This window comes from Schistosoma haematobium, chromosome 1 (genome assembly GCF_000699445.3).
Source record: "Schistosoma haematobium chromosome 1, whole genome shotgun sequence".
NCBI classification, from domain to species: domain Eukaryota; kingdom Metazoa; phylum Platyhelminthes; class Trematoda; order Strigeidida; family Schistosomatidae; genus Schistosoma; species Schistosoma haematobium.
In genome coordinates this window covers 4,074,795-4,181,778 of record NC_067196.1, presented here as the reverse complement: position 1 = coordinate 4,181,778, position 106,984 = coordinate 4,074,795, and the positions used below count along the sequence as shown (strand labels likewise).

At 36.0% G+C, this 106,984-nt stretch overlaps 1 protein-coding gene across 1 annotated transcript; it reads right to left on the bottom strand.

Moving 5' to 3' along the window:
- Positions 1-1,687: 1,687 nt before the first annotated feature.
- On the bottom strand, positions 1,688-99,476 carry TBC1D2B (TBC1 domain member 2B). The gene is made up of 35 exons (XM_051213955.1): positions 98,825-99,476; positions 83,584-83,631; positions 74,081-74,264; positions 72,169-72,241; positions 71,517-71,639; positions 67,920-68,430; positions 65,279-65,377; positions 64,368-64,436; positions 61,267-61,341; positions 58,766-58,801; positions 55,990-56,164; positions 53,613-53,762; positions 49,563-49,721; positions 46,920-47,052; positions 44,486-44,556; positions 41,302-41,488; positions 39,293-39,445; positions 37,609-37,698; positions 33,909-34,033; positions 31,144-31,354; positions 28,822-29,001; positions 27,042-27,197; positions 25,288-25,360; positions 24,482-24,573; positions 22,082-22,179; positions 19,362-19,485; positions 18,212-18,345; positions 16,318-16,510; positions 13,915-14,032; positions 12,172-12,224; positions 10,777-11,033; positions 10,069-10,159; positions 5,517-7,925; positions 5,213-5,485; positions 1,688-5,151 (listed from the first exon to the last, which is right to left on the bottom strand). The coding sequence occupies exons 1-33, from the start codon at positions 98,874-98,876 to the stop codon at positions 7,797-7,799; spliced, it is 4,422 nt and encodes a 1,473-aa protein (XP_051072950.1). The 5' UTR covers positions 98,877-99,476; the 3' UTR covers positions 1,688-5,151; positions 5,213-5,485; positions 5,517-7,796.
- Between the last annotated feature and the right edge of the window lie 7,508 nt (positions 99,477-106,984).

Genomic DNA, 106,984 nt, shown 5'->3' with positions numbered 1-106,984 from the left:
TAATGTGCGAGATGCATGCATAATAGCTTTCTCTGTTGCATCCGGGAAGCCAGTTCCAGCCTCTGCAATATGAATCATTATATTCCAAACATACTGAGCTTATACACCAATCAAACAGACCAAAATATAGCATAAACTAGAAAATAACATTTGTACAAGGTTTGGCCAAATGTGGCTGCGAATGTGGGAGGCAGTGAATAATAGACAGGGCATAATTCAAGAGTGGTAAAACGTATAACAATGGTTCATAGGTCAAAATAGAGCTTATAATAAGAAGAATATGAATATGAATAGTTCAGTTATTTAACAATTATACGGTAAAAATATACGCATATATATATGTACGTATAGTATCTGATTCATCTAATTGGATGAAAAGAACTATGATTATCTTCGTCATGAGAACCATTAAAATAATAGAGCCAATCCCAAAAATTGTAGAATTGTCAGGATGTGACTACCAAGATTATAAGATCTTACGTGAAAATCACATCATTGTCTATTCTGACCCGTCGTATCGGAATAGTATGCAATATAATGTCTGAAGTTTTTAAAGAACTTATTGATGCTAAAGATTGAATGATATATTTAATGTGAGTAAAGACAAATTATACAGAGTAGCCACGTCCGCAATGCTGAGTAATGATATTTGACTGAATTAAATTGATTTATTCAATTCTTCCCGCCTTCCCCGTTGTTGACCTTATATAATGTTTTGAATTATTTGAATTGTAGTATGAACTGGGTGGGAATCCCAGAATTAACGCAATTGAATTAAGAGGTGAGACACAAGCACAAACGAATGTATTGTATTTGGAATTCGAAATCGAGCATTCAACAAGTACAAATGTTTCATTAGTCCATTCAAACACCACATCCGCCACAGCTTAAATAGAAGTAAAAGTGTTTGTAATCGGTTTTACGTCTTCTTCTTAAGTTCAATCTGAGTCTGTCCGGCATTGTATCGGATAGAAACTTTGTAGTATCTAGAATGCGCTCATTAGTATTGGAATTAACAAACGAAATTGGAACGGACTTACCTGAAATAGTATACAATCAGCATATCGGTTTTGTACTGAAATCATTAATATCTAGAATTTGAACCATAGATTTTTCAACACTATCCTCCCCCACGAAATAATGTTGGATCTTTATATCCCCAAGTTATGAATAATGTGGCTTCGTTTAAAACATATTTCTCACTGTTTTTGTGATAAGGATAAACAGCAGTTGATATGAAATCATCCGAAATGTAATAAAACTCGAGGTCACTTAGTACTCGTGCTTCGCATTGAGCAGGTTTTTCACAAGGATCAGATGCATTATGAGGATAGGATATATGATATGACATCAGGATTTGATTCTTCTGTAATATTCTCATGAAATTCATTTGGACTGTCATTGAAGCGCGTAGGATCGTTAGAAAAATCAGCATCTATCCAAACCACATCAGGTTTTTGATCATGATTAGGTTCATTCAACATATTTTCCTCAGAAATGCAAGTAATTTCATAAGAAATGCGTGAATCATTAGGAAAAGTCATACCTGGTACAATAGCATGAGAATTCTGATAAATCGGTTGATTAGGAACTGTTGTCTCACAAGAATTCTGGATTTCATTTAACTCTGAACTGCCATATGACTCTGCACTGTCTTTTGAAATCGTTGATAAAGATAAATGATTATCATGAATACTCGACTCAGTAGAATCAGAATTACAAGACTTAATATTAGTTGCAGTAAGATGAACATTAGCATTACAAACTGACTGAACTTGTCCAATATCACGACATTTGAAGCACTTAGAATTACGAAATTTACATGAATTAGAAGAGTGGAACTTGCAACAGGACAAACACTGACCAAACTTGTCCCCATCCTCGTGAACTGCGTCCTAACTCAATGAATTGTCTGCATAACCTTGAGTATACACTGGGTTGGGATGATGCAGTAATGTAGTGATGTTTTTAAAATCCCCATGAATCATTTTACGACATCTCCCTCCTTTACCGCATTCGAAATTTGTACAATTAACATAGTCTAGCAGCAGTTCCTTGAGAGTTGTATAAGGAAGCGAGATAGGCTTTTCCTGCATAGTCAGAATTCTTAATAAGCTGTAGGCTCCTTTCCAATGAATGTGAGGAAATGTGCCGCAATATTAACATCCTCATCATCTTCCTTGGTCATAACCCAGATTTCGAACCTTTCAAAGTAATCCTCAAAAGCTTCAGAAGTTGGATGAATATCTAACTTTTGCATTGCAGGCTCCATCGCGACGCCAATATAATGTTTTGAATTATTTGAATTGTAGTGTGAACTAGGAATCCCAGAATTAATGCAGTTGAATTAAGAAGTGAGACACAAGCACAAACGAATGTATTGTATTTGGAATTCGAAATCGAGCATTCAACAAGTACAAATGTATCATTAGTCTGTAGCGTGGTGTCGAGTCGAGGTTAACTATGAACACCGCTACCAAAAAACACGTGCCAAGTTAATCAGAAGGCGAAGGTTGGACGTAACCAAATAAATCCATAAAATCTTCGAGAAGCCAAATATCAGAAGACAGTTAATGGACCAAATCGTGATATATTCACTGGCGATCTCGTGGCATCGAAAAGATACCGAGATCGTGCCAGGATACAAGCTTGGTTACAGAATGTAACAGAATTCGCGCGAAGTTACAATCAAAGTGTGAGTATATGAATGGAAGCAAAATATAGCTGTCATTAGCACAGTCAAACAAAAGCACATTAAAACAAGCACTGGTACAGTTGGTTATAATAATAATTGTTTTTATTAAACCAGTCGTGTTCTCGTGATAAATGTGAGTCACTACAGGAGCCCCCCGCTAGAAAGGGTTTACACTTTCGATAAATAGCGGTTTAAATCGTGGGACTGATCGGCTGACGAGCGATTGTAGGACGGAAGAATTGGCGAACAGGAAAGCGATCGTCGATCGTCGAGTTGCCGACGAAGGTCGTCTTCGGAGAACGGCACCAGGAGCGATGTGCTGTATTTGTTGTTTGAGTTGGCATGCCACACGAGTGGTTCGTAGGGGTCCGGACCAGGAAACGCTGCAGACGTAGGACGAAACCACGTTGAGCCGATGAACCAGAAGCGACCATAACGACCAAGTTCGAGACCAAGCGTATGCCAAGCATTCGAAACCAAAATATCGACTGAGTACGTTGACAAGAGCGTGGGTGATCAGGCCAGCTTTCGCCAAAGTTGACTGAAGTCGACGGAACCAAACGGAGATGGTCGATGGCGTGGGCTCAGGAAACAAAAAGAAAATCAAAAAAGAGGAGAGTGTAGCATGCGTGTAGCATAGGAATAATCCTACACCGTATCGGTTGTTCACTGCGCGACTAGTCGCGGAAGCGTACGGGTAACCGTACTCGGTGACCGGAACGTGAGATGGTAGTCTCGTGAGCCTGCAATCTCATCCGAGGTCAGAGGCGGCGTGTTCTGCTGACCTGGATGTGAGACTGTCGTCTCGTCCGTAGACGGTGCAGATGACGCGTGCTACTGACCGGGACGTGAGAATGAGGTCTCAGATGTATCTAGCGTGGGACCTGAAGATGGTTTGAGGATCCCGCTAGTAGGTTTGATAGGTCTAGCATTGAATCTCAGGTTATCAGATAGGGCACTGTCATCGACGTGTGCTGGTTTGAGACGATCAATGCTGACGATCTCGACGCGGCCGTGTCGATCAACCTTGAAGGTCTTTTCGTGACGAGCGATCACGTGAAAAGAGCCTTCGTAAGGTTGTTGCAAAGGTTTGCGTACCGAATCTACTCGTAAGAAAACATGTGAACAGGTAGATAACTCTCTCTCGAGAGCGACCTGTCAATGTTGTATTCGAGTTGACACCGGAGACAGCGTTCGCATAAATGCAGACAGTCGTTGGACGTAGTCTGATTTACCGAAATCAGGTCTGCTCCGTGCTGTGAAGAATTCCCCGGGCAGACGCAATGTCGTGCCGTATACAAGTTCAGCGGCGGAACATTGGATATCTGCCTTTAAGCTCGTTCTGATACCTAAAAGAACGAGCGGTAAGGTTTCGTACCAGTCGTCGTTCTCGTGTGCTCGTAGAGCACTTTTAAGTTGGCAATGAAACCGTTCAACTTAACCATTTGATACTGGGAGGTAGACGTTAATGCGTATGCGTATGCATTCCGTACCAAGCAGCCGAGTCAGCGAGGAGAATAGTTAATGGGGGAAAATTTCCCGAATAAAGCGTGGAATTCATCGTCACGCGAATAAAAAGTGACAAGGATTCGGTACACGTACATGGGAGTGTATTATATTAATACTACTCTTATCGTTATCCGTCATGTCGAGTATATTATATATTTAAAAATATGAAAATATACGACAGACATGGATAGATAAATCATAGACTCACCGAATTGGCTTCTTTGGAAGATTTGACCAGAGGTTGAGGCGTGTTCCAGAACTTGGGTCACCAATTGTAGCGTGGTGTCGAGTCGAGGTTAACTATGAACACCGCTACCAAAAAACACGTGCCAAGTTAATCAGAAGGCGAAGGTTGGACGTAACCAAATAAATCCATAAAATCTTCGAGAAGCCAAATATCAGAAGACAGTTAATGGACCAAATCGTGATATATTCACTGGCGATCTCGTGGCATCGAAAAGATACCGAGATCGTGCCAGGATACAAGCTTGGTTACAGAATGTAACAGAATTCGCGCGAAGTTACAATCAAAGTGTGAGTATATGAATGGAAGCAAAATATAGCTGTCATTAGCACAGTCAAACAAAAGCACATTAAAACAAGCACTGGTACAGTTGGTTATAATAATAATTGTTTTTATTAAACCAGTCGTGTTCTCGTGATAAATGTGAGTCACTACAAGTCCATTCAAACACCACACCTTATTTTCTTCTTGATTGTTGAAAATGTATTTTTATACTTATCTCATATTCAGCTTTGAAGATTGTGTGGTTGGGACCAGTACTACTACAAATGTTCGCGCGTTCACCATTGGTGACCTACTCTCATTTGATAGTGAATCTTCTCGATAATTATATAATATGCTCCAAGAATCGTGTGGTTAGTGATCCATATCACAACCAGCTAAAAAGCGCTTAATGCAGTGTCCGATACCTGAAACATAATACCTACAAAAAACGAAATAAAATTTTATATAGCAGGTAAGCGCGTCGGAAAGAATATACTCACCTGGGTAGCAGTAGAAAAAGCCGAGAAAGCAAAAGTGATTAAAAGAATAGCGCCAACACTTCGAATGTTTCACAAATTGAGGAATTTCAGCAAACTAAAAACATTATTTAGGGACACCAAAAAGCCAGCGGAAAAACATACCGAATGAGGCTTCCAACCGCCACTTCTTACACAGATGGAGGACATTATAATTCCTGCTTCATTCTGATTGGTCTTCAAGTCAACTGCCGAAAATCGCAACCGGAGCTGAGTTTATTTCCAGTCAGAGACGATCTGTTGTTAGTGTATAAAGCAGGCAACATACAGCTTATAAAGCAGATGAAGTGTGTCTGGTCTCTAGGTAGCTTCTATGACAAGCTTTACTGTCGAGAGAATTTCTATTTTATGTTCTAAGTAGGGCTTGCTTTGGAATCATGTTCTGACTGCATAACTTAGGTATTTTATTGCGATAATGCGTTCAAGGTTGATAAATATGGCATTCTGAACATTGTTTCTTTCATTTTGACCATTCGTATAGATTTGACAGGACCATTGCTGGCATGTGTTGTGAAGTTGTATTGGTTAAATTTGGCACCAGTATCTACTAGTTTTGAAAGAAAAACTGATACAACCGCTTGGGACTAGTATTACTGGTCACATGCGAACAGATTAATGTCTAGTACATAGATATCTGGAAAGTTCTCAAACTTCAGTTAGACCGACGAGGTTTGGACAACTGAAAATAGTATCTATTATAGAGTTCTGTTGATCTGACTTCAATTCGACTATATGCTGATGTCAACAATATATATTTTCCGGCTACCGTCGTATATAGTTATCGACTTAATTCGCGGTAGAAAATAACGGAATAAAACAAGTCGAATATCAGAATGAGTTTCGGATATGTGTATTTCATACACTTGTTGTCGCAGATAGACAATATGAAAAACAGAGCTGAGAGGCAGACAGGAGAAGGCAAACGTGCTCATTCTCTATACCACTGACTACAAATAGTAATAAAGCTCAAAATAAACAGTGTGTAGTATAACAAGCAGACAGGCATTAGATAAAAATAATGGGTGACAGATAAGCACACAAACACATACAAAGTGCATCAGCGTAGAAAGTTTGGCTATAAAAATAAGGTGGATGTGTATGCCGAAGATTACAAGTTTTCCGTTTATTTCTCTCAGCTCAAACCTAGACTACACATGAGATCAAATACGAAACCTGACAACATTTCAATAATCAAAATACTTTTTTCCAACCGGTGAATCCTTATAAATCACTAAAATAAAACACAGAAATTTAGATTAGTTATCTATTCATTTTACAAACAAACCACACCAAGTGATTTTAAACTTCAACCCATTACACACGCAAGTGACTATCAGGACTCAGTAGCTGAGTGAAAAGAAAACTCGATGGCGCTTGAAGCAAACGACATCGAGTTCGATTCTCGGAATGAACATCAACTCCGTGATATAGGTACATCCAACTAACGAGTTCCAAATAGAACGAAGTAGCGCTCGTCCTGGATCCCACTTTTAACCACTATCCATCCTTACTTAGAATGCTTGTGAATTAAAACAATAATAAGGCAATCGTCACAGAATGTACATATATATGCCAACAAGAGATTAATGATCAATTACATTCCTAAACAACAACAAAGAAGATTAAAGTAAAAAAAAGAAAACAATACCAAGTGAATTTAACATAACTTTTTTTATTATTTCAATCTTGTCATATAGAAATCAATTAAGTTCTTGTGATGAATAGACATGAGGAATTAAAAGTAAACAAAAAGAAAAGAAAAAAAAGAAAACAACCAATAAACCATTAAAAAAATTCATAAAAAAAACAGAAAAGAAATAAAAAGAGAAAAGAGAAAAAAAACTTTTTTTTTCTTAAAAAATAACAAACTTGTGCAACCGGGAAAACTTATTTATTAAATTTATTCAAATATTCAAAGAGAGGTTTTTGTGTGTATTATAATTAAATTCATGAGTCAATCCAATCTAAACTACCATAGAAAACCTGGAAGCTTCAAAAAGCCGTTTCATTCTAATATAAGATTCTTCAGTATCAATGCGTATCCATGATCCCATCCTGTAAGATTCTAGCTTAAGACTCATCAATCTCACACTGGTGAACGTTTAATCTCTAGACTATTGAGCCGGTATCTAATAGTAATAATGTCTAACTTTAATCAATCCACAAAATTGTGCCATCACAATCAGTACTTCTAAGAAATCACATACTAAGATGAAACAGTCTTCTAGTACTTCCAGGCTTCCTATGATGGTCTAGTTTGAATTGAATCATGAATTCATATATAAATATAGTTTAATATTGTGTATTATTTATTATTATTTTTTAAAAAGAAATGTGTTTTATAGTATTTTATTGATTTTTAATTGATTTTTGATAAAAAATAATTATTATGTACAAAATTGTTATCCTGGATACAAAAACACAAAACAAGGGAAGTTTGTTTTATTATTATTATTTAAATAGGAAAATCTTGTTCCAATGTGCGTGTGTATGTATGTATGTATGTGTGTGTGTGTCAATGATAGATGTACTTGTATTTATATAAAGTTTAATTCATAATAATTGATTTTTTATTATGCATTTGTAAGCATAAACTATTACGCATATAAGCTGGTAATCGAAGTGAACGACTTTCACGATCAAATACATAAATTGGTTCATTTGTCCAAATTGAACCCTAAAAAAAAATTACATAAATGGATAGAAAAAATATGTCAGTATAAAGACAATACTATATAATTGAAGAACATATGGAACTCAAAACAACTTTCAACCAGTATCAAAGTCAGAATCTTCAATACGAACATCAAGACAGTTCTACGTATTGGAGAACTACCACAAACATCATCAAAATGATACAGGTATTTATAAATAGTTTTCTATTGAGCATCCATTGACTGGATACCATCAACAACAGCCTACTGTGGGAGAGAACAAACCAGCTTACAACTGAAGAGGAAATTAGGAAAAGACGATGGAAATGGATAGGACATACATTACGGAAATCATCAAACTGCATCACGAGGCAAACTCTAACTTGGAATTTTGAAGGGAAGCAGAAAAGAGAAAGGCTGAAGAACACATTATGTCAGGAAATGGAAGCAGATATGAGAAGGATGAATAACAACTGGTAAGAGCTGTAAAGAAATGTCCAGGACAGGGTTGGATGGAGAGCGCTAATGGGAGGCTTATGCTCTTCCACGAGGAGTAACAGGCGTAAGTAAGTCATTATTTGATACTATATGGTTGAGAGGACTCAACTGAGATGAGTAGAGCATGGTCATATGTTGTTTCTTTTTTATATATAACCTTTAGGAATCAATGGATATGCTTATCAAGTAAAGAATATTGTTGTCAAGTATCGTAGTAAATAAATTTACCATTGAACTGATGTATTCATGCTAACTGGTCAAAGCATGGTGAAGATTGTTTTATTGTTTACTTTATACTGGTCATTACATTCTACATTTATTATATCCTGTTATTTCTTGTTCTCTAAGAAAATCCAAGACAAAGAAGTATTGTAAACAAAAATGTTTATGGGTAAATGAATGATAGAAGGTTTTCACTTAAATGCTACTATCTATATGGCCTTAGAATCTATCTGCTTTATATGCTGTTATAGTAGTTCAAGTGAAATTGAGTTTGTTCACATTTAATCTGGTTAAGCCCTTTTGTTAACTTATTTAACGAACAGAGTCATTTGTACAATAATAACTTATCTATATCATTGTGCCTTTATTATTTTTACACTTATATAAATCGTATGTTGGAGCATCGCTAACTGCCTACTCATATATTCATTCTGCTATTAGTCGCTTAACTCTGCCTGGATTCCCTCCGGGGGCTTCTGCCAGTCCCAAGCCCGGATAAAGGAGGAGGGTTGGGCATGGGGTTAGCGACCCCATCCCGTAGAAAACTAACTCGCTAAAAAAACGCTAACCAGAAAAAAGTATTAGTCGCTTAATTGATTCGATGATTCATACATCTCACTGTGTATATATATGTACATTTTATTCATGTTCATTATACTCGCTATTTCGTACTCGTATTCGAGGACTCTCTCGCTTGTCTTCTAGCTTTCCGGTACTACTCTTTCATGCTCGCTTAACGTACCTGTAAATAGGATATCTGAGTGTGGTTCCATAATGAACGTAATCAACACTTCGTATTCGCCTTCTGATTTATACACCTTTGGGGCGTTATCTAGTAACGGTTATCAAGACGAACTGTATACAAAGTTTAAGGATGATATTAAATACCGACCACCACACTGTTTAATAAGTCTTTTCTTTTCTGTTAGCATATAGAATAGAAACACCGATGAGTTGTTTTGTGTTAAATGTTAGGTCTAGCTGGGTTTGTATTCGTTCTCCTTCATACCAAAACAATCCTCAATAGTTCATGAATAGAATTTACTTTAGACTAACTGGAAATCCAGGTACCGTAATAATAATAATAATAATAATAATAATAATTATTATTATTATTATTATTATCAAGATTTTAACATTTGTTGGTGAGACTATCATTTATGGAAGAACCAATCACGTATAAAATAACAGGTCTTGAATTTTTGGCGCGAAATTAACTCGTCCATTTGGCTCAATAGATTCATGACATTATAACCGATGTCAGTTCGTGATGAAAATCCTAAATGTAATTCCTAACCATAGTCATCAACTGTGAATCATAATTTTAATTCCCCACACTGGTTTATAACCCTCATTTGGTCCTATTTATTAATTGGACACTCTGAAGGTCAGTCGTCCATAAATTATAGTCTCACCGAACATGTTAATAAATCATTTAAAACTTACATTATTAATATCACGTTGCCATTTAAGTACAGCATCATCATCATTGAAATATGTTGAACATGAAATAATCAGTGCATGGCTATCTGTAATTCTAGATTGTTTTTTGTTAAAAAAAGATAATAAAATGTTGAATAAGTTCACACATATTAAGTTTGAACTATTAATTATCTATTTAAACACATAAACATTGGTACAAGGAGGCACCAAATATATATGCGCCACATAAATCATTCCATTTGTGTGAGGGCTTGGATACTGTCCGGGTGCCCAAACCGAAGCAGATGGTTTTCTTGGGAGGCCACACCCCAAGCCTCTGATCTAAAGGTGTAGTCCATAAGGCAGTGGAGTAACGTCAGGAGATGCAGTCCCACGGTAGCCCGTCACCAATGCTTGGTTCATACGCTATTTGTTCCCTTAAGATCCTGGAGGCCATGTACACCATTAGTTTGGAATCAGGGTTTTCCGACCTTTAACACCCCTGATCCGAGAAGGGAGTGAGCAGAACTCTTGTGGCAGTGGTTGTATGCAGGTGGCCATGTGAGAGCATTCCGAGAGAGAGAGGGAGAGAGAGTTGATTCTCCCCACTCTCAGCCGTACCAGGGCATTTGGTAGCTAATAGTTAGTAAAACTCATCAAAGGTAAATGAACTACTTCCAAGAAAAAAAACAAAAAAACAACAAATGAATATTACTTATATTATTAACTTACTTTTTCATAACTAAATAACGTATAGGAGTTTCAGCTACTTTACTACGTACAATTTTTTGTAATTCATATATATGACTTGAATCAATTGCATATTCTAATATTAATGAATTTTGACGTAATGGATAAAATAATGGTTCTGGATCCTTGTTCGGTACATGACTAATATCAGGATTTGAAGGATAACGTGTAGATTTCGATAAAGTTTTCAATGTTGTTTTATCATTCAGTTGTAAATCATCTTTTAATGACATTGAACGCTATGATTAATGTGATATTTTAGAGAAAAGAGAAAATAAATAAAATAGAGAAATATCAATTGAAATATGGTTTCTTTAGTAGAGTAATTTCATTTGTTGAATTCATGAGTCAATTGAAGCTAGACAACCACCATAGAAAACCTGGAAGCACTGGATGGCCGTTTCGTCCTATTATGGGACAATGGTGTACGTTGGCGCGATTTCGTGGATTGGTTAAAGTTAGACATTAATATCTTTGGACGCCGGCTCAATGGTTTAGTGGTTAAGCGCTCTCACGTGAAACTGATAGGCCCTGGGTTCAAACCTCACGGTAGTCGGGATCGTGATACGCACTTCTGAGGAGTCTCGTACTAAGACGAAACGGCCGTCCAATCTTCCCAGGTTTTCCATGGTGATCTAGCTTCAACTACAGAAATTACTAAAATCTCCACAAAACCCCTTCTGATAATTTCATTTGATTTATTAATAAGACATTAAATAGGAAAGATTAATTCAGCAAAGAGTTCTCTTTTCGGGCAAATTCATTTTCAAAGCTATACAATCGCAAATATATATACTTATTTTCACAGGATGATAATAATACTGATAATGAACTTGTGATACGTGGTGACAGTGAGGTTAAATAAACAAAGGTCTCGTACTGGACCACTGAGCCGGCATCCATTGGTGTTAGTGTCTAACATCAAGCAATCCACGAAATTGCATCACCATCTTCCATTGTACTGAGGTAGATAACTTTCTTTAAACGACACGGATTAGCTCCACTAGTCACGAATTCTCACTAGAACTCTGAGAACTCCCTCACGAAGCTAATCACTAGTGAGCACATGTTAATTGACAGTATAGGGGTTGTGGATTTCAACATGAGACCTATAAGTCCTGGATTAGATCTTTAGTGAAGTCTTGGTTGAGTATTACTGAGAATTTCAAAACTAGGATGAAAATTTTGTCCAATGTTCCCTAGTTTCGGGCTTGGGTGACTATGTGATAAATACAACGTACAGTTGGAAGAAACGTTGATTATTTCAGTGTCTTAGTTCGTTTTGAACTAATTGCTTCTCTTGATTTGTAGTCGTTTTAACATCAAATTAATTATTTTGTTTAATGGAAAGTATAATTTTCAAAGGATAAAACTTACTTTATGTTTGGTCATTTGAACATTACCTTCGAAACTTTTTCTGTTTTCTGTTTCTAGGAGAAATGTGAAAAAAAGACAAGATGAAAGTAAAAAGCCTTTTGAGCTTTGATTTACTGTTAATCTTAATTTAACAATTTCATGGTTGAATTCATGAGTCAATTAACGTTAGACCACTATGGAAAACCTGGAAGTACTGGATGGTGACTTCGTCCTCATCAATGCCCATTCACGATCCCACCTCTCAGGTATCGAATTCAGGACCTACCGGTCTCGCGCGTGGATGCTTAACCTCTAGACCAGTGAACTGGCATTCGAAGGTATTAATGTCTAACTTCAACCACCGCCCACAATTGTTATCACTGAGTTACTAACTCAGAGTAGGCCCTGTTGAACTCCACTGGTTAGTACTTCTCACTAGAACTCCAGGTCACTAGTGAGCATATGTTGATTAGTATAAGAAGGGTTTCTGTGGATATCATAGTAATTTCAATGGTTGAGATCATGAGTCAACTGAAGCCAGACCACCGCCATTAAAAACCTGGAAGCACTGGACGGCCGTTTCGTTCCATTGCGGGACTCCTCAGCAGTGCGCATACACGATCCCGCCCCACGAAATTCGAACTCAGGACCTATCGGTCGCGCGCGAACGCTTAACCTCTAAATTATCTTTGATAGTTTTGTAAAACCTCTATATTTTAGTAATGACTATTACATGTAAAAAAACTACCTATAAATACGATTGTTCAGTTTCAGAAAATGATATCGTCGAAAAGAACGTCACTTTCACTGAAACTTCTTCATTCTATTTAATGAATCAATAAAAATACTTTCGGTTTTCTTCAATAACTTCAATGCATCAGCTTTAACTGTATTGAAACTTCAAAAGGATCCTCTATAAGAGATTAACAGATGAATGATTGAAGTACATAACTTCCATGATTTACTTGACGTAGACAAATCATGAATTTGATACAGACTATTCAAATCTGTCTTAATAATCGTCAATACAATGAGGTGAGATCAAATTAACTGGTTATAATAAGCATAATCAAATACAAATAATCCCACACAGTTAGTTCCTTTTATAAGTTTAAATAAAGCCATAACAAACATGAATGCAGACTGACATGAATTCATCATATTTCATGGTTTCATATCAGCTGCTTACAATCGTTGCTATGTATTGAAAGTTGACCACTCTACATTTACATCTCAGTCTTACAGGAAGTCAGTCGCGGCCCGGATAGCCCAGTGGCAACATCTCTGACTGTGAAGCTGGGTGATATGGGATATAATCCGTCAAGGAGCATCAGTTCTTTCAAGATTTCAGGTACACCTTGCTGAAGAGTGCCAAGTAGCACGAAACCCTGGTCCAGGGTTTCCTATTGACTACCTCTAACCACCATCTTATCCTAAAGTAATGAACGCAATGTCGAGTCACCTAGACTAGTGGCCACATCGCAAATAGGTCGATAGCATTCAATCTTCATTAAGAAGGACATGACACACATGACATTGATCACCACCCAGTGATCAAACAGTTGTTTTGCCACAATATTTAACTTTCATTATATATCAGTGGTTGTAAGCAGCTGATAAAAAAACCGCGAAACATGATGAATTCATATCATTCTGCATCCATTTTTGTTTTAGCTTTACAAATCATCGATTTGTAATTGAAGAATTTGAATAATGAGTTAAATATCCATATTTTCTCTTGATTTAACTTTAAACTAAACTTACTTTGATAAGTTTGAATTTGATAAACTAAAACTTCACCCATTCCTGTACCAATCCATAATGTATTATCATAGGGAAGTATTACAGTGACTCGTTGAGGATTAAATGTATACTCTTCTTCCTGTAAAAGAATACCCAAATGAAAATGTGTACATCTCAGTCGTATATCATGAAATTACTTGTAATAAGTTTTATTACTAACAAATATTTCAGTAGTGTAAAAATGTCAGAAAAATATACTAATAACTCGCACGGTATATTTTTACACTAACCTCACATATTTAGTTTACATCTGAAGTTACTTATGATATGTGTGATACAAACTTTAGAGCAACTGAGAAGAAGAGAATGTGAGATAATTATTTTGCCCTGATTTTTACTTGTCAACAATGTTCATCTACGGTTCTATACAAATACAATTTTTGTCTTGGTGTTAAAACTAAAACCCTGAGATCGTAGAATTAAAGTGAATTTCAATCGTGCTGGATGTAAGGGATATATCCAGTATGGAGAATGGATAACATTCATAGTGTTTCTTTAGAATTTTTGGATCACATAATTCTAGTTCAGGAGTTTAATTGATCCCTTTTTCATCCTAAAAATCCAAAGATCCTGTAATTCATGCCATACTATATCATGTATATTGACTACTGATAAGTCTGGAACAAAAACAAGATGACGTAATTTTTCCTGCTGACTTGTAATAATTCTCTAGGTGAATGTCAGTTTGTAATGATTTCCACCTTGAAATACTGTCATTTATCTCATGATGGGATATATTCATAGATCGATACACATATGGACGGAATAAATTATTGTATAGCCCAGAGTTTGGTTTCGAACGATCAGATAGGCAACCACGATAATTACCACAGAGTGAGGCTCTTCAACTGTACATATTTTGTGTGACTGTTAGTGAATTTTCAGTTCAGTCTCATATATCAAGATGTTTATGTACTGTTCTATCAACTAACTGATTGCATGGTCTAGCTATCAACTCTATCATAGTTAAATGAATTGAGATGAATAAGTCAGTTTCTATTTAATTGACTAACTACTAATAATTTAGGTCAATTGACTTGAATATTCCATTACGAATTGGACCATTCAAAAAATAAGTCACTTCTATCAACCTGAAATTCAATCAATTCCTTCAAAAGAGATAAGTCTATTAACCTAGTGAGTAAACGAGATCTGATAACCATTCACTAGAACATACTTGAGCCACACTATTGTATTACGTAATACAACATGGTGGTTATGAGCTAATAGTCCTTTAGTAATTTGGTTATTGATTTGGTATCAAATCAGTGACAGTCTCGCAACAAGTCGTGATTCATTCAACGAAGTGCTATTCGGTCTACATAAATAGAATCAATGAGGATTTGAAATACCATGTTGTCAATAGTAATTATGTGTTTTATAAATTTCCATTAGATATAATCTAAAGTGATAATACTGAGCAGAACTCGACAATGAAAATGGAGACTTTTTATCGAGATTTTTATCCTACCATCATTGAAAGCCTAGAAGCTCTGAACTACTGTTTAATCATGACATGAAACTCCTAAGTAGTACTCGCCCACGATCTCACCATTGGGGATTACATTCAGGATATTCGGTATCTCTCACGAAAGCTGAGCCTCTGTACCATTGAGTCGGAATCCAGTGGAACAAAATGTTAACTTCAATCAATCAATGTGCAACATTGCTTGAGTATATTCTATTGTCTTAGTCGGGTACCTTTCTCACACTTGATACGAGTGAATTTCACTGGTCACAGCTCCGTAGAACTCCGAAAATTCTCTAAGATCGTCACTAGTGAGAACATTTAATTTAGTTTAAGCTAAAATAATTTGTTTGAAGATCGTTCACACAGAAAATAGGTGGTTAAGTAGTTAAATATTTTACCGACTGATTGAAAGAATAGTTCTTTAACTACTTACCCACAGCATGAAAATGATAACAGTTAGCTGAAGATGACAACTTGTAGCTAGTAATTTAAAAGTGAATGTTTCATTTCGTAACAAGTGGTGCAGTCAACACGTATCTCTAGAGCTAAGCATATCCGCAATCTTAAGGGAGCTTTTCTTTTCCATGTGATTCAAGTCTGTGTCATCCACTAGTGTATTCAAAGCCTCTACGGTAGATTTATTTAACGAAGTGAATGACCTACAGTTAGGGTGAGTTATGTACATCAATAGATTACCTAGTAGAGACCATTGTCATGTTTGTCATTTGGTGGCAAATGAATCTTATCAATCAACCTTTGGAGTGGCCTTTTAATTTAAACAATTCAATATATAACCACGTTATTGGATTGAATCATACCCTAACATAAAGAGTTAGACCAGAACATGATCAAATCATGTATAACTTTATATTAAACAAATTTATATCACTTACTGGCCTCCGACTTAAATAAGTTTCATTAACAATATTGAATAAAAGTATACGTATCAATCTATCTGGATCCCATAATTCAATAACTGAACTACCACGTACTGCAATCCAAACACCATTATCACCAAGACATATTTTTAATATTACATCTAATGGATTATTAGATATACTAATTTGTTTATAATAATCCATTGTTCTAAAACAGATTATGTTTTGGATTTCAAAAGGAAAAACAAACAATACAAAGAAAGATAATGTATGTAACCATAGAAACATTGAGTTATGTAATCAATTGTAATCACTACAGTAAGATCATTTGGGGATACTTACTTACGTCTGTTACTCCCAATGGAGCATAGGCCTCCGACTAGTATTCTCCAACCCACTCTATCCTAGGCCTTGCTTTCTAGTTCTATACAATTTTTGTTCATTCTTCTCATGTCTGTCTCCATTTTTCAGCCTAATGTATTTTTTGGTCTTCCACTTCTCCTTTAGTCTTGAGGATTCCAAGGGAGGGCTTGTCTTGTGATGCAGTTGGGTACTTTCCTCAATGTGTGTCCTATCCACTTTCAGCGCTTCTTCACTTGAATTTTCTTACTATGATTTAAAAATTCAATCCATTGATTCTGCAAACCACTTGGCTGTTTTTTCAGGTTGAAATGATTCACAGTGACTGTTTCATGTCAAACGAGTGTTATTTGTTACTTAAGTTTAAATAGAACATTCAGAGTTAGTCAGCTACTAGTTAGACGGACTCGGAGAAGAAAGAGTCACGAGGGTCATGCAGTGTCATTATTATTATTATTGGAGTAAAGAGAACTTATCATTATAGGAATCAGTAGTTTAATTATTCCGTGATGCATACTACAGGCATAAGTAGTATGTAACTCCAAACAGAAGTATTGTATATGGCAACAGAAGATTGAGAAGATTGAATCGAAGAGAACGGGAATAAAGAGTAATTGTAAAAGCGGTGAAGGAACGACGAAGATTAAGATAACTGATAGAGGATTCGCAAATCAAGTATTTAATGCATGGTTTTCACATTTTTTTTAAAAACTCTGTTCACAGTTAGCTCACCTGCAAATTCAATTACTTGAATATAATCATGTAAGTAAATAGTTAATAAGAAGCTCAGATTTTAGGCCACAGAACGATGTAGTACGATCCACTGATCAAGACAATGGTTTTATGTATTGATTTGATTATTGAAATAGTGCAATAAATAAGTTTAGATAAAAAAGAATGGGTAAGTTAAAACATGACCACCATGGAAAACCTGGAGACACTGGATGGCCGTTTCTTCGTAATATGGGACTCCATAGTAGTTTAAATCCATGATCCTGCACGCGGAGGTTGAATCCACTTCTTTTGGTGTTGCGCGTGAACGCCTAACCTCAAGGGGTTAAGTGTCCTGAGTTCGAGTCCCACGTACGGGATCGTGGTTGTGCACTGTTAAGGAGTCCCATACTAGAATGACATGACTCTCCAGTTCTTCCAGACTTACACTGATGATTCAGCTTTTATGGAAGGATGAATTAAACTATAGATTTTGATCCACAGCAGTGCTCACCCACGATCCCCTTCGCGGATCTCGAACCCATGACCTATCTGTCTCGTGTGCGAATACTTAATCTCTAGATCACTGAATTGACATTCTACGATTTTAGTGTCTAACTTCAATCAATCCATGAGATTGTGCCACCGTCTACCATTGTCTTCAATGATTTACTATCTCACAACGGCCGTCCAGCGTTTCCAGGTTTTCCATGGTGTTTTAGATTTAATGAACTCATGAATTCAACTATAAAATTACTATACTATCCACAAAAACCCCTTACTGATGAAAAAAAATAGAATGGGATAATTTAAAAATGTCAATTTTCATTAAACTCACTTAGCATGAAAAATGAATATAGAACTACCACTTGCACACCATAATTGATTCTTTGCCAAAAGTACAGATGATATTGGAATAAAACTAATAGTAATGTAATATATAGAATCACGTGGTTCTTCAAAGCCAATATTCTAAATTTTAGCAAAACAGATAAAACATAGAAAAATCATTCAATGAGGTGATTCAATTTAGTCGGAAATTCTAAATTGAAATCAAGTTCAACCAATTGTTTGTTATGTAATATGCATTTGTACTATGATCCATAGAATGTTTAATTGATTACTTCATTGGTATAGTTATACATTGGATTTAGGTTATATATGGATTGGTCAATAATAATCGCATTATCTCAATGAATAAAAAGAAAACAATATTTAAAACCTGAAAGTACTGGACAGTTGTTTCGTCCTGGTAGGAAACTCTTCAGCAGTGTACAATCATGATAATGCACACGGGAGTTGAATACAAGACTTTCGGTCTCGCGCGCGAATGTTTATTTATTTAAACACATAACCATTGGTACAAGGAGGCACCAAATACATATGGGCCACAAAAATCCTTCGATTTGTGTGAGGGCTAGGATACCGCGCGGGTGCCCAAACCGAACCAGGTGGCTTTGTTAGGGAGCCACACCTCGAGCCTTCGACCCGGAGGTCTAATCTACAAGACAGTGAAGCAACGTCAGGAGACTCAGTACCATGGTAGCTGGTGACCAACAACAGGTTCATACGCCATTTGTTCCTTCAGGATCCTGGAGCCCATGTGAATCATTGGTTTGGAATCAGGGTTTTCCAACTCCCCTAGGCGGACTCTCCATATCCACCAAGCCGGGTAAAGCGCCGAACATTCGGTTTTCGTCCTCTCAACTTCGTACACAACAATAGTGCTGCGAGAAGGCAGTGAGTAGGACCTCCCTGACAATCGTTGTACGCACGTGGCCGTTTGAGAGCATTTGGTGAAGGATAGCTAACTCCCCCTGCTCTCGGTCGTACCAGGGCATTCGGGGGCGCGAACACTTAACCTCTTGGGGCTAAGCGTCCTGAGTTTGAGTCCTACGTGCAGGAATCATGAATTCAACTATTCATATAGATTTTGATCAAATAAAAGATATCATAATAATCATGTTAATAAAATGAAAATCACATACTTCAATAACAACCAATTCACCATTTGTTAAACCAGCATAAACTTTATTAGTATGATCATGTAAAAAGTATGCAAAAGTTAAATCACTGACACTGTCATGAATTGGAATTTGCCAAATTTTCGAACTGTATTAAAAAAGGGATAATAAAATAAATAATATTTAATTTATATACTGATCTGATCAATGTTATTTGGCGCGATTATAATTTATGAACGAACCAATCAGATTTAAGATATAAAGTCTTGGATTTTGGCGCGAAATTTACTCATCCATTTGTCAAAATAGAGCTTTGGCATTACAGACGATGTCAGTTCACGATGAAAATCCAAAATCTGATTTCTAACTCTAACCATCATCTGTAAATTATAATTCTTATTCTTCACGATACTTTATAACCTTCATTTAGCCCCAGGAAGTAGATGGGCATTCTCATGGTCACTTTAGCGTCACTCAAAGGTCATCCAAAAATTATAGTCTCATTGAATAAACTGTTGTAGTGAATGAAGATTTGGCCCAGATAACCAAGTTATTGTTTAACACAAGATTATAGAGTACCTTCATAAAATATGCAAATTATACACTAAATACATCATTTGCACATCTTCCATCAACTGTCTCTTACAAACATCATTGTTCCTTCATTACTGTTGTTATCTTGATTGATTTCAGTTTGCTTTTCAGTTTTCTTTATTTCAGTCTTCTCAATCTTTTGCTCTCAGGTGTTCCCTTACGGTTGGTGCTACCTACTACTTATATCTGTTAACATAATTGGCGTACACCACACTGTTACTTAGTTTAAGTGTAATCAACTGATCCAATGCACTATATATATATAGTTCTGTCGACCTGCCGGGGCACCAATATACAACATCTATCCGGCACTTGGAGCGTTCAACTCCTGAACTCCAGCTGACCGCTCAGCCATCTACATCCAATGTCCGTCCAGCATCCTTACGTCCCACCGCTCCTCTCCATCGACAGCACTCGCTACAGCCCATGCCACCCCACCAGAACATTCCACTGGACGCCACTTTTCAGCACCAGACTGCCCCAACCGGCACCTTGGCTCCAGGCTCGCAGCGGCATCCACAGAACAGCACTCTTCCCCCTCTTGGTAGGTAGCGACACATTTGGTCTCGCACGCGAACGCTTAACCTCTAGACCACTGAGCTGGCCGGCATTCATCGGTGAAAACGTTTAATCAATTTAGGTGGGAGTTTATTATAAAATAGTGTGAAGATCCTTAAAAATCCTCAGGTGAAATCTCATATTTTTGTGTAGAACAGTTTCCAACAGTCTGATTCCATCACTAACAATTATTTTTTACTTTCAGTATTCAATAATATAAGTGCAAATTACCTAGGTAGTGTATTTTTTCACGTTTGAAGGTTATACACTAATAATAAGTGTTTACATGTGGGGTGCATAAAAGGTACAATAGTTCCGGAACGTATTCGATGCTGACATTTTCCAAAGATAACTCTACAGTCACTCATCAAAGTGGTGTATTAACATCCTTTAAATGTCTTCCCATATTTCAGCCATTTTTATTGTATCAAGCCCATACAGATTATTCTTTCTTCTGGACAGATCAATCTATTCATTCTTCTCAGGCCACATTTTGATCCTGTCACTTATTCACTTATTAATCCTGATCATTTTTCTATATGATCGTATGTGTGTTAATTACTTACCTTATTGTTTGTATCTGTAACTTATTTTTGGTTGACTATAACTATCAATTAACGCTTGATTAAAGTAAGTTGGCTCAGTCGCCTTCTTCACCGTATGTCATTTCGTCTCGTTTCGCTCTCCTCTGTTCTCTTCTCTTCGCTTTCTTTGCTCCGTTTCCCCAATTCTCTGTCCAGACCAACTATTGTGTGAAACATATGTATTCGAAATTCATTCTCATATTTTACTTGTTTAATTCTGTTATTTACTAACGCGAGTTAAGTTAGTGATTATATACGAGGGGAGCCGGAATGTATATTTCAATAACAATCATCAAATGATCTAACTGGAGTCATATAAAGAGTCATTAAAGAGGTGAGCCTAACGACAAACCTAACACAGCAAACTACATCGATGAAGAACCTTCCATACACCATACTTTCGATGAAAGAACTCAACGTAAAGTTTGACTTTTGCCAACTGACGTCATCTATGGCAAAGAGGAGATATCCATCTATCAATTAATGGACTAGTATACTGTGCAGCAGTTCGTTCTGTTCTACTTTACGGTTGCAAAACGTGGCAATTAACAGCAGATATTCGTAAGCTACTAGTATTTAACCACAGATATCTTAGAAATAATTCTCCCATCTACTGTTATCACCGGCTAAGTAATAGTGAGGTTAGGTGTAGGGTATTGGAGAATGATGATAAGTCAGTTGGTGAGGTTGTGAATATTCATCGGCTGAGATGATTGGGCCACGTGTTACGTATGTCTGAACACCGATTACCACGACGCACAATGCTGACCAGTGTTAGAGATAGTTGGAAGAAAGTTGTAGGCGGCCAAACCATAACGTAGCATTAGTCGTTGAAGTCACTAACTTCTAGTGTGAGTCATGTTGGTAGATGCAGACTACTTGGTTGGGGTCCGCGTGACTATCATAACCAATTGTTGGAGACTGTGTGTGACATGTAATCATAATCATTACACCATAGACACTTTATAGTGTTAATCAAATTACAAAATAATCAATTGTAAAACTTACTTTTGTATCACTGAATAAGCACATAATTGTTTAGACATCATACCAAGTAGAATAATTTCATTACTAAATGCACATATACAACTGACACGAGATTCCAACTGAATTGAAATAAATAAATAAATAAAAATAATTTGAAGAATATCTGGAACTCAAAACAACTGTCAGTCAACCAACACCAATGTCAGGATTTTTAATACAAATGTCAAGACAGTTCTACTTTATGGGACGGGAACTTGGAGAACTACGAAACCCATCATCCAGAAGATACAGGTGTTTATTAACAATTGTCTACGTAAAATACTTCGGATCCGTTGGCTGGACACCATTAGCAACAACCTACCGTGAGAGAGAACAAACCAGATTTCAGTGGAGGAAGAAATCAGAAAGAAGCGCTGGAAGTGGGTAGGACACACATTGAGGAAGGCACGCAACTGCGTCACAATGCAATCCCTCACATGGAATCCTCAAGGATAAAGGGATTAGTACAACGGAACAATGCAAGAATAATATTGGATCAATCAAAAACAGGTCTGAATAAGTTGATGTCTTGTCATTTCTGTCAAGGTGATTCATAGGTGATATGTATGTAAATTTGTGTGTGTATGTATGTGTGCATTGCTTAGGAATGAAAACTTGTGTGACCTTTATGGTAAGAAAGGATAGAGTTTAAATTTGTAGTATGATAGTGTGAAATTGTAAATACGATCAGACTGAATGGCTAGGATAGATGGTCCAAGTAGGATGTATAGTAAGACCTTCTTTTCTATTGAGAGTAGTATGATTAAGCATTATATGGAACGCCTCAGCTACCCTCCTTTCTTTGTAGTTGGAAAAGCCTTTTTGCAATATTTTGATATTTTAAAAATCGATTTGGTGGTTGTTGAAAATGGCATGAACTGCTATTGCCGATTTAATTTGAAGTTGGTTCAATTCTACAGGATTGTTAGGAGGTTTCTTTGTGTACCTAATATGTTCTTTGGCTCTAGTCAGGATTTCGCGGGATGACTCTCCAATATAATAGGCATCACAATCGATACAACCTAATTTGTAGACGCAGTTCTGTGTGGACATGAAAGGGATTTTTTCTTTCAGGCGAACTAAAGTATTACGTAGTGTGTTCGTTGTTTTGTAATACACTTTAATTCTGTGATGTTTCAAGATTCTTTGGATTTCTTCTGTTGTGCTATGACGGTATGGTAGAACTACAGTACCAATCCATGGCATTTCATTCGAATCCTTATTATAATGTAATAAATTGTTTTGTTTTAATATGCTTCTAATAACCTTCATAGGAAAATTATTAAATTGTAAGATGCTAACTATATTCATTTGTTCTTTTTGTTTGTCTTCCTCTCATGTGATGATCTTGTTAGCCCTTCTAAAAAGATTTAAGGCTAGCGAGATCTTTGCACTGAAAGGATGTGCTGAATGGAAGTCAATATAACGATTTGAATGTGTCGGTTTTCGGTAAATGGATAGGTTTAGACTTCCATTTGGATTTCTTTTTACTAAGCAATCCAAGAATGGTAGCTCACCATGTACATTTTCATTTTCATTCGTGAATTTGATGTGCGATGAAAGTGTATTTATTCGTCTTGAAAAAAGATCGTAGATGAGTCTTTTTTATAACAACAAATGTATCATCTACATATCTAAGCCAAATTCGTGGTATAATGTTGTGGGCGAAGATATTAGTTATTATTAAACTGTTAACTAATGTGTTAGATGGTTGTGGATAGGCGACAACAAACACCATTTGGCCTAGGTTATACGTTACCTGGAACTCGCTAGTTAGGCGTACGTGTAATCATGGTGAGATTGATAATTTTCTGTGAGACTTGTATACGCCTCGTCTAGCTACAGATCTTCAGATATTACTACTACGCTATTCACGTTCCTAAATGACCTCCTATTGGTCTGAGGTGATCACCATCGATTGGTCTATTAACAGTAACCAGTATCTTATCTATGTAGTCTTTTAGTACTTGTAAAACTCTGTTTATCACTGGTTTACATGAATCAACATTCTAAAATGAGTTTCACCTTCCTCAAGATCATAGATAACCTTGCTGATGAATGTCAAGTAGCATGAAACGTATGTCAATCTGGTTTTTCTCTTTGCTAAGTCCAAACACTTAACATCTCAGAACGGTGTATGTGATGTTAGTCATTTAGATTGGAGGCCATATTGTAACTTCGTTTATGGGAATCAATCAGCGACTAAACAAACAACATTTTGGTTACTATTCAATGGTTAATCAATTAAGCCAACTACATAACTTTCAGTAATGATGATAGAAAAAGAAGTAACATGGAAAAGTGTTTTTAATCTAGAAATAATCTTTCATAGATAAACATAATATCAAACTGTATTATAAAATGTAAGAATGATGTACTCACTTCATAACCGATACTTTGCATACAGTTTGATGTGACAACAACTTCTGAAATTTGGCTGTATGATTTATCACCATGACAAATCCACAAATGTTCTATAGTAAAAAACGATAATATTTAAGCATTGTTAATTGATTAGATCGATATCATCATGGTTTATAAAAGAGATCATGAATGGATAATATTGAAGAAATAATATATTACAGTAGTTGAGATTATGAGTCAGTTGAAGCTACACCACCATGGAAAACCCGGAAGCACTGGACGACCGTCCTGTCATACAGTGGGACTCTGCATCAGCATACATCCATGACCACGCTTCGCGAGATTCGAAACCGGGACCTATCAGCTTCGCGCGCGAGCGCTTAACCTGTAGACTACTGAGACGGCTTACCACTAGAACTTCAAGAAATACCTCTTGAAGCCAGTCACTAGTGAGCATATAATGATTTATATCAGTAAGGATCTTGTGGATACTATAGTAATTTTAATGGTTGAGATCTTGAATCAATTGAAGCTAAACCAACATGGAACACCATGAGGCGGGATCGTGGATGCACATTGCTGAATAGACCCATACTAGGACGAAGCGGCCGTCCAGTACTTTAAGGTTTTTCATGGTGGTGGTCTAGCTTCAATTGACTCATGATTTCAACTACTAAAATATGTTAATATATTGACAATTATAGTGGAAATATTTATGTGTTTATAATGGTTAAGCACAACTTTTCATTTAGATATTTCTAATATTTCCTTTGGATTATTCAATTGGTTTAATTTAATAGTATCATTTATAATAAAAATCTTACCATTATCATAAAACGTGATTGCTTGAATTACAGCTTGGTTTTCTTTAGTAGATCGTTTGTATTGAATGTGATTCTATTAAATAACATTTGAGAATAATAATAGATTTATGTTATAGTTTAATGGCTCCAAAAAAGCATTCGAAAACAAGAATAGTACTTATTAACTTACTTCCTTACGCCTGTTACACCACGTCGAGGAGCATAGGTCAAACATCAACACTCTCCATACAAAACTGTCCTAAGCAATCCTTTCCACTTATTTACAGTTGTTATTCATCATTTTCACATCTGCTTTCATTTCCAAAAGTAATGTGTTTTTGGCCTTCCACTTTTCCACTTCCCTTCAGCATTCCAAGTTACGAGTCGCCTTGTGATGCAATTTGATGATTTCTTGAATGTACGTCCTATCCACTTACAACGTCTTTTCCTGATTTCCTGTTCAGTTGGGAGCTGGTTTGTCCTCTCCTACAGAATGCTGTTGATGATGGTATTCGGTCAATGGATGTTGAGTATCTTGTATAGGCAACTATTTATAAATACTTGTAACATCTTGATGATTTTTGTAATAGTTCTTCAAGTTTCAGATTCATAGAGTAGAACTGTCGTGATGTTCGTATTGAAGATTGTGAGCATCCATATGGCGCTACTATATTTCGTACTACATAAGTGTGACTATAAGTATTCAAACTATTACATTTCTACATCAGATTACGTCATCCTAATGAAGGTAAGTACACTGTCTAGATTTCTTAACCCAAATGGACTATTTCGAGATTAATTTCTTTTTTAACAATCTACTCTAATAACTGTAATCCACATGAATAATACAACACTCTTGTTATCTATGAATGTCTTTGCATTTGTAAATACCTATCTTTCTTCTTCTTCTTCGATGTTTCGTCACTTATCAATAAAATACTGTTCCTTGAAAATATTACACTTGTATCATATTGCATCACCAACTGATTGGTAAGTCGGATCAATATTTAGGGAAATAATGAAATCTCATCCCACCCACTGTTAAGTAACTCAGATTGATAACAGTTTTTAACGAAAGCGCAATGAATTGATCATAACCAAAAGCATAACAATCAGATGGATTGAGATCAACTGGATAATGATTTACATTCAGAGAACACCGATGATCATTCCTCAAGAACGTCCATATATGACCCCGCACAAGAATGGACTGTTATCCTTCTTGTCTTGTGGAGAACACAGTCATTTAAAACCTCTGAGTCGTAAAGTTCCGACGATATTAGGAATTATCGAGTTAATCATCAAAATGATTCGGAATGAAAGATTACAGATTGAATGAAGTTAGGAATTTAGGCAATTAGATTTTGACGTTAACCGCTGAGGACATTAAGTTTGTTGCGATATCTAAAATGTCTAAATTTAATAGCATGCAGCGTCACGAATATGTACTATCCCAAAGTTTTCGAGGATTCAAAAGACATTGTCATTAAATCAGAGACTAATCTTTACAAACTATCCAAGTAGATAGCATTAAATATGTATGACTAGAGTTGCATATCAAGGATTGATCTCTGATAGGGAAACATTGGATATCAAGAAACACTGAACGGCTGCTCTTTCCTTGTATGGGACTCTTCATCAGCTCAGAACTACCATTCTACAAGAGATAGGACCCAAGACCTACAGGTTTTACATCGGTCTACACCTTTACACCTCTCTACCACTTTACTACATGATAAGAACAACAAATATAACTACAATAAAAGAAAACTTACTTGATTCTCAATAAATTCATCAGGTGATTCTTTCATAACATTTTGCCAATATCCTTTTTTTATAGACATTTTTTTACTTAATATTTCATAATGATAAGCACGACGAGTTGCAATTAGTTGAGGTTTAGGAAATGGTCGAAGTTCTTCAAAAGCTGTCTAGAAAAACATATTAAAAACAGTTAGTGTTGATGTGTACAATTGTATTGTGTAGACGAACTGATGATATTCAAAATGGTACGTCTTGGGGTTATTGCAAGGAATTCAAAAAGCAGTGATCAACAGTCCATACAGTCAAGAGTGTTTGTATAATCTCTCAACGTCTCCAAAGATTTAAATTCAAGCAACTAGTTGAATAAGTCTTTAAAATTATGATTAAAAAGTATTCTCACACTCCTAACCCTAACCCTAATCCATTCTTAATTTCTGACGCTGATCTATCTCATTATTTATTACGCTGTATTATCGTCTTTTTGCCACTAAACACTGATTTTTTGATAGGCTGATTAGTCGTTCAAGATTGTTTATATAGTACAATTTTATAGTTGAGTTCGTGAGTCAGTTGAAGCTAGACCACCATGGGAAACCTCGAAGCACTGAATGTCTATTTTGTCTTAGTAGGGGACTCCCCATAAGTGCGTATCCACGATCACGCCCCGTGAGATTCAAAACCACGACCTATCGGCCTGTATTTCCTGGAGTTTCAGTGAGAAACAGTGACCAATGGAGTTCAACACGGTCTATTGTGAGATAGTAAATCACTGAAGACAATGGTGGATGTGTCGCTCAGTTGCGTGGATTATTTAAAGTTAGACATCAACACTACTGGATACCGGCTCAATGGTCTAGAGGTTAAGCGCTCGCACATGAGACTGATAGGTCCTGGTTACAAATCCCGCGAGGCGGGATCGCGGATGCACATTGCTAAAGAGCCCCATACTAGGATGAAACGGCCGCTCAGTGCTTCCAGGTTTTCCACAGTGGTCTAGCTCCAACTGAATCATCAACTCAACCATAGTACAATTTTACCTGATGATATATTAACCCATTTTCATTTGTATAATATCAAATACTGATCAGTAATGAGGTATAGTGTACACATAACTCATCTATTTAGAAGCTCGTAAGTTGTTTAGAACATTATAATCCTGATAATGTCATTCACTAGTATACTGAATATAATTCTGTTCTTCCATGTGTGATACAAGATACTAAGTAGTAGTAATACGTTAATACCGAAATCCATGGGTTTGAATCCTGACAGCGGGATCGTGGATGCGCACTGATGAGTAGTACCACAATAGGACGAAACGGCCGTCCAGTGCTTCCAGGTTTCCAGTGGTGGTCTAACATCAATCGGTACATGGTCTCAATCAAAAACATAATAATCTCTACAACCCCATACTGATAAATCTAAGTTGTTTTCACTAAAAGTAAAAGCAAACATAAGAAAACTAGAATGCCTGATCGTATTGTACACATGTATCAGTTAGTCCTGTACGCAGACACTTTACAACCTTAGGATTTGGTTTATTACTGATCTTTCTTAAAGTTATACATAGAGTATGATAGCCTGTGGAGCTAGTCGACTACATAAACAGAAGAATATGAAATAAGTTTACAATTCTTGGAAAGTTTTTTTAGTTGTCACAATCTGTATTACTCATTTATGTGTATCCTGTTATATCTGATGTGTTGTTCAGTCGTACTATTTCTTTGCTCTCGATCCAGAAGGATATAGACTTTCTAGTTAGCCACAAGACAAATAAATTTATTAACTTACTTTAATTAATCCGTCAACATCATTGGTTAATCGAGTTGCTGCTTTAAGACATTTCCAAAAACTGATTGTATCACTTTGTTCCAATAGCATATCTTGATTACGTTTAAGAATTGCCACTGCAAATCGAAACAATGTTTCTGAACCTTCTAGAAGAAACACATCCCAAATTCGTATCAATGTCTAAAGGCAGTAAGGAAAGTGTATAGCATTTGATGAATCAATTTAAAAGAATATAATCAGCACAGATAATATGACATAAGCGCAATGGAAACTACTAACGCCTGTTACTCTCAATCGAGCATAGGCCGCCTATCACCATTATCCAACACACTCTGTACACGGCCTTCTTTCTCAGTTCTGTCCAATTCTTGTTCATTTTTATCATATCTATCTCCATTTCTCGGAGCGGTGTTCTTTGATCTTCCACTTCTTCTTTATCCTTGAGCATTCCATGCGAGGGATTTCATTGTGACGCAGCTGCGTGCCTTCCTTAATGTCTGTTCAATCCATTTCAAATACTTCTTCCTGATTTATTCCCCCACTGCAGTCTGGTCTCTTCTCTCTCACAGTAGGCTGTTGTTGATAGTGTCTGGCCAATGGATCCGATGTATTTTGTGTAGAGAACTGTTCACAAACACTTGCATCTTCTGAATGATGGCTTTCCTAGTTCTCCAGTCTTCCGCCCCATACAGTAGAACTGTGTTGACATTTGGATTGAAAATTCTTAACTTGGTGTTGGTCGACAGACAGTTGTTTTGAGTTCAAGATTTTCTTCAATTGTGAATATGCTGCTCTTGCTTTACCGATCCGCTCCTTCGCATCTGCGTCAGATCCACTGTGTTCATCAATCATGCTGCTCAGATATGTAAAGGCTTTTACATTCTCTAAAGCTTCTCCATCAAGTGTGATTCGATTGGTGCATGCTGTGTTGTATCGGAGAATCTTGCTTTTCGCTTTGTGTATGTTGAGATCTACTGATGCTTAGGCTGTTACTGCTACTGCTGCTGCTGCTACACTGGTCGTCTTCTCCTTCATTTGTTTGTTGTGTGTGATAGAAGAGCCAGATCATCTACGAAGTTTAGGTCGTCCAGTTACATCCTCGCTGTCCACTGTATCATGAGCTTCTTCCCAGATGTTGGCATTTTCATAATCCAGTCGATCGCAAGGAGAAAGAGAAGTGGTGAGAGTAAGCAACCTTGCCTGACACTAATCTTTACTTCGAACGAGTCTGTCAATTGTCCTCCATGCACTATTTTCTAGTTTGATCCATCATAGGAATTCTTCATGATATTGACTATTTTCTGTGGCACGCCGTAATGTCGAAGAAGCTTCCATAGTGTTGTCCTATCCACTGTACAATGGAACAACCAAGTATCCGTTCCATATCTCTAAACATAGATCCTGTTGGCTCTCTCAAACTATATCTATTATTTTCTCGTTGTCCACTGAAGTTGATATTATTTCCCTTACTATGAATCACATCTCCGTTTATCACTCATTCCGCTAATCTATTCATTCCAGACCCTAGATTATCTATGGTTGCATTATATGCTTGTTGTCATTATTGAATTCAAGTACAAGTAGAAACTATGTATCACATGGTTATATTTCTAAAATCTCTAAAAACTTAGTAGCTAAGATCAAACATTTTACAAAAGGTAGTTGATCATTATGAAAGGGCTACGTTTCTACATTTAAAGAACATATGGAACTAAAAACAACTGTTTTCATATCTATATTAAAGTCAGAATCTTCAATACGAACGTCACGACAGTTCTATTCTATGAATCTGAAACTTGGAGAACTATTACAAAAATCATCAAGATGTTACAAGTATTTATAAATAGTTGCCTATACAAGATACTCAACATCCACTGACCGAATACCATCATCAACAGCATTCTGTAGGAGAGGACAAACCAGCTCCCAACTGAACAGGAAATCAGGAAAAGACGTTGTAAGTGGATAGGACGTACATTCAAGAAATCATCAAATTGCATCACAAGGCGACTCGTAACTTGGAATGCTGAAGGGAAGTGGAAAAGTGGAAGGCCAAAAACACATTACTTTTGGAAATGAAAGCAGATGTGAAAATGATGAATAACAACTGTAAATAAGTGGAAAGGATTGCTTAGGACAGTGTTGTATGGAGAGTGTTGATGTTTGACCTATGCTCCTCGACGTGGTGTAACAGGCGTAAGTAATTAAGTTGACCATTAAAGTCCTCTCGATTGCGTAACCATAGCTACAACTTGGTAACAATAAAATATCTTATATGTGTAATGAAATCAATAAGCCAATGTTTATCTAATATATACTTACTTCAAATGGTACAGAATCATAGAATACAGCTAAAAACCAATTTAATGTCACTGCAGATATATCAATACCTAATCGTTTTAAATGTGATGATAGACGTGGTAGTTTTTCATTTACTATTTCTTTTAATACAAGTTGATCAACTTGTGCATCAATTAAACCAGAATTAAAGTAATTCTCCGGTAAAAATCGTTCCAATATAGCAATTAGACACCTAAAATTACAAGCAAATACATTTTAACCATATATGATAAATATTAGAAGGGGTATTGTGGATATTAGAGTAGTTTTAATAGTTAAGATCATGAGTCGATTGAAGCTAGACCATCATGGAAAACCTGAAAGTACTGGATGGCCGTTTTGTCTCAATGTCTGACTCCTCAGAAGTGTGCATACACGATCCCGCCTCGCGAGACTCGAACCCAAAACTTATCAGTCTCGCGTATGAGCGCTCAACCACTAGACCACTGAACTGGCCGGCATCCAACGGTATTAATGTCTAACTTCAACTAACCCATGAAATCGAGCGACAAACCCACCATTGTCATTGGTGAGTTACTATCTCACAACAGACCCGGTTGAACTTCACTGGTCACTGCCTCCTACTAGATAAATATAAGGTTGAAATGAGTTATATCATCATGAATTTCTATGTGTTATCATTGAAATGTAATCAGTGTGACTATAATTCATGGACGGGTCAACCAGAAACGTTTGAAGGTTTTCAAAGTCATAGCGCCAATTTCAGTACCTGATACTCATGCACGATCGGTTTGCAGTGGATTTTAGAGAAAATGTGATAATTGAGCGGCTATAACAAATGGGACTACTAAGAGTTTCCTTTATTTGTGATTAAGGTAATTAATTGACTTGTGAACCTTGTGTAGTCTACCGTGAGGATGTTGTCTTTTAATGTAATATGTATTGGAGGAAGAAGTCTGCTAGAATAGGATTTTTCCGCTCGATCCGTATTGAGACTAAGGCAATTTATAATGATTGTTGAGAACTGGATAATAAAAGCACCAGTAACACCGGCCGCTACCTGGTACTACAATATATACGGTTGAATGGAGAGCGTACAGATGCATACAGAGACTTTTTTATGTGCATCGTGTCGTTTTCCACAAACGGCATTTTGTGGGCCCAACTAACGGAGTGCACATAAACAATATTTTAGCTATGTGGTTGGGACTGAAAGAGTTTTTGCTACCAAAGGCTGACTATTATGTAGCCATATGGATGATTTCCTCTACTGTATTCATGATGATTTTAGAACCTCTGAACCTCTTTCTATCCTTGACAAGTTTTTGAACCATGTAAAAGAAGTGTACTCACTTTGATTCTTTGGTTTTGTACAATATATTTTTATCCCATACTAACTGTCTTCTGATTGGCCAATAGTTATCAAGGCCACTTAAGATTCGTTCAAAGGTCTTCTATAAATTATAGCCTAATTCAATTAGTTTTACAATCATTGATATAACCCCTTGAAGGACTCAGTAGCTAAATGAATAATGCGATGACATTTAAGGCGAACGACACTGGGTTCGAGTCCCAAAGGTGAACATCAACTGTGAGATGCAGATACATACAGGTGACAAGTCCCAAATAGGACGAAACGCTGGTAAAATTGGATTTCACTGCTAACCACTATACATCTTTGCTTATAAAGCCTGTTCAGTTGTCTCTAAGTCTATTCTCAGTGTTTGTTATGTTATCTGAGTATAATTTTTTGTTTTTAGTAAGCTTAACAACATTATTTAAGTCTACATTTCCAACTGATAACCAAGACCTAAAGTCTTTAGATATAAGAGTATTACTTTTAAGACTATTAGTAATAACTACAAGGAAACCTTATTAATCTCTCTAGTAATTCAGAATTAAGATGGAAATTTTCATCTCATGCTCATTCCATGTAAAGTATTGTAGAGAATGTCTTGGTTAAGAGCTAAAATTAAAGCTTCTATGATTGTCTTAATTCTAAATATAATGATTGTGATCGTTGTTGAATTGTGTCGGATTGGTGTCGGTTTTTGGTGTAAAAAATTTATTTATGTTCTGGTAAGGCTAATCACGTATTCTCGATCTGATTTAGGTTGAAGCCCTGTTGGATCGACATTGGGAGGTAATCTTGTGTAAATATTCGTCTAAAGTAAATTAACGTCTCATTCGTGTAGATGAAGAAACTCCGACCGTTATAACAATTTCAAATATAAAGATTATCCACTTAGCTACTGAGTTCTGATCGCCACTAGCTTATGCAATTATTACATCCCGATACGTTCAGCTGACGAGTTCTAAATAGAACGAAATGCGTATCCTGGATTCGACTGCTTGAAGTCACTAAATTGTAGTCTTAGCCATATCGTTAGATACAGAATACTTGGTTGGGTTCCATGTGACTATGGGAACCAATGGTTAAAGACTGTCTGTGACATGGCTCAGAATCGATCACAATGGTGTAGGTGTATATACTCTCTATATTCCCTATAAACCATGAGATTAAAATCGCTTCACATCTTTCTTTCTGCACTATATCCATACATAAAATCTTTCCTTTAAATATTTTACCATTGAGTTAACTGCTTATATCAATCCGGTGTTTGTCTTGCTAATGAGGTATGGCAACTTGGACCGATGCATATATGTGCCTGGTCCTACGTTGTAACTGACTGATTGACTGACTATATAATTCCATCATAATTACTGTTATACACTTTACTAATGTTACAATGAATTTTTAAAAGTAATAATTTACTGTGATTTACCAGAAAGCATCTTCTTTTCTTAAGAATAACAATGCAACAGCTGCTATAAAATTCATACCCTGACAATAACCAATTTTAGAATTGTGTATACTATAAGCTTGTAAAACTTCTTGAAGTTTTTGTACCTAAATTTAGTATAGAAAAAAAATAGAAAGAATAACATAGTCATATTCCATACAAACAATTGAATGGAATTCATCGCTCTACATCAACTTCATTGACTATGAGAAAACATTTGATAGCGTGTACGGGATAACACTATGGAAGCTTCTTCGACATTACGACGTGCCACAGAAAATAGTCAATATCATGAAGAATTCCTATGATGGATCAAACTAGAAAATAGTGCATGGAGGACAATTGACAGACTCGTTCGAAGTAAAGATTAGTGTCAGGCAAGGTTGCTTACTCTCACCACTTCTCTTTCTCCTTGCGATCGACTGGATTATGAAAATGCCAACATCTGGGAAGAAGCTCATGATACAGTGGACAGCGAGGATGTAACTGGACGACCTAAACTTCGTAGATGATCTGGCTCTTCTATCACACACAACAAACAAATGAAGGAGAAGACGACCAGTGTAGCAGCAGCAGCAGTAGCAGTAACAGCCTAAGCATCAGTAGATCTCAACATACACAAAGCGAAAAGCAAGATTCTCCGATACAACACAGCATGCACCAATCGAATCACACTTGATGGAGAAGCTTTAGAGAATGTAAAAGCCTTTACATATCTGAGCAGCATGATTGATGAACACAGTGGATCTGACGCAGATGCGAAGGAGCGGATCGGTAAAGCAAGAGCAGCATATTCACAATTGAAGAAAATCTTGAACTCAAAACAACTGTCTGTCGACCAACACCAAGTTAAGAATTTTCAATCCAAATGTCAACACAGTTCTACTGTATGGGGCGGAAGACTGGAGAACTAGGAAAGCCATCATTCAGAAGATGCAAGTGTTTGTGAACAGTTCTCTACACAAAATACATCGGATCCATTGGCCAGACACTATCAACAACAGCCTACTGTGAGAGAGAAGAGACCAGACTGCAGTGGGGGAATAAATCAGGAAGAAGTATTTGAAATGGATTGAACAGACATTAAGGAAGGCACGCAGCTGCGTCACAATGAAATCCCTCGCATGGAATGCTCAAGGATAAAGAAGAAGTGGAAGATCAAAGAACACCGCTCCGAGAAATGGAGATAGATATGATAAAAATGAACAAGAATTGGACAGAACTGAGAAAGAAGGCCGTGTACAGAGTGTGTTGGATAATGGTGATAGGCAGCCTATGCTCCACTATGAGTAACAGGTTTAAATGAGTAAGTAATTATTCCACATACAGTTAATGTGGCCTCTAGGCAAACGTTTAATTGAGTTACCATTCAATAAATTACATTTCGAATATCATTAAATCCACTGCTAAAACACTAATAAATCCTCATTAGTGTATAATGAAAACATCTTTCATAGGAGGTTAAACAGAGTGCACAATGCTTAATCAATTGAAGATCTTTAAGCAAATACCAGTATTGATTTTCCATATGTTTTGGATGAAATCAGTTGTGTACAACACTATGAATCTATAACTCATATGAGTGAACATTGGTAGAAAGAAGTATTACAACAAATTGTGTCAACGTCAACTTTAATGTCAACGCAACTTTTTGGATAATTCAGATCCATTCATTGAGTACACTATGACCATCCATAAATATGTTGGCACCATTTCTGCTACTTTTTCTTTAAATTATTTTATTCCAATGATTTTAAGTCAATATTTTATGTGCAACACTGAACAATAATGCCAGAATGTTTGGGATGCAGTTCTCCTACTCTAAATGCAAGTTGTTGTTTCGCAACTGGCCTACGTCAACACCTGAACTAAGGATAGCGAGTGAAGTAATCGAACGCGTTGACAACTTCACTTATCTTGGAAGTCTGATAAGCCCTAACGGGTTGGTGTCCGATGAAATCTCTACACCGATTCAGAAATCTCATTTGGCTTTTGCCAAATTACGTCATCTATGGCAAAGAGGAGATATTCGTCTATCAATTAATGGACGAGTATACTATACAGCAGTTCGTTCTGTTCTAATTTACGGCTGAGAAATGTGGCCATTAAGAGTAGAAAATACTCGTTAGCTACTGGTATTTGACCACAGATGTCTTAGAAATATTGCTCGTATCTACTGGGATCACCAACCAAGTAATGGTGAGGTTAGATGCAGGGCATTGATAAATGATGGTAAATCAGTTGATGAGGTTATGAATTTTTATCGACTGAGATGGTTGGACCACGTGTTACGTATGTCTGAACACCGATTACCACGACGCGCAATGCTGACTAGTGTTGGTGACAGTTGGGAGAAAGTTAGTGGGTGATTGATGTGTGGGCGAGAATGATAATGATTGGTTGTCTGCTTAGTCAGACATGTAGATGGTCTGATAGGTGTCAGATGAGTTATACATTCCCCTATCCTTATTATTATTACTCACTTACTATTGACTGTTCAGTGTTTTTGGGTCGGATTTTAGTGTGAAAATACATTAAGTTGTGGTCAGGCTAATCACGTGTTCTTGATCTGAGTTGTGTCGAAGTCCTGTAGAATAGACACTGGGAGGGAATCTAGTGTAGATATTCGTCTAAGGTAATTTAACGTCCGATTCGTGCATACGTGTATACAAAGTAAAACCAAGAGTTTTAACAGTGGCCAGACCACAACGTGGCACCAGTTCTTGAAGTCACTACCTCATAGTTTGAGCCATATTGGTAGATTCAGACTATCGTAACTAATTGTTAGAGACTGTGTTTGACATGGCTCAGAATCGATCACAATGGTGTAGGTGTATACACTATTTGTCTTCGCTTAAACAATGAGATTAAATTAGCTTCATATCTTTCTTTCTACGAACTGATTCTTTCTAACTGTACTATATCCCAATATGCAATCTTTCTTTTATATATTACCACCATTAAATTAACCACTTCTATGAATTCGGTGTCCATGTTTTTGTGCTAGTGAAGTGTGGCAACTTGGACTGATGCATATATGTGTTTGATTCTATGTTGTAACTGACTGACCGGCTGAAAGTTTATTGCAGTGTTGAATGCCACAATGAAATTGACTAGTTGATCACAGTTCACAACAATTTCAATGTTGATTGGTATAGATTACTGTTAAGAAATTTAACCGGCCGTTTCTGAATTTGTTTGGTTAAGATAGATTGAATTTCAATTCAACTATTCTCTGTTATGAGGCCAATGTAAGGTTACGTGTAAGCTTTATTATCACTATATATCATTGCAACTATGTAGATTTCATGAGGTTTCGTGACTCATTTTAAACCACTTCTTCAGAAAACAAATAAATATTATTTGACATTTTATGTTTACACTTTGAATAATGAAACTTTTGAAAGCTCAACTTTACATTTATTGTTGGACACAAAGTAACTTTGATGGAGTTTTGTTCTCTGAACTGGATAATTTGGTCGTGGAGCTTTCATCGTTCTTCTGAATGATATCAGTTCTACCTAAAGTTTGTGCTGATGATGTTGTTCAGAAGATCAACGTAAGGTTCATGACCAAAACATTTTGAACAAAACTCCATCAAAATTATCCACCAGAGCTACAAATCTTTTCCATCATCTCACAAAGTAACATTTAAATTATAATCATTATTTGTCTTTCTTACCCCAGGCGCGTCAATATTATCAAATTGTACATTATTTGGCATAGTTCTCAATAAATCAAGTGAGATTTGACGTCTATGTTGAGCTGCAAGCTAAAATTATAATAGAAATTATATTTAGGATCATAAAATGAATATGAATGATTTGCTTTAAACAATGAAGTGATCAGTCAACCGTTATCTGTAGTTCAGTAAATTGTATAAATATTAATGCCAAGGATACACTTGACAGATTGATAGAGCATTAGGTAGAAATTTAGTGGTAAATAAACCATTTGTGATATCTCAATGAGTAGAGAATTGTATTTCTGATGTTTCGTCACTTAATGTAAGCAACTTCTTCAGACTAAGTAACCCAATGCTAAACCCCCTTGAGCTCAATAAGAAAGAATGTCTGAATATTCATCCAACCTGAACTATTTATCCAAACAATCACATTTGACTTTGTTTATTTTCCACAAAATCTACAGACACACACACAATTTCAACCCCACTACTTTATATTACAAACGCATACATTTTTCATACCCACACTCTGACACAGAAATACAGTGATAGGTCTGAAGAAGTGGCTTAGATTAAGTCACGAAACATCAGAAATACAATTTTTCCACTTATTGGGATATCACAAATAGTATATTTATTATTAAATACTTTTTGGTTTATTCACATTATCAGACAACATGATTACATTAAACTAAACTGTTTAACTAATAATATTCAAGATTGATTACTTACTTACTTACGCCTGTTACTCCTCGTGGAGGAGCACAGTCCACCCAGAAAGTATGTTTACTATGGCACCAGGAAACAGGAATGAAATTATTCAACCACGAATATGTAATCCTTATGCTTACCCATTCTGAAGCATGTTGTAACGACGATATAAGTTAATAAGCACAAACTACTTTTTCGTCTATTCAAATGATTAGTGCTAAACTGTATAGTAGGGGCTCTTTTAGTCTATAGAAACCTAAACATCTGTATATAAATATAGATATATGGTTTACAGATCATTATTCTATAACTTGAATTTGTCGATCGGATAACAGAGAAATAATATAAATGCTGCTTAGATTTGTGCATTTAATTGTTCTTTATAGTATTTTAGATGGCCTTGGGTTCCCGGAAAATTCTGGAACGCTACTTAACATAGTAGCAGTTTAGGCAATCCAATCAAAAACTCGACATGTGACGTTTCACTTTCTAGATGTTTCCGGCGAAACGTCTAGTGAATGCTGATTGGATGAGACGATTCTCAGTGTTTTCAGGGCCTTTGTTGGCTTTTTCGAGGAGTTTTCTGGATCGCCTCACCAGAATCTGGTATTCAGATTATACGAATACATTCGATTAAAAAATGCAGCTTACATCTATGATTTACCAACAACAAGATTAAAGTTTTTGGAACGGTGCTTGAATAATTGCATGACATTTACCACTTCGATAATTCATAAATATTTCAATAGTTGAAATCATGAGGCAATTGAAGCTAGACCACCATGGGAAACTTGGAAGCAATAGACGGCCGTTTCGTCCTAATATGGGACTCCTCAGCAGTACTCATCCACTATATAAATGGTTGATTAATTTCAACTAAAAATGTTTCCATTGACAAAGTGAAGTTGAATATAAGACTAACCCATCTATAATAATGAATGTTTTACAAGATTAAAATTCGTTGACTTACTGTATTTTCACTGAATTCTTCTAAAAGTCCATTATAATACAATGGTCCCTTAATTTGCATTAATTGATGTAATTCACCATGAATTAACATACGCCATACACCTTCACGATATGGAATAGGTATACCAGAACGACAAAGAACTTCTAAATCAGCCTTGGAGAATAAAATTTAACTTTTATATCATACTCAGGGTTTCGAAGAAATCATTAAAAAACTCTATATCTCTAATATATGCTAATTGATACATCTTCAAGTGCCCTGGTACAAACGAGAGTAAGGAGAGTCAACTCTCCCTCTCGAAATCCTCTCACATAGCCACGTGCATACAAATACTGCCACGGAAGTCCTACTCACTGCCTTCTCGCACCAGGAGTGTTTTTCACGAAATTGAGAGGACTAAAAGCGAATTTCCGGCGATTTAACCGGGATGGTGGATACGGAGAATTCACCCAGGAAAGTTGGAGAACCCTGATTTCAAACCAATAGTGCACATGGGCTAGCTCCAGTACACTGAGGGAACACATGGCGTATGAACCTATTGTTCGTGACCGGCATCTCCAGATCTTCTTCTTGATTTCTCCCCTCACTGCAAAATGGTTTGTTCTCTCATACATTAGGTATTTGCTGATAGTGTCTGGCCAACGGGTCCGAAGTATTTTGTGTAGACAGCTGTTAATAAGCACATGTATCTTCTGGATGATGGCTTTCCTAGTTCTGCAAGTTTCCGCCCCATTCAGTTGAGCTGCCTTGACATTTGTATTAGTGTTGGTTGGCAGTTGTTTTGAGTTTTAGATATTCTTAACGTTAAGCTTTACTCTTAATTCTATATCAAATCTGATTTCAACCTCAATCTGAACTCTATTAAACACTGGAGTGAAATATCACTACTTCTTTAAACTTATATACGATGTTTTCAGTTTAGTATTCTGGAGGAATTCGTGATTCTCAATCATTTACTTTTTATAAGTATCCACTAAAATGAATCAGAATACGGTTGATAGATAACATCTTGTTTTGATATATGCTCCATGACCGTTGAAATGTATTTCTCAATCCTGATTGGTTGAACATAGTTTTAGTCTAGTTTTCGTTAGAAATTGACATTGATTGGAAGTTTCTTAATATACTAAGGGTAGAAGATAACTAGTTTGTTGTAGTTTAAGATTCCATATGGAAGTGAAATTTTTAGTTACTTACTTACTTACGCCTGTTATTCCTCGTGAAGGAGCATAGGCCGCTCACCAGCATTCTTATGACAATGAAGCATGCTTAGAATTTTATATAGAATCAGATAGTGTCTTAAAAAATGATGTCCCTTTACATTAACTGAAATCAAAACGAGTATCTTATTATCAGATATCAGTCTTGATAAGTCTAGACGTATCAAGTGCCTGTGCTCGTATCTCATCTCAATATCACAGAGTGATTAGGAAATTTTTGACAAGGAACTCTACTGGAGTAATTCGATTATACATTTAGTCAAAGTCTTAACCTATATATCCTTAACCTGGTTGGAACGAGGATTGTATACAAACCTATGATTTGTGCCTAGTGAAATTTGGTTGGTAAGAAAACTTTCCTATTCATTTCATTCATATGATCTGAAGAGTAGGTTTAGTTTACTGTAATGGGATAGTAAAAATGTGAAACATTTCACATGTAACATTATTATTATTAGGCGAGACTATAATTTATGGACGAACCGATCAGGTGTAAGATAACAGCTCTTGGATTTTGGCGCGAAATTTATCCATCTATTTGGCTATATAGAGTTTTGGCATTATAAATGATGTCAGTTCGTGACGAAAACCCTAAATGTAACTCTTAACCCTAACCATGAACTGTAAGTCATAATTCTAATTCCTTACACTGGTTCATAACCGTCATTTAGCCTCAGTAAGTAGGTGAACACCCTCGATGTCACTTCAACGTCGTTCAAAGGTCATCAATAAATTATAGTCTCACTTATTATTATTATTATTATTATTATTATTATGTATACAGCTTACTCTTGTCAATTCTCTATTTGCTTGGGTTAAAAGTTCAGTCCAACGATAGAAATTTTCATCCCCACCAGATAATTGACGTGTATAAAAGTCATATAGTTGTTGACAACTATAATGAATAATACTTGTTTCATTTAAATAACTATGCTTGAATCCATAAAAATCCACATGATAATCTGCAGTTTTTGGTCTACAGAAGAAATAATCAAAAATATATATATTAATGGTGGATGTATGGTTGAATTTTGTGGATTATTAGAAGTTAAACATTAACACCGTTGGATGCCGACCACCTCAGTGGTCTAGTGGATAGACGCTCACGCGCGAGACTGGTAGGTCCTTGGTTCGAGTCTCATGAGGCGGGATCATGGATGCACACTCCCGAGGAGTCCCACACCGGGACGAAAGGGCCGTCCAGTGCTTCCAGGTTTTCGATGATGGTCTAGCTTCAATTGACCGATGATCTGAACTATTGAAAGTACTCTAATATCCACAAAACCCCTTTTGAAAAAAGTATATGTAAAATATATTCAAGATATCACGAAAGTTAATATCATGCATGCATTGACCACGCGCCCTAATGTGAGTTGACTTCGATCGAGATTGAAGCCATGGCACCTAACTTATAACAGTTCACATACAATTGAGTTCATTCACATTTAACTTGGTTAATCCCTTGTGTTAACTTATTTAACGGATAGAGACATTAGTACAACAACAACTTATTTATATCATTGTACCTTTATTGTTTTTGCGCTTGTATGAATGTGTATGCTGAAGCATCGCTTACTAGCTACGTATATATTCAATCTGCTAACTTTACTTATTAGTCGCTTAATTGGTTCGATGATTCATTCACTTCCCTATGTATGTATATGCACATTTTAATCCTGTTCGTTGACTCGCTGACTGGTTCATTCGACTCGCACATTCACTCTCTTGCCTGTTTGCTTTTCGGCACTACTATTTCATGCTTGCTTAGTATACCTATAAATTTGGATATCTGTGTGGTGCAATAATAAACGTAATCAACGCTTTGCATTCGTTTTTTGATTAGTACACCGTTGGTGCGTTATCAGTAAGACTATGATTTATGGACGACTTTGAGCGACGCTGAAGTGACCTTGAGAGTGGACAACTTCTAATTAGGACTAAATGAGGTTTATAAATCAGTTAGAATTCTCATTCACGTTTGATACTTAGGGTTAAAAATCAGATTTAGGGTTTTCATTACGAACTGACATCAACTATAATGTCAAAACTCTATTTAACCAAATGTATGAATGAATTCCGCGCCTAAATTCGTGACTCGCCATCTTATATCTGATTGGTTGGTCCATAAATTGTAGTCTCGCAGCGCTTTCAAGTGACGGTTATCAGGACGAGATGTATACGAAGTTAAGGATTATATGGAATACCGACCACCATAAACTCAATAGTTATAACAGTCAAGCGCTACCACGAAACTTATTAGTTGAAGATATTATTCTTGGTAGGTTCATAGGTGTATATTTTCGGGAAGTACAACACGAGGACAGAACAAATGTTTGATGTTCATTTGTTTTTAGTCTTAACCCAGATGAGATCAATTTATGATGAATACAACCTACAAATAAATAATAAACCTTGAAAGAATTGGGTTCTTTATTCATTCTAGTTTAGTAATCCAAAGAATAGTCCACGAATTATCGCGGTTAGAGAACCTACCTGATTAAACTTTATCGGTTAGGAATTAATGCTAGAGAATAGAAAATTATATACACAGTACACTACTAGTTACACAGATAGATATGTGAGGATTTTATTTCACTTTAAGAAGATTTATCTCCACTGTAGAATTCTTAGTAATCAAAGAATGATAGATGGTAGTTTTGATGACTGAAGTGCTATGAACGTATACTTCTAAGGTGATGATAACTAATAAATTAAATAAAACATGTGTTCATTCCTATCTGAGATTTAAATATTCCAATTAATAACTAAAATCTTGATGATGGATAGTGGCTAACAGTGAAATCCAGGACTCACGTTTCGCCCTATTTGGGACTCGTCAGCTAGATGTACCTGCATCTCAGAGCTGATATTCACTCTGGGACACTAACCCAGTACTGTTCGCTTCAAGCGTCATCGCGTTATCTGAGACTCAGTAGCTAAGTGAACAACGCTATGGCGTTTGAAGCGAACGGTACTGGGTTCGAGTTCCAAAAGTGAACATCGACTCCGAGATGCAGTTACATGCAGCTGATGAGTCATAAATAGGATAAAATGCGCGTCCTGGTTTCGACTGCTAGCCACTATCCATCTTCGCTTATAATGCTTGTGAATTAGGGCAATATCAAGGCAATCCGCACAGGATGCATATATGCCAATAAGAGACTGATCAATTGTAGTCCTAAGCATCAATGGGAAGATTCAAGTAAACAATACCAAGTGAATGTAATAATCTTTATAATTTGCCTGATATTTGTGACTTCAATCATTTCGGTAACTACTATGGTTCCAGTGTTATTATTTTTTATATAATTTAATAGTTGAATTCATGAGTCAATTAAAGCTAGACCACAATGGAAAACCTGAGAGCACTGGACAGCTGTCTCGTCCCACTGTGGAACTTTTCAGTATTGCGCATTCACAATCCCGCCTCATGAGATTCGGAACCAGGACTTATCAGTCTCGCGTACGAACGCCTAACCTCTATATAGCTGAGCCGGCATCCAACGGTGTTAACGTTTAACTTCAATCAATATTAAACAAATTTCATTTATTACTAACGAAATCCTTGATTTGTTCTTTTAGAAGAAACAACCACATTTTTTTAACTACACTGAGGATCACTTGATTATGAGTTTAAATGAAACAAAGTGTATGTTAGCAAAAGCATGAACCATTGAAACCCTAGAACGACTGGACAGGTATTCAGTAGTAATCTAACTTAGATTGGTTCGCGATGCCTATAAAAGACAACAATCCTCACAACTTGATACTGTAAAAGTGTTTTTGTTTCAGTGTTGAATGGATCATATATCTAATAGTGTTAGTCAATTCAAACAAATCACATATCTGTGTTTAAATGTTCATTCAAATTATCATAATCGGATGATCTACAAACATAATCTTGATTCTTTATTAAAGAAAGACATTCATTTTCATTTTCAAATTAATCAACAACATCATTGTATTCACTCACTTAATCATTGTTGGTAAACTTGGATCTTTACGTCTTGCTTCATCCAATAGTTCACTGACTAAATTTTTATACTAAAACAATAAGAAAATTATAAAAGATTTACTCTCTGTTTTTTTTAACTAAGAATGTACTTATTTAAACACAAAAACATTGGTACAAGAAGTCACCAAATAGATATGCGCCACATAAATCATTCGATTTGTGTGTGGGTTGTGATACTGTCCGGGTGCTCAGACCGAACACAGGTGGTTTCCTTACGAGGTCAAACCTCGAATCTTTGACCTAAAGATCTGATCCTCAAGGCAGTGGAGCGATGTCAGCAGATGCAGTCCCATGGTAGCCGGTGACCAACAATAGGTTTATACGCCATTTGTTCGTTGAGGATCCTGGAGGCAGCTCATATGCACCATTGGTTTGTAATCATCGTTTTTCAACTCCCGTGGGTGGATCTTCTATATCCACCAGCTCAGACATTCGATTTTCGTCCTCTCAATTTCGTAAACAACACCCCTGCCTCCAAGAAGACAGTGAGTAGGACTTCCCTGTCAGTATTTGTATGCACGTGGCCATGTGAGAGCATTTCGAGAGGGACAGTTGACTCTCCTTACTCTCAATTGTACCAGGGCATTTGGCGGCTGAGGTTGTATGGAGATTATTTAATTAAAAGTTAGTATAAACCATGGAAGCCTATAAAGTTCTATAGGACCAGTAAATTTCCATCGAATAAACGGTCTATTGAAATTCGTAGGCCACCACTGTTCCATGCATAATTTGAATATCATAAACTGTTTTATTTTAAGTTCAATTTAGTTCGCATATCTTGTCTGCAAAAGGTATGTGTTTAAAACTTTCCGTAAAATGTTTGAAAACGTCTGCAAATTCGATCCAACAAGAGTCTTCTAAGTGATCCGTACTTTTTCCTCCGCTTTTCTTTGAAGAAATTACCGAGGAATTCATATACCAACTAAATTACACAATAAAACTAACGTCATGGATCCAAGACCATTTGGAAACATACTTTATATAAAACGGGAATTTTGTTGCTGAGGACAAACCAACTTCAAAGTGAATAGGAAATTAGGAAATGACGTTGGAGATGAACAATACAAAAATGACCAAACTGCATCGACAGGCAAGTCATAACTTGGAATCCTGAAAGGAAGTGGAGAAGAGGAAGGCCGAAGAACACACAACACATCGGGAAATGGAAGTAGAGATCAAAGGGATGAACATCAACTGGAAAGGGTTGCTTAGGACAGGGGTGAATGGAGAGTGTTGATGGGCGGCCTATGTTCCTCTGGGAGGAGTTACAGGCATAAGTAAATAGGTAAGTAATTTCGTATTTCGTACTGAGAACTCTTTAATGTAGTGGAACATATGGTAATGAATAAAGAAAGTATTATTATTATTATTTTGGGGGCCAGTTTATAACTCCTTGTTACAGAGAACTAAAACGTTCTGTTCGTAAACATAGACTTTCTTTCCTCTTTCTAGTCTTCAAGAACATTATAAACTTTAATTTCCAGATAACACAATGTAGGAAATAGAGAAGAAGCCTTATCTTTGAAGTTGGACTGTGCAAAGAAACTAAAGATACACCTAAGATTTTGTTTGAGATATTAGGATATCGGAAGATCTTAAATTCCTTAGCTAAGTTTTAAGTGTGTTCAGTCTGGAAAGTACAGTAAAGTACTAAATAGATTAACTCTTGGAACTTTTTACAAAACAGTGACTTATGAAATTATTGTTTATATTTTCAGTTGCTTGTAGAGGACATTATAAGAGATTACCTTCAGTTATCGTCAAAAACCTTCAATCGTCAATCCAAAAGGATAAAGTACATTCATATCTCATGGTGAGCAGGATATAAATGAACTATATGAACATAGTATATCGGTCCACAATTCCAGTTTCATTCAACTAACAAAAAAATTGTGACCAACATAGCAGCCTCATTCACAATATAGTTGAACTTCAGCAGTCAGTTCCTATGATTGAAATTTTGGTTAACAATGAGGATATAAGATCGATAGAAAAAGAATAGAGAAACCAAAGCACAAGTAGAGAGTGAAGAGAAAGTCTCAAAACTAATGAATTATTTATATGGAGATTTTGTTTAGCTGGGAAACCATTGAATCGAAGTGAATAATCGAAATCAGTTTTACACTACTTAAATAAATCATGAGTAGTATGAACCATAACCACAAAATAGAAATTCGATAGGTAAACACTATATCACTTAAAATGATTTGTAACACTCAGTATAGATTTTATCCTAACAGTTGTATTTTCAAGTTTTGTATACCTAATGGTCAAGAGTAGAGTAAATAATTAAGAGAAAAAAAGTATACCCCTTTACTGATTAAGTGGTACTATACTGTATGTTGATTTGATGGATCATCTTTCTGAATGTTAAATATAACTAACCACTCACTCGATCTTTACCATAATCACTAAACATTAATCGATGATGTGGATCTGTTTGTGTAGCACCAAGACATGCTTGTAATAGTTTAACATATTCACGTCTCCATTTAAATCCTTCCATGTTTAAACGTTGAATGTATCTTGGAAAAATATCAAACATTATAAAGAATATCGTTAGGTTTAAGTAAAGTATCGAAGAAATGACCATCGAGAATGTAACATCAAAATGATGGCGCTCATATAGGACGAAGTCAAAGCCTATAATGATTATTAGATATTGACAACACGTATGAATTATTGGAAAAAATAATTGCCTGTAGCCCCTCCAGGGGCTACTGCCGGTCCTAATCCCGGATAAAGGAGGAGGGTTGGGCATGGGGCTGGCGATACCATCCCGTAGAAAACTAAGTCGCTAAAAAAAGGTAACCAGAAAAAGACTGTGTATGAGATTAAAAGAGTATCGTTACAATTAGGATTTTAGGCTATAGTCAGATTTAAGGGTAGAGTTTATGGACTGATTTGAGTTGGACTCAAATTTTAGCATTGAGCTTAAAGAATACGTAGGCTGACTCTGAACCCCTTTCCATAACAAAACTTACCAACGGTTAAAAACTTAGAACAGTTCGTTAATCATATGGAAATAACTAGTAAGGCTATCAATTTCGTTCATTCACGTTTTATGGATGGGTGAAAATTTCTGGAGATTAGTTTCAAATTCTCTCAAGTTCAAAGTGACAATTATATATTGACACCACATGCGTTCTAGTTTATTTGAAGTTTTATCCGTAAACAATGTTACCAGGAGTGAATTGCATGTTGCACGTATGACCCATAATGTAATTAGATGTTTTCTTGATACAACCACGTAAAAGTTTAACGTAAGATAATTGCGAATACTGGAAATGATGGCAATCAAACCGAAAGAAAACGAATCGATGATAATTTCAATAGTTGAGATCATGAGTAAATTGAAGCTAGACCACCACCATGGAAAACCTGGAAGCACTGGACGGTCATTTCGTCCTATTGTTGGACTCCTGAGAAGTGTGCATCCACGACCCCGCCTCGCGAGAGGCGAACCCAGGACCTATCAGCCTCGCGCTCGAGCGCTTAACCACTAGCCCACTGAGCCGGTATCCAACGGTGTTGATATCCGGTGATTATTTCCAGTCCAAGTAAAGTTGGAAATATGAACCAATCGATTCAAACACATATTTTATAGACTTTGTATTCTTCATGAGACTCAAGGCTATTGGTGGGCACTAAGGAGACTACTTTCCACTAATCGTGACTAGTGAAGATTAACCATATTGAAAGTAGGAATAGATATTGTCAAATTAAATGAAGTAAGATTATTGGACTTCAACTTAGTAGTCCAAAGATTCCCTAATCACTATAACATTAGGTACTTATTTTACTTAGGCCTGTGGCCCTTCGTAGAGGACCACAGACCTCCCACTACTCTCCATTAAACCTTGTCCTGAGCAATCCTTTCCGGTTCTTTACAGTTGTTATTCATCCTTCTCATATCTGCTTCCATTTCCTGACATAATGTGTACTTCGACCTTCAACCTTTCCGCTCCCCTTCAAAATTCCAAGTTAGAGTTTGTCTCGTGATGCAGTTTGATGATTTACGTAATGTATGGCTTATCCATTTCCATCGGTCTTTACCTAATTTCCTCTTCAACTGAAAGCTGGTTTGTTCTCTCACACAGTAGGCTGTTGTTGATGGTATCCGGCCAACGGATATTGAGTATCTTGCGTAGACAACTACTTATAAATACATGTATCATTTTGATGATGGTTGTGATAGTTCTTCATGTTTCAACTCCGTAGGGTAGATCAGTCTTGACATTCGTATTGAAGACTGTGATTTTGATGTTGATGGAGTTTCATATGTTCATCAATTGTGGGAATGCTGCCCTTGCTTTGCCAATCCTCGCCTTTATGTCCGCATCTTATCCTCCTTGTTCATCGATGATGCTTCCCAAGTACGTGAAAGATTCAACATCTTCCAGAGTTCCTCCATCAACTGTGATTGGGTTGGTGTTCTCGGTGTTGTCTTTGAGGATATTGCTTTTTCCTTTGTGTATGTTGAGGCCTACTGATGCAGGGGTTGATACGACACTAGATTTCTTCATCTTCATTTGTTCGTGTGTATGGGATAGAAGAGCCAGGTCATCTGTGGAGTCCAAATCGTCTAATTGGTTCTGAGCTGTCCATTGTATTTCGTGCTCCCACCCAGGTATCGAGGTCTTCATAATCCAGTCGACCGCCAAAAGAAAGAAGAAAGGCGAGAGTAAACAACCATGACTGACTCTAGTCCCAACTTGGGATGCATTCGTCAGCTATCCTCTATGCACGACATTGAAGTGTAGTCCGTCGTATGAATTCCGTATGATGCTGACAATCTTCTCAAGTACACTATAGTGTGAAAGTTACCCTAAAGTCCTCAATTTTCTTAACCTTCTGCCTTCAAGCATTCTGTTCTCGATTGATGATGCATACATAATACTTATATCTGTCAATATCAGTAGTACACACACTACAGTAACTTTAACAGACTTCAAAAATACCCACCTCCATACAAATTCTTCAGATAATATTAATCATTAATAGTAATAATCATTTTTTTATATTGATTACTTACTTGGACATTTTATTTGAATGATCTGTGAACATATACTTGATGGAAGCTAATTCGCGAATTTCCGTAATCAAGAATTGATTCTTTCTATTCAGAATTCTTTGTTTTTGTTCATAATCTTCAATCATATCTCTTAGTTTATTTGCTGAAATATTTTTGGGTCTAGAATAAAATTAAATAAGAAATAATAATCTACTCATAAGTAGTTACGCCAAATAAGTAAAATTTGCAACCTACAGAGGTCACAATATGGCAGCTGTATTGTAGTGAACGAGAATACACAAGTGGAGACAATCTCCATTTTTGTTTAAATTCATTACAAACCAACTGATGGAAATAACTTTCTTGTTGACTGAATTTTCGGGTATTGATCTCTTATCAGAAGGTCCAATTATCGACTTAGAATACGCTAATGATATAGTCCTATATAATGAAGATACTGATAAAATATGAAGTCTTTTGATAGAACTAAGCAACAATACCAGAATGTTTGAGATGCATTTCTCCTACTCTAAATGCAAGTTGTTGTCTCAAAACTGGCCTACGTCAACACCTGAACTAAAGATAGCGAGTGAAAGAGTCGAACGCGTTGACAACTTCACTTATCTTGGAAGTCTGATAAGCCCTAACGGGTTGGTGTCCGATGAAATCTCTACACCGATTCAGAAATCTCATTTGGCTTTTGCCAAATTACGTCATCTATGGCAAAGAGGAGATATTCGTCTATCAATTAATGGACGAGTATACTGTACAGCAGTTCGTTCTGTTCTAATTTACGGCTGAGAAATGTGGCCATTAAGAGTAGAAGATACACGTTAGCTACTAGTATTTGACCACAGATGTCTTAGAGATATTGCTCGTATCTACTGGGATCACCAACCAAGTAATGGTGAGGTTAGATGCAGGGCATTGATAAATGATGGTAAATCAGTTGATGAGGTTATGAACTTTATCGACTGAGATGGTTGGACCACGTGTTACGTATGTCTGAACACCGATTACCACGCTGCTCAATGCTGACTAGTGTTGAGGATAGTTGGAAGAAAGTTGTAGGCGGTTAAACCATAACGTGGCATCAGTTCTTGAAGTCACTAACTTCTAGTCTGAACCATGTTGATAGATGCAGATTACTTGGTTGGTATCTTCGTGACTATCATAACCAATGGTTGTAGACTGTGTGTGACATGGCTTAGGATCGATCACAATGGCATCGGTGTATACACTTTGTCTTCTCCTAAACCATGAAATCAAAATTGGTTTATATCTTTCTTTGTACGAGCTAATTCTTTCTTCCTGTATTATATCCTTATACACAATCTTTCTTTTATATATTACGACCGTTGAATCAACTACTTCTATGAGTTTGTTGTTCATTTTGTTGTGCTAATGAAGTGTGGCAACTTGGAATGATGAATATACGTGGCTGATCCTACATTTTAGCTGAATGACTAATTGAGTAAACAGAACGTCGTAGTAAAATCTAAGAACCATACAGTTAATACTTCATTTGCAAAATGTCAAGCAGTCGTCTTAGACTTCATTTTTCCTTTGTTTCCACGGCAATCATTGTCTGTTCTCGTTCTTTTTTCTTTGATCTTCTTAAGCCTCCACCGCCAGCCATTTCACTTTTGACTGATGATACATACTACTTATATCTATCGACATCAGTAGAATACACCACATTGCGTTTATATTTTTACCGCATTTTTATTGGACTTAATTTCTGTGATTTTTCTATTTATCAGTATGGGGTTGTGGAGATTATTGTCTTATTGATAGAGATCATAAAATCGATCAATGTTGGACCAACAAGGAAAACCTGAAATCATTGGATGACTGTTTCATCTTAATATGAGGTTCCTCAGCAGTGTGCACTCAAAATCTCGCACACGGGGTTCGAATCTAGGACCTTCGATCTTTTATATTTCCTTAATTTCACTCATTAATTGTTAATACATTCTGTTCTATTTGCAAATTATTACAAATTAATTATGAACGTTCTATCCAGATTTGCTATTTCAAATGTCCTAGTTAGATATATGTAGTAAGTTAGTATTCATATTACGCTGTAGTTCTTAAGATGGTGAAGAAGTTTCGTCAGTCCGTCAGTCAGTCATTCATTCAAGGTCTCTAACGATCGGTTGCTATCGTCTCACGGATCCCAACCAGGTTGATGATTTAGATTATTATAGTTCTATAATTCATTTATAAACCCATCTGGGTTTTTAAGTCAGATGTTTAGTGCTTACATTGATTGTTTCACTCTCGTCTTCTGATTGAGACTTGTGTGTAGGAAATCGGTGTGCATCAATATACCTTAGTATACTAGGTCACTTAGTTAAGAAATGAGTACTTTCAGTTCGGTCTTATCAGTTCAAGGTCATACTGGAGTGTTGGTCTTATTTTCAGTAGCCTTCCGTTCTGTGATTTATGAGTTAATAATGATACGGATCATTTGTTATTGATTATTGTTAAAAGCTTGGTAAGGCTAAATTTCCTTCAAAGCTATAAAGTATCATTACAATTTTTAAAAAAGGTTGTACAGAGATTGTTATGAACGAATCCTTAGGTTTATAGAAGCCTTGATTAAATTAAAACACCCTTTTTGTGTTTTATTCATTTAAACACATAAATATAGGTACAAGAAGGCATCAAATAGATATGCGCCACATAAATCATTCGATTTGTGTGTGGGTTGTGATACTGTCCGGGTGCTCAGACCGAACACAGGTGGTTTCCTTACGAGGTCAAACCTCGAATCTTTGAGCTAAAGATCTGATCTACAAGGCAGTTGAGCAATGTCAGGAAATGTAGTACCATGGTAGCCGGTGACCAACAATAGGTTCATACGCCATTTGCTCCTTCAGGATCCTGGAGGCAGCCCATGTGCACCATTGGTTTGTAATCATGGTTTTCCAACTCCCGTAGGTGGATCCTCCATATCCATCAGCTCAGTTAAATCGCCGGACATTCGATTTTTGTCCTCTCAATTTCTTTAACAACAGTAATGCTTTGAGAAAGCAGTGAGTATGCATGTGGCCATGTAAGAGCATTTCATGAGGTAGAGTTGTCTCATTTGTCATAATCTTGCATTTGTCCTGGATAATCTTTAACTCATTTTATGACCTTGGATATTAAGATAATTTGTCATTCGATTGCCTAATGTTTATCTGAACTCTTAATGTTCAAAAATTTTCATAAATAATACCTTGACAAGTTTGTATATGACAAGATTGCTCTGAATATATAGCAAAAATACATCAAATTTTCCAGATTAACTTTATCTTCTCATTGTTAGTTCTAAAATACAATGAAAATTTATTTCATCAGGAAGCAGTGAGTATATCTCTGAATGTTACTCTTCAAGTAAACATTCTATAATATGGAAGGTACTGGTGTTCCACTAAGCATCGAAACCTATATCAAATGAATTTATCATTGAACTATTCAAAGAAGAACTGACATCCTGCAAGATTAATTGTCAATCAGACAGTTACAACGTAGAACCAGGCACATATATGCATTGGTCCAACTTGCCACACTTCATTAGCACAACAAAATGAACACCGAATTCATAGAAGTAGTTACTTCAATAGTAGTAATATATAAAAGAAAGATTGCATATAAGGATATAGTACAGGAAGAAAGAATTAGTTGATAGAAAGAAAGATATGAAGCGATTTTAATCTCATAGTTTAAGGGAAGACAGAGAGTGTATAAACCGATGCTATTGTGACCAATTCTGAGCTATGTCACCCAGAGTCTCCAACCATTGGTTACAATGATCATGCAGACGCCAACCAAATAATCTGCATCTACCAACATGGTTCAGACTAGAAGTTAGGGACTTCCAGCACATTAATTGGTTACCAAGTGGTAATCAACATTGTGTTGTTTAGTCTTTATTCTATATGAAATTCTACTGATCTACAGTTGTTCTTCTTGTGTGATCTATCCACGTTGCTGGATACTTAACATTGATTTAATGAGTTATGTCTCATTTAACAGTTTAATTTACTTAAAAGTAGATTGTTAATAAACACATTGACTTACAGTTTGAATATTGAATTATCTTTCACTTCTTTATTCTCAATATTTTCTACTTTTTGATCAATTTCACGCATACCAGCTTCACGACTAGATAACATTTGACGTAATGATGCTTCACGATCTAATGCTGATTGTAGTTGAGCTTTTAATTCTCTAGAAAATTACAGAAAAAAATTACAAACAAAAAAAATATTGATAGCTCTAAGCAACAATGCCAGAATGTTTGAGATGCGTTTGTCCTTCTTTAAATACAATTTGTTGCTTCAGGACTGGCCTGAGTCAACACCTGGACTTAAAATAGGGAGTGGACTAATTGAACGCGTTGACAAGTCTGATCAGCCCCAATGGATGTGCACCGCTGAGGAGTCCCATAGTAGGAAAAAACAGCCGTCCAGTGCTTCCAGGCTTTCCATGGTGGTCTATCTTCAATTGACTCATGATCTCAACTATTTAAAAAATATTTATTTGATTATTCATGCTGTACTTATACCTATTCCCTTGGTGTTGTTTGGCTTGTATGCTTCCCATTGAGGTTTAACACTGCAATTGATCAGTCTGTTATTGGCATATGTGTATACTGTGCGTATGCCTCGATATTGACTGAATTCACAAGCTATTTGTAAGCAATGATGGATAGTGGCTAGCAGTCGAATCCAGGACGCACATTTCATCCTATTTGGGACTCGTCAGCTGGATGCACCTGCATCTCAGAGTTGATATTCACTCTGGGACTCGAAGCTGTTACCATGCCAATAATAGACTGATCAATTGCAGTCTTAAACTTCAATGGGAGGATACAAGCAAAACAACGCCAAGTGAATTTAAGTTCATCGCATTGCACAATCGAGTGGCCACCAGGACTCAATAGCTGAATGGGTAACGCGGTGGCGTTTGAAACGGATGGTACTGAGTTCGTGTCCCAGAATGAACATCAACTCTGAGATTCAGGTACATCCAGCTGACAATTCCCAAGTAACACGAAGTGGCGCTCGTCCTGGATTCCACTGCTAGCAACTATCCATCTTTGCTTGTTCTTATTCCTCTCTTTTTGATGGAGTATTGTTCTCTGAGCAAAATGGTTTGATCGTGGAGCTTTCATTGTTCTTCTGAACGACATCATCATCAGTACAAACTTCAGGTAGAATTGAAGTGTTTGAATTTGTCTAGATGTGGTTCACAGCTTTACCTGTAGATCTCGATGTTGATTGGTTCTTGTTGACCTTGAATCTGTCATTGTTTACTTTTTTGTTTTGGTTGTATCTTCCATTGATTCAATTTTTGGTCCTATATTTGTCCGTAATTGTTCTGATTGATTGGTAAGTTGAATCGACTTCAATATGTTTGTTGATTGCTGATTGGCCTAATTGCCTTCATCCAAGATTTCAACACTCTTCCAGTTGAATGTATGCCCACAGTTGTTCACATGAATTAATATAAACGACGATATATCATGACGTTTGACCGCTAATTGATGTTTGTACAGGTGAAGATTCAGAGGGTGTCCACTTTGTCCGATGTAATGCTTGTCGCAATTGGAATAATTTATTTTGTAGATGTTGTTCAGTTTTTTCCTCTTTTGTCAAATCTAATTACTTATAAAATCACCTATACGCCTAATCATACTGTCGTATGTTAGAATGAAGCATTTATATACACTTTAATCTTTTTTTCAATAATTCTTCAATTAATATCAGATATCAGAAGGGCTTTTGTGAATAATATAGTAATTTCAATAGGTGAGATCATGTGTAAATTAAACCTAGACCACCAAGAAAAACCTGGAAGCACTGAACGGCCGTTTCGTCCTATTGTGGGACTCATCAACATTGGGCATCCACGATACCGCCTCTCGAGATTCGAAACCAGGACCTATCAGCGCTTAACTACTAAACCACTGAAGTGGTTGGCATCCAACGGTATTAATGTCTAACTTCAACTAATCCAGGAAATTGAGTGACATATTTAGCATTGTCTTCAGGGAGTTACTATCTCACAACAGACCCGGTTGAACTCCACTGGTCACTGCTTCACACTATAACTCCAGGAAATAACTCTTGAAGCCAGTCACTAGTGAGCATATGCTGATTCATATCAGAAGTGGTTTTTGTGGATACTATAGTAATTTCAATAGTTGAAATCATGAGTCATTTGAAGCTAGACCACCATAGAAAACCTGGCAGTATCGTGGGTGTGCACTACTGAGGAGTCTCACAATAGGATGAAACGACCATCCAGTGCTTCCAGGTTTTCCATGATGATGATCTAGCTTCAACTGACTCATGATCTCAACCACTGAAATTGATATCAAATAATTATAACAAAACTTTAGTTTAATCTAGAAAGAGAAAAAACTATCAAAAGAAATCATGAAACAATTTACCTTATATAGTCATTTGGTGATAACTCATTTTCTAAATCAATATCACTATCACTAAATGTTCGAGGATTTTGTAGTATTATTGAACTTTGATATTTTGCTGATAATTGATTTGTTAAATATTCACCAGTTGATATTTGTTGTCCTGGATACTGTCGTTCAGATGATTCTTGAGGACCTATGATAATTTATAACAATGATAATAATAAGTTAGTGTAACTGATTTCCATAAGAGAATGTTGTTAGTAGCATATTGTGAAAAGTTTTGTTAAACGTTGATCACATAAAGTTGATTCCCGTTTCAAATACTCTAGGATTCATCTCAAAAAAGCCCTAAGAAGAATGAATGTAGAAGAGACAAAATACGAAAGGCCAAAGTGGCATAACCTTCAAGGGTGATGGATCTCAAGAGGAATGAGGTAATCGAGTTTCAGGTGGACTCGAGGAAATTGTCTTACACAAGAGATTTTAAAGAGGGGAGGTGTGAGGATAACCCAAGGGTGAACTTGAGAAAGTTTTAAGAAGCTCTGAAAGAGCCGACGATACTCGATCCAATCATCTTTTGAAAGAATATTTGAGAATCTCTACATGTAGCTTTCGTACTGGACAATTGTTAAGAACTTCTGTATGCGGATTCAGTAACTATAATGATGATTTCGTTTTTACTATAAGAAACTATAAATACCTCACATGGAATCCTTAAGGCCAAAAGAAAAGAGGAAGACCAAAGAACACATTACGCCGAGAAATGGAGACAGACATGAGAAGAATGAAAACAAATTGTATCGAACTAGAAAGGAAGGCACAGGACAAAGTGGGTTGGAAAGTGCTGGTCGGCGTCCTATATTCCATTGAGGGTAAGAAGCGTAAGTAAGTAAAATAATAATTCCTACTTTTTACGATAATTTTCGAAGGAGATTATAAGTTTGGCCAAATTTAAGGAACATATTCTGTGTTCGTTTACGTATCTGATATTACTTAATATATTTACAGTATTTCATTACTATTTTAAGAGACCAGATTGAATATCTGGTTAGTGTAACCTGTTTTTATAATCAAATGTTACCTAATAATGTCCGTCTACATAAGTTCTTTAAGTTTTGGTAGTAATTCATAACCGATGGAGTTTATTCATGAACGTAAAGCAGATAGTCATTGAGTAGACGAAGTTCTACTGCTGACTGTACAGAAGTGTGACAGCAGTAAGGTGTTTCCTCCAGACAACCAACATAACAGTGATGCTGCCTTCTCACAAAGAGGAGTGGGGTTGGAAAAGGTTGACTCTAAAAATACACATCTCGTCTTATCCCAACGATATCCGTCTCCAGCGATAAAGTCTCAACAATTACGGAGCTAACACGAAAAATACTCGCAAAATGTTTGTGTGCGACCGACCTCAATCAGTTGTCCCTTGAGTACTGTAGTCAAGCTCTCAGGTCACTAAGACCATGTCTAACCTAATTTTCTTGCCAGATACCTGTAGAAGAACCCTTTCACCGTGTGTGCAACCGGAAAATGATTACCGCCCTCATACCTCTAAAAGCACTCAAGACTGAGTCATTCAGTAAGAATTGGCTAAATATGGAAATATCGACTGATGTTAACTTGTAACTGAAATTATCTACACATAAATAGTTGAAGAAAAACAATTCAATGAGATCATAAATACTGTACTGATAACGATGCTTAAAATTTGAAAATAGAATTAGTTGTCAATCTTCTTGACAGCATCCCTCCAAATTGTCGGCATATTTTCAATATGGGATTATGGAAATTGTTGACATAAGGGAAGTTTTTTCTTTTATACAAACTAAAACATTTCGAAGGGTGTTCGTTGTTCTGTGTTGTTTTGAAGATCCTTTAGAGTTCTTCTGTTGTACCATAAGAGTATGATAAAACTATAGTACTAATCCATTATTATTTGGTAACAAATCGTCTTGTTTGATTTCACTTTTAATCATCTTCATAGGAAAATTATTAAACTATAAGGCGTTAATTATATACTTTTGTCCCCTCCGTTTGTCCTCTTCAGACGCAATAATCTTGTTCATTATTCTAAAGTGACTTGGGAGGGTTCAAGAGAGAGTTTGTTGTTTGCATTTATATATGTTAACTGATCTGATTTCATTCATACATTGAACTTAGTATGAAAAGAATCTTAATGTATAAAACTAAAAATGATTATGATTAAATATTATATCTTTGAAGTAAAACCAGTAAATATTGTGGTGTGTACTACTGATATCGACAGATATAAGTAGTATGTATCATCATTTGAAAGTGAAGAAGTGCGAAGAGAAAAGAAGAGAACGAGAACAAAGAATGATTAGCCAAAAAAAGAAGAATCAGTCAAGTCTGAGACAATTGATTGACTGTATGGTTCTGTCATTTTGAATTCATATACGTTTAGTTGTTCCCATTCCTGCTCTTGTTCACTATAATATTGATTGAGATCATGAACCGATTGATGTTAGACCACCATTGAAAACCTGAGATCACTGAACAGTCGTTCCGTTCTATTTTGGGACTCTTCAGCAGTGCGCATCCACGAACCCGCCCGCGGGATTTGAACCCAGAGCCGTCCAGTGCTTCTAGGTTTTAATGGTGGTCTAACACCAGTCGGTTCATGATCTCAATCGATAACTTAATGATCTCCACAACCTTATATTGACACTACAATGTTACGAAATTTCTAAATATTTCCCTTAGACAATCAATATATTTATATGAAATAGTAGAAGATAAATGTAGAATTAACTGATTCATCTTTGTAATTTACCTTCAATCATTTCTGAATCACCGAAAAATTTATTATCTAATTAATAAAACAAACGTATAGAATAAAAATATAATTTAAAATAATGAATAAGACAAATTAACAACGATCCTAATATATTATATATGAATGCTATCAAATGATCTGGTATAACCGTGAGAGAGGAGAGTAAGCTCTCACACCGCGATCCACCACACTGGTCATCAGTGGAATTCAATTAGGTCGGTTGAGAGATAGACAATAGTGGACGGTGGCACATTTTTGTGAATTGGTTGAAGTTAAACATTAACGCCATTAGATGTCAATTCAGTGGTCTAGAGGTTAGGCATGTGGGACCGATAGGTCCTGAGTTCGGATTCCGTGACGGAAGGCGCTAATGCTCACTGTTGAGGAGCCCCATACTGGGAGGAAACGGCCGTCCAGTGCTTTCAGCTTTTCTATGGTGGTCTAACTATAATTGAATTCAACTATTAAATTACTGTAATATCCACAAAGACGCTCTCGGATAAAACTCATTTATTTCTTGGGGTCATTCACTACTACTACTACTACTACTACTACTACTACTACTACTACTACTACTACTACTACTACTACTACTACTACTACTACTACTACTACTACTACTACTACTACTACTACTACTACTACTACTACTACTACTGCTGCTGCTGCTGCTGCTGCTGCTGCTGCTGCTGCTGCTGCTGCTGCTGCTGCTGCTGCTGCTGCTGCTGCTGCTGCTGCTGCTGCTGCTGCTGCTGCTGCTGCTGCTGCTGCTGCTGCTGCTGCTGCTGCTGCTGCTGCTGCTGCTGCTGCTGCTGCTGCTGCTGCTGCTGCTGCTGCTGCTGCTGCTGCTGCTGCTGCTGCTGCTGCTGCTGCTGCTGCTGCTGCTGCTGCTGCTGCTGCTGCTGCTGCTGCTGCTGCTGCTGCTGCTGCTGCTGCTGCTGCTGCTGCTGCTGCTGCTGCTGCTGCTGCTGCTGCTGCTGCTGCTGCTGCTGCTGCTGCTGCTGCTGCTGCTGCTGCTGCTGCTGCTGCTGCTGCTGCTGCTGCTGCTGCTGCTGCTGCTGCTGCTGCTGCTGCTGCTGCTGCTGCTGCTGCTGCTGCTGCTGCTGCTGCTGCTGCTGCTGCTGCTGCTGCTGCTGCTGCTGCTGCTGCTGCTGCTGCTGCTGCTGCTGCTGCTGCTGCTGCTGCTGCTGCTGCTGCTGCTGCTGCTGCTGCTGCTGCTGCTGCTGCTGCTGCTGCTGCTGCTGCTGCTGCTGCTGCTGCTGCTGCTGCTGCTGCTGCTGCTGCTGCTGCTGCTGCTGCTGCTGCTGCTGCTGCTGCTGCTGCTGCTGCTGCTGCTGCTGCTGCTGCTGCTGCTGCTGCTGCTGCTGCTGCTGCTGCTGCTGCTGCTGCTGCTGCTGCTGCTGCTGCTGCTGCTGCTGCTGCTGCTGCTGCTGCTGCTGCTGCTGCTGCTGCTGCTGCTGCTGCTGCTGCTGCTGCTGCTGCTGCTGCTGCTGCTGCTGCTGCTGCTGCTGCTGCTGCTGCTGCTGCTGCTGCTGCTGCTGCTGCTGCTGCTGCTGCTGCTGCTGCTGCTGCTGCTGCTGCTGCTGCTGCTGCTGCTGCTGCTGCTGCTGCTGCTGCTGCTGCTGCTGCTGCTGCTGCTGCTGCTGCTGCTGCTGCTGCTGCTGCTGCTGCTGCTGCTGCTGCTACTACTACTACTACTACTACTACTACTACTACTACTACTACTACTACTACTACTACTACTACTACTACTACTACTACTACTACTACTACTACTACTACTACTACTACTACTACTACTACTGTTATTATTATTATTTACTCAATTGATGTGAATCTACCCGTTCATTTGAGTATTAGCAAACTTTGTGTAGTAAATCTTTACCTATTCTACTCATGTTCGTACTTTAATTTTCTATGTGGTTGATCCCATGACATGATTCATAATCGGTCAAAAGTGGTATAAATGCATTCAATCTCTGCCTACAGAAGTTTTTCCATTCTAACATTTTCGTGTGCTTTTTATTCTATGACATCATTCTTTCTCTTTGAAATTATACCAAATGTCTTGTACTCTTACTGATACTGTCACAACTTATATTACTATTAATGGTCTTTAGAAATTCTTATCATCGTTTAGCAACTTGTTTAGATGCACATATACGCCAGTAACTGCTGATTAATTTAGTGATACTATATGTTAAGGAATAAGATTTCCTGAAATAAAGGAATTGTATTTAGGTCAGCAATTTGTTTGGAAACACAATTGCACTACACTATACATGAGATATTTGAAGCTAACAAGCTTTGAAGGATTCAAACACAATTGAATCAAGACGATTTTGTTATCAACATTGTCGAAAATAAACCAAATATCAAAATACTCCATATATGTGCATAGAAAAATCTCCATATTTTCATAGATATCTCTTTTGGCTACTAGTAACAACAAGATAAAATCGATAGAGCATATCGATATGTACAAATTACCAACTTACCATTTCTTGGTATCATATTGTAATTTTCTTTTTCAATTTGATTAAATTCGTTAGACGCGGTGGAATTGGCGCTCGCTGAGAAATATAAGTGTTTTATATGCAAAAAAGATATCAAACAATGATATATATTTATTCACATGAATGAAGATGATAAAATTAAGAATCCTAAACCCACTTCCTTCTTTTCACACAATTTTACTGACTGTTTTATATTACTTATTTATATTCAATAGCCAAAAACGTTACTCTTCAGAACTTTATACTTAGAAGACTTCGGTTAGACCATAATTTAATGGGAGAACCAATCAGAAACAAATGTATGGTTTCAGGGTCACGGTGGTTATTTAATTACTCAATGCTTAGGTACGATCGGTTTACAGTGGGTTTCAAGGAAGACTTTACAGTTGAGCGGCTACAACAAATGGGATTACTAAGAAATCCCTTGATTTGTGATTGTAGTGTTCAAATGACTGTTGAACATTGCGCAGACTATAGCGACGACGTTGTATTTGGATGTAATACATGGTAGAGAAAATAGTCTGCTAGAACAGGGAACTTTTTCGCTAGATTCCGATTGACATTAAGATGCGTTATGATAATTGTTGCAAACTGGATAATAAACGCACCAGTAACACTGGTTGCAATCTTTGCAGATGTTACCGAAGCTTCACTAATTCAGGGGTATCAATGCTATCGGGATATATGTGCAGTGAAAATGATTAGCTTGAATCAGTCGTTTGGGGGAATCAGGGAAATCGTAAAAATCAACGAAAAAATTGTTAGAGAACCTGAATTCAATAGAGGAAGAAGTGTTAAAGAGGACTGGGTAAGTAGTACTTCCTTAAGTTTACTTAGAAGGTCTTTGGTATAAATGATAGATCATTTTAAAAAGGATACTTCCAGCGTGTGAGAAAATGACGGGCCACAGCGATAATATTAATTATACGAAAGAGTGTGCAGCTGGGTACCACAATATACACGAATGACTGGAGATAATATCGATGCCTATCTAGACTTACTTTACGTGCATCGTATGGTCGTTTACAAACGACATTTTGTAGACCCCACCACAAGAGTAAACACCAATAATATAGAAGCAACACAGTCGGGACTATAAGAATTTTCGGAATCTTATTATGGCTCCAGAGGTTGACTATTATAAAGTCACATAGATGAGTTCCTGTACCAGAACTGGAAAGCCACTTTCTAACCTCGAAAAGTTTTTAAACTATGTTAATTTCTTGATATTGGTACTCAGAGCAATTCGAATGGCCAAATAGAAAGTTCTCTTCATCAAAAAGAGACCTGAGGTGAACTTAATTTAAATTTCAACAGTTTCTGCTTGATAATCTACAAAAAAGCTTTGATTAGAACACTGATTATTCGTTTATATTCGGGGGTGAAGACTAAAGAAGAGTTAGCTATAGTTGAAAGTGTCTACAAGATCATGGTTAGTCACAAAGTTCATCAGTAAGTTTGGTAGGACTAAAAAGGACGGGCAGTTTACATATTAGTGTCAAAACATTTATGTTGGAAGAACAGAAATGAATATACTTGTTTATATCATCGAGTATACTGTTCAATAGTTGAGATTAAAAGATCAACGTGTTTTCAACAATATCATTGCTCATTATTTTCTTGTTAGTGGATATAATGTTAATATTTTAAAATCATTCCAAATAATCAATCCTCAGAATACTTCAATTTCTTATTTATCTCGACACCATTCCTACTAGATAGTTGAGTTCATGAGTCAACTAAAGCTAGACCACCATGGAGAGACCGATAGGTCCTGTGATCGAATCCCGCGAACAGGATCGTGGAAGCTCACTGCAGAGGAGTCCCATATTAGGAAGAAGCGGCCACCCAGTTCTTCCAGGTTTTCAGTGATGGGCTAGCTTTAATTGACTCATGAATTCAACTATTATAATCATTCCTAATCTAAAACCGTTAATCTCCCAATCTTCGTTGTTACTATCTCAAGTATATGCGTCAGTTGTAAATAATTATTGACAATCTTTCTACGTTATTAGTAGCTGAGGAGAAGCCATAAAATAAATGAATACATCTTATTCCACTATGCACGGAATTCCAGCTTTATATAAACTACAAGTATTAACTGAGATGGTGGTGGCTAGTAGCGGAATCCAGGATACGCGTCCCGTCCGATTAGTGACTCGTCAGCTGGATGTACCTGCATCCCAAAGTTGTCCACTTCGGGACTCGGTAACCAAATGGATAACGCGATGGCGTTTGAAGTGAACGGTATTGGATTCGAGTCCCTGAGTGAACATTAACTCAAGCACATCCAACTGTCGAGTCCCAAATAGGACGAGATGTGCATTCTGGATTCCACTGTTAGTCACCATCACCTCAGCCTATAATGCTTGTGACTTAAGGCAATATCGACGCAAGATGCACAAGATGCACATATGTCAACAAGAAATTGATCAATTTCAGTCCTAAACATCAGTGTGGAGATTCAAGCAACCAGTAAAAAAAGATCATATACTAACGTTGTGAAAGATAATAAAAATTAACATCTTCAAGAGTCGTAGAATGATACTACATATATAATTTAAAGATATTATTAAACGTCTCCGTCAATTTCTCGCCATTTGGAAATTATTTACATTCCAATATCTTTGTGATACTGAACAAATTCGAGGATAATACGTCACTGTGTAATGGTGACCGGATGTTTTATCCTTCTCATTCTGCAGTGATAACTGAATTCGCTCAATCAAGTTTTGTTCGGTTGCTAGTCTAACCGATTGAATATAGTGCGCACTATGTTAAGATATTAAGTGGCTGGCATTAGTCGCCAGGAAACCTTGAGGTATTTATTGTGTCACATTTAAGACTATGAAACTGATTGTCTCTGAATCGAATCCCATAAGTAGCATCAATTCCCTTGAGATTATAAGCTAGCCTTGTTGACATATGCCAGATAACAAGAATTTTAGGTCAAGGGCAGACTTTCGACTACGTACAACCACCTAACATGTACATATATTACTTATAAGTGCCTATCACATGAAGTCATAAAAAAATGTAATGATACTCAGTATTAAGCACATGTACACGTAAAATAAACATACAAATTTTTCTAGATTCTCCATTGATCTCTCCAACTAGGTTTGAATCACTCCCAATCAGACTGTTTTGTGCTGAAATAGAAGACAATAATAAAATTTATTAGGAATTGAAGAGGAAAATTGATTATGAATATAGTGGTCTTGAGTGTTGTTAGAGGTATGAGGATGGTTATTATTTCCCGGTCGCCTACACTGTTGAAGGGTTCGTCTGGAGGTACGTGAATAGAAAATTAGATTAGAGGTGGTCCTTGGTGACCTGAAAGCTCGAACGCAGTGTCCAAGAGACAACTGTTTGAGGTTGGTCACACACGGAATTTTTGTGGGTAACTTTCATGTTAGCTCCGTAACTGTTGAGATTTACCGCTGGAGACGGATATCCGTGGGATTAGGCGAGGTGTGCATTTTTTCAGTCAACTTTTTCTAACTCCATTCCTCTTTGTGAGAAGGCAGCATCACTGTTATGCTGATTGTCTGAAGGAAACACCTTACTCCCGTCCCACCTCCGCACAGTCAGCGGTACGACTTTGTCTTCGAACCTTGGGTTTGTTGCTTTTAGTCTTACCGTTCTTCAACTGACCTCTCTGGCATGGTAGGACCTTGAGAAACGATTGTTCTAGCCAGTATAGCTCGAGTGTTTCATCACGACAGGCAAGCCCGACCACTACGTCAAGATACCAACAACGGTCCGGACAAGGCTTAACATATTCCTCGATTTACAGAATCTAAAAATACTTAGGGTATATAAGAAAATCTAGTTTGTCTTAAGATTCAAGAATGAAATCTAAGTTAGTTTTCATGTCATCTTTTATTCAACGATGGTAGAATACACAAGTGCCTAGTTACACATAAATATACATAAACCCGTATAGTTTAAACTAAAACAATCAGCAAGCTACTATCTTCCATTGACTTACATATCAGTTCTTCTTTTTGATTATTTACTTGGCATTTATTTTCTGATACATTGTCTAGTACTTTCATTGTTGTCCTCAATTGACTACGATTCTCTCCATCTGAAAAACGTTAGGAAATGATGTTGCATTTAACAATAAACATGAGTTAAATCTAAAGGTATATTACAACATTGGTAAATTTAAAGGTACTAACTCAATAGGAGAGTATTATGCATAATTTATAAAGTGTGTTATACTTTTGTAATGGTATGCATTTTACTGTTCCTAATACATAGGACTGAAATGGGGAGTTATGGATCTTTACAGTTAGCAGTACCAAATGCTTTGGTACGGTCGAGGGTGGGGAGAGTCAGCTTTTCCCCTCGGCATGCTCACACATGGCCACGTGCATACAACCACTGTCAGGGAAGTCCTACTCACTGCCTTCTCAAGGCATTACTGTTGTTTATGGAATTGAGAGGACGGATAGCGAATGTCCGACGCATTAACCGGGTTAGTGGATACGGAGCATCCACCTAGGGGAGTTGAAAAACCCTAATTCCAAACCAATAATGTACATGAGCTCCAGTACCCTGAAGGAACAAATAATGTATGAACCAATTGTTGACCAACAGCTACCATAGGATAGCATCTTCTAACGTTGCTTCACTGCCTTGTGGATTAAACCTTTAGATCAAAGGTTTGGGGAGTGGCCCCCTAAAAAAACCATCTCTCTCGCTTTGGGCACCCGGGCAGTATTTTAGTCCTCACACAAGTCGAATGGTGGAGCGTGGCGCATATATATTAAGTGCCTTCTTCTGCCAATATTCATGTGTTTAATTAAATAAACATTATGAGGTGTTCAACTATTTATTAATGTAAATGAATATTTTCATGTAACATTCACCAATTAGATAATTATGCTTCTGAATAGTTCAGATATGTGAAGTAGGAATATAAAAAAAAAATCAAAATATCATACTTAATAAATCCAGCAAAATGTGCAACTTATTACACCGGCTTCTTGTGGTTGAGAGTCTATAACAGTTCTCAGGTGTTCGCCTATGCTCAACTGTAGTGGCAAATAATTCCCCTAAGTTACTTGTTTGGTAGATATTCAACTCTGTTGTAGATTCTTCTAGAAGAATCACTTAGTAAAATCTTAAAACCATACAGTAAATGCTTTATTTGCAAAATGTTAATCAATTGTCACAAACTTGACTATTCCTTTTGTAAATATCAGTCAATCGTCTCAGACTTCATTCTTCCTGCATTTCCATATCACATACTTTCTGTTCCTGTTCTTTCCTCGTCGATTTTCTTGACCTTCCACTGTCGGACATTCTATTCTTGACTAGCGTTATATACTACTTATGTCAATATATAAATATATCATATGAAATTTTGTTTTGTTTGTTTGAACAGTTTTGAAATATACTGAGTATTTGATCAAACTAATAAGTAAAGCAACTGACTTGTTTACTTATCTGGAAGAGATTAGTCGTTAGAAAGTTAAATTACTATCCTACTATAATCTTCCTATATAAAGCAAAATTTTGTCCAGTTAGCTCATTGATAACATTTCAGATTGTGAAACTGGCTGAAGGGAGTTCAAAGACTAAAATAGGTATCGATCCCTTGAGTATTATTGACGTACCCTACTGATACGTGGTAGATTACAAGAAATGTAAGTTCAGAGTTTTACGATGACTATATCTAAAATATGATATGTACCTGATTTCGATTCATTTGGAATTAAGATGACTTTGGAATAGACTTTGATCAATAGAAAACAGCTAAACGAACTATGTCATTGGTCAGTAATTAGGCATAATTGATTATAGAGAAAAATTCAATAGTGGAGATCATGAGTTAATTGAATCTAGACCATCATGGAAAACCTGGAAGCACTGGACGGCCGTTTCGTTCTATTGTAGAACTCCTCAGCAGTGCGCATCCAAGATCCCGCCTCGCGGGATTCGAAGTCAGGGCCTATCAGTCCTATTTATTTTATTTATTTAAACACATAAACAGGCAAAAGAAGGCACCAAATAGATATGCTTCACGTAAATCATTCGATTTATGTGAGGGCTGAGTAACTGTTCAGGTGCCCAAACCGAAACAGTTGGTTTTCTTAGAGGACCACACCGGGAGCCTTTGACCTAAAGATCTGACCCATAAGGCAGTGGAACAACGTCCGGAGATGTGATCCCATGGTAGCCAGTGACCAACAATAGGTTTATACACCATTTGTTCCTTCGGGATCCTGGAGGCAGCTCATGTGCACCATTAGTTTGTAATCATGGTTTTTCAACTCTCCCAGGTGGACTCTCCATATCCAGCAACCCGGTTAGAGCGCCAGACATCCGTTCTTTCATCTTCTCATTTTCGTAAACAACACCCCCACCACGAGAATTCAGTGAGTAGGACTTCCCTGTCAGTGGTTGTATGCATGTGGCCATGTGAGATTATTTCAAGAGGGAGATCTGACTGTGCCCACTCTCGCTGTCACTAACTAGAATCAGTTGAAGTATCATTGAATATCAATTGACAAAAGAAAGTTGTATCGTTCTAATTGAGAATTCCTTAGTAACACACACAAACACACACACACACACACAGAGAGACACATCTTAAAACGACCTAGTTTTAAAATACTTACTTAGTTTCATTGATAATTTACGATTATAATATAATTTTTCATTCATTGAATAATCATCATTTTCAACTTCTTCTTCTTCTATTGGTAAATTCATTAAATTACGATGATGATGATGATGATGATGATGATGGTGATGATGATATATCCCTTTTGGTGATTGATCTATACGATAATGTAAAGAACTATTTGATCTTGTTATTGTTTTATTATATTTTTCATTAAAATTAAAATCATTTACATGTTGTTTAACTATATCTGAATCATATGAACTTGATCTATTATAAGATAAACGTCTTGTTGTTTCATTATTCATTGTACTATCTAGTGAAGATATCCATGATGAATGAAATAAATTGGTTGATTGATCAGTTAATGAATGATTATCATTTATTTGATCTATGGATTCTTGTTTTATTAATTTATTCATTTTCATACTTGTTTTACGTGTTCTTATAGATCCATTCAATGAAGATTCATTTGAATCCGATGATATAATTGGTGATAATCTTGTCTGAAAAAAAAATTGATTTTAAAGTATGGGTTTTAGTTGTGTTTTTTTTGTGTGTGGATATCATAGTCATTACAATGATTGAGATTATGAGTCAATTGTAGCTAGACTGTTGGATATTGGGCAGCTCAATTGAGACTGATAGGTCCTGGGTTCGAATCTTGCGAAGCGAGATTGTGGATGCACACTGTTGAGGAGTCTCATAGTAGGACGAAATGGTCGGCCAATGATTCCAGGTTTTCAATGATGGTCTAGCTTCAATGCACTCATGATCTGAACCATTGAAATTAAAGCAATTCGTCCCTTTGATAAATTTCGATAATGTAATAAAAAGACGAAGATTATCAGAACTATGTGATGATATATTAATGCAATACATTTCGAACAATCTGATCACACATAATATACTTGTTAAGGGTATTTATATATAGGAAATAAAAGGTCAACCAGACTAGAAATGGGGGTAAGGGGAGACAAGGATAATAATAAAAGTAAGCTATATCGGGCGTACTACCAGACAGCCGAACCATAGAGTTTGTGAACACCTCCCTTCGCGGTTAGTAAAAGGCACGGTCAAGACAATACGCAGCTCGGTCCTATCACAGTTGATCGATAACGGTCATGTAATAGACAGAAATAAGTCATTTATTGTATTCTTACTAGTTTTCCTTATAGTGTTCAATCTCGTCTTTTACACATAGCAGAAGCTATAGGAATTCCAGCTAATAATCCAAGTCTTCATGTTCATAAGAAATTTGTAACACCCTTATTCTCTCTCTTGACCTTAATAAATGATTTTATTTCTTACTATTTTCCATACTCTTTGTCTGTTTATTTTTCTTCACCCCCTTTTATCCTTTTCTTTTCTCTCAAATATTCGCTTCACCATTCAATTATCTGAACACCTCTTATTACGTAATCTTATAACCTTTCTATGAATGTTATTTCAATGTCTATATTTTCCTAATCATTGACCTATTTCCCATTATGTAACCTTGATTCAAGCCTTTATTACATTTGTCATCACACTACCAATTTGTACTTTTAACTTATTATGTTTAGTTAAGTAATTGGATTACATAACTGAACATAAACTGCCTTGATTAATTCAATAATTTCGTATATTTCAATAGGTGAGATCATGAGTCCATTAAAGCTAGATCACCACGGAAAACCTGAAAGCACTGGATGTTCATTTTGTCTTATTGTGGGACTCCTCAGCAGTACTCATCCATGATCCCGCCTCGCGAGATTCGATATCGTATATACTTAGAAATATTACTGTATATTAGAGTAAATCATGATGAGAATCTAATGGAAAACAATATTGTTCGCTTATATCTATGTTGGTCTAAATTACACTATGGGAATCTTTCAAATAATAAGAGTAATAATAATAATAATAATAATAATATGCAAAACCATGCGAAACCTCATCACTCTGGATAATAAGTCAATACTACCAGGGTAGGTTTAAGGTGCGAACAAACTGTTTTTGAATACACAAAGAGGGTTTGAATTTTCGTATAACTAAGGCTTCGATAAACCTTAGTATACGCCCTTTTACACATTTTTATGACCAGTTTCAATTATGTGTTTGGTAATAAAGGATGATGAATGTTTATCCTTTACTCTTATTAGGTCATTTGATTCTATTTGTTTCTGCAACCATTTGAGTACATGTTCACACACCCTAATTTTGAGATCACGATTACTCCTCCTTTCTTTATGTGTGACCATACACACATTTAAATTGATAAACACAGTAAGGCGTGACGCAATCGTTTTTTTTGTCTTTTAGGTTTTCGATGAAGCATGAACCTTGTTGTTACCTTGATAATGACCTTTGCTGCACAGTACGTTTTATTGATGACTAATTTAAGCCTGAACAAATTTAAATTCACCTCATTGCACAAGCAAATGGCTATCAGGACTCAGTAACTGAGTGGATAGTGCGATGGCGTTTGAAGAGAATGGTACTGGGTTCGTGTCCCAGAGTGAACATCAACTCTGAGATGCCGGTACATCTAGCTGACGAGTCCCAAATAGGACGAAGTGGCGCTCGTCCTGGATTCCACTGCTAGCCACTATCCATCATTGCTTACAATAATTTAAGCCTTTGTTTCAATAAAAGACTATTTGAATCACCTGTAAATGGTAAGGTGATTTAGACAGACTTTTCTCTACCCAGGCTATAGTAGGTCTCACTGTACCATGAACTTTCAATCTATTTATGAATTTCAGAGGATAGCCATTTTCCATTAAGCTTTTGTTTAGCAACTTAACGTCATCATCAATAGCGTCATTTGTATAAATACGATCAAGCCTGCTAAATAGGCACTTTATCAAATCTCGTTTGTATTGGACGATGCAATAACTATAATAACTATGGTATTGAACTGTCCACGTTTTCAAAGAAAAATGGATCGTTTGATTGATGTTTTTTTATTGAAATAGAATATGATTCTGTTTGGGGATGTATGTGTATTGTCACAATATTACCTTAATTCACGAGCATTATAAGTAAAGATGGATAATAGGCTAGTAGTGAAATTCAGGATATGCACTTTGATCTATCGCAGACTTGAAAATCAATTAGAAGATTCAAGTAACCAATACCAAATAATCAGTTCAGGAGTTGTAGAGATTGCTAAGTTTTTGATTGAGATCATGAACTGATTGATATTAGACCACCATGGAAAACCTGGAAACACTGGACGGCCGTTTTGTCCTATTGTGGGACTCCTCAGCAGTGCGCTTCCACGATCCTGCTCACAGGATTCAAACACAGGGCCTTCAACCTCGCGCTCGAACGCTTAACTTACTGGATCACTGAACCGGCATCCAACGGTGTTCATGTCTAACCTCAACCAATCCACCAAGATGCGCGACCATCTTCCATTGTACTGAAGTAGACACCTGTTTCTACCCAACACGGATTAACTCCACTGGTCAGTGCTTCCAGGTTTTCAATGGCGGTTCATGATCTCAATCAAATACCAAATGAATTCAATATCGATTTATGTCAAATCTTTATTAATCAATATTATGTGCTCCTAACCTGATAATTTTGCATAAACTACACTTACTGGTATTGACATTTGCATTTTCATTAAAGAATTTTGACGAAATAATTTATAATCTGTTAAACTATCATCATTAGGAGATGAACTGTCAGATTCACTTGCATGTACAGCTTCGTTTCTTCTTGTCTTTTTTTAAAAAAAAGAAAGTTAAAATAGTCAACAAGAATGAAAATATGAATGTTAATGTGAAAAATTCACTTATTTGAATGATTTTTTTAAAAAAGTGTTTCGTTCTATTTGGGACTCGTCAGCTGAATGTACCTCCATCTCAGAGTTGATGTTCACCCTTGGGGACTTGAACCCAGTATTGTTCACTTCAAACGCCATCGCGTTATCTAATTAACTATTGAATCCTGCCATCCATTGCTAGCCACTATCCATCTCTGCTTGTTAAGCTTGTAAGTTAAGGGAATATCCAGGCAATGCACACAGTATGAACATATGCCAATAATCGACTGATCACTGGGTGGTGACCATTCAATTGTGAAAGTTAAGTATTCCATGTGAAGCATGAAGATCCTGAGTTCAGCTTCCATTGGGTTCGTGGATGTTTACTGATGTAGAGACTCATATATCGACCGAACAAATATATAGTAATTTCTACTTTTAAATGATTGTTTAACAACTTATCATGTAAACTATAAAACAATGTTACCTGTAGAGCATGAAGCCATAACAGCATAGCATCTTCTGTTTCTGCTTGAAGAATATGTTCTTTTCCATCTGACCTATGATCGTAAAACAAACATAAATCAAAGTAAATCATTGCAAATAATCATATTGATTACCCAAACTACTTCAGTCTAATGGTTAAGCGCTCACGCGCGAGACCGATAGGTCCTGGGTTCGAATCTCACGAGGCGGGATCCTAGGTCAACACTGCTGGGGAATCCTATATTAGACTGAAACGGTCATCCAGTGCTTCCAGGTTTGTCCATGGTGATCTAGCTTCAAATGACTCATGATCTCGACTATTGAAATTAATATAATATCCACAAAACCCCTTCTGATACTTCAGTGTTATTGGATATAAGTCACAATATACAAATACAAAATGAAGATTTCAATGTTGACGTGGATTTCTGTATATTTTTCATTAGTAGAAGTGATCTGATAAAAATAACTATTCCAAATGTTTCATTAGCTTAAAACTATATCGAAACAAAACAATCGATTACTAGAAGAAAAGTCTAATCATTTAATCGATATTATATGGAATTATTGGTGAATTAAAAATACAAAAATGTAATTAAATTCTAACCGTTATTCCTCACAATTAATTGATCACTGGGTGGTGATCAATGTCTTGTGTATCAAGCATTCGATAATAAGAAGGACTTCACGTTTGGTTGTCAGTTCTTTCAAGTATTATTTGAATATTCCACTTTCAGTTACCTACTGATGATATATAGTCAGTTAGCTAGGCAATCAGTCAGATAGTTGGTCACAACCAAAGTGAAATCTTACACATCCTATTTGTTTAATATAGGGTTGTGGAGATTAATAAATTTTTGATTGAGATCATGAACCGATTAATGTTAGACCACCATTGAAAACCTGGAAACACTGGGCGGCCGTTTCGTCCTACTGTGGGACTCCTAACCAGCGTGCATCCACGATCCCGCTGGCGGAATTCCGACTCAAGTTAGACATTAACACCGTTGGATGCCGGCCAGCTCAGTGGTCAAGAGGTTAGGTATTTGCGCGCGAGATTGAAGGCCCTGTGTTCGGATTCCGTGAGCGGGATCGTGGATGTGCACTGTTGAGGAATCACACAATAGGACGAAACGTTCGTCCAGTGTTTCCAGATTTTCAATGGTCGTCTATTTGTTCAAGTTGTGATACTTCATCAAAACAGTCAAATGAAATTACCAAGATAAACTCCAGGCCAATAAAAGTAATAAATACATTAGAAATAATAGACATAGAAAATACGAATCAAGTATAAGGAGAAACAAAGAGTGAATGTCTCTCCACCATGAATACCAATTCTCACTTATGATAAATAAAGTCATAAATCATTGATCATAATAATTACGTGAATATAAGTAATGTAATGTTTACTCAACCACAGAGTTCAGTCTAATAATCAATGACTTGATGAACTGATGTGAGTTCTTGGTTTGGTCACTTATATCTTTCTTTTAATTTACTTATACACTAACAAACATTAACTTCATGATGGGTTGTAATTAGGTGTACGTTGTAACCAAGATTTAGTGAACATCATTCAAAATTATTCATCAATGAGTAAAATCTGGCACTTCAATAAATTTGACTTTTCAATAACAATCTAAATCTCCAATTCACTGATCTACTAAGATAAATTGAAGTTGCAACCAGTAATCGATGGTATGGGATCGCTAACCCTATGACCAACTCTACTCCTTTATCCGAGCTTGAGACCGACAGTAGCCTCAGAAGAGCTCTATTCGGAGTAAGAAGTCCAATACTAACGTGAAACAACTACCTACTGCCTTCTCGTTTTAAAACGTTTGACAGTTAATATAATTTCGTGACATAATACTATTCTAAACAACAACAATAATGATTAACATTTTACTTACATAATACTAAATTGATTATGTTCAGCAGGATCAATATGAAATACAGCTCCGTGAATATTGATTATTTTCAATGGTTCTTTATCTGGAATAGCTGCATCCATTTCATTACGATAAGCCATTAATTTCAATGTAGACTCTTCAAATACATACCAGTGACGTTGAATCCCTTTTAATCTTTTGAACGCTGAACAATTCATCGAAGGTATGTTTGTTTTTTTTAAAAAAGAAGCAAAATAAATACATTCTTTTTCAGATTTTAGAGAACATTACAATTCCTACATTGATCTTTGTTTTCTTGTCAAATAGTCAGAATTGAGTAGTCAGTTATAATACAAATCACAACGAGTAAGACATACACACAAATTGTCAGTCAGTCAGTCAGCTACAACTTAGGACCAGGCACACATTTGCATCGGTTCAACTTGCCATACCTCATCCGCCCAATAACATGAACACCGGATTCTTAGAAGTACTCAATTTAATGGTGTATTATATAAAAGAAAGAATGTGCATAAGGATATAGTAAAGGAAGAAAGAATCAGTTCGTAGAATGAAAGATATAAACCGATTTTAATCTCATATTTTAAGGGAATACAGCGAGTGCATACACCTACACTACTGTGACTGACTCTGAGCCATGTCATATATAGTCTCTAACCATTCGTTACGATAGTCATGCGGACGCCAATCAAGTATTCTGCATCTACTAACATGGCTCACACTACAAGATAGTGACTTCAAGGACTGATGCCACGTTTTGGTTTGGCTATCCCTAACTTTCTTCCAACCGTCTCTAACACTAGTCAGTATTGCGTGTCGTGGTAATCGGTGTTCAGGTGTACGCAGCACGTGGTTCAACCATCTCAGTCGATGATGATTCACAACCTTATCAACTGATTTACCATCAATCCCTAATACCCTACGTCTAACCTCCCTATTACTTATCTGGTGATCCCAATAGATGTGAGTGATTTTTCTGAGGTATCTGTGATCAAATACTAATAGCCCCTAATGGCCCTATTTTGAATAATTCATAAATATTTTTACTTATATTGGTTAATATCTAAAGTACATTTGTTAGACTGAGCGTTCGTTGAATCAAGTTTGATAAGTAGAACTGTTCAGGCGCAAATTTAATTTTTTTTTTCATATTTTTGTCGTTGTTATTGCTAAAGTGATCAGCTAAGCTTTTTTTTCTCTCATCCAAAAGCAGTTGACTGATATTTGGCGATTAAACTATGAACCCTATCCATCCACACAGTATATCAATATTTTCAATTAAGTAGCCTTGTGTGGGAAATAAATTTAAATCATAAAATGTGTGTCATCAGAAATTGATAATAGTTTGAAAACAATTGGAAACGCTTTAGATTATCAAGGTATTTCTATCAATATTGGGGATTTGTGCAGATTGTAGTCTTTTCACAGTTGAAATCACGAGCCGTTTCGTTTATGTATAGGACCATTCAGCAGAGTATTCGCGATCCCGTACATTGTACTCGAACCCATGACATTCTGTCTCACGCGCTAACACTTAACCTCTAGATCACTGTTGAAAACATGTGTCAATACGAAATGGCTGTCCAGTGCTTTCAGGTTTTCAGTGATAGTTTAGCTTTGGTTGACTTGTGATTTCAAGTGCAAAAATATGAAGGTACTTCTCAGAATGAATTGCATGAATTATTTTCAACTTAACGTTTTGCATCGAATCCCGAAAGAACTATTTAGCAACTGAAGCTTATTGGAAACTAATGAAAGTAAAGTTAATTTCTGCTGTGTAAACAATCGTCAATAAGCCGTGGATCGTTATATTGTAGTAGTTGACGATGGTATGGTGTTGAAGCGACTGATGCCGTCTGTGTGAATAGATTACTCGTCATCATTTATTACAGCTGGTGACCTGACATCTTGGGGAATAATGCTGATCGCATGTAATATACTCAATATCAAGCTATCCGAACTAGTGACCAAACTACGGCCTTATTGTTAGTATTCGACCAGGGTCAGGAACCAGACGATTATGACATTGGTCAATAATTAAATGATCAATTAGTATAAGTAAACATTCAAATCAAAACTAAGAAATCTAGGTAAGAAAAAAGTAATTTAAACATATTTGACTTGGCTCAAGAACTAGACTCTATCTACAGTGTCAGTTGATGAAACTCATGAAGTACAGATTTGCGTAGGGCAACACTTCATGTTTAATGGTAATGATACTAACTTACTACACAAAGAGAATTAATTGGATCAGGAATCAAACCTGTCACAGTGTTGTAAAGTTGAATGTCTTAGCCTGTTCAAACCATAAACCATTTAATTCTGTTTTGATAATTTAAAAGTATATCTGTTTTAGATTGAGATCATGAGCCGATTGCTTCCAGGTTTCCAATGGTGGTCTAACATAAATCGGTTCATGATCTTAATCAAAAACTTAATATTCTGTACAACCCCTATACTGATATATATATGCTTTAATAAATCGAAACGTTTGACAACGTGGGTGAAGAACCGTTTTATCATTCTCTTTATTTTATTCAGTAATATATGTGAATATCATATCATAATGTTACTCATATGGACTCAATAAACAAATGTCTCATTATAAAGTAAACTAATTTCGGAGATTGACTATCATGGAGATATGGTAAGTGTTCTATATTGATTAAGACTGATCAATCGGATGTGAATACCTCTCACATTTAATATTCATATTGTGACAGTTCTTTAGCACCAGATGAAAATTTTAATCAGTAAACGTCCTTTCATACTTTATATCTTGTTCTTTAATTTAACCACCAATCATGGATTGCAAGGAAGAACCTTTTGATAAAGTGTGGCTGTTTGAGATCATGAACTGATTGATGTTAGACCAACATGGAAAACCTGAAAGCATTAGACGGCCGTTTCGTCCTATTGCGGGACTCCTCAGTAGTGCACACCCACGATTCCGCTCACGGGATTCAAACACAGAGCCTTCAGTCTCGCTCGCGAAAACTTAACCTCTCGACCACCAAGCCGGTATCCGACGGTGTTAATGTCTAATCTCAACTAATCCACAAAATTGCGCGACCATCTTCCATTGTACTGAGGTAGATAATCTCCACATTCCTATACTGATAATCACCATGTGCTCACTAGTGACTAGCTTCATGAGAGAAACCGTGACCGTGTCGGGTATCTGCCTCAGTACAATGGAAGATGGTGGCTCAATTTCGCGGATTGGTTGAGGTTAGACATTAACACCGTTAGATGCCGGCCAGCTCAGTGGTATACTGGTCAAGCGGCTGTTTAGTGCTTCCAGGTTTTCAATGGTGGTCTAACACCAATCGGTCAATGATATCAATCAAAAACTTAATAATATTCACAACCCTATTCTGATGAAGTCTGATTGTATTTGGTATTTAATACAGATAATGTTATGTGCACACGACATCAAATCTAAATACTCATTTACATTTATCTAATTCAAATGTGATTGATCATTCAGATGAAGTAATTAAACCTGACAATATAATAATAATAATTAAGGAAATACCATCATATATACATGGATAGATTGGAGATATTATTAGACAATAATTACTAAAGTGATGATGACGTAGTGTTTTATACAGACATCTAGATCCAAAAAATGGTTATCCCACTTTAGAATATGAGAATTTGGTAGAGCATGTGGTTGACAGATGGTATTAGTTCAATTTTATCAATTAGCTTATACTCTATTGTGTGAGTGATTCGAATATCTTTTTATATGAATTTTTCTAATACTGCTTTTGTTTATTTGCTTGTCTATTCATTTCTCGGAGGTAAGACCCGACTCACACGTCCTCGTCGTGTCTCCTGGATAGTGGGACTTGTCCCATGAACTAACGTGAGTAGTATACCGAGTGGTAGAGATCAGACTAATCAATCACTCGACCAATACCCATAAACGATTACAAGTGCTACAAAGAGAAACAGCACAGCTTTAACTGCAAAAACAGCTATCTCACCCCGGTAGTTGTGCTGTGGTTCGATGTAGCCACTTCTCCAGAAGGGCCTACTAGGCTTCATCAATACATTTTCTGGCTGGAAGGCTATTCATTTATTTATTAATTATGTTTTGTTATGACATCGGTCTATAAATATATGGAATATGTTGACTAACTATCAGTTTGAACAGTCTGAATTCATTTCAGTACGATAAAGTTTTGGATTTATTTCAGTACAATACAATTCCTGAATATTCTACACTCAGTCAGCTACAATGTAGGACCAGACACATATATGCATCAGTCCAAATTGCCACATCTCATTAGCACAGCAAGATGAACACCGGATTCATAGAAGCAGTTAGTTCACTTGACATTACCTCGCCTAAACGGAGAGCAGATGAGATACACCCTCTGTGTCTCTGGTGACCCGATGGCTAGTTCTCTTGTACTGGCAGATGTAGGCATAGCATGAAGTACGAGGGTAAAACAAATGGATCCCGGTTACCAGTCATCTATATGCTGTTCAGTCAAACGGCTCCGTAAGAACTCAGGAGGATAGGTAGACACGTCGTTGCTTTTTCATCGTTTCTGCCTACGCTCCCAATGACTACAGCCCAGATGAAGTAAAATATGACTTTTACAGAAAGTTTTTTGAACTTCAAAAAGCTAAACGTTCAGACATAGTACTTGTAGCAAGTGATTTTAATGCCCAAGTAGGTAGCTTAAACCAAAAAGAAAGACCCTCTTAGAAAACCATCTGTTTCTGTCTAGGCCCCCGAAAAATATTACAGTCCATACACAAATCAAGTGACTTGTGTGACACATATGTACTCGATGCTTCTTTGTACCGATATTTATGTATTCAATATGTGTTAATAGAAATCTAATTCAATTACAAGTCTAATTCTGTTATTATATCAGTTCACTGAATCCATCAGTCTTCAATCATTCAATTAAAGATAACAAACGTGACAGTTTCATTCTTATTTCTTTACAGAAATAACGTGTAGAATGATTAAAAGAGAAAAAAGGAAAAAAAACACTCACAAATACAGTTGGTAGTTAGTTACATAATCTTGTGTAGATAACCATCGACAAAAGCAAACGGTGGTTAATTATCAGTTACAATGTTATTCATACATTGCTCTTATTAAATATGTTAGCAATTTTAATAATAGAAACTTCAAATGTCTAAAAAATGTAATTCATTCCAGTCATTTCATTATCAAGATTGATATATGATCTAATTCGAACACTAGAATCCGTTACTAAGCTGTTCTAGTAACCCCACCCCCTAGGCTAAATCTACACAGCAACTTGAACACGAGAGAAAAGGTGAGAAATATGGAAGAAACACTTTACTCCAAATGTTTGTTTATGTACAGAAAATCGAAGGTTTTTACAGCATTTTAGATGACCTTGGGTTTTCTAAAACTTCTGGAATGCTACTAAACATAGTAACCGTGTAGGTAATTATCCAATCAGAAACTGGACATATGACTTTTCACTTTCTAGATGTTTCTGGCGAAACGTCTAGTGAATGTTGATTGGATAAGATGCTTCTCAGAATATTCAGAGCATTTGTTGGATTTTTTTCAAGGAGTTATCTGGATCCTCTAACTAAGACACATTGAGATGTATAATCATTTAAAAGATTGAAATCTTAATGATTATCATCATTAATTCTTCAGCGTTTTGTTACAAAGTGATACAGTGACCTGAACATTAATAATCACATGGAGCTACCTTCAAGTTCAGTCAAGGATAATAATCCTTCTTACGATGTAGAAAACAATACAATTAAAGATAAATTACTGGTATCTTGGTTGAAATAAACTTCTTTTCTTTAATATCATTATAGATAACGAAATGGGGTTTTTGTTAATAAGAGTTTTATTTATTTATTTTTACACAGATATTGGTACAAGGAGGCACCAAATATATATGCGCCACACAAATCTCATTCGATATGTGTGAGGTCTGTGTTACTGCCCGGGTACCCAAACCGAAACAGGTGGTCATCTTAGGGGGCCATTCCCCGAGCCTTCGACCTGAAGGTCTGATCCACAAGGCAATGGAGCATCGTATGGAGATGCAGTCCCATGGAAGCCGGTGACTAACAAGTGGTTCATACGCCACTTGTTCCCTCAGGATACTGGAGCCCATGTGCACCATTGGTTTGGAATCCGGTTAAAGCGCCAGACATTTGCTTTTCGTCCTCTCATTTTCGTAAACAACACCCGTGGTGCGAGAAGGTAATGAATAGGACTTCCCTGGCAGAGGCTATATACGCGTGGCCATGTGAGAGCATTTCGAGAGGGAGAGCGGACTCTCCCCACTCTCGGCTGTACCAGGGCATTTGGGGACTAATAAGAGTTTAAGCTTACTTTTTTTTACAGTTGAAGGGTATTTCACTTTATAAAATGATTTTGAAATATAAGTTTATGAATTCAATCTTTTTTATTTCTTTAATCAATGAATGGGAAAATCTCCACAAAACACCTTTTTGATAATAGTCATCACGTGCTCACTAGTAACTGGCTTTGGGAGGTGTTTCCTGGAGTTCTAGTGAGAAGCCATGACCGGTAGCGCAATTTCATAGATTGATTGAGGTAAGACATTAACACCGTCGGGTGCCGCCTAGCTCAGTGGTCTACAGGTTAAGCGTTCGTACGAAAGACTGATACGTCGTGGGTTGAAATCCTGTGGGCGGGATTGTGGATGCGCACTGCTAAGGGACCTATATTACGACAAAACGGCTTTCCAGGGCTCTCAGGTTTTTCATGGGGATCTAGCTTTAATTGACTCATGAATTCAACTATAAAATTACTGAAACTTTCAGGAAACCCCCTTCTGAAAATAGTATTTGCTGATTTACAATCTGTTCAGAAGTCGAAGGAGAACTGAACTTTTGAATAAATTTTTATTAAAAAAATGTATTTCTGAACTTTTTGAAACTGGAATACTGCTTAAATTGTTTTAAGTCGATCTGGTTTATTTTTCCTGAAATATTTAAAGAAAAATTTAGAATCCGTCTCACTAATGTAATTTCATATCTACAATTGATTGATCACTGGGTGTTGGTCAATATCATGTATGTCAAATGCTTCTTAGTGATGATGAATAAATCATTACTAATATTAGCACACTTTGTGGAAACATCTGAATGTTCAATTAATTCAACTGAAAAACTCTTCCTGTAACTTAATCTAGTCCAAGAATCACAATTAGCAAAAATGCTTTAAACGTACAGATTAGTTATGATGTCAATTTAACAATCGTATAGACCAACAGACGGCGAGACTATAATTTATGAACGAACCAATCAGATATAAGAAAACAGGTTCCGGATTTTGGCGCGAAATTCATCCATCCATTTGGCTAAATAGAGTTTTGGCATTATAGCTGATGTCAGATTGTGATGAAAACCCTAAATCTAATTCCTAACACTAACCATGAACTGTAAATCAGAATTCGAATTCTTCACATTGATTTATAACCCTCATTTGGTCCTAGTTATCAGGTAAACACTCTCAAGGTCACTTTAGCGGCACTCAGCGGTCGTCCATAAATTATAGTCTCACCTTTTAATGTGTAGATATTACATTTATGACTGTAGAGGTGAATATATAAAGGTGAATCAAATAGTATAGTTTTAAGTCAGAGATTGAAAGTAGTCATCGAGATCACCAATTATGCTGCTCAATTGGTTGTGATTAAAAAGTCCAAGCCCATGATTCCAAATAGACTTAGACAATGCATAAATAATTTACGTCACATCCCATTGTATTCATCAATTTACATGTTTATGTGAATACGCATACACAGGAAGAAATATTCAATTAATACAATCAAAGGTTATTAAACATATGACAAGATAAATTCATTTTGTGTTGTTTTACTTATATCTCCCCATTGTTATTTAGTATTTCAATTGATCAGTCTCATGTTAGAATATGTGCATCTTGTGCGGATTGCCTCAATATAGCCTTAAGTCAATAGCTAAGTGGAGAACGCGATGGCGTTTGAAGCGAATTATACTGAGTTGGAGTTCAGGAGTCAACATCAACTCTGAGACGCAGGTACATCTAGCTGTCGAGTTCCAAATAGGACGGAACACATATCAAACTGGATTCCACTACTAGTCACTATCCATTATATACCTAGATAATTTCAAAACTAATGAGTATCAAATAGTCTAATCAACATAGAAGATAGAAAACTATGTTCATCGATAGTGAAATATATAGTAATGACATATTTGTCAAATTACATTTTATATAGAATATTTACATTATAAAATGTAAAAGAGCATAGTAACAGATTAACATAATATTTATTGTTTATTATTGTTGTTAGGTGATTGATTTCACGTCATATGATGAAGTTTTAATTTAAAACTAATAGTGTTATTACTTCAAGAGATTGATAGATAGAAATGAAGTGAAAGTAAGAAAACTATCGCCGGTATTACTGATCAGTGTTGTTGCTGTTATTTCTTCTATTTATTTAATAAAAAGTACATTAGTGAAGATCATTTCGTAAATAGAAAATTGAAGTATATACGCTTATGATCATACGTGATACTTTGAAAATAAGCTTTTATCGTTTAAATTCAATCATGAGACAAATGACGTGACAATCATATTCGTCTAACTTATGGGGTATCATCTTCAACTTTGGTTAAATTTACCCATGAAATCTCATCAAACTTACTTACTTACTTACTTATGCCTGTGGAAGAGAATAATCCGTCAAACAGCACTCTTCATCCAACCATATCCCAAGCAATCCTTTCCAGTTCTTTCCAGTTGTTATTCATCCTTTTCATATCTGCTTCTATTATCCGACTTAATGTGTTCTTCGGCCTTCCACATTTCCGTTTCCTTTCAGGATTCCAAGTTAGAGCTTGCCTCGTGATGCAGTTTGATTATTTCCGTAATGTATATCCTTTCCATTTTCATCGTCTTTTCCTAATTTCCTCTTCAAATGGAGACTAGTTATTTCTCTCACACAGTAGGCTGTTGATGATGGTTTATAAATACTTGTACCTTCCTGATGATGGTTGTAGTAGTTCCCCAACTTTCAACTCTATACAGTAGAACTGTCTTGACGTTCGTATTGAAGATTCTGACTTTTATATTGGTTGACAGACAATTGTTTTGAGCTCCATATATTCTTCAATTGTAGGAATGTGACCCTTACTTTTCCAATCCTCGCATGTACGTTCGCATCCGATCCTCCGTTTTCATCAATGATGCTTTCCAAGTACATGAAAGATTCCACATCTTCTTGAGTTTCACCATCATTAATAAACAACCAATCATCATTTGATGGTAGTTTTATAAAACTTTTTTTAAAAATAACTAATCAAACATCTAGGTTAGCAACTACACAACCAGTAACACTCAGACAAATCAAAGTTGGTAAAGGTAACAAAAAAAAAAGTCAAATGCAAAACTTTTATTAGCTTATCAAATATTTCTTTATTTATTTATTCCTAATGTCATTCATTATATCACTTACCAGATTCAAAATATGCTGCAATATCCGATGCATTATTCACAAGCGGAGCTAATAAATAATACATTTAGAAAAAAAATACATGAACTAATTTTAATGATGATTAAATACAATGAAACAATGAGAAAAGAAATCAATAATTTATTGATTTATTGATTAATTGATCGATTGATTGGTTATTTGATTAGTTTTTTTGTATAAAACTAAATGACAAAATGGGACAGTTTTATAATTACATAATTATTTTTGCCACTTTATTCCCTTTAATGATAAAAATCAATATTATTTTATGATTTATGTGTTTGTTACCGTGACTAAAAAAATCTAAAATTTATTTAAAGAAAAATGATTAAATCATTCGATAAAATGTTGTTAAATTAATAACAATAGTAGAGATAATGAGTCAATCAAAGATAAACCATCATGGAAAACGTGGAAGCACTGGACGGTTGTATTTCCTGGACTTTTAGTCAGAAGGCGTGACCAGTGGAGTTTAACCTGGTCTGTTGTGAGATAGTAACTGATTGATGACAATGGTGAATGTGTCACTCAATTTCGTGGATTAGGTGAAGTTAGACATTAATACCACTGAATACCAGCTCAATGGTCTGGTGGTTCAGTGTGCATGCTCGAGGCTAATGGGTCTTGGATTTGAATCTCGCGACGTGGAATCGTGGATGCTCATTGCTGAGTCCTCACTGGGACTTACAGGTTCTCCATGGTGATCTAGCTTCAAGTGACTTATGATATCAACTATTGAAATTACTATAATATCCACAAAAACCCCTTCTGATACTAATTAAGGTAATAAACTTTTAATGATTGAAATAATGAGTCAGTTGAATCTAGACCACCATGAAAACCTGTTACTACTGGACGATCGTTTCATCCTAGTATGAGACTCCTCAGCAGTGCGCGTCTATCATCTCGCCCCGCGAGATTCGAACCCAGCTCCTATCAGTCTCTCGTGGGAACGCTTAACCTTTAGAATACTGACCCGGTATCCAATGGTGTTGTGTTAATGAGGAGTCCTATACTAGGATGAAAAGGCTATCTAGTGCTTCCAGGTTTTCCATGGTGGTCTAGATTCAATTGATTCATGAATTCAATTAATAAATTACTATAATCTCCACAAAACCCGTACATGATTATAATAAGCTTTTGATTAAAATCGAGTATATTGTTAGTAGTATTCCTACTATACTCATAGAATTATTTGTGGTATGGATTGAAATACTTTTAGATTGATACGGTTAGAATCCCTTTCGTATGGAATTCACATGATTCAAAGACTAGTTTCTACTCAAAAAATTAATACTACTGAGGGAAGACCTTTTTAAAGACATGAGGGAGTAATAAAAAAAAACTTAATCTGACATGCCTAATTTGTGTGTTAGTTAAGATTTTACAGAATGTATCAGTCTAATCCAGATTATAGATAAGCCTTACTAACGAATGTCTACGATTATATAATCTAAGCTCGAAACATCCTTATGATTGACTAACAAGTGTAATATGAAACAAGTGGTTCTGTTACAATTGATGACCATAAAAATTGCTTTCACAAAAAGTGAATATTCATAGGTTTCTTTATTCGACAAGATGTGACTTTGATGAATGATGTTTAGGCGTTGAATTCACTTAGTAAGCAATGTTTCAGTTAACTTCAAGATTCTAAAAATACAAACTTCTCATAGATTAAAATGGCTGACAAACGAATTACATATATCAAACCACCAGTCAACATGAAGTAAATATTTGTTAGTGTATAAGTAAATTAAAAGAAAGATATAAGTGACCAAACCAAGAACTCACATCAGTTCATCAAGTCATTGATTATTAGACTGAACTCTGTGGTTGAGTAAACATTACATTACTTATATTCACGTAATTATTATGATCAATGATTTATGACTTTATTTATCATAAGTGAGAATTGGTATTCATGGTGGAGAGACATTCACTCTTTGTTTCTCCTTATACTTGATTCGTATTTTCTATGTCTATTATTTCTAATGTATTTATTACTTTTATTGGCCTGGAGTTTATCTTGGTAATTTCATTTGACTGTTTTGATGAAGTATCACAACTTGAACAAATAGACGACCATTGAAAATCTGGAAACACTGGACGAACGTTTCGTCCTATTGTGTGATTCCTCAACAGTGCACATCCACGATCCCGCTCACGGAATCCGAACACAGGGCCTTCAATCTCGCGCGCAAATACCTAACCTCTTGACCACTGAGCTGGCCGGCATCCAACGGTGTTAATGTCTAACTTGAGTCGGAATTCCGCCAGCGGGATCGTGGATGCACGCTGGTTAGGAGTTCCACAATAGAACAAAACGGCCGCCCAGTGTTTTCAGGTTTTCAATGGTGGTCTAACATTAATCGGTTCATGATCTCAATTAAAAATTTAATAATCTCCACAACCCTATATTATACAAATAAGATGTGTCAGATTTCAACTTTATTGTGACCAACTGACTGACTGATTAATCAGTAGCTAGCCGAAGTGGAATATTCAAATAATACTTGAAAGAACTGACAACCAAATGTGAAGGGTGATACTTCATTGATCAAAATCTACTTTATTTTTGATTAGATAATATTAGCGAATCAATTTTCTTCACTAACACCTTATATGCAAGTAATAACAGTTAGATGGTGTTTAGAGTTAGTCAACAGGAAACCCTGAACCCGGGTTCCGTGCAACTTCACACTCGTCAGCAAGCTGTACCTGTAATCTTGAGGGGACTGGTGCTCTCTGACGGATTCGACCTCGTGTCACCCAACTTCACGGTCAGAGACGTTACCACTGGGCTACCCGAGCGGCGGCCGATCTCCTCTAGGACTCGGATGTAATTGATTCATATTAACTATGTTTAATCTTTCTAATGTAGTTATTGATTTTATTACCATGATTGTTTGCATCCATTATATGCAGATAGTTACTTCTATCTTATAGTACACACTATAAACAATTATATCTGATCCATATTCATTAACCAAATATGAAAAATTACAAAAACTGACAAGTTAACAAAAAGAAACCCTGAATAATTTATACACAAAACATGTGAAATATGCCAATTACTTATTTACGATAATGATAATGTGCTAAATAGATATGTGGAAAAGGTATATACTGTGAAAGAGAGCTTAAATCTCAACGGTTAAAAGTGATTACAGTCTTTCATAAGCATATATGGATAGTGATTAGAGGTGGAATCCTGTTTGATGCACGTTTCGTCCTATTTGTGACTCGTCAACTGAATGTGCTTATATCTTAGAGTTGATGTTCACTCTAGGACTCGAATTCAGTACAGTTCATTTCAAACACCATCAGATTATTCAGTTTTGCTTATAAAGTTTATGACTTAAGGGAATATCGACGCAATCCCTACACGATGCATATATGCCAATTGATCATAATTGGATAAACATTAGGAACTAGATAACATTGCAAAGCTATTTTATTGTAGTATGATATAAAAACTTTAATTGAGCATTTTGTTTAATGAAAGATAGAATTTATTCATTTTATGGATTTTGTGTAGTAACAGAAGAAAAGAGGTTTTCCTTATATGGATTGATTCCCTCCTGGACTCTATGTTTACCATGAAACTGATCTAATGATTTTGATAAGGTAATATCACTAACATTACAAGAGAATCAAACTTATTTATTAGTGGTAATTATACTGATTACAAGAAATCTTCCCATTGTTATTTAAGATTGCAATTGATCAGTCTGTTGTTGGTATATGTGCATCCTGTGCTGATTGCATCGATATTGCCTGAAGTCACAAACTTTATAAGCACAAGCAGGTGGTTAATCAGAATTCAATAGCTAAGTGAATAACGCAATGGCATTTAAAGCAAACGATATTGGGTTCAAGTATCAGAGTGAACATTAACTCTCAGATACAAGTTATATCTAGCTGACAAAACGTGCATCAAATTAGATTCCACTGCTAGCCACTATCCATCTTTGTTTATAAACATTGTGACTTAAGACAATATAGAGACAATCTGTACAGAATACAAATATGTCAACAAGAGACTGATCAATTGTAGTCTTAACATAACAATAGGGAAGATATAAATAAACAACAATACCAAGTGAACATTCTATTACTTTTATTCTAAAACAACAATAATGTTAATGTATTTAGGTTTAATCATTTCACATACATAGAGAAGGCATAATAAATAAAGTTCAAATCTATGCTGAAATGACTTTCATAATATATTAATATAGAAAAAAGAAGATATGTAATGTATACAGTTGAGTGTAGTTTTGTATGTCTCTATTCATTTATCATTGAATGTATACATATCTCTCATAATTTTAGCTTATTAATAAAGTATTCAATATTGAATGACCTGAGAAGTGAAAAACTATAATGTAGATAGAGAATACTGAATAGATTGTAAATTGGATTTGATCAAGTTTTATTTTAATATCAGAAATGGTTTTTGTAGATATTATAGTAATTTCAATAGTTAATATCATAAGTCAATTGAAGCTAGACTATCACGGAGAACTTGAAAACACTGGACGGCCATCTCATCCCAACATCCATGACCTCGCGAGATTCAAACCCAGAACATGTCGGTCTAGTGAACAAACTCTTGATCTCTATATCAGTGAGCCGGCATCTAACAGTTTTAATGTTTAACTTCAACTAATTCACGAATTCGAGTGATACATCCAACATTGTCTTCAGTGAGTTATTATCTCACAACAGACCTGGTTGAACTTCACTGGTCACTACTTCTCACTTGAACTCCAGGAAATACCACTTGAAGCCAGTCACTAGTGAGCATATATTGCTTGATATCAGAAGGGGTTTTTGTAGATTTTTTAGCAATTCACTAGTTGAATTCATGAGTCAATTGAAGCTAGATCAGTGGGATCTGACTCCAATTAGATTGTATGCTGATTGCTATCGAAATGCACATGTCTTCTATCATTTTACATTTTTACTGACTTAGCTGATGTTGGTGAATAACAGAATTAAATAAGTCGAATACGAGAACGGATGTTTCGAACACGTATATTTCATGCACTCATTGAATTGAACAGGCAATCAGGAAACGAAGCGAAGAGACACGCTGTGGAGATGGTAACCAAGCGTACTCCATTGAATCAAGTGTTAATCAATATTTATAGCCAGATAAAAATAAATTACAGATGTGTAATAAATAGAATAACAAGCGTACACAGATACGCTCAGTCAAGGTTAATAAGCGATTAATTGACAAGGTCAAAATGTGAATCAAGAAGAACGTTTAAATTGGCCTATCCAGAAGTTAGAATAAGCTGTATGGGCTTGATATAGCAACGGACACTAAAATCTTTCCAAAATAATAGTTCCTTGTTTTATTCCAATAAGATTAAAGAAAATGAGAGAAAATATGATGTATGAAACAAAACTATCCTCTTACATAATTTCATTTTTTTCTAATAAAATCATAACAGCTTAAGTTGAGAGAATGGCTTCATGGGTGAACTCAAAGGAAGCTCTAAAAAGCTCAGAAAGAGCCGAAGACATTTCAACTAACTATCTTTTGGAAGAACATCCCAGAATCTTGACGTGTAGCTTCCACATTTGACAATCGCTGAAAACCATTTTACGAGGAATGGATGATTGTAATGATTATTTCGTTTTACTAGAAAACTACAAATACCTGAGAGTTTTGTACTATATTTATGATTGTTTGAATTAACGTTCCTTTTCACTCGTCTTCTGGCTTCACACTTACAACTTAGAGGATTCTAGCATTCGAATGCTGAGGTAGTACGCGTTACAGTAAGAATCTAAGCTCTTTTATAGAGCACGTGTATGTGTCAGATTAGGTAATTCCAAGAAAAAAACACTCCCATCTTCATATACTTTTATTAATCTCAGAACTACAATATAGTCAGATGATATAAACTGTAAATAGTTGTGTAAATAATCTCAACATACACAAAGAAAAAGTCAAGATTCTCCGACACAACACAACACGCGCCAATCGAATCACACTTGACGGAGAAGCTTTGAAGGATGTAAAAATATTTACATATCCGGTTAGCATCATTGCTGAGCATAGTGGATCTGATACAAATGTGAAGGCACAAATCGGCAAAACAAGAGCAGCATATCTACAACTGAAGAACATCAGGAACTCAAAACAACTGTCTATCAACCAACACCAAGTTAAGAATTTTCAATACAAATGTCAAGACAGTTCTACTGTATGGAGCGGAAACTTGAAGAACTACGAAACAAATCATCCAGAAGATATAAGTGTTTATTAACAGTCGTCTACGCAAAATACTTCGGATCCGTTGACCAGAAACTATCAGCAACATCCTACTGTGTTAGAGAACAAACCAGATTCCAACGGAGGTTGAAATCAAGAAGAAACGCTGGAAGTGGATAGGACACAGATTGAGGAAAGCACCGAACTGCGTCACAAAGCAAGCTCACACATGGAATCCTCAAAGCCATAGGAGAAGTGGAAGACCAAAGAACACATTACGTCGAGAAATGTAGACAGACCTGAGAAGAATGAACAACAATTGTATGGAACTATAAAGGAAGGTGGTTGACGGAGTGTGTTGGAGAATGCTGGTTGGTTGCTTAAGTAAGCATGAGTTCTTATCAAGGTTTGAGCTGATCATATTAAGGAAACTGAGAGCTGAATAGATTTACTAAAATTACATAATGTCATGTTTTTTATGTCCCGATTCGTACGAATAATCAATCTGAGTCAGTTCTTCAGAGAATGCATAAATAAACAGTTCAGAATAATCTAAAGCAAAAGTATTCAGTACAATAAGTCAAAATCAGTTATGACCATGTTGACATCATGTCATGCTGGATAAGGTATTTTCTTTTCTGATTGATATGCTTTGAAAGTACAATAAATTTATACAAATATAATATAGTCAATAGATAGATAGTTAGGTAGGTATGTAGGCAGCTATGTTTATGACAAAATCAATATTAATTACATTGTTGATAAATGTTTGATTCTCTCATGGATCAATATAAAACTCAAGAAACACAAAATTATCGGTTAATGTTACTTAATATCAAAAAGGGTTTTTTGTAGATATTATAGTAATTTCAATAGTTAAGATCATGAATCAATTGAAGCTAGACCACAATTGAAGACTTGGAAGCACTGGACGGCCGTTTCATCTTATTGTGAGACTCTTCAGCAGTGCGCACCCATGATCCCATGAACCCAAGACAGTCGGTCTCACATGAGAACGCTTATTCTCTAGACCAAAGTCGTCATCCATCGGTGTTAATGTCAAACCTCAACCAATCCACGAAATTGCGCGACCATCTTCCATTGTACTGAACTAGATACTTGCCTCTATCCTACATGGATTAACTTCGCTAATCACGGCTTCTTACTAGAACTCCAAAAATCCCCTCACAAAGCTAGCAACTAGTGATCACATGGTAATTATCAGTATAGGGGTTGTGGAGATTATTACTGTACATTAAAGTTGATCTAATCTATCAATTATATGATAAGAAGAAAATTAAACCTTATATGGGTCCAAAATCTTCATTGATAACAACCAAATAAATCAAATATTGAAATGACAAGTTGTTAACCATCTTCCTTGTCAAGCTGATTGTTTTTAGAGCATTAAAATTTCTAGCATTCAATAAATTAACCAAAATGTTGAGTTATTTACACTAGTAAAAACACTACAACTTCATCAACCGAGCCCTGATGAACATTGAGAATTAGACAATGAGATATTGGTTATTACTAATATAGACATCTTAGTTTTATATATGATGTTGACTTCCATAAAGTTTTATGTTACCATTTCTGATTTTGAAAAAGTGACACATCATCACTTTCCATAGTTACTGTCGATTTCATTAAGATGGGAGATTCACCATATTGTCACATTCCAGTTGATCTCTTTTAACCATCTGGAAGTTCAAAGTTTCATATACAACATCTGGTATAACAAGGATAAAATTGTTAGGGTTCATCTGTCAAACTAAAAAAATCTACACGACTATGCAGTTACCAATATCTATTATGCTTCATAGTAAAAATCATTTCACAACCTCAAAGGCTGATAACTTTAAAAAAAGATAACTCAAAACATTAAAACTACTCGTCATCTGGATATACCTGCATCTCAGAGTTGATGTTCACTCCGGGACTAGAACTTAGTACCGTCCACTTCAAAAGTCATCGCGTTATCCACTCTCTCTCTCTCTTTTTTGGTGAATATCAATAAATTAGATTAAGGATCGAACAAAAAAAGCTTGTTGATTGCATTTTTTTAAATGTCTCTAAACCTAATGAAAATGAAGACTCTTCTAATGAATGAATGTAATCAGCAAAACCGAAAGGAGTAATCTGCATAAGTTAAATTCATATTGCATAGAAACAAACAATAAGTAGGTGAATAGATTGTTGTTCAATTCATATGCGTAAGTCTACATATATCAAATTATTCTAATCGAATAAATTATCAACATTATCAATAAGAGTAGTGGTAGCAATAATAAAATTAGTAATTTACATAACTTTAAGTGGTATTTACCATAAATTGACTTGACTTAGGGTACCAGCAGTGATCGAAAGCTGTCTCAATCTAGTACCAGAGTGCATAAGTGTTCTTACCCATAACCTTCATTAATAACCAAGCGTCAAACATACAGGTCCTACTTAATGTACTCAGATGAAATGGATGTTAATTGGTCTCTTTTTTCCATTGATGCTGAAAAATGCGGTCAATGTGTGATGAATACCAACTGGTAAGTAAATGAATCTCTATAAATCTCTTGTTAAAAATAATATTCATCAAGAATTTTGATCATGTATAGAACCATTTCAGATCAGAACAGGCATAACACTTTACTTAGAGACTTTTTATCAATGTGTTCACAGTGATTCACCTTCACATGGTAATCTATTACAAAATAGTTTCAGATCTGATAGTGAATACGATATCATTGACAAGATTAGTCAAAATCCATACGTTTTACCACATTCATTGTCATCAATGAGCTTCCAATTAGTAATTTTCTTTCTACTAACTCATCATCAGAAACCACATGATGACGCTATGAATATAGAATTCAGATCATAATTTATAAACACTCAGTACAATGAGACTAGAATTTATGGATGACATTTGAGAGACACTAGACTGATCTTGAAAGTGTCCATTTAATAATTAAGACCAAATGTGGATTATAAAACTGTATGAAAAATTAGAATTCTGATTTACAATTGATGATTAAGGTTACCAATTAGATTTAATGTTTTCATCATGATCTAACATCATCTATAATATCAAAATGATATTTAATCAAATGAATGGATGAATTTCGCGCCAAAATTCGAAACCTGTTTTCTTATATCTGATTGGTTCGTCTATAAATTATAGTCTTGGCCATAGTACTATTGAAATGTATACTTCTTTAATATTGGAATGAAAACATGCCATTATGCTAATCTACAATGATAAATAACCTATATGAACATTCAGAATACATATTGACTAATGATGACAGATAGAAAGGTATACCATATATCATATACCATATATAGTTGTATAATAACTAACTGAAGATCTATTGAGGTAACTCAATTAAATTGGATCAATGTTAGTAATACACATATACATTATACACTAGATACAACATATTTGTGAAAAAAGGATTGTTGAAATGATTATATTAAACAACAAATTGATTAATTATGAATTGAATCAACCTAGAAGAGATTTTTAAAATTAGTTACCAAGGTAATCAAAAACACCAAATAATTATGTTTATTCCAGTTGGCAACTATAGAAAAGTGAATATTCATAACCTTTAATTAGAGTTGAATGGATGAATGATTTTCAGATTGCTGAGTAGGTTCACGATATTGCGTAACCGTCTTCTTATAATATTGGATTATGTTTGATCTTTTTTTGTATTCAGTTTAGCCTATATCTAAGCAAGATACTTAACATCTATTGGCTGGATACTATCAGCAACAGTCTTTTGTGATACAGATTCCAGATAAAGAGGAAATTAAGAAAAGATGTTGGAAGTGGATAGGATATATATTGAAGAAATCATCAAACTGAATCACGAGGCAAGCTCTAACATGGAATCCTGAAGGAAAGCGGAAAAGAGGAAGGCCAAAGAACACATTACATCAGGAAATAGAAGTAGATATGATAAGAATGGATAACAACTGGAAAGAATTGCTTGGGACAAGGTTGAATGGAGAGTGGTGGTGGGTGAACTATTCTCTTCCACGAGTTCATTAGCCTATGTGTTAAACTCTATCAAAAGTCAATCAGTTACTTACCGTCATTCAGAAGGTTGCGAACAAATATTAATATAACTTATATTAGTATAGGTTGCAAGGAAATCAAGAAGAATCAGTATTGAAAACAGAATGGAGCTGTAATGCAATGGCAAATACGTGATAAACAAAACTGATAGATTAAATCAAAGGATAGAAATTTGAAAACCATACTTAGATAATGAATGCAACTGCACCTAATGACAACCAATTTGGAATTATATGATCTACTTTTCTCAACTGTTGATGTAGACTAATTCGATCAATCACAATCAGAAAGACTATATCTAACTCAGAATAGCTGCCATTTACTTCGTTAACTAAGATGTTAACTTTACTAAACTACTTCAATCTTTCTCCGACCTACTCATACATTGATCAGTACTTAATGTTAGAGTAGGCTGTGATCACTGTGACAGCTATTCTAAACCTCTACAAAATCTTCTATATACATAATAATCATACTTACATTACGGATCAAGACCAATAAAGATATCTTCCAGTCCTAGCTATGGAAGCCATAGCCTATAATGCAGTCAGTCAGCTACAACGTAGGATCAGACACATGTATGCATAGGTCTAAGTTGCCACACTTCGTTAGCACAACAACATGAACAGCGAATTCATAGAAGTAGTTAATTCAGTGGTGGTAATATATAAAAGAAAGATTGCATATAAGGATATAGTACAGGAAGAAAGAATTAGTTGGTAGAAAGAATGGTATAAAGTAATTTTAATCTCACAGTTTAAGGGAAGATAGAGAGTGTATACACCGACGCCATTGTGATTGATTCTGAGTCATGTCACACACAGTCTACAACCATTGGCTCACACTACAGATTAGTGACTTCAAGGATTGATGTCACGTTTTGGTTTAGCCACCCCTAAATTTCTTCCAACCATTCTCAACACAAATGAGCATCCCGCATCGTGGTAATCGGTGTTCAGGCACACGTAACGCGTGGTCCAACCATCTCAGTCGACGAACATTTACAACCTCACCAACTGATTTACCATCATTCTCTAATACCCTATGTCTCACCTCACTATTACTTAGTTGATGATCCCAGTAGATGCGAGTAATATTTCTAAGGTATCTTTGATCAAATAGTAGTAGCTAACGAGTATCTTCTACTGTTAATGTCCACGTTTCGCAGCTATAAATTAGAAGAGAACGAAATGCTGTGCAGTCTACTCGTCCTACTCGCGTTCGCGATAGGTGACGTAATTTGGCAAAAGCTAAACGAGTTTTCGAAGCCGTGCAAAGGTTTTGTCAGACACCACTCCATTAGAGCACATCCAACTTCTGAGATAAGTGAAGTTGTCAACACGTTTAACTATTTCACTCTTTATCCTTAGTTCAAGTGTTAACACAGGCCAGTCCTGAATCCACAATTTGCATTTAGTTAGGGAGAAACGTATCTCGAACATTCTGTCATCATTACTCAATGTTATCAAAAGACTTTATATTTTATCAGTATCTTCACCAAAACAGGACCATATCATCACCTGGATATTCCAAGCCAATAAATGGACCTCTTGGTCTTGCCTTACCTACAATGCATAATCTATATAAAAATCAAATAGTAATTGATCAGTAACACCATTATTATTACTATACACAAGTTTCAAAATGAATCTTCATGTATTTGTTGTTGTTGTGTGTGTGTGTGTGCGTTTATTGTTAGATCGGTTCTCATTTCCAACTATTATTTGACCCTTTAATTACTTCACTTAATAAGATTCATTTAAAAGATGATAGAATAATTGAAAGGAAAAGAAAAAAGAAAAAAAGAAAAAATGAAAAAAACAAACAAACGAAAAAAAGAACAAAACTTAAAGTAAGTTTTAATGTGAGAAAAATAACAACATTATGATTAAAGAAGAAAATACGGAAAACAATCCATGTGATTGATATGGACATAATGTGTAGTAATCATAAGATTGATTGTAGTTCTTTCTTTCTTTCTTCTTTCTGATTTTCTTTTCTTTTTTTCTCTTTTTCTTTAAAAATACATGTTTATATTGTATAAATGATCACATGTAGAGAAGTGTTTATAAGTTGCCCTCATATAAATCAATAGATTTAAGTAAAGTGCATTTTTATTTCTATGCATGTACCATCTCTGGTATGTTATGAATTCACATTGTTTGTCAGTTTCGAATTATAACAAAACTACTGTCCCGGTGTCAGGCAAGGTTGTTTACTCAAACCCTTTCTCTTTCTCCTGGAGATCGACTGGATTATGAAGACCTCAACATCTGGGGGGAGGGGTAAATGGAATACAGTGGATAGCACACATTGGGGAATGCACCTAACTGAGTCGCAAGGTAAGCCCTCACGTGGAATCCCCAAGGTCAAAGGAAAAGAGGAAGACCAAAGAACACATTACGTCGAGAAATGGAAACAGTCATGAGAAGAATGAACAACAGTTGGATAGAACTAGAAAGGAAGGCCTAGGACAGAGTGGGTTGAAGAATGCTGGTTGGCGGCATATGTTAGATTGCGAGTAACAGACTTAAGTAAGTGAGTAAGTAAGACTGTCCCTTAGATGATATCAGAGGTCTAATTTCAAAATATCTCTTTCAATTAATTCATTAAATATCATCGACAATTAGTTAAAGCAATTCATAGTATAAGGTTGTGTTAGACCAACCATTAAAAACCTGGAATCACTGGAAGTAATTCACATCAAACAATTGAATATTTACACCAGAAATTCTTTAAATTAAATAAGTGTATTAGTATAGTATAGTATTAGTGAACAGTTATAATGAGATAAATATAAACAGTTAATGAATGCATATGTGAATAGATTACAGGTTTTGTCTTACTGGATAATATGACCTGATCTAAGTTTCGAAGATCTACACTGAGTGTTATCCGTGTTCTGTCGTTCAAGTTACAAACTGGTTACTAATTTGAATGAATGATGATTTCTAATGAACCTAAAATCAAGATAGATCACTATTGAAAACCTGGAAGCACTGTACAGACCTTTCGTCCTATTGTGGGACTCCTCAACAGTACGCAATCTGTTGGTTTGACTTGTTTACAACTGTTTAACTAACAATCAATTATATGACTACGTCTAGACATAAATTGTTGGATATAATTTGGAAGGTACAACCCATTAGTTGAAATCTTATTGTCTAAACTAATCAGTCATTATTCCAAAAATGGAATTCATGTCTCGTAGCGTTTGTTATTTCGTTTTTTGACGAATTAATTTACTATATGGTAATACGTTAAACAAGTAAATAGTTGATTTCATGAGGCAATTAAAGCTAGACCACCATGGTAAACCTGGAAGCAGTGAACGGCTGTTTCGTCTAAATATGGGACTCTTCGGCCGTTGCGCTTCCACAATCGCGCCCGCCGGTTTCGAACCCAGGGCCTATCGATCTAGTGCACAAAAGCTTACTCCCTCTAGACCGCTGACTTGACGTCTAATGGTGTTAATATCTAACTTCAACCAATTTACGAAATTGTGCCACCGTCCACCACTGTCTTCATTGAATTACTATCTCTCAACAGACCCGGTTTAGCTTTAATTGACTCATGAATTCAACTATTAAATTAAAGTAAACAGTGTTTAACGAAATCAGTATTGGAATTCCATATATTTAACTTTGTAGTAAAATTGATTATGAATGAATTCTTGCCGTGACAATGAATCAGGTTACAATGTGAAATTATCGCCTAACAATAATTGTTCTCATGGTTGACTTGATCTCCTAGCTTTTAGTTAATCGATCAATTTCATGCAATCAACAATAAGAAAATCTTAATACAGCACTCAACTTAACAATTGATAGCAATATCAATCATCAATCCACGAATTGACGGTTAGCTCCATATAACATGAACTAGAGATTAGTTTGTGTAACAAGTTATAGGTAAACTGAAGGAGTGAGACGCTAAAGTAGCCTTGAGAATGTTCTCCTACCGATTAGGGTTAAATGAGGGTTATAAACTAGTGTATGTGATGAATTAGGATTATAATTTGACAATTGATGGTTAGGGATAGGGATTGGATTTAAAGTTTTTATCACGAATTACCATCAGCTAAAATGCTAAAACGTTATTTAGACAAATGGATGGATGAATTTCGCGCCAAAATCGAAGACCAGTTATCTTATATCTGATTGGTTCATCCATAAATTATGGTCTTACCGCTATCATTACAAAAGGAGCATTAGTTAACATGTCAGGGTGGATTTAATTCACTATTCTATAACTAACAAGATATTTAACGACTTCTATGTATTATACAATACCCAAAGTATTGTCTACAAAATTGTAAAATTGCACAATTCATTATCTTCATTAAAATTGGACAAAACTGTGGTATGTGCTATTCATCTAGACAGATATAAGTAGTATGTATCATCAATCAAAAGTGATATGTCTGAAGGCAGAAGGTTAAGAAGATCGAAGAAAAGAGAACAGGAACAATGAATGATTGGTATGGAAGTGAAAGAACAATGAAGTCTGTGGTAACTGTTTAACATTCTGCAAATGAAGTCTTCACTGTATGATTCTCAGATTTTGCTACGTTTTTCTATGATTTTGTGTGTTTAATTACATTCGATTGTGTTTACTTGTGATCTCGTTTCCTACAAAACTGTATATCACCAAAAGATTATAGACAACTAATAAACAACTTTCGTTTAAAAAAACATACACACTAATGGTACTTTTTAAGCAAAGGTAGTGGCTAGCAGTGGAATCAAGTTTGACGCGCGTTTCGTCCTATTTAGGACTCGTCAGTTGGATGTACCTGCTAATATGAGACTGATCAATTACAGTCCTAAATAACAATGAGAAGATACAAGTAAAACAACACTAAGTGAATTTACATTAATGGTACTGTGAGAAAAAAATTGACTTACGTCCAGTCGGTTTCGAATTTAAATATCCAGAAAGACGTTGCCAACTTGACATATTTCCGCCTTCTGAACGGATGTCTTATCAATGACTCTGTATGAATATTTTTTTAAAAAAATACTATTCCTGTTTATTCTGTTGTTCGAATTCCCGCTTTAATTGAAAATCCCTCTATTATATTCTGTTTTAAATATTAATATAACAGTTCTTCTGATGATAAGATTAGGTTGTGTGTGTGTGTTTGTTTGTTTTAACACGACCAGATCCTTTATTTTTCTTGAATGATTTCAATTCGGGTGTTTTTTTATATTAAACAGATCCTTTTTTGAATGATTTCAATGTGGATGTTTATTTTAACTTGACCAGACCCTTTATTTTTCTTGAATGATTTCAATGTGGATGTTTGTTTTAACTTCACTAGATCCTGTTTCCTGAATGATTTCAATGTGGATGTTTATTTTAACTTGACCAGATCTTTGTTTCTTGAATGATTTCAATGTGGACAGTAACATAAAGTTTTAACAATTATACCAAATATATGTTAGTAACTAATTCTTCAATGATTTATTGGAAACAATAACTAATGAAAGGAGAATTATATTAATATTTAGCAAATTGTTTTATTCATTAGATAACTAAAATACCATTGGTCACCTGATATCAATAAAAGTCGATAATGGTATATATTCACTTTCTTATTTGTGCATAAAGCTAATATCATTGTGCTCAAATGAATAATAACATATACATATATATAAGTGAATGTGTTTATGATTAATTAACCAATGGAAGTACGAGCTGTTCAAAGACAGATACTATGGTAGATATATATATGTGTGAACTACATATGCATACACTTATACTTCATGTATAGCATATATATATATATATATATATATATATATATATATATATATATATATATATATATATATATATATAAGGTGTGTACCTTCTAATAAATGAGCTGTGATTTTCATTATAGTCTAAGTGATTTCTAATGATTATGAATCTAATTTCATTAAAGAAAGTTGTATGTTATCAAAGAAGTTGACTTGATAAACAAAGTATTTTGAAATGGAACGTTAGCCTGATGTTATAATTTATAAATAAAGGGGTAGAAACAGTCTAAAAGTATAAGTAGTTTAATATAAATATACATAGCATTACCACTTTAAATTAGAACTCTTCTTTTTGGAATAGATAGTTTATTCGTTACACTTTTAATTCCTTTGTAGATAAGGCCAGTATAAGTATTCTATTACAGGAATTCATTATGTTGTATTTGGTCATCGCAATTGTTGTGACGGAAAAAGCCGTTGATCACTTATACTCGGAATGAGGGTGGACCTCGGCAATTCCCACGATGTGAAAGTAAGAACACAAGACTGGTATAAGTGATGATTTATTAGCCCCAAAACACGACGACGACAAACGACGAATCAAAATAGTCTAAAATACACTGGTTTTCTATATTGATTTTACACCCATTTTTGATTAATAATTAGGATTAGATCACATACTCAATTATAACAAATCACAGACTGAGTATAGTTAATGTCAATGGGATACAAGAATATGCCGTATATTATACAGAATCAAATATCATACGACAAAAGAAAACAAATACTGCCGTGCATGATCATCACATTGAATTAGGAGGGAAATAATATTGAACAAAACTCATAATAAGTAAATCAATCGAATATTGATTTTTTTTTCCATCATATCACATTAGAACCTCTCCATATATGGTTAATAGATTATACTCTTAACATGATGTTAGACATGAAATTATTGAATGTGATGTGTGCTAAGATTATCTGACTGTTGATTTCTAAAGTGTTACAAACCATAATTACTTACTTCACTTAGTATTGTTTTGCTTGTATGCTTCCCATTGAGGTTTAAGACTGCAATTGATCAGTGTGTTATTAGCATATGTGCATACTGTGTGTATGCCTCGATATTACCTGAATTCACAAGCTATATGTAAGCAATGATGGATGGTGGCTAGCAGTGGAATCCAGTTTGACGCGCGTTTCGTCCTATTTGGGACTCGCCAGTTGGATGTACCTGCATCTCAGTTGATATTCAATCTAGGACTCGAACCCAGTACCATGCCAATAACAGACTGATCGATTACAGTTTTAAACCCCAATGGGAAGATACAAGCCAAACAATACCAAGTGAATTTAAATTCACCCCATTGCACAAGCAAATGGCTATCAGGGCTCAGTATCTGAGTGGATCACGAGGTGGCGTTTGAAGCGAATGGTACTGGGTTCGAGTCCTAGAGCGGACGTCAGCTTAGATGCAGGTACATCCAACTTCGTCCCAAGTAGGATGAAGTGGTGGTCGTTCTGGATTCCACTGCTAGCCACTATCCATCTTTGCTTATAAAATCTTTCATATCCATTGTCTACTAGTTTGTGTGTGTATATATACATATATAACTCCATCTTGTATTTATTGGACCATATAAATTATAAATGATTAATTGACATGTAATTTACCTATGAATTAATTTAGTGTTGTTATTTGATTACATGTTCAAGTTGTCGGTTTATTCAATCGTGTTGTTGTTGTTGATATATACTTATCGTCTACTTAGATATTATTCCCTCTAGTTACATTCACTATGTTTTTTTCCGAGTATAATCACATTTAATAGAGATGAGTTAAACACAGAATCAAGGATCAAAGATCTCATTGGCGATGATAGGTTTTCTTTGAAAAGCATTCAGAAAATAATATTTGAGTACAAAGATGAATGGTGGCTAACAGTGGAACTCGGGACGCACGTTTCGTCGTATATAAGACTCGTCATCTGGATGTACCTGCATCTTGGAGTTGATGTCCACGTTGGGACTCGAACCCAGTACCATTTTGTTTATATCTTCCCATACTTACTTACTTACTTACTTACTTACTTACTTACTTACTTACACCTGTTACTTCTAATGGAACATTGGCCACCGACCAGCATTCCCCAACATACTCTGTCATGGGTCTTCTTTTGTACTTCTATCCAATTGTTCATTATTCTTCTCATGTCTGTCTACATTTCTCGGAGTAATGTGTTCTTTGATCTTCCACTTCTCCTATGGCTTTGAGGATTCCATGTGTGAGCTTGCTTTGTGACGCAGTTCGGTGCTTTCCTCAATCTGTGTCCTATCCACTTCCAGCGTTTCTTCTTGATTTCAACCTCCGTTGGAATCTGGTTTGTTCTCTAACACAGTAGGATGTTGCTGATAGTTTCTGGTCAACGGATCCGAAGTATTTTGCGTAGACGACTGTTAATAAACACTTATATCTTCTGGATGATTTGTTTCGTAGTTCTTCAAGTTTCCGCTCCATACAGTAGAACTGTTTCGACATTTGTATTGAAAATTGTGGCATTGGTGTTCGTTGACAGACAATTGTTTTAAGTTCTAGATGTTCTTCAATTTGGGATATTCTGCTCTTGCTTTGATGATCCACACCTTCACATCTGCATTAAATCCGCCGTGTCCCAAGCTAAACTAATCACTATATTAAGTATTTCTTGGTTTTTTTAATTCATCATCTAAAGTAAATTACTGAATTTCTTCATTTGATTACAACAGATTTTTGTTAAATGGATCGAAGTTGACTTGGATTTTGTTGAAGCTAATTCATTAATCCCCTTAATACTTCAAGATATCCGTTGAAACTATCTTTTTATCATCAATTTATTCAGGACACTATCAAGTGAGTTTTCTTTTTGCTGGAAATAGATACTTATATTCACAATCAATCGTTTTGTCAGTCAATAAAGAAATGAACTGACCTTTATTGTCCTGTTGAAATAAATTCAATCAGGGAATTATGAACAATCCTGTAGATAATTGAAGTTCTTTATGAAGGTCTAAATTTTTATTATGACACTTTAGATGGTGATTCAATTAAAAAAAAAATTTTAACTTTTAATTTGAATGTCTTCTTATGAAGAAATCGGATTACATTCAGTTAGTTGAATATTATCGAAATTTTGGATCTGGTAAGTGATTGTATTTATTTAGATGATGACTTGATTATGCCTACAGTTGTTCACTTTTTATTGCCCCAAATACCCTGGTACGGTCAAGAGTGAGGAGAGTCAACTCTCTATTTCACCAAATGCTCTCGGTTGGTCACGTGCATAAAACCACTGCCACAGAAGTCTTAATCATAGCCTTTTCAAAACATTATTGTTGTTTACGAAATTAAGAGGATGAAAAGCGAATGCCCAGTACTTTAACCCGACTAGGGGAGTTGGAAAACCATAATTCCAAACCATATGTGCACATGGACTCCACGGTCCTGAAGGAACAATTGGCGTATGAGCCAAACGTTGGTCACTGGCTACCATGAGACTGCATCTCCCGACGTTGCTCCACTGCGTTGTAGATCAGATCTTTAGGTCAAAGGCTCGAGGTGTGACTTCGTAAGGAAACCACCTGTTTCGGTCTGAGCACCCGAACAGTATCACAACCCACACACAAATCGAATGATTTATGTTGCGCATATCTAATTGATGCCTTCTTGTACCTATATTTATTTGTTTGAATAAATAAATAAATAAAGACTTCTTATCGGAATTTAATGTCTGCAACTAACAACTGAGTCAACATCATACCTTTTGTAACATGAATAATACCCGATATTTATTTCTTATCAGTATGGGGTTGTGGAGTTTTTGATTGAAATCAGGAACTGATTGATGTTAGACCACCATTGAAAGCCGGGAAGTACTGGATAGCCGTTTCGTCCTGTTGTGGGACCCCTCAGCAGTGTGCGTTCACGATCCACGACTCCGCTCGCGGAATTCGAACCCAGGGCCTTTAGTCTCACGCGCGAACGCTTAACCTCTCAACCACTAAGCTGGCATTCAACGGTGAAGATTTTTTCTGTCATAGAGGGTGGTTTTCACATTCTCAACTATTTTCCAACTAAAAGCAATAATAAACATTGAATAGACTTTTCAACTATAAACATGTAAGCCTAAATCAAGTAGAGCTTTTTGTCTATCTCTTTCACTGATTTATTCATGTTCCACGTATTCAGTGAGTCTTTCCTTACTACAAATCTTTTAAATCCATATTTAATCTAACGTCGAGTTTCATAAAACGCATACAAGTGCATTCTAAATCTCGTAATAGGCTGATACATTAACCAAGTGTCCATGGAATCATTAACTTTCAACATAGTAAGCTGTTAAATAATGAAGATTTTGTCAAATCGGTTGTCGGTTATCAACAGTTTTATCATAAGATTAATCGTGTATTCATTTTTCTGAGTATGAATTAATTCGGAAATTGAAGTACGTTAACTGAATGGTCATCGAAACAAATATTCATTGATGGAGAATAATGCGGTTAAGTTCCCAAGTGTTAGATTTTATTCTAAGAGAATAGTAACTAGTTGTCATCTATCTACTAGCAAAATGTTTAATTGATCCATGTAACATATTTCGCAGAACATCTTAGTAAAATCTGAGAATCATAGAGTGAAGACTTCATTGTTCTCTCGTTTCTACACCCATCATTCTTTGTTCTTGTTCTCTTTCCTTTGATCTTATCAACCTTCTGCCTCCAGAAATATCACTTTCGACTAATGATAATGCATACTACTTATATCTGTCGACATCAGTAGTACAACCACATAAGGACGTGTTTACAAATTATTTTCACAGCAAGATAAATCATTACGAAAACAGATTATTTATCACCTTCATTTCTTATTGAACAGGTCAATTAAGACTAAAAATCACCTTATTGTTTATATTTACAAAGACGTATATTAAAGCTAGACTACCGTTGAAAACCTGGGAGAACTGGACGGGACTCCTATACAACGCGCACCCATGAAACCAGAGCCTTCGCGCAAAAGGTTTAACCTCTAGGCCACTGAGCCAGCATCCAACGATGTTAATGTCTATCTTCAACCAGTCCACGAAATTGAGTCACCGTCCACCATTTTCTTTGGCGAGCTACTATCTCACAACAGACCCCGTTGAACTCCACTGATCACGGCTTCGCACTAGAACTTCAGGAAATACCTCTTGTAAAAACTGTTATAGGCTAATACAATTAAATGATAGACTCATCCTAATGACCTAATTTAGCATTAGAAAATACCTAGAAAAGAAACATACAAAAACTACGATTGGACATATGAAAAGGTATGCCCAAGAAACAACTAAAGAGCCAGTTATAAACATAGAAAAAAATGATATAGAGTGCCAATCAAAAGTAGGCTATACAAAAGGTCAATCGATAGCGATCACAAGTCACATAAAGGTCAAGTGTATTTCATTGAAGTCAAAATGGGTCAATGTTCCAAACATAGACTGGAATCTATACATGGAAGAGTATTTGTGCATTTTATTCGGTAGTCCAATGGACTTGATCAGTTGGAAGAAGGGAGGGGGTTGGCACATCACATCAAACTTTAGACACTGCACATCACAAGAGTTTCTGACGACAGTGTTTTTGTTAGACACATACGAAAATAAACAAAATCCCAGAATGTTAAACAATTTTAGTAGATCAACCTCAATCTATTTTGCAGCAGGAACAACTACAGCAAAAAACAATTACAAGCATCACAATCGAAAATGATCGAATCGATGACACAAAACTGATCAATTCAGTAAAATTCAGTACAAGTATTCGAATTAAGGAACTCAAATACCGAATCACTAGTCAAGTCAATGAGCCATTTTCATTTTGATCTCGATGCTGATGTTACATTTGGAATCCTGGTTCAAGAGGTATGAGAACATTTTTCAAGTTGACTCTTCGAAGGTGAGAATTATACTTCACAAATTTTTACTAGGAAAACAAGACTGGACAGTAGTACAAACATTGCTTAACACATTAAGACGTATTATCATAGGTATACTGTTTTATTTATTTATTTATTTAAACAAATAAACATTGGTACAAGGAGGCACCAAATAGATATGCGCCACATAAATCATTCGATTTGTGTGAGGGCTGTGATACTGCCCGGGTGCCCAGACCAAAGCAGGTGATTTTCTTAGGGGGCCACACCCCGAGTCTTTGACCTAAAGGTCTGACCCACAAGGCAGTGGAGCATCGTAAGGAGATGCAGTCCCATGGTAGCCGGTTACCGAAAGTTGGTTCATACGCCATTTGTTCCCACAGGATACTGGAGCCCATGTGCACCATTGGTTTGGAATCCGGTTAAAGCGCCAGACATTTGCTTTTCGTCCTCTCATTTTCGTAAACAACACCCGTGGTGCGAGAAGGCAGTGAGTAGGACTTCTCTGGCAGAGGGTGTATACGCGTGGCCATGTGAGAGCATTTCGAGAGGGAGGTCGGGCCCACTCCACTCTCGGCCATACCAGGGCATTTGGAGGCTACTGTTCAGTGTTGAACTACAGACCGAAATCCCCTGCTTGACTTTCAATGTGATACAGAACAGGCTAAACCTGTGGTATACTGCGCACAAAAGACCAAATATCCTGTAGCGGTAAATAAATACCCAAAATCAATAACCGTGTGAGTCTTCGACATTGGATGCTGACCACATCAGTTTTAATGGACTCATCTAGCTGAAGGCGCTCGATGATGCATCCACACCAGATCACGAGTAGGAACTCCGTGCTCAACTTCTTCTGCAATCACTAGCCAGTTTAGATCAGTCGCTTATCGATATACTGATGGTTCATCAAATATATCTTCGAACCTGAACTGCCAACTAACTGGATAGATGAGTCACTCATAGTCAAAATCAATACATCTGATGAATGCTGCATCAAAATGTTAGGAAAACGACAGCTTACATCTGTTAAAATGAAATTTATAACTGAATGTTTGCAATAGTATAAGGAACGAATCGAAATTCTAAAAACGATCATCAAATCAATAACTCTAACCATAAATACATCAAACAACTTTGAGTAGCCATTAACGGATTGTAACAAAATATATAAGATTATAGAATTTCTAAAAAGACATATACAAACCTGCCACATCCAATGTACAGAACTCTTTACATATGCAAAAACAACTATTGAGCCCCATTAGTTGTAACGTTACTTAATATCAGAAGAGGTTTTTGTGGATATTATAGTAATTTAATAGTTGAATTCATGAGTCAGCTGAAGCTAGACCACCATTATGGAAAACCTGGAA

Excerpts from the sequence above, each read along its gene's own strand:
- TBC1D2B (XM_051213955.1), bottom strand. The coding sequence starts at position 98,876 with ATGTCAAGTTGGCAACGTCTTTCTGGATATTTAAATTCGAAACCGACT. Across the intron at positions 72,242-74,080 it reads CATAATCAATTTAGTATTAT|GTCAGATGGAAAAGAACATA; the intron begins GTAAGTAAAATG and ends TTACGATCATAG. Across the intron at positions 27,198-28,821 it reads ATGTTGACGGATTAATTAAA|ACAGCTTTTGAAGAACTTCG; the intron begins GTAAGTTAATAA and ends ATGTTTTTCTAG.